Here is a 144,179-nt window from a genome sequence, read left to right as displayed (position 1 = left end):
ATACTTGAAAAGGCCACAGGGCATGATGATAGCAGTTTTATGTATGTCATCAGGGTGCATCAGGATTTGATATGCTTTCTTCAAATCTACCATGCTGAAGATCTTAGAACCACCCAGTTGGGTGTGCAAAGTCCTGTATTTGGGGAACTGGGTAATTGTCCAAAATGGTTCTATCGTTTAGTATACGGTAATCCCCACAGAGCCTAAATTGACCACTTTTTTTTGGAGCGAGTTGAATTGGTGACGACCAATCACTGGAGGAGAGACGAACAGTCCCTACAGTTAAAAGTTCCTGAATAATAGACTTAGCAATCTTGAGTTTATCAGGGTTCAGTCTCCGAGCTATATGTCTAACAGGGGGGCCTTGGGTAGTGTTCAATTTATGACACGCACCATTGGTGACAGCCAAAACACTTGGCGACTGGAGGTGGGGATCACACTGTTCCCTAGGTGAGACAGGAACATTGACCTTAATATCATCCGTCGCCAGTGGTCAGTGTTGGTGGCAGGTGGTGAGGCTGAACAGCTGGTGCTGCAAAGGCTGGAGATCTCACATCCGGTGAGGTCGACAGCATGAGTAGTATCCTCGATGAGTCACTGTAACGTGGCTCGATTAGTTCGGAGGTCGTTAATCTGTTGGAGTTGAACAACAATGTCACAAGTCGCACTTGCAAGTTTAGCTGTAAGCAGAACACACTCTACTGTCAAAGAGTTAAGAGAACTGCCACGAGGGGATGGGGGTTGCACTTGAGAGGTAGATATGAGAGGAATAGTCATATCAGTAGGTAGATGACGCAGGGTATTTTTTGACGTATTGATAGAAAACAAGTGGTGGCATAGGAAATCAATGCCTATCACTGTGTAACTGACTTCTGCTATGTTAAATGTCCACGGAAATTGCAGAGAGGCAGATAATTTCAATGTGAGTGGAGCTGTACCAAGCAAGTTGTTGTTTGAATCATTTGCGGCCCATGGTAGAGTAGGCGAGGATTGCAGATTCAGAGGTGCAAGTGATGGAGGAATGACACTTGTGTCAGCCCCACTGTCAATCAAGAACTTTTGGTTGGTGGCATCATTGTGCACATACAGGCATCCGCCGATGGGTGAAGCGATATGTGCTGACTGCTCATTACTGTGACGCTTTGTGCGAGATGAGATGCCTAGTGCATCTCGCGTTGCATGTTTTCACTGTGCATGGTGAGCGACAGTTGCGGGCGGTGTCACCGAACGTGGCATCAAATCAGTGTGGATGTGGTTGAGTGCCCCTAGTAGTATCAGAGGTTGCTGCTATGCTATGCCGCATGTCACTCAAGGCCATTGGTGGGGGGGAGGGGGGGCAGCAGGCTGCAGGTTCATGGTTTAGGCCACCAGACAGAAGCACTCATGGTGACTGCTGGCTGCACAGACGTGCATGTCCAATACAGGGTGGGGGAGATGGCGGTACTGTGCCTACATCATCCGGTATAGTGGGGGAAGCTGGAATAGGAAATGAAAGTTTGCACCGATGAATTATCTTGAAAGTGTGGTCTGCCACTAACAGTTTCTCATCGAGCGAGCCTGATGTGAGAGGCAGAAGTTGCAGTTGTAATGTTTCCGGGAGTATCATTAACAAGATCAACCACAGTGCTGCATCTGGCAGAAAGTCATGTGTTACAAGGGCATGTAGACGATGCCACAGTGCGGAGGGAATGAGGTCGCCTAAATCTCCTTTGTGAATAATGTGATGAATGATCTCATCAGAAGATAACAACAAGTGTTCACAGATAATTCATTTAGCATTTGTGTATTGCAGAGGGGGAGGTGGGCGCACCACAACCTCACCGAGTAAGTCCAAATAGTCATGAAAATGGCTGGTCCTTTGCAAATGTAGACAATTTTGGAAATTTGGCATGTGGGATGTCCGATAACACAGCGTTACTTAGGAGTTGATTGTGCGTAGCTGTTTGGTAGTGGTAACACTGGGGAGAGGGGGATGTGGGGTCCCAGATACTTGACTAGGCATGCTAGGTTCCTGTTGCAGCCAAGGCATTGGGAACTGTTGCGGCGAGGTAGTAGCATCTTCCATATCGGGAATGCACAACTCGGAATGCACAGTAGGTGTGGGAGAGAGTTGTAATTCAGTCGGAAACACAGTTGGCATGCACGGTGTGACAGACTCGACCTTGGCCGAGGCAAGACAGCACAGGTTGGCGAACCCATGTTGTACGAAATCAGATGCAGTATATATCGGAGCACGAGGCACAGATTGCGGTACATCACTCTTGTTCGAAATGTCTGTACATGTACAAAGGCAAATTCTGAGACAATATGGTAGCGGCCATGTGGGTCCTGTTAACCTGAGATGAGGCACTCACAGGCACAGCAGAAATATGATGAAAGTTCGTGTTCGAAAGTCCTAGTTGCATAGCTGGAAGCTGCGATGGCATCTGGTTCACTGATAAGTAAGGACCTTGAGTCACGGCCTGATCAACAGTAAAAGTCTCACTAGGGAAGTTAACAATAATATTATCTAAGCAGGCTTCTTTACGAGTAGCATTTTTACTTGTACAGAATAAATTTAATGACCCTAAGATATTGAAAAATGTTTATGATACTTGTTTGTCACAGTCTGACATTTCTATATTGGAGTCACTGCAGATAACAATATTTTCTTTTCTCCTTAATATTTTTTTCACAATGAATTCAAAAATTTTCATGAATATTTCTTCCACTCCATTTGGAGCTCTATAGAAACTTAGAATTATCGTATTGCCGTCTGTCAGCTTTATGCAGCTTAACTGTGAATGAAACAAACAGAAACCATAATACGTGGTGCAATGAGAATTATCTTCTGCCTTGCACTTTAGACTGTTTGGAGAGTACTGATGTAGACGGCTTTCAGTGAGGCTGAGATCAACAGCAAGGAAGCTGGCAGGGATGTTTGAGTTAGTCACTTGTTCCACTGGTCATTTGCATGATATATCATAAAGGAGGATATAAGATGAACATCAAAAAAAGCAAAAAGAGGATAATGGAATGTAGTCGAATTAAGTCGGGTGATGTTGAGGGAATCAGATTAGGAAATGAGACACTTAAAGTAGTAAAGGAGTTTTGCTATTTGGGGAGCAAAATAACTGATGATGGTCAAAGTAGAGAGGATATAAAATATAGAAATGGCAAGGAAAGCGTTTCTGAAGAAGAGAAATTTGTTAACATCGAGTATAGATTTAAGTGCCAGGAAGTCGTTTCTGAAAGTATTTGTATGGAGTGTAGCCATGTATGGAAGTGAAACATGGAAGATAAATAGTTTGGACAAGAAGATAATAGAAGCTTTCAAAATGTGGTGCTACAGAAGAATGCTGAATATTAGATGGGTAGATCACGTAACTATTGAGGAGGTATTGAATAGAATTGGGGAGAAGTTTGTGGCACAACTTGACTAGAAGAAGGGACCGGTTGGTAGGGCATGCTCTGAGGCATCAAGGGATCACAAATTTAGTATTGGAGGGCAGCATGGAGGGTAAAAATCATAGGAGGAGACCAAGAGATGAATACACTAAGCAGATTCAGAAGGATGTAGGTTGCAGTAAGTACTGGGAGATGAAGAAGCTTGCACAGGATAGAGTAGCACGGAGAGCTGCATCAAACCAGTCTCAGGACTGAAGACCACAACAACAACATCATACGACTGGAGGAATAGTCAATTTGATTGGCATTCAAATATTACTGCACACTGGCTATTTATAGATGTGCTCATACAGCAAAAAACAATATTTATTTTAACAACACAAATAAGCACATAAAACTTTTTCACTAACGTCTATAAACAGCACTTTGCACTGAAAGTCTATAAATAAAATTTCTTCTATGGACTACAGAACAGAAGTTGTCCAGAAGGAAATTTATCGCCCATCTTAATTTAGTATTGCTATCTGTCAGGTATTTCACGACGAATCCAAAATTTTTCAAGAATACTTCTACCACCAGCTAAGTCACCAAGGACTTTGGTAGCAGCATTATTAGTTTATTTTTGACTAAACTCAATTTTAATGAAAAATAATTAAGAACATTAGCTCTTTTAGTACTGCAAATATGGATATTATTGTTTCTTGCCATTTGCAGCAAATTCCATCAAATAAAGTATGTTTCGTTATGCTGTTGTTAAAACTGTGGCCAAGAGATGGCTGGATCATCTAGTTGCTGAGCATGATGTGCTTCACTTTAACAACTACTTTACAGCTTATGCCATCTGGTTTTGTTGTCCCCAACACCAGCTTTTCTGAACTGTACAGGTGGGAACTCACCTTCCAACATAAGTTTTGCTCCTGTACCCCCAAGTTTTGTCAATTCCTGTCCTCCGCCTATTTATCTCCTTTGCTGCTCCTCCTGCAGGACTACATATGCCTTGTAAGCCACCAACACACCTACATAGTCTTTTGCCCTTCTCCACATCTCTCCTCCTCCTTGTCCTTGTCGTACCCCCCCTCCCCCTCCAGCAGCGCAGCCTCCTCATGCTCCACCTGGTACCACTATCCTGTACCCATACATCCCTGCACACTCCCACAGGGTGCACTAGCTTCTTCTCTCACCCTACCCTTTTATCCCCCACTCACAATTCTTCTGTAACCCCAGTGGGGTATCCACCCCAGCAGATTGCTGTTTACCTAGCTCTTTCATGCTGCACCTAGCAGTCCTATCCTGAAATTATCCTGTCCCCACCATGTGGCATTCTTTTTCACTGTGCCTGTCTACAACTCAATGCCTCCTTTATGGTGGTAAACAACTCAATGCCTTGTTTATGGTGGTAAAAAGCAATTTATGCTTTCTGACTGTGGTAATTCCTTAAAAAGTAGTTTCAAGAAGCTGAAGGTCAAGCACCACATATCATTCTTATAGCATGTTTTTGAACAACAAAGACTTCCCTTCGTAAGTATGAAACAATGGAAAATCGCGAGTGTAATAATGACAATATTAATTGCTACAGACAATATAGTGGAATTGCAGACAGGCACAACAAAATGACTGCTAAACAACTAAGCTTCTGGCCAAAAGGCCTTATTCTGACAACACACACACACACACACACACACACACACACACACACACACACACACACAAATGCGCGCACTCGTGTGACCACTATCTCTGGCTACAGAGGCCAGACTACGAGAGCTAGGTGCTGTTGGAAAGTTAGATGGGGTGTGGAAAAAGAAAGAAGTAAAAATACGGTGTGTGTGTGTGTGTGTGTGTGTGTGTGTGTGTGTGTGTTGCAATAGAAGACTTGTAGAGCTAATGTGGGAACAAGGAAGGGGATAGGTCAGTGAAGGACAGTGACTAACAAAGGTTGAGGCCATGAGGATTATGAGGCCATGAGGATTATGAGAATGTAGGTTATATTGCAGAGAGAGTTCCCACCAGCACAATTCAGAAAAGCTGTTGTTGGTAAGAAGGATCCAGATGGCACAGGCTGTGAAGCAGTCATTGAAATAAAGAATGCTGTGTTGGACAGTGTAGTCAGCAACTGAGTGGTCCAGCTGTTTCTTAGCCACAGTTTGTCAGTGGCCATTCATGTGAACAGACAGCTTGTCAGTTGTCATGCCCACATAGAATGCAGTACATGGGTTGCACCTTAGCTTGTAGATCACATGACTGGCTTCACAGGTAGCTCTGCCTTTGAACAAGGGTGGGCAACAGAATACCACTGTGGGAGGGTTGGGAAGGTTTGTGGGTAGAACATACCCATTTTAGCGCATGACAAGAGATAGTTGAAACTCTGGAGGTGAACATGATTCAGTTGCTCCAGTCCTGGGTGGTATTAAGTCATGAGGGGAATTCTCCGCTGTGGCTTGAATTTTGGAGGTGGTGGGTGACTGGAGAGATAAGGCACTTTCTATACAAGGCTGGGTCTTTTTGTTGTGCCTGTTTGTGACTCAACATCTCCATTATATGGTGAGTACAAATATATTCTCTTTTAATACAGTCATTACTCCATATTGGATATTCCATTGTTTTATCTTGGTTAAAGGCTTTTCTTCCATCCCAACCCAGTGATGTTTTCCTTTTTTACTAATTTTCTCAGTGTCCATCCTATACTTTCTCTTCCTTCCTGCACTTTACATGTTGTCTTCCGAACCACACTGCACACTCTGACTTATGAACGACACTGTATAAACTGCCTCATCCGTGCACACCACACTGTTACATGACTACACTGATTGTTGTTGCTGCACCCCATGTCCCACATTACTCATGCTGATAGAGTTAATCCTAGACATTCAAATTAATCACACTTCCTGCATCACTCTCGTGTATTGTTGTGTGCTATTTTCTGTACCTTCCTGTGCCACATGAACTTGTACCTCATCCTGACCACGCCTCACCGTCACCCACTCTTTCACGTCTGTGATTCCAGTTCGCACGTACTAACCTCACTAATCTAGTCATTTCTGCTGTCCACCTTCTTCATACACATCCACCCACCAACCTGCAACCCTTTTTTCTTTTTTTTTCTTTGATCTAATTGTGTTTTCACATCAGTTTCAGTTCGTTTTTGCCTTTTGCTGTCGGCCTACTCCCTCAGGTTTCATCTTGTTTCCCCATACTTCTTCCATTCAGTCCCTTTTTTGATTTTTCCCACATATGTTGATGCACTTTTGTGAATTTTTTTGCACATATTTCTACATTATTTTCACAGTCTTGCCACTGCAGCCAAAGTCAGTGGTCATGTGTGTGAGTTACGTTGGCATAAATGTGTGTGTGTATGTTGTTTATTTCAGAAGAAGTTGTTTTGGCCAAAAGGTTACTTGTTTAGTAGTCATTTTGCTATCTAGGGAAATTTGAGAAAACCTAAATTAGGATGGTTGGACACTGATTTGAACCATCGTCCTCCTGAATGAAAGTTCAGTATTCTAACCCCTGTGCCACCTCACTTAGTAGGGTGTTCTTGTTCAGGATTTTCAAATGGAGGATAAAGGTGGGGATGTGCAAATTGGGTGGGCTTAATACTCTATGGAAACAGAAGGGCCAGAGTTTTTAAGGAAAGATTGCTTGTCAGTGTGAATCATGTGGAAAAAGGGAGGGGGGGTGACGATAATTGCAGACACTGTAACTACAAGTATCAGTCAAGAATCACAGTGGTGACCACTTGCTTCCTCGGAGGATAATAATAGAGTACAGGTATCAACAGTGATAAGTTTCGGGTCATGCTACAAAGTGAAATCTACCTTAACCAGGTATCTTAGGTGATTTTCCCATGACCTTAAGCATTATAAATTTCTTTTCCTCCAGTACTTTTCTGTCTGCCAGAAGAAGTGGTTCCAACTGCTGCTACTTGGTGAATGGACAACCTAGAGCATTATTAAATGGGGAATATCTAAAAAAGATTATCACAGATGATTCTATGTGGGCATGACAACCGACAAGCTGTCCACCCACATGAACAGCCATCGACAAACTGTGGCCAAGAAACAGCTGGACCACCCAGTTGCTGAACACACTGCCCAACACAACACCCTTTATTTCGATGACTGCTTCACAGCTTGTGCCATCTTGATCCTTCTTACCAACACCAGCCAAAACCCTTTGTTAGTCACTGCCTAGCACCCATCTGCCATCCCCTTCCTTGTTCCCATTCCAGCACTACACAGCCTTCTATTCTACTAATGGACTCACAGTCTTTTTGCTTCTCTCCTTTTCCACCCCCCCCCCCCCCCCTGCCCTTTGTCTAACCTCCTCACCAGACCTAGTTACCCTACCCTCTCCCCATCTTGTCCGTGTATGTTCCTACAAGCAGCACTTTACTGTCCCCCACCACTACCCTGCTATTCCTCCCCCTCCCCAGCCCAACCTCCTCCTCAACCCTACCACCCAGATTTCCCCATCATGCACTGTTGCTTGCAGTCTGGCCTTGGAAAGGAAAATATGTTAACTTATTAATGAGTTAAAAGATTCCAAGAGCTCTGTTTCACAATTGTTACATTTGGTGAAAATGGTCAATGAATTCAAATTAAAAAGAAGCTTTATGGTATATGAATTCCGGGAAGTAGCACATGCAAAGGCCGGCATTAGAAGAAGCCACCCTGGTTCTCATGGCTGTACCCTTCATCTGTTTATCCATCAGCCCTTCAAAGGTAAAGAATTATTGGTAAGTATGAAGGTGATTAGTGTGAGTTAACATCAAGCAGGTGGTGGTTGAGTTAGTGTTCACAGCACACAGATCACATACTTCGGACATGTTGATAGAGAGATAAAGAGAGAGAGAGAGAGAGAGAGAGAGAGAGAGAGAGAGAGAGAGAGAATTCTGGTGAAACAGAAAACTGTCAGGATGTACAATATAAAATGAAATTTTTTGTACAATAATTTGCAGACATTGGTAACTCTAAATCAGAATTGTGTTTAGTGGGTGATTTTGAGCCAATAGTTATGTAATGGACATGTTGGTATTAACACAGAAGGAAGGTTGGTTGGTTGCTTGGTTTGGAGTGAAAGGTAACTGCAAGGTCATCAGTCAGTTCATGAATTAAGTGGTGAACCAGGAAGATGTGAAAGGAAGGCAGTGAAAGGCAAATCCTGGAAAGCCCTAATGTAACTAACACAACAAAACATGAGATAAAAGCCCAGAAAAAAGACAGCGTAGACAAGTTGTTAAAAGATCGGTCAAGACAAGGCATTAAAACCAAGAAATGGAAAAGAATAAAGAGAATAAAAATGTAATGTGGAATGGGTAGAGGGGTAGAGGCCAGGCTGGGCCACCAAGCAAGACACGCCTGGGGGGGGGGGGGGAGGGGGAAAGAGGGGGGGGGGAGGGGTGCCCCACCAATCCCTCAGGCAATCAACGAGGCCAGAAAGCTACCTTAAAAGGATGAATAGAAACCACCTTCGACGGCAAAACATAACATCAGATCAGCCAAGTTGGTGTCATCTGCTAGCACAAGACGTAGCATGTCAGGAAGATAAAAATGCAATCTCAAGGCAGCCAAATTAAGATACTCTACGAATAAGTGAGCCACCATCAGGCAGCCTCCACATCGGCAGTAAGGTGGTCCTCATGTCTGAGTATTTGATCAAGTGTGCCCAATGCAGAGTCTACAGAGGACAGTGGATTCCCAGTGAGAAGCACGCAGGGAAGACTGCCACATGATCATGGTCTCCTTAATTATCCTCAGTTTGTTTGGGGAGATTAGGGCAGACCAATCTGAGTTCCAGACTTGCAGCAATCGATGGCATATAAATGACCGAAGCTCAAATTCTTTGACCCCCATTTCCAGAATCGACATCCTGGTGGCCAGTTTGGCCAACCAGTCAGCTCGTCCATTTCCTGAAATCCCAACATGACTAGGGATCCAAACAAAAATAACTGGCTGCCCAGCTTGATGGAAGTCAGAGACAAGATCCTGGATGGCTGTAACCAGTGGGTAAGGAGAGTAGCACTTGTCTATAGCCTAAAGGCTGCTAAGGGAGTCACTACAGATTAGGACACACTTGCCCATGCAAGAATTAACATGGCTAAGGGCTAATTCAATGGCCATGAATTCAGCAGTGAAGACACTGCAGACATTGGACCTATTTAGGGAAATCAGAGAAAGCCTAAATCAGGATGATTGGACATGGATTTGAATTATCATCCTCCTGAATGGAAGTCCAGTGTTATAACTACTGCATATTCTCTCTCAATAGGGTGGCAGTGTTCAGAATTTTCAAACAGAGGAAGAAGGTGGGGATGTGTGATCTGAGTGGACCTTTATCCTCTATGGGTTCAGGTATGAATCTTTGAGAAGGGCCAGGGCCAGATTTTTAATGAGAGACTGCTTGTCCATCTGAATCATGGGGGAGAGAGGGGGGGGGGAGTGATAATCACAGACACTGTAAGTACAGCACCAGTCAAGAATCACAGTGGTGACGTTTTGCTTCCTGGGAGGATACCGTATTTACTCGAATCTAAGCCACACTCGAATCTAAGCCGCACCTGAAAAATGAGACTCGAAATCAAGGAAAATAAATTTCCCGAATCTAAGCCGCACCTGAAATTTGAGACTCGAAATTCAAGGGGAGAGAAAAGTTTTAGGCCGCCCCTCCAAATCGAAACAAAGTTGGTCTACTGTAATATGAGACACAATTTAGGTAGAATAAATGACGATACAGCTACAGTAGTTTGGTTCGAGTCGTAAGCTTAGCAGTTAAGCTTTACCAGGTAGCCATTGCTATGCGTCAGGCGTGCTTCATCTGGTTTGAATGGGTTGCTTATTTTTCTTTGATCTGATAAGTGCCGTTCTCTTTGTTATAGGTGTTTACGTCACTCTAGGCTGAAAATGCATTATTGTACTGTGCCATGTGTTGTTTGTCGCATTCTGTTAGTAAGTGTTTACGACCTGTCGCCGCTCGCGGCATTGCTTGTTTAGGTGCACGCTACTGCCGCTTACAATAAAAAAAAGAAAGGAATTGTCTCATTAATGAAACAATGTCAAGAGACTGCTATTTGTTGTTAATTATACTGCTGTTTTCTTTGATAATGATCAACAAGAACCAAATAATAGACTGCGTATGATAGGTGTTCTGAACGACAGTTTAGCTAAAATTTTTCTCCGTCTGAAAATCTTTGCAGAAGCCTCTTTTGTACATTACATTCTGCACAGAAATTAGTCATCTTAGATTTAAAAATCTAGTCAATTGCCGTGCTTCATTTCTGATTGTATCACTATTAGGCATCAGAATAATACGAATATAAACATGACAAGATATGTATATTCTTCCGCATTTGCTGCTGTCTCACACTAGTTTCATAGGTTATTAGGTAGACAGGATTTAAATGAGATAGCAGCAAACACGAAAGAATACATGGCAAAATGTTTATATCCGTATTATTCTTATGTTGAAGAAAATACTGCATGTGATTCGCAATTCATAAAAGTTCCTATTAGCAACCATCTCTTCTCACAGGTAGGAAAAAATTCAGAACGTAGAGTTGGCCATATTGACAAACATCCCAAATAGTCTTGCCAGTCGGATTTTCGTAGTACATTGAAATGCTGCTACATTCGAAGATGAACAACACGGAATTTGTATTTACTTCGTTGGATAATGTATGAAAATGCAGTGGTCGAAACTCGGGGCGGAGAAAAAAGCTCGTCTTACACCTTTTTTTTAAAAAAATTTATTTACTGACGCAGGGGTTTTGGCGCCAGTATTTATCTTTGTGCCTGCAAAGCATGCCTGTGTAGCGCTACATATATTCGACGGCAGAATTTAGTTCTGGCGGCACCTACCAACATTTTTCAGAACTTCCACTTACTTTGTACTCGATTCTAAGCTGCGGGCGATTTTTTGGATTACAAAAACCGGAAAAAAAGTGCGGCTTAGATTCGAGTAAATTCGGTAATAACAGAGTCCAAGAATTAACAATGATATGTTGAGGATCACGCTACAAAGTGAGATCTCCCTTAACCATGGATCTCAGGTGATTTTCCCATGTCCTTAAGCCTTATCAATTTCTTTTCCTCCAACATTTTCCTGTCTGTCAGAAGAACTCTGTAAGTGGCTCCAACTACTGCCACTTGGTGACTGGGCAATATAGAGCATTATTAAATAGGTACTATTAAAAAAATACACAAGAACAAATCACTGGTCATTCAGTGACATTTACTGAAAATAAATAAAATGTCAGCATACAACAAATATGGATAATCAAATGCAAAAAAATGCAAGTAAATCATGTTGTTGTTGTCTTCAGTCCTGAGACTGGTTTGATGCAGCTCTCCATGCCACTCTATCCTGTGCAAGCTTCTTCATCTCCCGGTACCTACTGCAGCCTACATCCTCCTGAATCTGCTTTGTGTACTCATCTCTTGGTCTCCCTCTATGATTTTTACCCTCCACACTGCCCTCCAATACTAAACTGGTGATCACTTGATGCGTCAGAACATGTCCTACCAACCGATCCCTTTATCTGATCAAGTTATGCCACAAAATCCTCTTCTCCCCAATTCTGTTCAGTACCTCCTCATTGGTTATGTGATCTATCCATCTAATCTTCAGCATTCTTCTGTAGCACCACATTTCAAAAGCTTCTATTCTCTTCTTGTCTACACTATTTATCATCCATGTTTCGCTTCCATACATGGCTACACTCCATACAAATACTTTCAGAAACGACTTCCTGACATTTAAATCCATACTCAATGTTAACAAATTTCTCTTCTTCAGAAACGCTTTCCTTGCCATTGCCAGTCTACATTTTATATCCTCTCTACTTCGACCATCGTCAGTTATTTTGCTCCCTAAATAGCAAAACTCCTTTACTACTTTAAGTGTCTCATTTCCTAATCTAATTCCCTCAGCATCACCCGACTTAATTCGACTACATTCCGTTATCCTCATTTTGCTTTTGTTGATGTTCATCTTATACCCTCTTTTCAAGACACTGTCCATTCCGTTCAACTGCTCTTCCAAGTCCTTTGCTGTCTCTGACAGAATTACAATGTCATCGGCGAACCTTTAAGTTTTTATTTCTTCTCCATGGATTTTAATACCTACTCCGAACTTTTCTTTTGTTTCCCTCACTGCTTGCTCAATATACAGATTGAATAACATCGGGGAGAGGCTACAACCCTGTCTCACTCCCTTACCAACTACTGCTCCCCTTTCATTCCCCTCAACCCTTATAACTGCCATCTGGTTTCTGTACAAATTGTAAATAGCCTTTTGCTCCCTGTATTTTACCCCTGCCACCTTCAGAATTTGAAAGAGAGTATTCCAATCAACATTGTCAAAAGCTTTCTCTAAGTCTACAAATGCTAGAAACGTAGGTTTGTCTTTCCTTAATCTTTCTTCTAAGATAAGTCATAGCGTCAGTATTCCCTCACGTGTTCCAACATTTCTACGGAATCCAAATTGATCTTCCCTGAGGTTGGCTTCTATCAGTTTTTCCATTCGTCTGTAAAGAATTCGCGTTAGTATTTTGCAGCTGCGACTTGTTAAACTGATAGTTCGGTAATTTTCACATCTGTCAGCACATGCTTTCTTTGGGATTGGAATTATTACATTCTTCTTGAAGTCTGAGGGTATTTCGCCTGTCTCATACATCTTGCTCACCGGATGGTAGAGTTTTGTCAGGACTGGCTCTCCCAAGGCTGATAGTAGTTCTAATGGAATGTTGTCTACTCCGGGGGCCTTGTTTCGACTCAGGTCTTTCAGTGCTCTGTCAAACTCTTCACGCAGAATCATATCTCCCATTTCATCTTCATCTACATCCTCTTCCATTTCCATAATATTGTCCTCAAGTACATCGCCCTTGTATAGACCCCCTATACACTCCTTCCACCTTTCTGCTTTCCCTTCTTTGCTTAGAGCTGGGTTTCCATCAAAGCTCTTGATATTCATGCAAGTGGTTCTCCTTTCTGCAAAGGTCTCTTTAATTTTCCTGTAGGCAGTATCTATCTTACCCCTAGTGAGATAAGCCTCTACATCCTTACATTTGTCCTCTAGCCATGCCTGCTTAGCCATTTTGCACTTCCTGTCGATCTCATTTTTGAGACGTTTGTATTCCTTTTTGCCTGCTTCATTTACTGCATTTTTATATTTCCTCCTTTCATCAATTAAATTCAATATTTCTTCTGTTACCCAAGGGTTTCTACCAGCACTCGTCTTTTTATCTATTTGATCCTCCGCTGCCTTCACTATTTCATCCCTCAAAGCTACCCATTCCTCTTCTACTGTATTTTTCCCCCATTCTTGTCAATTGTTCCCTTATGCTCTCCCTGAAGCTCTGTACAACCTCTGGTTCTTTCAGTTTATCCAGGTCCCATCTTAAATTCCCACCTTTTTGTAGTTTCTTCAGTTTTAATCTACAGTTCATAACCAATAGATTGTGGTCAGAGTCCACATCTGCCCCTGGAAATGTCTTACAATTTAAAACCTGGTTCCTAAATCTCTGTCTTACTATTATATAATCCATCTGATACCTTTTAGTATCTCCAGGCTTCTTCCATGTATACAACCTTCTTTCATGATTCTTGAACCAAGTGTTAGCTACGATTAAGTTATGCTCTGCACAAAATTCTACCAGGCGGCTTCCTCTTTCATTTCTCTCCCCCGTCCATATTCACCTACTATGTTTCCTTCTCTCCCTTTTCCTACTCTCGAATTCCAGTCACCCATGACTATTAAATTTTCATCTCCCTTCACGACCTGAATAATTTCTTTTATCTCGTCATACATTTCATCAATTTCTTCATCATCTGCAGAGCTAGTTGGCATATAAACTCGTACTACTGCAGTAGGCGTGGGCTTCGTGTCTATCTTGGCCACAATAATGCGTTCACTATGCTGTTTGTGTTATAACCTTTAATCACTAATAAATTGCCTGGATACACAAACGTAGAAGCAATAGCTGGTTACATGCTTCCAATCCCGTATAGGTCATTCGACTGCCGTGCCGTGAGATGCGGCTGGCGCCGTTCGTATATAGGTGGCGCTCCCGCGCACAACCGAGTTGCGGAGCGCCCCTATCGCCGTTTGTGTGTACTGACGTGGCGGCACTGTTAAAATGTCGTGGCACTGTCACAACACTTTTCCCCCCTTGAAAAAAAAACACTCACTTCCTTGGAGACACGGACAGTGCGGAGACATCCATGGCCTCTTGGGAGGCCCCGAGAAGATCCCGCGGAGAAACACGAGAGTATGGTCGAAAATGTCCAGGACGGAAGCTCGTGCGTGGAACGTGCCTCCTGGATGAGATGATGGGTGAAAACTCCGGAGCAGCATCCATAGGTGTCGTGGACCTGGGGGTGGGCTCCAGCACGCACGGGAGATCGGCAGCAGCGACAGGACTGGCTTCTCGGGCTGGTGGAGGCGAAGGAAGGGGCGGTGGCACCGGCGTGGCCACCACTCGTGGGCGCATCTGGACGTAATGGCCAACAACCATGCCGTCGTCCATACGTATTTCATAAAGCCGGCGGCCGCGAAGAGCCTTGACCACCCCTGGAATCCATTTAGGGCGAGATCCATACCCTCGTGCCCACACGTCGGCACCCACAGAGTATTTTCCCGCACTAGGGGACACAGTACAAGGCCTGACAGGGTGAAGCAGGTAAAGTAGAGTGCGCGGATGGCGGCTATGCAAGAGTTCAGCAGGGTTGCGATCGCCCAGAGGCGTGAAGCGATCAGAACTCAGAAATTGCAACAGTGCGTCATCTGTGGAAAAATCACTAAGGAATTTTTTCATCTGGCTTTTGAAAGTGTGGACAAGGCGCTCGACCTCCACAATCGATTGTGGATGGAAGGGCGGTGCTGTAACATGATGAATCCCGTGTCCAGTACAAAAATCACGGAAGGCCTGCGAAGAGAACTGAGGGCCATTGTCCGTGATGATCATGGATGGAAGACCTTCTAGCGCAAAGATTTTGGACAAAGGCAGCGTCGTCGCCGCAGTGGTGGGTGACGGACATCGAACAACAAACGGAAACTTTGAGAAGGCGTCAATCGACAGCAGCCAATAAGTGCCGAGGAAGGGGCCGGCAAAGTCAGCGTGCGCCCGTTCCCATGGCTGCGCCGGATCAGGCCACGGAGAGGGCATTGTATGGGGTGCAGCCAGTTGTTGAGCACACTGACCACACGCAGTGACCATGTGGGCGATGTCCGAATCAATACCGAGCCAATAAACGTGCCTGCGGGCCAGGGACTTGGTCCGAGAAATCCCCCAATGGCCTTCATGCAACAGTTTGAGAACATCTTTGTAAAGATAGGCTGGCACCACGACCCGTGGAGATGCGCCATCCATGGCCAGAAGAACAACACCATCACGAACAGACAGACGAAGGCGCAAGGCATGGTAGTTGCGAAGGGGATCCGATGCCCGGCCCTTGGTCCTGTCCGGCCAACCCCGTTGAATAAAACCGATCACCTGACACAGGACCGGGTCCCGCGCAGTAGCCGACGCGACCTGCGAACCTGTAAGTGGAAAACCCTCGACCACACGACGTTCTTCCTCATCAATGTGGAAACAGAGTAGTTCATCTCGATCGAAAACCGGGGCGGGGCCCATTGGCAAACGCGACAACGCGTTGGCATGCTGGGCCGTGAGGCGACAGTGAATCTCATAGTGAAAACGAGACAAGTATAAGGCCCAACGTTGCAGGCGGTGAGCTGCCCTATCCGGAAAGCGGCGCCGATGGGTTGAACAGAGAGACCAGCGGCTTGTGGTCGGTGATGAGGTGAAACTTAGAACCATACAAAAAAACGCTGAACTTTTTTAGAGCATAAATGATAGCGAGTGCCTCCTTTTCGATTTGAGAATAACGTCGTTGCGCATCGTTGAGGGTCTTGGAAGCATAGGCGATGGGTTGTTCCAACCCATTCTCATACCGATGGGCGAGAACAGCCCCTAGGCCATACTGTGACGCGTCAGTCGCCAGAACCAAGTGCTGACCCGGACGGAATGTGGCAAGACAAGGCGCCGACTGCAAATGAGCCTTCAGGCGGACAAAAGCCTGCTCACACTCGTTGGACCAACAGAAAGGAACGTTTTTGCGTAACAGCTGATGCAGAGGATGAGCTATCGTCACCGCGGATGGAATGAATTTGTGATAATAAGCAATCTTGGCTAGAAACGCCTGAAGTTCTTTTACCGTAGACGGCCAGGGTAGAGCTGTAATGGCCACAACATGCTGACGTAGAGGACGTATACCCTCACGGGACAAGTGGAAACCAAGATACACAATGGAGGGTTGGAAGAACTGTGACTTGTCCAGATTGCACTTCAACCCAGCCGAATGCAGAACCCGAAACAGTGAACGCAAATTGCGAAGGTGCTCCTCAGTGGAGGCCCCCGTGATAACAATGTCATCCAGATAGTTTATGCAGCCAGGAACGGAAGCCGTGAGCTCTCCCAAAAACCGCTGAAAAATGGCCGGCGCGCTAGCGACGCCAAACGGTAACCGTTGGTACTGACACAACCCACAAGGAGTGTTGATGATGAGAAATTCCTTGGAAGACGCATCCAACGGCAACGCCTCCGATGAGTCAAGTTTGGAAAAGAACTGGCCCCCAGCGAGCTTGGTAAATAACTCCTCAGGACGGGGAAGAGGATAAGTGTCAATGAGGCTCTGAGCGTTGACAGTGGCTTTAAAATCACCACACAATCGCAGACTCCCGTTTGGTTTAGAAACCACCACGATTGGCGATGCCCATTCGCTGGAGGTAACAGGAAGGAGAATCCCTGAAGCTGTTAACCTGCCTATCTCAGCCTTGACAGGTGCACGCAACGCCACCGGAATAGGGCGTGCCCGGAAAAACTTAGGCCGAGCTGTAGGTTTAAGAGTAATGTGGGCTTCAAAATACTTGGCACGACCCAGACCAGCAGAGAACACGGACGAGAATTCAGAACACAATCCATCCAGCTGTTGATACGGAATACCCTCAGATATGAGGTGCACATCATCATCAATGGAGAACCCGAACAACTGGAAAGCATCATAACCGAACAGGTTTTCAGTGCCCGCATGATCGACCACATAAAACGTGAGGGGCCTAACAACAGACTTGTAGGCAGTGGAAGCATCAAACTGGCCAACAATAGGAATTTTCTGTTTATTATAAGTTCTCAGATTTCGCGTAACTGGAGACAAGGAAGGGGAGCCCAACTCCAAATACGTGCAAGAATTAATGAGAGTTACTGCAGAGCCAGTGTCCACTTGCATGCCAATGTCTTTATCCAGAACACGAACAGTAACAAACAACTTATTTGTTTGAGAAAGCACACAGTTAACATCCATGTCCGATGCCTCGTCCTCGTCGACAGGAACTTTAGGGGACTGACACACACAAGCAATGTGGCCTTTTTTCCTACATGAATTACACGTGGCCCAACGTTTTGGACACGCGGCCCTGTCATGCTGTACGAAACAACGTGGACAAGAAGGAAGTGCGGAACGAACCTGATTCTGTGGTTGCTGTTTTCGCTGCGAGCGTGGCAGCCCAACGCGACGTCGTTGATGCGAGTGAACCGCCTCCACATCGTCGGTCCCCTGGGAAACAGGCAAATTGTCCGTGTCGAAAGTGGTCTGTATAGTGCCTACATCACACCAAGAGTCTATTTGCGCACCAGCAGCATGAGACACTTCAAAAGATTGAGCGGTGCTTAGAAGTTCCGACGACGACGGGTTTGGCAGTTGTAAGGCATGTTGCCGAACTTCTTTATCTGGAGCGAGCTGTAGAATAGCATCCCTAACCATTGAATCAGCATAAGACTCATGATGAGTGTCCGTGACAAACTGACATTTCCTACTCAGACCGTGTAGTTCCGCTGCCGAAGCCCGGTAAGATTGATGGGGCTGTTTACGACACCGGTAGAACGCCACGCGGGCGGCAACGACGTGGGTGTTTTTTCGGTAATAGTTAGACAATAAGTGACACATTTCTTGGAAGGACAGAGAGGCAGGTTCCCGCAGCGGGGCTAACTGAGATAGCAGCTGATAGATCCGTGGGGAAATCCAAGATAGAAATAACGACTTTCACATAGGAGCGTCGACAACGCCGAAAGCCAAGAAGTGTTGCCGCAAACGCTTCTCATAATCCTCCAAGTCTTCAGCGGCCTCGCCATAAGGAGGGAACGGAGGCGGAGAAGAGGAAGACAGACGATGAGTAAGCGACATCGACAACGCCTGAATAGCAGCTGTCAGCTGTGTTTGCTGTTCAATGAGCGCTTGCTGTTCCATGTCTGCCCCGACACGAACACACAAATCCACAACGCAGGAACAAAAATATCTGACCTCGTCGCCAAAAAGTGTTATAACCTTTAATCACTAATAAATTGCGTGGATATACAAACGTAGAAACAATAGCTGGTTACATGCTACCAATTCCGTATCGGTCATTTGACTGCTGTGCCGTGACATGTGGCCGGCGCCGTTCGTATCTAGGTGGTGCTCCCGCGCACAGCCGAGTTGCGGAGCGCCTCTATCGCCGTTTGCGCGTACTGACGTGGCGCCACTGTTAAAATGTCGTGGCACTGTCACAACAGTTTGTAGTAGCTTACCCGTACTCCTATTTTTTTATTCATTATTAAACCTACTCCTGCATTACCCCTATTTGATTTTGTACTTATAACCCCGTATTCACCTGACCAAAAGTCTTGTTCCTCCTGCCACCGAACTTCACTATTTCCCACTATATCTAACTTTAACCTATCCATTTCCCTTTTTAAATTTTCTAACCTACCTGCCCGATTAAGGGATCTGGCATTCCACACTCCGATCCGTAGAACACCAGTTTTCTTTCTCCTGATAACGACGTCCTCTTGAGTAGTCCCCGCCCAGAGATCCGAATGGTGGACTATTTTACCTCCGGAATATTTTACCCAAGAGGATGCCATCATCATTTAATCATACAGTAAAGCTGCATGCCCTCGGGAAAAATTACGGCTGTAGTTTACCCTTGCTTTCAGCTGCTCGCAGTACCAGAACAGCAAGGCCATTTTGGTTAGTGTTACAAGACCAGGTCAGTCAATCATCCAGACTGTTGCCCCTGCAACTACTGAAAAGGCTGCTGCCCTTCTTCAGGAACCACACGTTTGTCTGGCCTCTCAACAGATACCCCTCTGCTGTGGTTGCACCTACGGTACGCCTATCTGTATCGTTGAGGCACGCAAGCCTCCCCACCAACAACAAGGTCCATGGTTCATGGGTTCATACTCATCATTAAGGGCGTTACATCCCAGGACACAACCAATAGTTTCAAAAAGCATTAAATCCTAGAGAGACAGTAATTGTTCTGATTGTGACTGAAATATTGAACCAATTGCACTATCTTTGCAGTTAGTTACACAAGATGTTAATGAAAGTTGCAGGAGTATTATTTATCTACAAAATCGAAAATAATTAAATGATCTATATCAAAGAGATAAGTTGGAATTCAAACGAAAAAAGGTCAGTAGAAAGTAGAACAACCAAACTGAAACAAGCGCAACTTGGCCAACATACAAGAAGAAATATCTCTCGATAAATGCAAAACTCAGACACTACCACTCTGCTATTAAACCTGAAGCAACCTATGCAAGTGAAACACTGTTCAAAATGAACACCAAATCAACCGCAGACAAACTACAGAAGGCAGACAGAAGAATCCTTAGAACAATTATAAAAAAAAAAGGTAGAGGGTCAGTGGCGACTATTACCTAATGAAGTTGTATACCAAGAAACTGAGTGAATAACTGACACAGCACAGAAAAGGAGGGTTGCTTTTTTCTGCCACATTTCCAGATTACCAGAAACCAGGCTACTGAAACAACTGTTCACCTACTTTTGGAAAAGTAAGACCAAGAGCAACTGGTTCAAAGAAGTTCAAGATGATTTAGACAAATTACGCGTGACAATGCAACAAATTGAAGGCAGAGAAGAGAAGAAGATTCTGAAACACAGTGACACGAGATTTAAACTAAAGACATTTACACAGAAAAAATACACCATATCTGATGAAGAAAGGGCAGCCAGGTCGGAAAGGATGAAGAAGTTTTGGGAGCAGAAGAGGAAAGCCAAATCTACAACTAGTATTAAGACTTAAATGTATTTGGACTGAATGAAGTGCTCCAATGTTGGTGTAAAATATATAAATAAATAAATAACCATGTTTCTCCAGTTGTCCCCATACTTCACTTGACCAAAAATCTGTTTCATAACAGCATTCTCAAATTTCAAGAGTTTTCTATCTGTATTTTGGATTAGAGCCCAGGTCTCTATTCTGTATAGGACCAGACAGTGGATTACAGTCTTTAGATCCTAATCCTCGTGGACCTCGACAGAGGCTGCGACTTGGGGACGTGTCCAAGTGTAAACCCTGCACAAATTCTTGTTATCATTTCCTAGTCTACTTCATTCCTTTTAGTAAATAATGCTCCAAAATATCCAAACTCTTTCACCCTTTCAAAGATTTTACCATCCATATCTAAAGGCCTTTCATCACTCTCTATGCTCACTATGAGGTATTTGGTCTCATCCATATTCATCTTAATTTTTGCTCTCATTGTCCCTTCCATTAGTGCTGTTACAATATAACCATATTTTTCTCATTCTGTGCTATTAAAACTCTGTCATACACATATGTCAGTGTGTTAATCCTTCTATCGAGCTGAATCCCTGTACACCGTGGCAGTGGTTAAAGAGAGGAGACTGAAGTGGTAGGGACATGTAATGTGTCAAGGTCAGATCTCCAGGTAGCTACTGGAAGAAGATTTCAGAGGTAGCAGATCAAGAAGAAGACCACGGCTATGATTGACTGGCAGGATAAGAGTACAATGGAACTAGCTGGTTGGGGGGAAAAAAATACATAGGTTGAAGATGGTGAAATGGTGAGCCCATAGACTGACTGCAGTTTGTGAGGCTAATACAGCAAGTAAGCACTCATTTACCAACCATATCTTTTCTTTCAGTCTTCTCAATTATTTTAAGAAAGTAGCATTGATAGGGGACAAAGCAATTTGAGACAATAAATTGATAATGCCCTCTTGGTTTTGTTTCATATCAACTTACTAGTCTTGGAAGACTAAAGCAGAAAACTATTTTGTTTAATTTTTTAAACAATATCACAATCACTTCTGACTGAAAATGTATTGATTGATAAAATTCACTACTGCAGTTTTAGTTGAGTGGCCATTATCACATAAAGTACTGAAAAGGTTGACCTGTTTTGCAGAACTCCACTTGATAATAGCCACACAACTGAAACTCCTATACTGGGTTTTATGAATAAACCATGCTATTCTTTAAAAAAAATTCCCATGGCTGCGAATCTCAAGCACATTTGTTTAACATTCTGTGATGTTGCAAATTGTATTGTGCTCACAATAAAAAAATTGAACCATTAACATAGGTCTACACCTATTGAATGCCTGGTACCTTACAACCGTAAGATAAAATGGAATACAACTTTAACAACTTCTGCCATTAGAATAGAATTAGACTTCAACGTTGTAATGAAGTAATGTTAAATATGGCATCCTGCACTGTTTGTTTTATGGTCCAGTTCTAATCTTGACATACAAAAACAATCTTTATACAATTGTAGTTCTTCCTTAGTTATAATGACAAGCTAATTGCACACTCTTGAATTAGGATCAGATCAAATCTCTTCATAACATCTGGTCCACTTCACTGTCTTCAATGCAATTCAGCTTTACTCATACTAGATCTGCAGTTTTCAATACTCATGCATTAGTCTCCATACCCACCCAAATAGTTGTACATGTTACCACACCACTTCCAGGATATAGGGAGAGACACTGGGCCCGGACTGAATCCGCCCGGTACATTAACGATGAGGGCTGGTGTGCCGGCCTGCCTGACTAGGCAAATACTGGGATGGTACCCACATCTCATCTCAGTTAAATGACTCACAAACATTTCAAGAATATTCTCACACTTTCATATGGGATCACACAAAATATAAAATATGGGGTACTCAAATTCCATCTTCGGAGAGAGTAGGTGGCAATAGGAAGGGCATCTGACCATTAACATTGCCAAATCCTGATTCACATGCAGACCCTGTGACGACACAGGATAAGGCCAGAAGACAAAGAACATTCATTGGTCTCTATCTCCAATGTACATCTTCCTCAGTAGGCTGAGGACTTTTCCCAGTTATGTGAAAACAACACACAGCATTTATTTCTACAACTCTTCTATCTCAGTGGTCATCAGACATATTTGCTCAAGAGCCAATAATGACATTGTGGGGTGGCAATCTCAGGCCACATAACTTTCAGTCCTGTTATTGATAACCTGCATAAATTTGTATGTTATGAGCCCCCAATACACTAGCTACAATGAAGGCATGATATGTTGGCCAACAGTCCCAAAATACTGATCACCACATTTCAGCACCATTTGGAACACTTTGTGTTGATTGGGGTCTGCTTCAGATTGATGCCAACCTCACTGTGCAAAAGACTTTGCTTAATAATAGTATTTGTACTTATATTTAAATTCACTACTGAATATTAGACATAGTCACAGAAATGTCATAAATGATTTAAATGCCGGTCCTCTGCCACTCTTAATTAATTTAATGTTCTGTGCTTCCAATACGAACCTCATTTGAAGATGCTCATTCACAAATCCGTATGAAAATATGTACCATAGCAGCTGATCAGTACGAGTCACCCACACTGATGAGTTGTAAGCACTGGAAGACAAAACATAAAACAGTTCTCTTCTCACATCCTCTAACCCCACAGTGGCTACCCTACTTAGCCCTCTGCTCCTGAGGTAAGTGGCCAACTTTACTTAGGTCATGGCTGAATTCGCCAATGTCAATTAGAATTTCGCACATCTTAAAATCTTACTGTCCTTGTAAGTATTTTTGTTTGTTACTGAGCAAGAGAAGGATACTCTTAAGAAGCTCTTAATGTTAGTTTACCTTTTCAGAGTTGGCTGTTACCTGTTAGATGCATATTATTATAAAATAAAGCTGAGAACTCCAGGCCACATGAATACTTGATTTAGGCAGTGGTTTGACAATCACTGTTTTAGCTAAAGCAACGGCCTTCTGGAGATGGTGAATATATCCCAAGATCGTAACATCCATACCCATTAAACTGCATATCCACCATCTCCATACAATCTCACGTTCTAACAAAAATTTACAATTTAAAGAACTGCATTTGAACCATTAGCTGTAACAAATAAACCTTTATTCTATACAGGTTTCAGTCACTCAGACCATGATCACTGGAAGAAAAGGCAAATACAAACGGAAAAGAAGTTCATCTTTCTCTTAGATGTTTCGAAAGTCCTCAACATCACAATGATCCTACTCAGTTGGGATCATTTTCCATGATAGTTCCTTTATATTTGGTCATGTGGTGTTGTAGGACCAATCTGTTCTTATTTAAGGTCATGGTACATAATAGCTGGTCCTGTACAATTATTGCAACATTGAGGTCTTTTGAATCTTCTAATAGAAAGATGAATTGCTATTCAGTACGATTTATTTGGCCTTTCTGTTAGTCATGGTAGTCTAAGAGGCCAAAACGGGTAGGGAATAAAGGTTTGTTTGCAGAGCTGATGTCAAAAATGCAGTTCCTTAGATATCTGATGGCTGTAAAAAGTCACCCCACTAAAATATTAAAGATTTACAAGACTGATCATCCTGACCATTTTATTGCTGTTTTCAACTCTCCTATTACTAGCTAATTCCAACACCCCAATATATACAAAACCCAGGCATTTTTCCAGAACAATAACCATTTGCTGATCTACCTCCTATTAACACTTATTCCACAACCAGCACGTGCCCTCCTGATCTTTACTGATGCCACAGTCCTCTAACGTGCTAGTCTTCAGCTGGAAATTGTCATTCACAGCAACCCTCTGAATGCAAGCATAAGCCATGTGATACCTCTCTAAATCGCAAATTATTTACTTACATGGCACTCTGACCCACACTTCTGTTCATATTAATCCCTCAGTGTCTTGAGACAGGAGATACTGAATTTAACCGAGGAAAGGAACAAAATGAAGAAGATGAAATGGAATGCAGATATCTACAAATGAGACCAAAAAATGCAAATGGGTAAGCAGGAATGGCTAAAGGACTAATAAAAAGACTCTAAAAGTGTGCCTGTATAGAGGAATGATACACAGTGTTTAGAAAAATTAAAGAAACATTTGAGTAAAAAGAATTGGCTGTACAAATATCAAAAGCTCAGATGGCAGGACAGTACTAAGTAAAGGAGAGAAAACTGAAAGGTGGGAGGAATATATAGAAGATCTATACAAGGGAAATTAACTTGAAGGCAATATTACACACAGGGAAGAGGAAGTAAAATGAGATGGGAATATATACTACAAGAAGAATATGATAGAGCACCAAAAAACTTAAGAGGAAACAAGACCCTCAGAGTAGATAAAATTCCCCTCAGTATTACTGAGATCCTAGGAAGAGCCATTCATGACAAAACTATTGGTGTGCAAAACTTATGAGACACATGTCATAACTTCAGGCTTCAAGGAGAACATGCCAGTTATTACAACTCCAGTGAAGGCAGGTGCTGACACTTTAATATGCCATGGTTGCAAACTACTGACATGAATTATTTAGAGAAGAATGGAAAAACTGGTGGAAGCTTACCTTATGAATCATCAGTTTGGACTCTGGAGAAAAGTAGGAAAATGTGAGGCAATACTGACAATCTTAGAAGACAGGGTGAAGAAAGGCAAACCTACATTTATAGCATTCATTCATAGATTTAGAGAAAGCCTTTGAAGATGTTGACTACAATACCCTACTTTGAAATTCTGAAGGTAGCAGGAATAAAAGACAGGGAGCAAAATGTAATTTTCAACTTGCATAGAAACCAAAATTTTGTTATAACAGTTAAAAGACATGAAAGAGAAGTGGTGGTTGAAAAGGGACTAGATAGGGTTGTACTTATCTACAATATTTTTCACCTCGTTCACTGAGCAAGTTGAAAAGGAAAACAAGGAGACATTTGGGAAGGGAATTAAAAGTCCTAGCAGAAGAAATAAACATTCTGAGGTTTGCCAATGACATTGTAATTGTCAGAGGGGGAAATAATTTGGAAGAACAGTTGAACAGAATGCATACTGTCTTGAAAAGAGATTATAAGATGAACGTCAGCCTACTTAAACCAAAGGTAATGGAATGTATTAAGAGTTAAATCAGGTGATGCTTAGGGAGTTAGCGCAGAAAATGACAGACAAAACTCATTAATGAGTTTTGTCATTTGGGCAGCAAAATAACTGACAATGGCAAAAATTGACAGACTTGAGGAGGAAGGTGGGGGAATCTGGAAAAGAATAATTTGTTAACACCTAAGTATTAGGAAGCCTTGTTCTGGAGCTATTTGTCTGGTGTGTAGCCTTTTAGTGACAATGGACAATAAAGAGTTGAGACAAGAAGAAAAGAGAAGCTTTGGAAATGCAATGGTTCAAATGGCTCTGAGCACTATGGGACTTAACATCTGAGGTCATCAGACCCTTAGGACTTAGAACTACTTAAATCTAACTAACCTAAGGACATCACACACATCCATGCCCGAGGCAGGATTCGAAACTGCGACCGTAGCGGTTGCGCGGTTCCAGACTGAAGCACCTAGAACCGCTCGGCCAGGAAATGCAATGCTACAGAATAATGCTGAAGATTAGCTTGTTAGATTGAATAAATGATGAAGAGTATGAATCAAATTTGGCGAAAAAGAATTTTATGGCACAACTTGAATAAAAGACACGATTGGTTGATAGGACACATCAAGGAGTAGTAAATTTGTTAATGGAAGGAAGCATTGTAGAGGGAAATCCAGGCATCAGCGCAGTAAGCAGGTTCAAGTGGATGTAGGATGCAACAGTTATTCAGAGATGAAGAAGCTCACAGAGGATACACTAGTATGGACAAAAAACTCCCACCAATAACCAAACCAGCAACTGCTAGAGTGCTTCTGCACCCTAAGAACAGTGTGGAAGCAATTCTCTGTAGGTACTGGCTTATCTCAAGGTGAATTATGCCCCAAGAAAATAAAAGTATCCCCCTGATCACACAGTACCACCATCAAGAAGGAGTATTTTAACTAGCTGCTCCACCAAGTGCATAATGTTCATAGGTAATGGGTGCTAATGCACCAACATGATGCACACAGATTGCATTTATCATCTTGTTATTTCCAATACTTCTTTCCACACAGTGCAGAATAACCACTCAACCTCGACTGCGAATGTACTTCTGCCACACATATAATGTTCAAAGATTAGCAGAAGATTATGTTTAAATCTGGGAAGTACCAGCGACTGTACTGGTGATACTAATTAATATGAAGTGCTAAATAAAATAAACTGTCCAGTCATATTAATGTGACCACTGTCAAAAGCATGAATAACAACTTTTGCTGCATGACTGCTGAGAGATGTGCATAAAGGGCTTCATTGAGGTTCTGGATGGTTCCAACAGCCTTGCCAACTCCTGTTGCATCTAGCTGTGCTAGGTTTCTTGGCTGAGGATCCACAGCATGAACAGCCCAATCAAGGTGGTCCTGCAGATTCTCAATTGAGTTTAAATCCAAGCAGTCTGGTGGCCTGTGGAGTTTGGTACACTTATCCTGGTGCTCATCAAATCATGCACATATACCACAAGCTGTGTGACATGTTGCACCATCTTGCTGATAAGTGCTAATTTGCACTCAGCCCTTGTGAGGCAAACTATGGAGCTACTTCATTGAGAAGCAGCGGCTCCAGTCTCAGAAACTGACATACGACCGGGAGAGCGTTGTGCTGACTACATGCCCCTCCACATACAGTGACGCTTGTGGACTGAGGATGACACGGCGGCTGGTCAGTAACGCTAGGCCAGCCAGGGCCTGTGGACGGAGTTTACATTTTACCCAGAGAACAACACAAAAACATTTCCCAAACATTCCCTCCTCTGGCCTGACCTCTTCCAGTGATTGTTGCTGGGTGTTTGCTTTCAGACATTTCATGTCAACTCTCGTGTGTCCTTGGAAGGAATAAAACAAAAAAAGTACGACCAATACTCTCTCTCCTTCCAAGTATACCCATTATCTGGTCGTGGTGCACAGGACACTCCATGGAGTCGTCAATCAGCTCATGTGTCCTAAGGAGCATAAAACATGATTCACCTGCAAAGCCCACCTGTTGCCACTCGGCATCCATTTGCTCTACTAGCAAACGAATTCCAGCCTTCATCACAGATGAACAGCAGTCAGTACGAACCAGGTGCCTCCTGTGGAAGCCTATGCGCAGCAATGTTCACTGAACGGTCACTGAAGACACCGTTGGTAGCCCCTTGGTTCATCTGGGCCCTCAGTTGCTCAATTGTTCCTCATCTGTTCACCCGCATGTCTCCAAAGAAGTCATTCACTCCTGTTGTCTGTGTCCTATGGTGCCTTGGCACCAATTTTTGATAGCACCATTTTGTCATGCACAGTATAGTTTAACAGCAATAGCATGCAAAATGTTTACAAACTTAGCTATTTTATAAATGCTTCCAACCTTGGCCTGAAAGCCAATGATAATGCCCTTTTTGACATCAGATAAGTCATCCCATTTCTGCCTTATGACTACAACTGCACTCTTTTTCCATGTCCGCCCACCACGCTTTATGGACCCTCCACTGCTATTGCTGCCACCTGCAGTCTGTGACAGGTTATTGCACGTTGACATCAAACATAGGCAGGGAGACAATGTTACTGGACAGTGTAGCACATCTGTAGTCTTTATCCATCATAGTATCAGGAGATTCCTAAACCCAAGGAGCTCGAATGCTAGTGTGTCAACATGATGCACACACATTACATTTATCATTTTGAGAGTGTGTTTAACGGAGCACGTTAATTACATTAATGTTCCATGTGCAGACATTTTGATCACGGAATGATATGTTAAATAGTCATGTGCTGAGGATCCCCATTTATCTGTCATTACTTTTGGAATGACTACAGTGAGACAGACCAGTCAGAAGGTAGCTGGAAAAGTTTGCCCTGCACATAATAGGTCCAGCTGAAGATTTACCTGCTATTTTTGCCCTTACCAGACTACTGCAATAGGATGCAGGAAGGGTCACTGGGACAAAAATTTCCAATTGGACAGTCAGAAGCTATTGCACAAAATAAAGTTATGATCCACATGTCATGTTCGAGTGCCAGTGTTGAGTAAGACGCCAGTATGTAGTTTGTGCCAGTGCACTACTGTGTGTTATCTTGAATAAGAGTCTCCTCAAAATGTGACCATGTAGTCTGGTTTTTATATAGACTAACATTTCACCATTATTGCAAGCTACCCTCATCAAAGTCGAATATTTACTGATGGACCAGTGCCACATTCAGATCTTACAGTGCCATTTCATTACGTTCCTAGCATCAGTTTACCAAGAATATCCTTAACCTGGTCTTTGGATGGCAGGACTAAGTGGAGACTGACGTCCTTTAGTGATAGTAGTTTTTATTTTCCTATCGGTTGAAAATGAACAGAGAACAAAGCAAAGTACATTACCAACGTGTTGTACCACAATGCAGCTAAGACAGCACAGTGTGTTCTGTGCCTTTGGCCATTGTGTTTACTCCTGTACCTCACTGGGCACACTTGCAAGTGCTGTTGGCCTGTAGATGTGCTATAGCTGCCAGCCAAAATGATAGGGACCAGTCTGCACTTTTGTTGCTCAATTTGCTTCACAATCTCTATCACCACTCTTCTTTCTCTAAAAAATAAAGACTGCCAAGCTAGTATATGAGATTCTTGTAATTGTAAAGTCATGCAGCACTCCTTGTGATGTCCTGCCACTACTAAATTTGCATGTTGTCTGAGCCATAGAGCCTCTTGTGTTCTATTGTGCTGGAGCTAAAACCTGACTCTGGGAATCCAGGTATATGCAGATTGTTGACAGCATTTATTGTGGAGCCCGGGGCATCTCTCATTTTGTTGTTGCTTTGATAAGTGAACTGTGACAATGGATGCACACTAATATCCACTTAGCTCCTAGTAGTTAGTAGCTGGCCAATAGGTTGACATACATGAGACAGCCCCATCAGGTGCAGAAGTGAATATGGTGACCAAAGGCACATAACACTGTCATCGTGCAGATTAATAGACTACATTACTGGCTTGCCATTCATTTGTCAATTCCAGACAACAGGATCTTAGGATCTGACAAAGGACATCAGTCATTGCATCCCCACTTCTGCCATACAATTAAAAATAATATTTAATGGTGTTCTTGACAGACACTAGGAGCGTGATGAAAAATGCTACAGTGTGCAGCTTGCAATGGTCCAGCATTAAATGTACAAGCTTTACACTAGCCAGTTGTTACCATCTTCACTGGAGAATTGTTAAATCACAGCTCTGTCAGTTCCCAAAATTACTGGGCTTGAATGGGTATGGAATCATGATAGATGCCAAAAGTTGTCCACTTAATTGTTTCAGGTGGTATATATGATGGTAGCTATACGGATAATACTGCTGCCGACAGTTACCTTACTTCCTGTGCCATAAATGTGCCTGGACTTGCAACACTATTTTCTATTGGTTTTCACATTTTGTTGCCGTATGAGGCCTTTGGGGAAAATGGAAGCAGCTGTATGAATATTGAAGAGCTCAGATGGTAAACGAATACTAAAACAGGAAGGGAAAGCTGAAAGGAGTATATAGAGGATCTATACAAGGGAGATGAACTTGAAAGCAATGTTACAGAAAGGGAAGTGGACATAAAGGAAGATGAGATGGGAGATACACCACTGCGAGAATAATTTATGGAAACAAGGTCTTGGGAGTAGACGATATACAATCAGAACTACTCATAGCCCTAGGAGAGCCAGCCATGACAAAGCTCTTCTGTCTGCTGCACAAGATGTATGAAACACCTTGAACTACAAAGAATATAGTAATTCCAGTTCCAAAGAAATCAGTTGCTGACAAATGCGAAAATTATTGAACAATCAAATTCATAAATCACAGTTGCAAAATACCTCATGAATCCTTTACAGAATAATGGAAAAACTGGTAGAAGCAGACCTCGGGGAAGGTCAGTTTGGATTCCGGATAAATGGAATACGCAAGACATTACTGATTACTTACCTTAGAAGATAAGTTACAGAAAGGCAAGCCTATATTTATAGCATTTATGGACTTACAGAAAGCTTTTGACAATATTGTCTGAGATACTCTCAAATTCTGACGGTAGCAGGGGTAATCACAGGGAGCAAAAAGGTATTTACAACTTGTACTGCAACCAGACGGCACTTATGGGAGTCAAGGGGCATGAATGTGAAACAGTGGTTGAGAAGGAAATGAGACATGGTTGTAGCCTATCTGTGATGTTATTCAGTATCTACATTGAACTAGCAGTAATGGAAAACAAAGAAATTAAAGTTCAGGAAGAATAAATAAAAACTGAGTTTTGCCAATGCTGCAGGGCAAATGCTCAAGCTGCTTCCACTCGAACTTCACCATTATCTAGATGTGATCTTGGAGACATGCATTTTTTGGAGCAGAATCACTCCCTCCATGAGCAGCCCAGGCCATTTGCTCTTGACGGACTTTTGTAGGGTATGATAAGTATTGGATGTCAAGAAAGGCGATCATCATATTGTCTGTTGACGGCACAGCTTTGAATTTTCTAGGGGCATGCCAGACGCTACATACACAACCCCTAGACGTCTCACGTCACATAAAGTGGCATATGAAAATTTCATCCTGTTTCTTATAATGTTTCATACCTTTTATTTGAACATTCCTTATACATTCCCATCCATGCACATTTGTTTAAAACTCACTTTTCTTTAATAGCTACCTCATTCAGTTAGATTACTTTTTATTCTTCGTGTCCAAACAGCTCTAATTGCATGTGTGTTTCTTTGTTAATAAGTGCCCTTTTTGTGTATGGAAAATTTTCATTTTCTACCATTAATGTTTTGGTTAATCTGCTTTTCTTTAACAAGTTCTCATTATCTACACTTCTGTTTTCTAGCTTTGTATTTTTTGAATCAGGATGTTACCACCTGAAATTTTTAAATGCTTTAGAATTATTTCCTGTAAATTTTCTTATTTGTTTGATAAACATATAAATTAGTAGTTCAATTTAGTTCTTGACATGCACATAGCTTTCTTCGTAAAGAAACTATAAAGCACAAAAATGTTACTTTTCGATACACATTTGCATAATTGTTAATGAAATCATGTAGGATGAATCAGTTCCATGATTCTGTTAATAATGCTACAGTAGTCTTTAATACAAGTGAAAACTTAAGGATTTCTTTAGGTACATACTACCAGTTCTTTTAAAAGTCTATGGAATAGTATTTGTCTAAAAGAAGTATTTTGTTATGTTTAAAATTTGGTTTCAGAAAGTATGCCTTTTGCTACACAAAGCTTTCTCTATGGTTACATATTTCCTTCCCATGTCAATAGCTGCAGCCAAATAACTCATTTTTGTTCTAGTGTTGTAGATACATCACTAACAGCGAATGCCAAATACACAGAATTATTCATTAAGTACCTCCAGTTTCCAAAGACTGCATGAAATTTATAAGCCATACACAAAGCAGACGTGTTAAGGATAGAGCATTCCTCCTAGTTTTTCTCCCACCTTAAAGAGAGTGCTATAAGGCACCATTTGTGACTCTGTGTGTGTGTGTGTGTGTGTGTGTGTGTGTGTGTGTGTGTGTGTGTGCGCGCGTGCGCTTCACATATTACACATATGAACTTGGAGATATACTCACTTCCTGTGTGTATAGTTGTTTCATTGCCATCATCCAAAGCCCCCACAGTTTCTTATAACCCAGTACATATTGTGAATGAACTGTTAAAATGCCCAATTCTGAAGAGACATGTACAAGATGTACATTTACCACCGTCTAATTGATGAGTAATCCCAGAATATGTCATAAGACTAGAAAGTTGCAAAACACAAAGGGCGTAAGTTGAACTCAATTGTTTGAGTAGCTCAATTATGTTTGCATCAACATGTACCCTAAAATTTGATAAGTACGATACGAACCAGCTGGCTGTAAAATCAAGAATTCCAGTGAACTTAAGTCTTTTTTAACAGGGAAACAATTCACAATCTTCAACAGATCACAAGAAATACCAACTTCAGATACTATTCCATTTGCAATATTTGGAAGTAAACGTATGAATCTTTCACAAACTGTAACAGACACAAATAAAACAAACATGTCTAGGACATGTACAATTTGTTTCTTTTATTCCTGTTTATGACCACAAAAATGTTTTGTCCTAGGACTAAATTTGGGTAGGCAGTTACCATTTTAACGTCTATTTACAACACAGACCAATAAGGACAGTGTAATGAAAAGGACATATTGCACCTCACTGTAAAGATGACATGTTGAGTTGCACACAGGCGCAACGAAAAGACTTACACAATTTTTGGCCAAAGCATACTTCAGAAAGGAAACAGTTCACACAAACAAGCACAGCTTGTGCAAATGACCACTATCTCCAAACAGAGATACAGGTCATGTGCACATGGGTTGTGCTTTCTTTCATTCGTTTGTGTATTTTTCCTTTCTGAAGAAGGCTTTGGCCGACAGCTCAGTGTGTAAGCCTTTTCATAGTGGCTGTTGGCAATTCAACATTTTCTCTTTACCGCGAGCAGCAATTTATCCTTTTCATAATATTGTTGATATCCTAATATGATGATTATATTAGAATATGTTTTAGATTAGATGGTTGACATTGCCCAAAATTAGATTTTTTTGGTCACACACTGGGATAAAGAAATATACCCATGGCAGTCTCGAATGAACAATCCTCTTCAAATCTAAACTTTTGACATGCTCAGGCAGATGTGTTCTCCTGGTGTCCACTATTCTGTTAATGTATGACTACCTGGTCATTGTGACATTTCTCACAGAACACTGAAATTTTTTTCATTTGAATATCAAAGTATATGAAACTATACAAACCTTGAACTGACCCATTCCTCCTGAAACATATCTTCATGACAGTGAACTCTTAACCCCTTATTTCCTACACAACACTACTCTCTTCAAATTTGGCCTTGCATTACACTAACAAATTGTTTTTGGAAACAACTGAACAATGATCCTGAAATTTTTCTGTGCATTGTGACTTCTCACGAATAAAGTGGACAAATTCGATCAAGAATCCATACATTCTGTAGAACTGGAACTTTTCTGATAGTACGCTCCAAAAAATACCAGTGGAATATCTATTTGAGAAAATACTGTGAATACTACTTATCACGGTATGTTGTTAAACATTTATGAGTTAATGCAAATAGTAAAATAAACACGAGACTTAATACAATACAGCATTTATTTTCTGTATGACAATTCCCAAGTACAAATCAGTTTATATTATTCCAATCTTGTTAGCAACATCTAATGCATCATAATCATGTGCTAACCTGACATAAGCCTTCTTCTTCCCGTCTGGCCTGAAACCAAAAACAGTCATGCTAGTCACAAATTATGCTTTCTCAACTTTGATAGAATTTATAAAACAAATTAGCCTCAGCAGACCCAAATTTGCATAAACTTGCTATCAAACAATGAACAGATTTAAAGTTACTCTTAATTAGAACAAAGATCCTTCTATTATATAATTCAAAACATTGTAAAGAATAGTTCCAGTAAATAAAAAACATCACTGGTAATTAGCCATTTACTGTGCTTTTACTTCCTGTTGAAAATTAAAAAATGGGAGCATCCCCAGACTTCAATAGTCTTTCTTTTGTGCATTTGAAGGTTTAAAAATTGAGATAAAAGTATGTACAAGTACTGAGTGGAACGTAAAATATTAGGGAAATACATACCTAATCAAAGTATTTACTTTTGCTACATCAATATCGTACAGCTTTTTCACAGCAGCACGAACATGGTGTTTGTTTGCACCTACATGGACTATGAAAACCAGTGTATTGTTGTCTTCAATCTTTTTCATTGCTGCTTCTGTTGTCAAAGGATACTTAATTATATTGTAAGCATCCATGCTGAAATAAATTCACAATGATTTACTATTTGTACCAAATTTGTACAATACATTTAAATTAGGGGAAGCAAGTCAATAAAACAACTGAGTATTTCGACAGCCAAAATAATAAAATCTAAGTGTCAACAAGTTACTGTTTTCAAATGCAGCTTTATTATTTAGTGAAGGCAGCACTTCATTCAATAACCATATCAGGTGTCTGTAAAAATAAGTCACTATAAGAAGACAAAAATCAAGAACACAGCAAAAAAGCCACAACATGTTAATTTAGACTGATATTGACCGCAACGATATGTACAACCAAACTTCTTACCGGTTCCTCCTTGGAACAGACTTCCTTGGGTATTTTGGATTTCTGGGTGGACAGAATGTCTTCGGTCTACGGAAGTGCACTGATGTTCTGACCTTTCTAAAACGAGATCCATGTTCACCCTTGAGAACCTGGTTTGTAAGAGAAAAAATTGCATTTCAATTCATGTTGAGATTAAGATGGAAAGGGAACAAAGAAAATTTACACTGAAATGTTATTTGTTTTCAAAATCGAAAATGTTGGGAGTCATGAGCAGCAGTCGAGTTTGGGCTCATTCTGCGCACCTGACATCACATTTTTATTTAACGTTCAATGCATTATTCAACAGAGTTTTGTGCACTCCACTGTGATAACCATAGGTAGTGCAAGATAAAGAAGAATATTTGATATGAGTCTTCAGGTTTGACCAGTACCATAGAAAACATGCAACAAACTAATGTGGTTTCAGGGGAGAGTTTTCAAGCAGGTTAAGCTAAAGATCAGTCACCACAACCAGGTTCTTTAACCAATACAAAACTGAACGTATGCACCAAAAGCTGATGTCACTGCAGCATTAAATCACTGATCAAAGCTGTGACTACCTCTTGATCCCCCAGTGTGTCAAATGTGACAGTGGAGAGTTGCTGAATTTTTACTCTATTTGTAGTGAATTGCCATGGCTGACGGCGGCAAGCAAAAATTCTATGTATGCTGAGAGGATTTGCAAGAATTAGCATTTTTAAAAAAATGACATACAAATCAAAAGTAAACGGGTTGCCCTAGTTTGTAGCGTACTATGCATCTTGTTGGCAACTGCTTCATTAATTCATATTTCAATAGTATCTTTTAAAAGCAACAAAACTCACTGACAAAATTTCCTGAAAACCAAACATGTGACAAATTCCTACACAAGTACACAAATCCAACCTACTTTGTTTTAGACTACTTGTCATGTGTATGCATACAACACATCCACTTTTCACTGTAAGAGTATTGCAATGCAATCTGGCAAGTGCTGTACAAACAAAATAGCAATGCTAATAAGAAACACTTTACTATTTACACAGTATGCAACAACTGTCCACTAACATCTGAATTCTGTACAAATGGATTATTATTAAAAAATCACCATAGGGCACTAAAACCATCACAACAATGTGTTTGTCCTAAAAGTAATGTAGTATCCCAAATGTGTTCTAGATCTGTATTAGCCACTCTGAAGCCTGCCTTCAAGGACAAGGATGTAAATCCAGACAAAATAGATATATCTGCAGTCAATAGTGACAACTTTTTGAATATTTTCACCCTTTTCATTCAGGGGTTTATATTTACAGATTTAGATTATAATCTTAAGGTAGTTTTACTAAGTGTCTTCTGTTAAACTCTGGAAATTGGACATATGCACTTCTGCCAAAGGAAGAGAATGTTACAGAATTCAATAATTACAACGTTGATCATAACTGACTCTGCAGCTCAATTTATTGAAGCTACAAATGTAATCAAAAGAGATAATTTTGTCACTTTTAATGCATGTACGCTCGTTTCCATTTTGGTAACTATTTCTGAGGCAGGATAAATCGGAAATACGGAAGCGTCCGATCCCACAAAAACAAACACACACACTTCCCACAAGAAGCCTAATGACACTAACGGGACAAGCGCGGGAAATGGGGTGTATTGGGTGGGGGGCAAACTAAATATAAACAAATTTAGACACCTTGCATAGCTACAACGTGTAAGTGAAGACAGCCATGCATGAATACCCACCCACCTCCCCCGGGGGTCGTAACCCCTGCAACCCATAGAAGATAAAGATGCTTCAGTAGCTGATTAGTGTCTTTTGTAAAAAAAAAAAAAAAAAAAAAAAAAAAAAAAAAAAAAAAAAAAAAAAAAACCCTCACGGGATAGAACGAACAGATCAGAAATATAAATATAATAAACTAAAACAGAAATTCGAGGAAACAGATAATTAAATTAAGTAATAAGTGTTTTTAAATTTAAAAAAAATCTCACGAGATAGAACGAACAGATCAGAAAAGTAAATAAAATAAGATAAAATAGAACTGGAGACAGCCACACTCAAACCAAACTCCGCACCGTCATGACGTCACACACGACAACACCCTTACGTCACGGGTCAAAGCCGCGAGTGGGATCGGACGCTTCTGTCAACCCGATAAATCTTCATTTAGGAGTTCAATAGTCCACCCCAATATCAGTATTTACCAGATTTTCAGGCAGAATGTGATTTTACTTGTCTTTAAACATGCAGCACAAGCACTGAGAAGCATATTTTTGAGTCTCTTCATGCACATTGATAGCTATCCGACATTGTCAACGCTATAGAAAAGGATTGATCCATGCACATTTAATCCTACATAGCCGTATGTGACACCAGAACATTACTAATGAGCATGCCCAGTACCAGTACATTGGTGCCATGAACCCTCTATTTCTTACACACATTTCCACACTGAGCTTCACCAAATACTGTGCAATATCAGTAGATATAGTTTACTTTGTCAATATTTACATGCACAAATTGATTTGCAACAATAACTGGTGAAATAGTTAATGTGGAATCAATTAGATTAATAATCACACTTATTAACTAATTTCACATTTTTAGCCAGGATTTGCATCTATATTTATATGTCAGTAAATGTGTGCTTTTGGAGTGCCTAGAAATTAATGTGGGTTATTTCACACAGTGCACGGAAAGAAACTGAATATAAAAGTGATCTTCAAATGAAATATCTTCACACATTACATTTGTTACAGAACTGCCACAGTTCAAAGCACTATAAGCATAAAATAACTTTGCCCTTGATTTGGAGGTAGTGATAGTATTAGAAACACATTTTAATTTTGTAACTTCCTTTTCTCACTTCAGGAGATAACCAAAAAATATTAGGAAAGAATTAACAGAAATTGTGTAGCAAACAAATACCCACAAAACTAAATGAAACCCACATCGACATGTCAACCACGCAGAAGGCATGCCTTGAACTTAACAATATGCAATAGGCCTACATCAAATATTTCAACAACATGTAAAATTACGTATAACTACTATTATAGGCCTAGCATTCAAACCTCCGATGGAAAAGCTTTGGATATATATTTGGTACTGGAGATAAGTTCTAAATTTGGAAACTTACAGCTACCACTTATAAAGATAGAAATTTCTTATCAATACATTTTACTTACCTTCCTCTGAATCCTGAGTGCCTTCTGCACTGGTCGTACTATCTTGCCTCCTTTCTGACTCTTTGGCGCAACATCTCTCTTGGGCTTTTCAACAACCTTCTTCACTGCTGGCTTGCCAGCTACAGCTTTGCCTGCTGCCTTACCAACAGCCTTTACTGCAGGCTTTGCTCCCGGCTTGGCGGCAGCCTTACCGGCAGCTGGCTTAGCTGCCGGTTTTGCACCAGGTTTGGCAGCAGCCTTCCCAGCTGCAGGCTTAGCGGCAGACTTGGCCTTGGCTGCTCCCTTGGCCTGTGCTGCACCCGCAGCTGGCTTCGCCTTGCCAGCAGCTCCCGCCGCTGGTGGAACGGGAGCCTTTGCTGGAGTCTTCCCAGATGCCTTTGCAGCACCTGCAGCAGGCTTGGCCGTAGCACCAGCTGGCTTTGCTGCAGATTTTGTGGCAGCTGCGGCAGCAGGCTTACTCGCAGCACCAGCTGCTGCTGGTTTGGCTGCAGCAGGCTTTGAACTAGATGCAGCAGGTGTCTGCTTGGGAGCTGGGGCAGCAGCCTTTGCAGCTGCGCCAGAGCTCCCTGGCTTTGAACTAGCCGACTGTTTTGCTGCCTTGGCTGGCGGTCCACCAGATGTTGATGCACCTGAGGCAGACGGAGCAGGCGTTTTCTCCGCCTTTTTGTCGGGTTTCCCTATGGACAAAACAATATATTCTTACTTCTATAGGTACTTCCTCTCATACCTACAGTAGGAAAACTGACACCTATGATTAATATGAAATATAATTCTGCTGTGCCCCCTTGTAAATTTGTTGTAGAAACCATTAATCCATTACACCACCACATTCACTATATATTGTATACTAAAATTCTCCTAACATCTTGTGGTGAAAGCACCCCTATGACAAGCGTAGGCCTAGTGGGAAGTGCGACTGGGGCAAGGAACAATCATTCATGCATAAACACATCACGAGAGTTTCTAGAATTCTAGACCTTCGACACAAAAATAGGAGATTTTTACATATAGCGATTTCTTCTAACACTCACCTTGTGTGAAATATTACGACATACCAAGAAGCCAAGCGCACACACATTTTTGATTTTTACATACAGACCAACAGCAAATTCACAGACCTACCCTCAAACCAGTAACACAAGGGTGACATTTTCAACTCATCACCTAAAAATATGGACAAATTGCAAGGCGACTTTAAAAAGAATCTTTCCTGAGGAAACGCGTACGGCACCTAGTCACATTAACAGTATATTTGTGACCAAAGTTTGGAATTAAAATATGCGACGAGTAAATGGCAACTGCAATTTGAAATCTATGTATGTTTCTCATAAATATAAAAAATACACTAATTTCAGCCGGAAAACAGTACGCGCTTAGGAAACAACTGCACAAATGAAAGCATGCAGCATAATAAACAACATTACTGCACTGGAGAACGAAATAATTTACATCTCCTAACGTTACTAGCTCGTAACTACATAGAAAACATTCCAGCAATACAAACCTGAAGATCAGAATAGAGCAACATCATCCCTATACATCACATGGTACAACATGTTACTTCTAACATACGAGAGAAAACCTACGCATTAGTTGCCTTAACGTGGCACGGGCAAAATTGACAATTAAAAATTCTGCTTACGTTTAACATCACGAAACTTTAATTACGAAAGTGCCCTGAAGCCTAGTAACACCGAAAGTGCACGTGTAGCTCTAACCAACCGCGTGGCTTGTTTAGAACACGTTGAAGGGGTACCATGAAAATAAATAAGACAATAGATCGACAGAGCCTGAAGAACAATATACTCCTACCGATTCTCTGACACAACATACATTAATTCATACGATACAAATAAATAAGATAGTATCTGCACTATAATTACCGGATTTTTCCGCAGGCTTCGGTTTAGGAGCCATCTTGATGAGTGATCGGCAAAGAAAGACATTTACGTTTGTGATAGTGGAAGTCGATACCGTATATACCTATCGATTTAAAAACAAACTATCGACTTTATAAAGCGAATGACTGCATACATCCTGTACGAAAATTGAAATTGAAACTGAAGAATGAAACCCCAGGTTGACTTATCAATAACATAAGGAAAAGATAGATTGCTACTCACCGTAAAGGTAACACGTTGAGTTGCAGACAAATGCAATGAAAAGACACTTACACGCAGCTTTTGGCCACATTATCCTGCGGAATAGTAAACACAAACACTTTCATTCGCGCAAGGAGGCAGTATTCACACACACATGACCGTGATCTCCGGCAACTACGAAAAAAATTGAGTATTTTCGTGTACTATTCCACCTGAGCAACAATAATATCCTCCGTAAAATACAGTTTGGGTATCAGAAGAGTTGCTTAATTGAGAATTCCACATATTATGTGGGCACATGTTCACTCAGTAAATTTTACAACCATTAAATAACAAAATAATACCGGTTGATATATCTACGACCTATCTAATGCATCAGAATATCCTCTTAGAGAAATTGGGGTTGTATACAACCAATGGATAATATAATATCTGACCAAAAGAATGTATAAAGTTGCACTTAGTAATTCAACCAATGTAATCAGAGGATATTATTCTGATTGGAAATAAATCACATGTTGGGATCACCAAGGCTCAATATTAGATTCAATATCACTTTGTTTCTCATAAAAGCAAACGTTCTTCTGTCTAATGTACAACAAACAGAATTAGTTCTTCTTATGGATGACACAGTAATCAATTCAAGTGAATATAGAGCAACAAAAGATATAGTAAATAATGTTCTTAACCCTCCATTGGTCACGCCTCTAGGAGGGACATTGGAGGTCGCGTTGTATCCGCGAGATACAGGACCAACGTTGCACCATTATCTTCAATTAACCCCAGATGATGGAGAGAATAGGTGAACAAAACACAGAACAAACCATATATGTATTAAAATTAGCAATAGAGCATTAATTTATGAAAATTAGGAATAGAACTTTTATATATTGACATTTAGTTACTTTCTCAGTATACAGCATTTGTATCTAGAATATAATAATGAAACAGGTAGGAAATTAATACAAAATAACATCCCCTTCAGAGAAAGTAAAATACAAATGGAAGATGTATCATCAGCCATCATTTACGATGTCTTCATCAATGTCACAGCCATCGGGACAAACCATTGCACAGTGTTGCAGGCATAAATATTCATCACACCCTTTGCACTTGTACTGATTGAGTCTTGTAGTCTTGCTCGCCCAACATATTTGGCATCACTTTCGCGTTTTGGTGCACTTGGCAGTTGTGCTGTTGAGTGTCACAGGCGTTTCATTTTGGTGAAGAAGTTCCAGAAGCCGGAATGAAATGGTCTGATGCAAATGGGGCAGCAGCAAACACATTAGCATCTGGCCTCCTATTGGTTCTTTTCCCAGATTAAAGGGGACTGATGACCTCAGATGTAAAGTCCCATAGTGCTCAGAGCCGTTTTTCCCAGATTAAAGAGGAGGATTCGGCGAGCCGGCACTTCGATTCCGTTTCCTAAACATATGATCTGGCTATTTATGCCAGCAACATTCAGCATCATGTAAGAAATAACCATTCGCAAAAGTCTTGTGCCTCTTTGAACATTGTACACAGAACACATTTTATCGGCCATGTCAACACCTATTTTATAGCTATTATAATAGGTAATCACTTCCGGTATCTTTTTGTCCTCAGTTTCATCGTCAGTCGCTCCATCCATGTTCACACTGGAAATCACAATGACGTTTTCTTGTTATTTTTATTTTGGGGCACATATGACACCATAGTGCCATCTTTGCGGAATGCAAACCTACAAGAAAACGTTTCTCTCCTTTTTATCTCTTTCAATTAATTGGGGATTTGCCATTTGTTCTTTTTGAGTGTTCCCACATAGGACAGGTTGTATTTCGTGACCAAGTCGTGAAGAAGAGTGGAGTCGCTAAACCAATTGTTAGCAGTGATACTTAGGTCAGAGTCAGCTAGAAGAGTAACCAGACGTTCAATCACGTCAATGGGTTCGTTGCTAACCAGGAAAGGACCGTCAGGGTTGCCTTCCTGCATAAATTTCCATGATCCATGTATAGTACACACCTGAGTCGACTGCAGCTAGTATCTTCAACCTATATTTTGCGGGCTTGGATGGTATATACTGGATGAAATTACACCTGCCTCTGAAGGCCTCTAACTTTTCATCTATTGTAACATCTTCTCCTACACAATAACGTTGTTGGCAGTTTAGTACAAACTTATGAAAAATGTCCCAAATAGGGGCAAGACATTCTAGAGCTTTTCTCTGTTCTCTTCTTTTTCTGTTGTCAAACCGCAGAGCCCAAAGTAAGAAACGGAACCGCACGAGAATCATGGTGAGTCAGAAAATCTCAATCCCGAATCTTTATTAGCACAGAAGTCTTCAAGGTATAGTTTCCCAGCTTTGTTGAGTCCAGAAATATTTAAAAGGACAATAAATACTTTAACTCTGTTTAATCAGTGGGTTTGACGTCCCTTTCCCGTGAATAATGATCTTTCACTGAATCGATATATTGGTCTGTGGAACGTAAAATGATGCACAACATTTGGCCACCAAATAAATATGCCAACGTGTCTTTTTGTGTGTATGTCACGAGCTCTACCGATCAGGCTCGGGATTTTCCTAAGTAGGTTATGTTTCCCCCTTTTTGACGAACGATAAGAAGTTTTTTGTCAGGAAATGGAGTCGACGACTTTCTTGCCCTTCTTTTTATGGCAAACATAGAATTCGTCGTTCTCTTAGCCCTCAGATAAAACATTCGTGTCGTTTTGCTCCGTTTAGAAACTGTCCTGACGTTCGTCGATTATTTCCTCTGCATCTGCGTCACAGTCTTCTTATGGTACATTGCACACTGTGTGCCGTAGGCTTGGTACCTGACCTGAAGGATATGGTGCGGAACCCGTGAAACTCGAAATGTCATTGGGACTCATGTCACAGCCGTCAGATAGGAGTTCGTGTAGGTTTTCGATGTCAGATAGATTATTGAGATCATATTTTGGTCCAGTGTCCATCGATAGTATATTATCATCCAGAAACGTTCATTGACAGCCGTAAAGACAGTACATATCATGTGTAACATATATAGTCTAGTTGTATCTGTGAGATATGTGCACTTATTTGGCTATGGTATTTTATAGGCTAGTAACTGACTACAAATGACAGACATCACTGTAAACTACTTACATCAAGCACCAAAATCGGAAAGCAGACACAATGCAATTATGTGATAATATAGTTGTGTGGTATCTCTGTTATACATAACAGCCACAAACCCATCAAACTGAAGTCAACAATGTCACCACACGACTGGCACTCCCCCCCCCCCCACAACTAAGTAGAGGAATAGGAGAGGGGGATCTTGGTCCGAATATGTGCGGGCCGCCTAGTACGAGAATATGTAGCTTTGTATCTGAGACATCAAATGTGACCGGTAGAGTGTTATAAGTCACATTGAGTGGTCTTCTGTGAATGCTCTCACTTTCAAATTTAAAGAAAAACAACATATTCAACTTTGTACAACTACAGGTATTACTCAATTGAGATGTAAAACACATGGTGAGTATGTAAAAACAGGGTGGAAACTTCAAAAATCTTTGGTGTCCCTGTTAATGAAAATTTAAACTGGAAAAATCACATTTTAGAACTTCTAAAACAACTTATTTCAGCCATATGTACACTCAAAATCAATGCAAATCTTGAGAGATGATGATGATGATGATGATGATGATGATGATGATGATGGTGATAATATGTGGTGCTCAACTGTGTACTTATCAGTGCCTGTACAAATTCCCAACCTTTCAGTCCAATCTCGATATTTCCATGAATGATGATGAAATGATCAGTACAAAACAAGCACCCTGTCATCTCGAGGCAGGAGAAAATCTGTGACCCCACTGGGAATTGAACCCAGGACCTCGTGCTCTGGAGGCGTGTACACAACCGCGAAACCACGAGCTGTGGACAAATCTTGAGAGAGACAAATATGTTTCATACTTTCATTCACTAATGTCCTGGGGTAAGAGGGCTTTGAGGAGGGAAATATTCATTGCTCAAAAACGTGCAATAAGGATAATATGTGGTGCTCACCTACAACCATCTTGTAGAAATCTATTTGATGACCAATTCACACTGTCTTGTCACAGCACTGTATGTCAGGATGTATTCACACTGTGTGCCTTATCATATGAACTCAATTCAAGTCATGTAATCTCAAATCACATGACTGTCCTCGACTGTCCTCTGAAATAAATAAGAAAGAACAATGAAACATATGTATAAAACAAACTGCTATCAACCACAAACACCAAGACCTAACACAAAGGAACATAATGTGGAGGATTAGAGCATGAGTGTTTACCAGAAAAAAATAGGCTTGGAAGTCTAATGATCAACAACAGACAATGATGTTAAACATCAAAACAATGTTCCTGATAACCATTGATGGTGCTGTGTTGTGACAAAATGGCCAGTCTGAACTAGTCTTAAGAAGTTTGGCGTTTTGACTAATGCTTCACAGTGCATATTCATATATACACATACATATCTATAAAGTTTGTCTAAATAAACCACCACTGTTCAAAAGGAAGAATGATGTATGTAATTTCAATGAAATTTCAATACAAAAAATGATATTCGTTGCCCAATGCTACAACGAAAATTTGTTATGACTGCACCAATGACATAAAATGTCTGACAGACAACAAAGTAAAATCTGAAAACAAATTGAAAAAGTTTATCCTTTTTCACAACTATTCTGCAGAATAATTTCTGCTATTGTCATGTATAAAAGGTTGTAGGTAACACTTACTAACCCACATCTGTATATTAAAATAAATTATGGTCAACATGTAGCTATATTTACAAATTAATTTGTTATTTGAATGCAAGTTAACTTCTTCCACATCATTTGTAAGGAGGTTGTTTAGGTTTTTATGTTGGTAACGCCACATAGCGCTCTGAATGAAAATCACTGGCTGTACTGTGTGCAGTCTGTGGCTGGTTGGCACTGTTGGAATGTTCGCTATTGTAGTGTTGGGCAGCTGGATGTGAACAGCGTGTAATGTTGCGCAGTATGAGGTGAGCCGCCAGCAGTGATGGATGTGGGGAGAGAGATGGCAGAGTTTTGAGAGCAGACGATCTGGATGTGTGTCCATCAGAAAGAGTAAATTTGTAATACTGGATTTCATGAACGGATATACTTATGATGACTTTTGAACATTATGAAGGTAAATACATTGTTTGTTCTCTACCAAAATCTTTCATTTGCTAACTATGCCTATCAGTAGTTAGTGCCTTCAGTAGTTAGAATCTTTTATTTAGCTGGCACTATTGGCACTCGCTGTATTGCAGTAGTTCGAGTAACGAAAAATTTTGTGAGGTAAGTGATTCATGAAAGGTATAGGTTATTGTTAGTCAGGGCCATACTTTTGCAGGGATTATTGAAAATCAGATTGCGTTGCGCTAAAAAAATTGTGTGTCAGTTTAGTGTTGATCAGAATAAGTGAGGAGCGAAATGTCTGAGTACGTTCAGTTCTGCTCAGCTGTTTGAAAATCAAATAACGTAAGGGGTTTACCAGCACTGTCATTCATAAATTTTTCTAAGGGGAGGTTTCACATTATGTTTTATCATGCAAATGATATGTGGCATCTCCCTGAATCCTAAAATTTTGCGAATCCCACAATCTGTCCTAGTAGGCGACTACACCTTTGTGATCACAGCTACATGCTCTCCAAAGCACCTGCTCCAAAGTGGACACCTATGGACAGGAGTGCCTTTCCAACCTACTACTGCAGCTTGTCTACCAGGTTTCTAACTGGAATTCCCATCAGCGGCAAGCCTTCTTCGGTGTGTGCTAGTGGTGCATGGTTGATGCAGCTTCTACTCCTCCTTTCGTTTTTGAACCAGTGCTCCCACCAGTGAACCAGTGCTTTCGTTTTGGGACCACTGGGGAACGTTTCTTCTAGCTTGTCTTTCCAAAAGGACTGTTGCACTTGGGTCCACACCTGCGACCTATGCCAAAACACTAAAGTGGACCATCATATTCGCATACGCATTTCCTCATCTCTCCCCCCCCCCTCCCTTGAGCACTGGTTCTTTCACGTTCACATCAAGATGTATCTATGTTCTCATGATGACAGACTGATTTACACACTACACTATGCATTGATGCCTACCAGCCCCCGCTCCATCCACAATACTTAGATCCTCACCTCATTTTATAACGAAATGACAAAGCATATACCTATGTGTCCAAGGTGCCTCTTTCGCTGTGTCTGCGACAGGTTAAAGCCAACTTATGTACTCAATGACGCCCATACACCATCGACAGCTGAAGTCTCCCTGCCCACCAACAATGCCACGGATCCCACCGCTGCGCCATTGCCGACGCCACCCCTGACACTGCCAGTGCCATGCATGATGCTGCTCTGCCAGCACCATTGAACCACTGATCAGCGCCTTGGGCCCAGAGGCAGCAACGTCACTTCCCTTCACTTTCCTTCCTGTCCCCTCTTCTCAGCTTGTGGAACCCGACACCCAGCAACCAGCACCCAAATCTGAGTCTGATGCCTCGCCTCCGCCACCCAATGGAGTCATGGGCGATACTCCTCCAGCGGCCCCACCGATCCCGCCTCATCTGCTGAAGCAGCCTCCAGCACCATGAAGTTGATGCCATATCCTACTGCTGTGCCATCATCTCACTAGGGCATTTGCGAGATGGCAGCAACTGCAGCAGCAGCACTTGACAGCCCCAGAGAATACCAGTGTGTGATGGACTCTACATCCCAGCTGCACGGTATATAGCCATACATGCTTCACCTGTCCAAGTGTCCATCCTGACCCAGAACTCAGTGCAGCTGTGTCATGTTGCTGCTCCTCATACTGCCCGACACAATCTCTATTCTCATCACTGTGCCATGCAGCTCTTCTTTCCAGAGTTGTAGTCCCAGCCACATCGCACCTCACTTTGTGCCCTTTAATTTCCCTCGCTGAATATCTGGGTTGTACACTGTGCAGTGAAACACCCATGGCGCTGGCAGCATTACCAGACATTTGACTCAGACTTCAGGCACTCCCCCTTCTGCTGCTCCCACTCCTCATTGTTCCACACGGGTGTGCCTTCCCCGTTTGGCTGCCCTTTGCGTGCCTCTTTGTTGCTCCACAAGCTCCATGCTGTGTTTTGTCACTGTTTCCACCCCATCCCTCTTGCGAGCAACAAGCATACATTTATTTGCAGATTCATGCCTGAGATGCAGCCTTTGTCAGGAAGTAGTCCCATCAAGCAGACACCTGAAATGTTGTCTGTGGCAGAGAATGTTTCACCTCATTAGAACACTGCACCTAGGTTGTCCAAAATGCTAAAGTAATTTAGGTATTCCTTAGGAACTATGAAGTTTTTTTCATTTAATACAGCTAATATTTACATGAGGCACTATAATTATTAGCAGAGACAGCAAATGCTTACAAAGACACACTTTTATTGAATTTCGTTCATTAAATGTTTTGAGTGACTTCCATTTTTCTTCTTGTCCCTCTAGATTTCTTCTCTCGTCAGCCAGTGAGTAAACTGGATACAATTAGACACCACTGCTTGACTAACACACTTAGTAGCACTACTATACAGAATATGCAAACATATTATCAAGGAAGGCAAAATAGGCTGACGTATCTTGTTATTTTGGAAAAGAAATAATAATGCTAAGCGAAATAAATTATTTTTGTCTCAGTGTATATCTTGAAACTTCCTGGCAGATTAAAAATGTGTGCGAGACTGAGACTTGAACTCAGGACCTTTGCCTTTTGGGGAGCAAGTGGTCTATCGTGCGAGCTACCAAAGCACGACTCAGGATCTGTACCTCACAGCTTTAATTCCGCCAGTACCTCGTCTCCTACCTTCCAAACTTCTCAGAAGCTCTCCTGCAGACCTTGCAGAACTAGCACTCCTGGAAGAAAGGATATTGCGGAGATGTGGCCTAGCCACAGCTGGGAGGGGGGGGGGGGATGTTTCCAGAGTGAAATTTTCACTCAGCAGCAGAGTGTGTGCTGATATGAAACTTCCCACCAGATTGAAACTCTGTGCCTTACCAAGACTTGAACTCTGGGCTTTTGCCTTTCACGGGAAAGTGCTCTTCCAGCTGAGCTACCCCCAGCACAACTTAATCGTAGTAGCCTTAATCATATTTAAGCACTCACTCATGTTTCATTCTTGTGTAATGTTCTTTAAAGTATGTCAAGTAGCACCGTACATTCACAGTCAGGCAGAATAGAACATATGTTAAGGGAGCACCCCTCACACTAAAGTTATTGCTGTTTAGATATTGTTCAAAAGGACCTGCAGTAAGTTTGTACATAAAGTCCTCTAAACGGATCACAAACTGAAGAGTGTTGGAACTCTTGCAGGCTCTGCAGCGTGATTAGATCGAGGAATGGAATTCCATGCCTATTTAACTCAGGAGTTCGCCTACTTAGCTGAGTGGAAATGTGCTTACCTCCTATGCAATGAACCGAGGTTCGATTCCCGACTGCGTTGGAGATTTTCTCCGCTTGTGGGTTGGGTGTTGTGTTGTTCTCATTTTTCATTCTCATCATCGTCACGCGAGTCGCCCAATGTGGGGTCGACTGAAGTAAGAATTGCACTCGGCAGCCGAAGTTCCCAAGATGGGACCTCCTTGCCAACAATGCCATACGATCATTTCACTTCATTTAACTCAGGAGCAGGATGGTTACTGTCATTACGTCATGGAGTTTCAAGTATACATAGAGTGCTCAAAATAGTCTGAAAAGGTTATAAGGGTGGTGCAGGATAAGTTGTGCTGAGAAGAAACAGGTAAGAAAAAAATTCGATACATTGCGCCATGTCCAAGTTAATTAGTATTGAAGTTAGCCAATCATGCTACTGTGCATGCAGATTCAGGCATCCTGTGAGATAAATTAGTGTCAGTTGTTGTTACAGCATAGATGATAGCGCACAAGACTACTCATCCCTTGGCTTCGGTTCGATCCTTACTACACTCTCACGTCCAATTTCTGTATTGCTCTCTTGTTTGGTTTTAGGAAAAACATTTGGTGACTCCATAAAAAGGTCAGTTAAATTTGCGCACACAACGGCCTGATTGGTTAACTTCAGTGCTAATTAACTTGGAAACGGCACAATGTATGAGTTTTCCTCAACAGGGTTTTCTCAGGACGACCTACCCTGTAACACCATGTACCAGGTGTCTGCCCCACAGGTCGTCAGACGACTTTCCTCTATTGTTTTCGTAGATATTTGCAATTTCATTTTTCCAACATGTAGCTACAGTCATCCTAAAAAAGTCCTGTTCATCCCATCTTTCATGCGGCGCCCAGCATCGATAGAAAGCGTCGGTTTGTTTCCCATTACAAACAAAATTATTTTTTAATCGTGATTTTATTCTCCATTCGATGGAGGGGTTCCGAATTAGTTTAGGGCGTTATCGTTTTATCGAGACATATTAACAGGAACAGTAAAACAAAAACAATGATGTCACTTCCCTGGCCCACACTGACTGCTACCGCCAAGCATATAGACCTGCTGATTTGGTGCTGGATTACTGCTTATCCTTCGTGTTTTACTGCCCCTGGTAATACACATCGATTAAATATATATCATGCTAGACTAATCTGGGACTGATCTATTGAATGGGCACGTGAAATTCTGCTTTAACACTTCTAGAACCACTGGCTCCAGTTGTGTACATTAAATTTTACTGTCTCTTCGTTGCAACAGAAATATTTTTCCACAGTGGAAAAGTCATGTACACATTTGTGAATGTTCAATCTTTTTAGCACGTACAATTGTTGCCAACTGTTGGGCTTCACTATAAAAATATCAACAAGCCGATGTAGCAATGTGCAGCAGCTTTTGACCACCAGAATATATGGAAGTGTTTGGTTAGTTAATACAGCTGTATAAATGAATATTACTATTGTTATTTTGCATAGTAATTATTGAATGATCAGTTTATTTATTACAATAGTAAATATTTAAAAATTAATTATTTTAGTCCATAAAAAGAAGCAAAATGTACTAAGTAAATTTTGAAAATGGATACATACATTTTTATACATCTTGGATCGAAAATCATTAAAAATCACCTATGAGATTCACAGTACAAAGAAAAATTTTCCTTCCTCGAGAAAATTTCAGGTCTGAAAAAAACCAACCATTCCCATCAACACAGGAAATCGCATTGAAGCTGTAATGAGCACTATTTGTTTGGGCTGACTCCAGCTGCACAATGCAAAAACAAAATTATAAATATATGCTGAAACACCAAAAAAATGTGCTTGATGACTCTTGGGAGAGACAACCTGCAAAAAAATTAGTATACCAGGAAAGAGAACGTCAATTTTGATACGATTATGGCATATGCCCCTTGGGGGATAGTAAATGTACTGATAATGGTTTCAACGTCATCTTCCAACAGACAGAGTAATGGCACAGCTTCCAGAGCTCCATCCATGTCTACCATTTAATAGGTATGTTCATGGCCAGATGGCTCAGTATGGTACATACATGTGAAGCAAGCAGGCATCCATGCCATGCAGACACACTTGTGCTTCCTACAGCGTGAGTTGTGAAGGGGCCAAATTGTGGCCTTCCGAGTGACGGGATAGTCCTTTCAGAGAACTGCCACACAAGTTGGATGTGCTGCGTCAGTTGTGCAATAATGCTGGTATCAATAGTCACGTGATCATTCTCACACTCATAGACACTGTTTTGGATGTCCATGCACCACAGATGTCTGCCGGTATTTTCATACTGTAAGGGCAGCAGTGGCAGATTGTACAGCTTCCACAGCACAAACAAGAGGGCTTGTGAGAGTAGACAAGTCAGTATGAACTGTTGTGAAATGGCTATTAGTATTGGGACTAAGGGCAAGCACACCTCTAGCCTGTCTTCCACTCATGCCACAGTGCCGCGTGCATGGCTCGACTGGTGCCATCAGAGGGTCACTTGGAAGGAGAAATTTCAAGCTGTGGTCTCCAGTGATGAAGGCATAGTCTAGAATGAGATTTTCACTCTCCAGCAGAGTGTGCGCTGATATGAAACTTACTGGCAGATTAAAACTGTGTGCCAGATCGAGAGTTGAATTGAAGCTGTGAGGACAGTTTGTGAGTCGTGCTTACGTATCTCAGATGGTAGAGCACTGGCCCTTGAAAGGAAAAGGTTCCGAGTTCGAGTCTCGGTCCGGCACACAGATTTTATCTGCCAGGAAATTTCAAGACAGATTTTGTCTGCATCCAAGAGTTTTTTATTTGCACATAAGATGTTAACCTGGTGAGTGCTGTCTCATAGAGAGCATTTGTCCAAGACACACTAAGCCCACACAAGGCCTCGTGCTCTGGAGTGCAATAAACTACAACTCTTGTTGGCCTTGGATATTTCTAGAGCGGAGGCTTACCAGTACTCATTATGTGCAGAATGTTGTTACACACATTCCTTTGCTGTCCTCACAACAGGTAGGTGGTAAGTTGTTCCAGCAAGATAATGTCCACCCACACACTGCACGTGAAATTCAATGTGCTGTGCAAGATGTGCAGCAACTTCCCTGGCCAGCACTATCTCTGGACCTGTCTCCAATCGATAACATGTGGGGTATAACGGGATGAGAAGTGACTCGTAGAACTCTTCAACCAACTGCTCTTACAGAACTGCATGAACGGGTCGAGTGGGCATGGCATAACGTATCCTTAACGTATCCTATGGGTGATTCACATTGGATCAATTTCAGGTACCTCAGAACTGGTTGTACTATTGACCTGTAAGCAGAATCGTTTCATATACTCCACACATACTGTTGCAGTTACGAAAAGGTACGGCCAAACTTCCAGGAAACATTCCTCACACACAAATAAAGAAAAGATGTTAAGTGGACATGTGTCCGGAAACGCTTGATTTCCATGTTAGAGCTCATTTTAGTTTCGTCAGTATCTACTGTACTTCCTCAATTCACCGCCATGATTTCATACGGGATACTCTACCTGTGCTGCTAGAACATGTGCCTTTACAAGTACGACACAACATGTGGTTCATGCACGATGGAGCCCCTGCACATTTCAGTCGAAGTGTTTGTACACTTCTCAACAACAGATTCGGTGACCGATGGATTGGTAGAGGCGCACCAATTCCATGGCCTCCACACTCTCCTGACCACAACCCTCTTGACTTTCATTTATGGGGGTATTTGAAAGCTCTTGTCTATGCAACCCCGGTACCAAATGTAGAGACTCTTCGTGCTCGTATTGTGGACAGCTGTGATACAATACACCATTCTCCAGGGCTGCATCAGCGCATCAGGGATTCCATGTGACGGAGGGTGGATGCATGTATCCTTGCTAACGGAGGACATTTTGAACATTTCCTGTAACAAAGGGTTTGAAGTCACGCTGGTACATTCTGTTGCTGTGTGTCTCCATTCCATGATTAATGAGATTTGAAGAGAAGTAATAAAATGAGCTCTAACATGGAAAGTAAGCGTTTTCAGACACATGTCCACATAACATATTTTCTTTCTTCGTGTGTGAGGAATGTTTCCTGAAAGTTTAGCTGTACCTTTTTGTAACACCCTGTATATATATATATATATATATATATATATATATATATATATATATATATATATATATATATATATATATAGACGAGTTTCATTCTTTGTAGTTTTATATATATATATATATATATATAGACGAGTTTCATTCTTTGTAGTTTTTTAGTTTGATGCTTAGCTCACGAAATAAGCATCAAACGAAAAAACTACAAAGAACGAAACTCATCTATCTTGAAGGTGGTAATCAGATGGCGCTATGGTTGGCCTGCTAGATGGCGCTGCCATAGGTCAAACAGATATCACTGCTTTTTTTAAAAATAGGTACCCCCGTTTTTATTACATATTCATGTAGTATGTAAGGAAATATGAATGTTTTAGTTGGATCACTTTTTTTTCTTTGTGATAGATGGCGCTGTAATAGTCACAAACGTATAAGTACGTGGTATCACGTAACATTCCGCCAGCGCGGGCGTTATTTGCTTCGTGATACATTACCCGTGTTAAAATGGACCGTTTACCAATTGCTGGAAAGGTCGATATCGTGTTGATGTATGGTTATTGTGATCAAAATACCCAACGGGCGTGTGCTATGTATGCTGCTCAGTACCCTGGAAGAGATCATACAAGTGTCCGGACCGTTCCCCGGATAGTTGCGTTATTTAAAGAAACAAGAAGTGTTCAACCACATATGAGACGTCAACCACAACCTGCAACAATTGATGATGGCCACGTAGGTGTTTTAGCTGCTGTCGCGGCTAATCCGCACATCAGTAGCAGACAAATTGGCCGTCAATCGGGAATCTCAAAAACGTAGGTGTTGAGAATGCTACGTCAACATCGATTGCACCTGTACCATATTTCTATGCACCAGGAATTGCATGGCGACGACTTTGAACGTCGTGTACAGTTCTGCCACTGGGCACAAGAGAAATTACAGGACGATGACAAATTTTTTGCATGCGTTCTATTAAGCGACGAAGCGTTGTTCACCAACAGCGGGCGACCATGGTGGGTTAATGTATGGTGCGGCATTATGGGAGGAAGGATAATTGGACCCCATCTTATCGATTGCAATCGAAATGGTGCAATGTATGCTGATTTCCTACGTAATGTTCTGCCGATGTTACTACAAGATGTTTCACTGCATGACAGAATGGCGATGTACTTCCAACATGCTGGATGTCTGGAACATAGCTCGCGTGCGGTTGAAGCGGTTGTGAATAGCATATTTCATGACAGGTGGATTGGTCGTTGAAGCACCATACCATGGCCCACACATTCACAGGATCTGTCGTCCCCGGATTTCTTTCTGTGGGGAAAGTTGAAGGATATTTGCTATCATGATCCACCGAGAACACCTGACAACATGCGTCAGCGCATTGTCAATGCATGTGCAAACATTACGGAAGACGAACTACTCGCTGTTGAGAGGAGTGTCGTTACACGTATTGCCAAATGCATTGAGGTTGATGGACATCATTTTGAGCATTTATTGCATTAATGTGGTATTTACAGGTAATCACGCTGTAACAGCATGCATTCTCAGAAATGATAAGTTCACAAAGATGCATGTATCACAATGGAAAAACCGAAATAAAATGTTTAAACGTACCTACGTTCTGTATTTTAATTTACAAAACCTACCTATTACCAACTTTATGTCTAAAATTAAGAGCCATATGTTTGTGACTATTACAGCGCCTCCTATCACAAAGTGGAAAAAGTGGTCCAACTAAAACATTCATATTTCTTTATGTACTACACGAAAATGTAATAAAAAGTGGGGATTCCTATTTAAAAAAATGCAGTTGATATCCGTTTGACCTATGGCAGCGCCATCGCGTGGGCCAACCATATCGCCATATGGTTTCCCCCTTCAAGCTAGACAAGATTCGTTCTGTGTCGTTTTTTCGTTTGACGCTTATTTCGTGAGATATTTGGCTCAGTCACGATCAATGGACCACCCTGTATATATAGACAGAAGTATATCATTTTCAATTCTCATTTAGGGTAATCTCTTTTATTTCTTGACTTCCTGGTTTGTTAATCAATTAAGCTTGCTTAGCAAACACTTTCCTTCAGATATTCGACTAGTGCGCCTTTTATTTTTTTGAATACGGTAATATTTTAGTGAATAATGAACCAAGCGCTGTGTTACACAGTGATACTTTGTGTGAACATGAGTGTATTGGAACTGTCATCAGCATCAGCACTTCAGATACATTTATGTATAGTAAGTTATGAAACGTAAACTATTTTGCCCATAAACATTGGTTCAGATGATAATATTGCTGCATGAAGAAACCGATTGTAATAAAAGAACAAAATGTGGACACATTTCCCATCGATCATATGGAATTCTTTTATTTAAGTCCAAACAAAAATTGCTAATTGCAAACCAAATCCAGTGAGCACCTTGTCAACTGTGAGATGTACATCAAACAAACCGCCAGACATGTGACACTGTTGGTTTCAGGGTACCATCCTATGTGAAATCTGTTGACATACATATACAAACATTAAGCCTTGTTCCATTGATCATGAATACGACATTTCGTAATGATGTGGAGTGTGTCACTTTAACATAAGTTTTCTTTACACAAATTAATTAATTAATTGATTAATTTTTACAGTTAACTGCTTCATATTTAAGAATTCATCTATTCAGTAGAAGGAGTTGTCATTCAGAAATTCTTTTAATTTGCTTTTAAATGTTGGTTGGCTATCTGTCAGACTTTTAATACTATTTGCCGAATGAACAAAGATTTTTGTGGCAGCATAATTCACCCCTCTCTGTGCCAAAGTGGGATTTAATCCAGGATAGTGAATATCATCCTTTCTTCTTGTGTTGTAGCTATGCACTTTGCTGTTATTTTTGAATTGGGATGGGTTATTAATAACAAATTTCATAACTTAATATATGTATTGAGAAGGTACTGTGAATATCCTGAGTTCCTTAAATAAACGTCTGCAAGGTGATCTTAGGTGGGCTCCAGCTATTATTCTGATTACATGCTTTTGTGCAAAGAATACTTTCTCTCTTAATGATGAATTGCCCGAAAATATGATGCCATATGAAAGCAGTGAATGAAAATAGGCGTAGTAGGCTAATTTACTGATACGTTTAGCAACAAAATTTGCAATAACCCTAATAGCATAAGTAACTGAACCTAACCGTTTCAGCAGATCATCAATGTTTTTCTTCCAGTTCAATGCACACACCCAGAATGTTTGAGTATTCTACCACAGCAACAGTCTTCCGTTCATAGTCTATATTTATCAATGGTGTTATGCCATTTACTCTACATAATTGTATAAACTGTGTTTTCTCAAAATTTAGTGAGAGTCTATTTGCAGAGAACCACTTAATAATTTTCTGAAAGACATTATTTGCAATTTCCTCAGTTGATTCTTGCTTCTTGGGTGTAATTACTATACTTGTATCATCAGCAAAAAGAACTAACTTTGCATCTTCATAAATATAGAGTGGCAAGTCATTAATATATATTAGGAACAATAAGGGACCCAAGCCAGAACCCTGTGGGACACCATTCTTGATACCTCCCCAGTTAGAGGACTCTGTTGGTTTTTGTAGGCTATCTGTACTGTTAATTTCAACCTTGTGCATTCTTCCAGGTAAGTATGAATTAAACCATTTTTGCACTGTCCCATCCATACCACAATACGTAAGCGTATCTAGAAGAATTTCATGATTAACAAAATCAAAAGCCTTTGAGAGATCACAAAATATCCCAATGGGTGATGTTCGGTTATTCATTGCATTTAATATTCGATCAGTGAAAGCATATCTAACATTTTCGGTTGAAAAGCCTTCCTGAAAACCAAATTGACATTTTGTTAGTACTTCATTTTACAAATATATGATGCTACTCTGGAATACATTACTTTTTCAAGAATTTGGACAAAGCTATGAGAAGTGAGATTGTGCAGCATTTGTTAGCATCAGATCTATTCCCTTCTTTACGCAATGGTTTAACAATAGCATATTTCAGTCTATCTGGAAAAATTCCCTGTTTCAGTGAGCTACTACATATGTGGCTGAGAATCATACTTATTTGTTGGGAACAAGCTTTTAGTACTCTGTTGGAAATGCCATCAATTCCATGTGAGCTTTTACTTTTGAGTGGATTTATTTATTTTCCTAATTTCAATAGGAGAGGAGGGTTGAATTTCAGTTTTATCAAATTGCATAGGTACTACCTCTTCGATATACTGCCTTCATTTTCTAATGAAAAGTTGGAACCTATTTTCTCTACAACACTTAAAAAAGGATTATTAAAAATGTTTTCTACTTCTGACTTCTTGTTAACAAACTTTTCATTGTCTTTGAAAGAAATAGAGTCTTTCTGTGCTCTCAGTTGCCCTATTTCCCTTTTAACAATATTCCAAATTGTTTTAATTTTATTATCAGATGTGTTAATCTCAGACATAATGCACATACTTCTGGACTTTCCAATAACTTTTCTTAATACAGTGCAGAAGTTTTTATAATGTTTCATTGTTTCGGGATCATTACTCCTCCTAGCTATAAGATACATTCCCTTGTCTCTTTACGAGATATTTTTATCTCTTTAGTAAGCCTTGGCTTTTTACAACGTTTCTTACAATTATATTTCACTGTTTTCTTAGGGAAAGTGTTTTCAAATATACTTACAAAGGTATCATGAAATAGGTTAACTTTTAAATTAGCATCATGTTCTTTGTACACCTCATCGCAGTCTAACTGTTGCAAGCTTTCCCTAAAATTTTGAGGTGTTAAATCGTTAAAGGAACACACTATTTTGTAGAACTGTTTTGCGTTACTGTATGGAGCTATATCATATACTGTAACTAGCTGTGCATCGTGATCAGACACACCATTCTTAACGTGAAAAGTTTTTATTTGATTGAACTTATCTTGGTCTACGAAAACGTTCTCTATCAGTGTGCTGCTTTCCTGTACCACCCAAGAAGGGACAACAATAACTTGTGTCAAATTGAAAGAACCAAGTAATACTTCAAAGTCAAGCTTTCTATCTGACTCTTTCAGAAAATCTATGTCGAAATCCCCACAAACAATAATTTGCTTTCCTTTGTCCAACCGGTAGCACAACAAAGAATATAAGTTTTTCAAAAATAACTGAAAATTTCCCAATGGGGCCTATACATGGCTACAATTATAAAAATGCCTTTATTTAGTTTAAGCTCACATGGACATGCTTCTATGTGTTGCTGTATGCACATTTTTTTAGTTTCAAAGTTTTTCACACTATGACTGATTTTAACATATATGGCAACTCCTCCTCTCTCCATAGTGTCTCTACTTACATGTGGTGAAAGCTTATATCCACCTACATTTACCATTTCCGTACCTGTGACTATAAGATGTTCAGACAGGCATAGTACATCTATTCCACCCTCAGTTTCTAAATCTTCTCTACAAACAAGAAGCTTATCTACTTTGTTCTTTAATCCCCTGATATTCTGAGGCAATATGTTAACATTATTTTTTACCGTGCCTTTATATGAATCTTGTAACATACTAACATTATTTTTCACTGTACTGTTATGAGAATCTCATGATATTTTCACATCACTAGTACCTGCCTGTCTGGACTTTTCATTAAGCTTAATTTCAATCAATGTAGGATGATTGGATATTGATCTTAGCCTAAAAAAGTACTCCCATCAGTTTCAGTGCCCCCCCCCCCGCCCCCTTAAAGATTTTGCTGTCATCTCAGCCAGTTTACCCTTCCCTTTGCTACCGAGGTGCAGGACATTTCTTGTGATGTCCCACCTACCAATACCATCAACAGGAACCAAACCTATGCTTGACAAAGTAGATGCCCGAAGCAGCTGGTCTAGCTCCATATTGACCCTTCTGACAGTGTTGTTCAACTGGGGCTAGTCATACCACATGAAAGCAGGAACCAAGCCAACAATTGTATGGTTCGTTGCAGATGCTATTTTACCAGGTCACACTCAATATTGTAGCCCTGATCCCTATCAATACTGTTTCCCACTCCACCCACTACCACAACATGATCCTACTTTGAAAAACCTTTGCACAATGATCCTACATCCTCTATCACTTGGCTAAGACATGCACTGGGCTTGAAAATACTTGTGACCTGGTACCTATCACCTAATTTTCCTGCAGAATCTGGCCCACACCTCATCCATTACTACTACCTAACAACAGAACTTTCCTCATACTTTCTACTTTTTTTGCAACAGTTGGTTTCCTAGTGAAAGTCTGTCGAGTGCTGACTACACTTACATCACTTGAGCCTATTTCTTAGCTGACTGAGGTAGCAAGGCAAATTTATTGTTTGGGCCAATGATGAAACAGTCTGATACTGTTCTCTTTCTGTGGCCCCTGTTCCTTGCTACCACTTCCCACCTGTATTCACACTCCTCCCCCCTTAACTTCATCATTTCCAACCTAGCACTATCCAGTTCAACCTGAAGGGCTCTAATCTTCCCTTCCTCTTTCGCTATTTTCCTATCCCTTGAACATAATCTGCAAGAGCATGGAAAGACCCATTTATGTCCCCAGTTTCCATGCCACTACACTCACCCCAATGTAACCATCTGCCACAACAGCTGCACCGAACCCCAAAACTGACTTTCCTACGGCAGCTCAAACACATATCGCTCATGGTTATTTAAAATATTTTTTTCAAAATTTATCTAGGCAATAACAATAATATTTTATAACTAGAGATCACACAAGCCACTGAAGTTATGTGGAACACTAATATATGTGTATACTATTAACATAGTAACGTAATCCAGTTAAATTAACGTTAAAAATCAAAACTTGCATACCCGAAAAATTAGGCCTAGGATAGTGTATGCGCGATACGTACATTACACGTTATGAAAGGAAATAAAAGATAGAACATAAAACCTTTAATTCCCCCAAGTAGATACGGTAGTACTAAATATATGTGTAATGAAAACAACCAAAATTTTTCACTTAATACTGAAAGAAATGTCTTAATTTTGTATGTAAACCTACATCTAAAGTACGCGAAGATGTACTTTTAAACGAGTGAAACCTTTCCTAGATAATATAAAACAGACTCTAATTAACTTCGTTACGGTGTAATATTAACTAAATTGACAGTTATTATAGAATTAATTACTTATCTTGGCGAGCTTAATATTCAAGCGCGTGCGATCTGCGCCAGTGCTGCTAATTGATGTCTGGAGAAGGCACTGCAATATGTAAACATTACAAAGTGAGTGCCAGGGTGTACTATCTGAACTATTTGGTGGACTCATTATTCTGTCACTGTCACGTAGCTGTGAGATGGCAACAGCAGCAGTCATAGGACCTGCCACATGAGCCACATTTGATTTCATGCTGCTCCCACTGGGTGTCTCCACTGCTTCCACGCTCTCTTCAGTCTTATACTGATGACAGATAAAAGTTTCTATCGTCGCAGGAGGCCACTGCTCACACCTGCAAAATCGATGCCTGTGCACTGTGGAGGAAATTGGAATGATGTGAACTGGTAGCTGCTTGAACTGCATAATGATACCATTTCAAAGCAGCGTGCATGTAACATTTGAAAGATATTGCATTCATGTTCCAACAATTGAATTCTAGTGATTCAATTACAAACATGAATTAACGAACTTTAACAAGATTCTTACAATTGAATATCGCTATAATGTGATTGTTTTGGCTTGAGTTTTGTTAACTCTTCTCATAAATTTTGTTTCTCTCGATACTTCTGTCCACACAAAGGCCTCAGTTATAAATGTCTGCTGATTACACTCTCATCTAGGAAGAGCAGTATATTTTCTTTACTAATGCCTGTCCTACAATATGTTTTTGAACACTTTTATGTTCGCCTTCCCAAGTCCACCTGGTTTTGAAGTCTTCACTCGCACTGTACCTGTTACTTGTCGACTATGTCCCTGAAACCAAATATTTGAATGGCTTCCTGATCCATCCTTTCGTCTACCATATCGCCCTATGTAATGCTGAGATGTGCCGATCCTGCTCCTAATCTGAAAGGCAATCAATTCCAGAGAGCATATGCTGGAAGAAAATGGAAACACATCAACTCTAATGAGCATGATTGCTGGCTGATCAAACTGTCGCCAACAAATGTGTAAAACTAGAAGCATCTCACAGCCAATAATTATTCTAACATAGTACACAAATCTTGAAACACTTCTGTAATGAACATTGTTCTAGATACTGGCGGCTCAGCATATCACAAAAAGCGATGGTTGGATACACGTTTTACTGTACAATAACTACTATACTGAATATTACTTCACACGACGTAAGACATGTACAAACACATTGCATTACCAGAGCACAGTGACTCTCTTTTGTCCCGCGAACCCACACCACACAGTCTTTTGCATGGGAAAGTTTGTTTCTTCACTCTATCGATCTTGATTGGCTTTCGATTATCTTTAACTTCCAATGTTATTGTTCTTGTCACTGCTACATACTACCCCCCTCCCCCCCAAAAAACCCTTGCAGTGTGGAGCACTAGGGGAATGACATAAGCAATATGTAGATGTAGTGTTTCCATCAGATGGTGTAATACCCATTAGCAGCACAACAAACATGAAAGTACAAAGAGACACAATAAAACATACTACTTAGAAGAGCGACATTGTTTCAGTCCACTTAATGTGTCAAGAGAGAGAGAGAAATAAACACTGTATAATATATAATTAAAATACATGTAAGAACCTCCTTGACAATAGAAATTTAGGACAGTACTGACAACAGAATAATCACATATTCTATAGCAAGCAGAATGGATGTACCTGTGAGACAAGTAATGGTGCAATAAAGACGTGTGAAAAAACCATGAAACAGTTGTCTTTTAGCAGGAAGAGGAAAAAGAGATCAGATTCTCCACAGGTACCTATTACTGTACAGTATCTGCACTGTGAGTGATACTTCGTCTTTCATCTGTTTGACATAATAGTCCTCCAAGTGCTTTGGTGGGCTGCACCAGTGCCAATAGCGTGATTGTGTCGCATCAGCTGCTGTGGCAGTAGGGGTATGATCTAGAGCAGTCAACTGTCTCTGTACATGATGTGAATCCTCTAACTTTTCAAATAAGGTAGGCATAGATGGTGAATCTTGTGACTCGGATGTTGTGTCTTCATGTTACAAAATTCACGCCGGTTTCAGCTAATGTGTTGAAACTGTTGATGATGTTCCACGTACTCTGACGTCGAAAATGTTGTCGCCTCGGCATAACACTCTGTGTGAACCTGAATACAGTTGTTGGAGCAATGGCCTACTATATCATCATACAAAATTACAAAATCAATGTGTTACAGTTCTCTGTGTACAAACACTTGTTGAGAACTGTGAGATTGTCGGGAGAAGTATGACTCCTGGCAATATGCATTTTCACTCATTGAAATAATTCAGGAAAATCTTTGAAGTCCGATAAGTCTTTAGGTTCAATGAGTTCTACTGGTAGGTTTAGTGCTTGTCCGTACAGAACTTCATCAGGGAGGACAGTACGTCCTCTCTGAAAGCTGATCTCACGCCTAATGACACCCAAGGAAACTCTTATGTCATTCATCCCCATGACACATTACTGACACATTGAAAGAGTGATGCCACACTCTAGTGACTCGTTGGTTTGCGGTAGCAGGCTGTGGTTCAAAACCGTTTCATTCCACAGATATGACAACGATTGGACAATAGGGCTGACTCAAACTAACGACCATGCTCCACTGTGGTTGCCACAGGCATCCAAAGCATGCAATCCATATTTCTATAAATCCATTTTCTCTTGATTCCACCGAAATGCCTGTCAGTGCAGTAGCCTCAACCCACCTCGATACTCTGCCTGTAACTTATAAGGTATATTTAAATCCTCTGGGTACTGGAATGGGGCTAGCCATTTCTGAGTGTACATGTTGTAATTGTCCAGCAGGAATTTTGAACTTGCCTAAAGCTGGAGATTAGTGCCATCCAGTTTTAGTCCATTGAAACTCCACATCTGCCATTTCATATCTGGCTGTACAAAAAGCTCCATCACAAGCTAACTGTTGGGCATATTCCTGGATGAGCCAGTACATGGAAGTTGCTAAAGATGGTTGTTTTATAATTCTTGCGAATGGACTGATGCATCCTTGCGGTGTCACAGCGTAATATGGTTACTGTTCTGATAATTTGTTGACATTATAATTTTAGACTTTTTGTATTGTTTTTTGATAACTGTTTGGAGTTCCTCACTGGTATCTTTTTCTGCCACAAGGTAGTCAAAGTGAGAGCAAACTGACAGAACTGATTCTGGACAGATAGTTGCGACCATATTATTTACGCCCTTTATGTGTACAGAATCCATAGAGAATCGACTGACGAAAACCAGGTGTCTATAGCGTCATGGTGAACAGTCCTTACTGGGGTTTCTGATCTCCCCCCCCCCCCCCCAGTGGGCAGTGGGCAGTAAATATTTTAAATTTTCTTCCTTTACTATCTGCCTCATAAAACACTAACAACTTTCGATCAAACAAGTACCATTTACACCGAGCAGTAGTCAACTATTTTTTTTTAAAAAGAATGACGGTGGTTAGTGTTTTCCATCAAAAATACGATGCAAATACAGTGCAACCGCCACATAAGCTTTTAGGGTTAATGAGGCTCCCTCTACGAAGTGTGCTAATGTAACTGCCTGTTCTAAGCTGAGTTTGAGCTTTCCAAATGCTTGTTTCATGTTGTCTGCCCATTTAAGCACTCTTGATTATCCTTTCCCACCAGAGCATCCATCATAGGAACCTGTAATTGTGATGCTATTGATAATGTCACGTACAAAAACTGATAGTCCCTAAGAACTGGCGCAACTCCTGAAAGGTTGTAGGTATAGGCATATAACGGATTGTTTCAACTTGTTCATTTGTGGGTTTAATCCAGGTGCTGCTTACAGAATGACCCAGAAAAGTTACTTCATTTTTTTCTGATTTGGCAATTCTCCTAATTGTTTATGAAGCTACGTTTCTGAAGAATGTTAGATGTTGATGATAGGTGTCTTTCATACACTTCAGCAGTTTTTGAAAAAAAAACAGGATGTCATACAGATAGCAAAAACAGATTGAAAATCCTGTTAATCATGAGTCAATGAAATATTGCCAAGTCTGGGTAGCATTTTTAAACCCAAAAGGCTGCGTATAAATTCAAACAGCCAAAGTTAGCGATGACCACTGCTTTGCGTACGTCTTTAGAAGCCATTGGTATTTGGTGATGGGCCTTCTTACATTCTATCACATTGAACAAGTTTGCCGTTGCCAGAGCATGTAAAAAATCTTGCAGGTTGAGAACAGGAGATCTATCCACGACTGTAAGAGAGTTAAGTGCTTGGTACACTCAACATGGTCTAAAAGAAATACTGAGTGGGTCAGTGACTCTCTTTGGCTTGGTAAAGGCTGTAGCACACCTATGTGCAACAGTTCCTCTACGATTTGCTTAGCTGCTCTACATCTATCCAGTGCCAGTCTCTGTTTTTAATTTGGGTTGGGGGGGGGGGGGGGGTGGGATGGCTTGTGACATATCAACATATGGCCTTGTCCCATGTCTAACTCCCCTAAATGCATTGAAACCACAACATTTCTCGACTGTATGTCGCCTCCTGTCACTCTGGCTGAGTGAATCACTTTAAACTTTCACTGCACTAACATGACTTGTGTGTTCCACAACAGTTGACATTGTGCATCGCTACTCAGTGTCACTGTTGGCTGTGCTGCTGTTCCTCCTACAGCAAATTTTATTGGACTAATGTTTCTACTGCAGTAAGTTTGCTATCCTTTTATGTATAATATCGAACTGCTCTTGACGACACTTTAACTGTACTTCTTGTTCTGTATTCTCTTGAACTAATAATACTTCATGTTGTAGCACTTCCTTCATTTTGTTGTTAGCACATGTTATTTCCTGTTTCACCATATGTGTGAAGTTCGAAATTTTGCCTTTACTCTCTTCTTGTGCTGGAGTACCTAAAGTGCCCATGTCCTTGAATGTCTGCACTCACTGTCCTGTCATAAAACAAGTTCTTACTCTCCCAGCTATGCCGAGTGACAGTCTGTGATAGCGGAGAAAATACGTCCCTATAATTGGCCGTGATACATATGCTATCACAAAGATTCAGTTGTATTTGCACTGGAGTGGCCATCAAGTGTCATTTCGCACAATGATGAACAGGTGTCATTAATAACACGTAAAGATGTCTCCTTTGAATTGCAATCTAAACAAGCTTGCTCCCATGGCATTTTATTAACTGCTGAACCAGAGCCAACCAACGGCGTGACAATTCTAAATGGAAATTCTGGGGTCTATAAGCCTATGGAGCATAAGGCTATTTTGGTCAACTGATTTTGCAACCTGCTGACATCATACCTTACATGTACATCTACACAGATTCTCAGCAATCCACCACACGGCGCGTGGCGGAGGCTACCCTGTACCAATACTAGTCGTTTCATTTCCTCTTCCACTCCAGAGCGAGGTGAAAACGACTATCTATATGCATCCACATGAGCCCTAATTTATCGTATCTTATCTTTGTGGTCCTTATGCACAGTGTATGTTGGAGGCAGTAGAATCATTCTGCACTCAGCTTCAATTGCCAGTTCTCTAAATGTTCTCTATGGTGTTACTGAAAAAGAATGTCGCCTCCACTCCAGGGATTCCCATTTGACTTCGTTAATAATGACTGTAGGCCGTTGGGTGTTGTTTGAACCTACTCGTAACAAATCTATCAGCCTGTCTCTAAATTGCTCTGATGTCTTCCCTTAATATAACGTAGAACGGATCCCAAACACTCGAGCAGTACTTAAGAATAGGTCGCACAAGTGTCTTATACTGTTTCCTTTACAGATGAACTACTCTTTCCTAGCATTCTCCCAAGGAACCAAAGTTGACCATTCACCTTCCATGCCACAGTCCTCACATGCTCTTTAGATTTCATATCGTTTTGTAACGTTACGTCCAGATATTTACATAATGTGACTGTGTCAAGCAGGACACTGCTAATGCTGTATCTGAACATTATTGGTTTGTCTTTCCTACTCATCCGCATTAACTTACATTTTACTACATTAAAGCTAGCTTCCATTCATCACAAAAATTATAAATTTTGTCTAAGTCATCTTGTATCCTCGAACAATCACTCAATTTTGACACTGTACTGTGTAACACGGCATCATCAGCCAACAACTGCAGATTGCTGCCCACCCTGTCTGGCAAATCATTTATGTATATAGAGAATAATAGCGGTCCTATCACACTTGCCTGCAGCCCTCGTGACGATAACCTTGCCTCTGATTAACACGCGCCGTCGAGGCATACATACTGGGTTCTATTACTTTAAAAATCTTCCAGCTACTCACATATCCGTGAACCTATTCCACATGCTCGTACCTTAGTTAACAACCTACTATCGGACACCATGACAAACGCTTTCTGGAAATCTAGAAATATGAAATTTAGCTGTTGCCCTTCATCCATAGTTCACAGTATATCATGTGAGAAAAGAGCAGGCTGAATTTCGCATGACTGGTGCTTTCTAAAACCTTGCTGATTCGTCAATATAAGTTTCTAGGTCTCAAGAAAATTTATTGTATTTGAACTGAGAATGTGTTCAAGGACACTGCAGCAAACTGATGTTAGGGATATTGGTCTGTAACTCTGAGGGCCCGTTCCTCTGCCATTCTTATATGCAGGAGTCACCTACGCTTTTTTCCAGTCGCTTGGGACTTTGCGCTGGGCGAGAGAATCGCGACAAATGCAAGCTGGGTAGGGAGGCAATACTAAGGAGCACTGTTTGAAAATCCGAACTGGGATTCCATCAGGAACTGGTGACTTATTTGTTTTCGTCTCCTTCAGTTGTTTCTCTAGGCAGAGATAATTATTACTATGTCACCCATAAGGGAGTCAGTTCGATGGTCAAACGACGGTATGTTTGTACGATTCTCCTGCTTAAACGGTTTATTAAACATGGAATTGGTCAACAAGTCACTGGATGGAAGCCTCAGACTGACTTAGCGATTTTACATAGCACGAGAATTTTCTCTGGTCCTCTCCAAGATCTTTTGCTAAGGTATGACACTGGTAGTTGTGGTATGCTGCATGTGTAGAGCACTGAACGTGGTGGGGCTATGGTTATCACAGTAGACTCACATTCAAGAGGATGACGGTTCGGATCCCAATCCAGTCATCGAGATACGATTTTTCCAGGATTTTCCTAAATCGCTCCATGCAAATGCCTCTACGGTTCCTTTAAAAGGGCACGGCCGATATCCCACATCCTTCCTTAATCCGAGCTTGAGCTCCGCCTCTAAAGACCTCCTTGTCGACGTGACTTTAAGTACTGATCTGCACCACCTGCTCCCTCCACGCATAGATCTTTTGACAGATGTACAAATCTCTAGTATCCACTGCTTGTCATCATTTGTGCATTCTCTTTTGAACCAAGGGTGCAACAACCCTATTTCTCATCATTTATCCAAATCTTGGTGAGTCTTTTGCGTCCTTAATCAACTTACTTGGCATATGATTCTCCAGATCACAATTTACAGTGTGCTTAAACTTTGTCCATAATTCCTCTACACCCATCATCCTGGAACTAAGTGATGCCAGTTCATCACCTAAGTGAACTGCTAACAACTGTTTTTCTGCTCTATCTAGCAGAAACCCTCTTCTAGTCTTCTTGACTGATTGTAGATGGAGCGAGGTCGTGCAATGGCTAGCACAATGGACTCACATTCGGGAGGACGATGGTTCAAACCTGCGTCAGGCCACCCTGATTTACGGTTTCTGTGCCTCCTTCAAATCAGCCAACTAACCAACCAACCTCTTTGTCGCTACAAGGTAGAAGATATTTCTATTATGTGTGGATTGCCAAACTAGTTGATCACGAGAGGTTTCAGAAAATGTGTTCAAAGGTATTTCACACTACCATTGTCTGTACCCCCTGCAATGAATCCATAGACATCCAACTCTATACTCAGTAGGATAAAGTCGCCTGCAACTAGTATTGCAAGATCTGGGTATTTATGTGCTACTTACTGTACACTTTCTTTGAATAACTCTAGATCTGTCACAGCAGATTCAGGTGGTCGATAACATCCAACTTTTAACTAGGTTTCACCTCACGCTCAACTTCGACCTCAACAGAGACAATATTTTTGTCAACTGCAATGGATACTCCTCCACCTGGCCTCTAATCTGTCTTTCCGATATACATTCCATGACTCTTTAAATATCTCAGAACTTTCCACTTCATGTTTCACCCAGTTCTCGGTCCCGAGAATAGTCTGAGCGTGAGAACTTTCCTGGAGGGCAGTAAATTCAGAACTTTATTATGAATACTTCGACAATTTACTGATAAAATTTCGTCAGTCTAAGCACTTTATACTCAACGTGGTCTGACTTCCCTAGTTACATATCGACTGGCGAGCCTACCCTTATGTGCACTCCACAAGTACTCTTTTTGTAGTGCATCCCTAATATATCAAAGAGAGTCCTATAAATCCCAAACCGATAACGCAGGTCTAGAAATCTGCAGCCAAGACCATCGAAGAGTCGACGATTCCTTTGCCTGAGTCTCTCCACTCGGCTGCAAACTGGAGGTGCCCAATCGTCTATAGTCATAATGCTGCAAATTGCTAGCTTTGCTTGAAGCCTACGCTTGAGGCCAGCAGCCTTCACCATTTCCGTCAGTCGCCTGTATGAACTAAGGATGGCCTCAGATCCCATGTGGCTGGCGTTGTTGGTGCTGATGTGAGCCACAACTTGCAGACGACTGCACGCTGCATGCTTGATATCTGTAAGCAAGGCAGCCTCCACATCTTAGACGCGGTTCCTACATACCGAGTTCACTTTGGCTTTCTTGTCAGCCCTGAACTCTACCTGCCTAAGGTGCCAATAACGAGTAAACCTCTACCCCTGTGTGCCCATTCAGACCCTGCTGAAGGAGCCATCCAATGCTCCTGTAGTAGACTATTCTTGTTGGTATTTGAAATAACAAAGTGAAATAAATTTGTGAACTGTTGCACCAAACTTCTCGTGATACCAACATATTCGTCACAGAGTAAGTCGCTGTGTTGTTCTGATAGCACTGCAAGGCGAACGTCCTCAGGGCGACATCCTGTGTTCATGAGAGGTTGACTGCTTCACAAAAGTCTGGTTGACTGCCGTTACGCTTCGTCGCTGTGGGTCCCATGATACCTCACACTCGCCTTGCCAGACTTGAGCGACCTTGTAAGTGCTCGTGTTTCACCAGGAGAATACCCTTCTTGTTGTACAAATTTGGGTGACTGCATAACATGGAAAAAATATGTAATGCACGAATGAATAGCTTTCATTATATAGCTGAGATAATGTTTGGATTCTCTCTACTAAGTTCAGTTTGGCTTCTGTAGGTTCTATCTCCCTTGACATAAGTGTGGCTTCTATTGGAGGCAGAAATTGTATTAATAATGCTCTGTATAAGGTGTTATTGGGTAAGATATTGGTTGATGTAGCTTACCAAGGGTGCTGCCATAAAAGAGAAGGCGTTCTATTTCTGATTTCTTCTTCGTGCACGATCTTTTGTTGGTTGGTTGGTTGATTCAATTGAGGGGACCAAACAACAAGGTCGTCGGTCCCATCAGATTAGGGAAAGATGGGGAAGGAAGTCAGCTGTGCCCTTTCACAGGAACCATCCTGGCATTTACCTGAAGCAATATTGTAAAATAATGGAAACCTAAATCAGGATGGCCAGATGCGGGTTTGAACCATTACCCTCCTGAATGTGAGTCCAGTGTGCTAACCACAGCAGCACCTTGCTCGGTAAGGCCTTTTGTATTTGATGTTATGGTGTCTCTGAAAAACGTAACAGTGAAGCTATTTTGTCGTAAAGCTTATTTGATGTAGGTGGAGAGGCTAATGAGATTAGAATGTTCTGTCAGATCCTTCAGCAGTACCATAAACCTTCGAGTATCGTCTGTTATTTAGTAACTTTGTAGAATTAATTCGACAATTTGAAACTAATCTAAGGTTGGTTGGGCCCTAACGCTGTTAATGTAGGAATGTTTCCTGATCTCAGTGGCTTGTCGTCAAAAACTTGTTGAAAGGATATCGTTTTGCCAGGTTTGGACGGCAAAATTGCTCGGCACACTTGCAGATCGGTAGTAGGTACACCTACTGCACACCTCACTCAGCTGTGCGGTTAGAATAGGCGTAGAAGTAAAATCAGATCTCAAATGATAGAGTGGTATGTCGTAAAGTGGGTGGAAACATTAGGTTATATTCTGGAGCGGTTAAGTCTTGTGGTGAAACAATCTGATGTTGAAAATATTCCACATGTGGTATCTTGTAAAATGTTTGATGGTTTGTGGCAGAATTTCGACATTTTGGCTCCCATACTGCACGAAGGTCTGGTAAAACTTACATAGTCTGTGCAGTTTGTAGGTTCATAATCCTGTCTCATCCAATTTTCTTCATCCTGCACTGATAGAATGAGAATGGTGTGCAATTCGCGAATTGAGTCTGCATCCTGAGTGACAACTTTCTGGTATTGTAAGTTATCCATTTTAGTTGTTCTGCATTCGTTGTTGTGAAGTATCTCAGTGTCACTAGTCTAAGTGGATTGGAACTAATGATGGTCACACACTGTTTAATGAACAATAAATACTTTACTGAAAATTGTTTCAGATAGGGCACATATAAACACATTGTATTACTAGAGCACACTGACTTTCTCCTGAAGAACCCACAGTTATCGAGCTATCTTATGGAAAACTCTGTTTCTTCACTCTATCAATCCTGATTTGTTCATTATCTTTAACTTTTGATGTTATTGATCTTGTTACCGACAGTAGTGGGATCAACCAGCAACACACTGATCCTGGTCAGAAACAAAGCCAAAGCTGCCTCTGTTCCAGGACGCAGCAGAGGTTAGCATGAGTGGACCAGCAAGTGTGCTAGCGACAGCACACCAGGGGAGGAACGAGATGATCACCCTAGGTCATCAGACAATATATCGACACCAGGGCAGGCAGCTCCCTGCCACGCGACAGCCGCCACTGTGACAGGCGTTGACCAGTCTTCGTTAGTTGCCCCGCTAACTGTATTACTCAACCTTGCGGAGATAATGAGGCCGGTCTCCGAAACTGGGACATACTTCCGATGTGGGCGATGCCCAGAGCAGCGATAACATGCCATGTCCTGCTGCCAACAATAGAAGAAAAAGTCTGAAAGGAGGCGACATCGCTAAAAGAGAAAAAGAAAATATCTACATTTCACAGATCTAGGAGGTCTAGTAAAAATTGCTATAAGTGCATCTACAAGTGGGAGAGAATCATCCCCTGAAGAATAATTCTCTCTCGTAACCTATGCCACACAGTTCACAGTGATTGACAGAATATAAATGTAGAAGGAGCTAGACCTACGCGTACTTTTTAGGAATTCGCGCTACTCAAGTGCTACTGCATTGAGCGCGTAAACTCTTTGTAGTACTTACTGATCGATTGGAACATCGATAACGGTTCGTATCAATTGGTGCCTGAAGTTCATAGATGTAATTGTACAGTGTGTGATTGTCTGTGACTGTGTGAAACATAAACAAACTAGTATTGGTGTCTGTTGTCGCGTTTGTGTTTTAAAGTTTCCTTTCCTCATGCCTGTGGAAACGGCAACGAAGAAGAAAATGTGGGTTGCGGTTGTGCATTCCCCCCTCTCCTTGCTTAATGAATGATTTCGATATTAAACGGCTACTTAAATTTTCATTTTTTTCATCAGGGCCAGAAACCGACGCGCAAGTAATAACGCGAAGAGTGATTCAGACTCCGGGGCATCAGACAAAGAAAACAAGAAAGAAAGAGGCCGTGATAAAAAGAAGAAAGCTCCATCTTCGTCCAGTGGAAGTGGCAGTAGTAGCCGCAGGTACATGAAAACGGGTCACAGCTTTGTAATAAATAATTTTTTTATTGTGGTACTGCGCCGTATTATTGTTTATATTCTGTTTGTTTTACTTAGATATCCCAGTCGCGTCACGTAATAATGTCAGACTCACAGTGTTGGAGTATCTCATTTATAGGATTATTCACCTAAAGTCATAACGCGGCTGTTGTGGCCTAGAAATTTCGAGTATAATTTCGTTTCCAGTGGGATATTTAATGATGTAATACAGTCAAGTTAATTAATCATACTCTTTTTGCATGATAAATATATATCTTTGTCAATATTTCTCATTGTAGGATGTAAGTTTTCCTACATAGATCTAGTGAATTGTGTTTTATTCATCTCATGACATACATTTGCAGTCCATTTGGTTTCCGTACAGGAGACATCTCAAAAATTTATAAAACAATTACAGTGATTTTTACATTAATAAACAATAGCACTATAATAAATAACGACACTATAAGGTTAACACATTGTACCCAGCTCAAATTTCCAGTTTGTCCCGCATGAATTCATCCACTGAGTAATAACACTTAAGTGTCAGTACCTCATATAGCATTCTTTTAAGTGAACCGAAATCCATCAGCATCAGCTTGTTCCCTTTTAATTTATTACAAATTTTCATTCCCTTGTATTGAGGTACCTGGGCATACAGTCTGAGGGGGTGGGTGGGGAGCATAAAATTTTCTTTGTTTCTGGTTTCATGTGAATGGACAAAATGGTTTCCCTCAAATAATTCATGTCTGGTGTACAAATATATAATAAACTCATATATGTATAAGGATGGCAGGGTTAATATTTTAAGTTTTCTAAATAATGGTTGACATGGTTCTTTGTGATTTGCAGTGCACATATTTCCTATTATATGCTACTTTGCTGTAATGTATGCATTAACAGTTTTAGGATTTTGCACACAAGGCAAAAACATTACATTTTAGCTATTTTCAGCAATATGTAAAGCAGTGATGAAAACTGACTGGGGAAAACTTTAACAGTTTATCTTTGCCATCATTAAAGCTGTTTTCGAGAGGAGAACAGTTTGATTAAAACCTATTTTGATGTTACAGTAGTCATACTATAAACTTCTCCAACATTACTGACTGCTATTATTGGCACTTTGCCAAAGTCCATATGAGAAAATGCACTTGCTTTGCTGTTTCTTTGAAATATATATTGAAATGCCTACAGTAAGGCGTGTAGCAAATTCAGCACATACCAAATAAGTATTTTAATAACTGTTACTGTGTCCAGTTACAATAATAATATCTTTTATCATTTGCTCATTACACTAATAAATATCAAACAGACAACAATTTAGTTAAATTAGTACATACTAAAAGCCAATAGCCTTGCTGCAGTGGTCACACCATTTCCTATCAGATCACCAAAGTTAGGTGCTGTCGAACTGGGACACTAGGATTTGTGACCATCCAGCCTGCAGAGCACTGTTGGCAAGCGGAGTGCACTCAGTCCTTGTGAGGAAAACTGACGAGCTACGTGATTGAGAAGCAGCGGCTCCAATATTGTAAACTGATGTATGGCTGGGAGAGCTGTGTGCTGATCAAATGCCCCTCCATATCCGCATCCAGTGACACCTATGGGTGAAGAATGACACGGCAGCCAGTCAGTAGCATTGAGCCTTCATGGCCTGTTTGGGCGGAGTTTAATTTAGTTTTTTTAATATATACGAAAAACAATGGGTTAACTACTGAAGTTACAGTGTTATGTTAAAGTAATGTATTTTTTCATCTTATACAATGTGTTGACAACTGATCTGGCATATAGTGTTTGTTTAAATTGAAGTTCTGGAAGATCTTGTGCAACTACTGGGAGCTTATTATACATACATTTATGCTCAAGGTGTTCATAGGTCTTTGTAGTCTATGGCATTGAGTGTAAATATGTCTATTGTTTATCATAGTCGTGGAAATTTTTTCAGGATTTTGATTCTCACTCTCTTTATACGTGTCCCAGAAGGAACATTCAATATTTAGAGATATGTCAGAATGATCATTCAGAGCCAGAAAGCATTGAAGATGTGGGCTGTAAAATGCGTACCTTGGGAGCTATGAGCACTTCTTCATCTTTGTTTTTGTGAAACAAATCTTCTCTACAACCAGCTCTTTTGTTTTCCATATCTTTTTCTTCTTCTTTTCCATATTGTCTCCTCCCAGAATATGAAGAACAAAGAGCCTGCAGTAGAAGAGATTTGTTTCACAGTGTCAAAGATGGAGATGTGCTCATAGATCACAAGGAATACATTTAAGAGCTTATTTTTGCAAGCTTTTTTTGCGTTTTTAGAGCCTATGTTTGCTAGTTTTTTTGCCTCAAATTATTGGTCCTGTCCTAGCTATGAATATTGACCATTCCTCCTCAGGCACACTGTATAAATCAAAATGTAGTAGTATTTGTTCAAAGAACTGAGTGCCATACTTTGGAAAGATCCGGTTAGCATAAACAGGGAATCAGTGATCTTAAGGCCATTACAGCATCACTGAATATGGCTGTAAACAGGAATACAAAGAAAGGCAGGAAGATCTTTCTGCTTAGCAACAGGAAATAGATTTCAGATCAACTGACTGGTAAAAAAGAAAGCTTCATCTCGAGCACTAACAATGTTGAGGATCAGTTAACAAAGTTCAGTAGCATTGTACAATACTGTTTGGACAGGTATGTGCAGAGCAAAGTTGTGAGGGATGGAAAAGGTCTGCCATGGTTCGACGGCCTGTTGGGAAGCAGCCATGAAAGTATAGAGAGAATCCCTGGAAATTTAAACGTAGCCAAAGCCTCACAGACAAGCAAAAATTTCAAAAAGCCAAAATTAGTGTAAGGAGAATCATGCATTAAGTGTTCAACCTATTTAAAAGTAAAATTTTGTCTACTTACTTGAAAGAATATGCTAAGAAGTTTAGGGCTTGTGTCAAATCAGTCAACATTGAAACCACCTGCCTAGACTCTCTGTAGCCATAATGGCACTGAAGCGGAGGACAGCGTAGAAAAGGTTATGATAATAAACGCCTGTTTCACAGAGGAAGATCACACTGTAGTGCTGCCTCTCACACGAATGACAAAATGGCTGATATAGAAAAAAGTGATGTGAGAAAGAAGATAAACTGAAATTGTTCAACACAGGGAAGACTACTGGACCTAATGGGGTACCAGTATATTTTTTTACATAGAGAATGCGAAAGAACTTGCTCTTCTTCTAGCAGCAGTGTACTGTACATCTTTGGTGGAGCAAGTTTTCCTGATGACTGGGAAAAAAGCACAGGTCATTCCTGTTTTCAAAAAGGGTTGTTGAAAAGACACACATGACTATAGACCTGTATCTCTGATGTTGCTCAGTTACTTAATTTCGGAACATATTTTATGCTTGCATGTTGTGACATTTTGACATTTCTGGAGACTCAGAATCTCCTCAGTAGGAATCAACGTGGTTTCAAAAAATGATGATTATGTGACTCAGCTTGCTTTGTTCATCCACATGACCCAGAAGGTGGCAGATATTAGCACCCATATAGATGCCATGTTCCTTGACTTGCTTAAGACATTCAGTACAGTTCCGCACTGCTGCTTACTGAACAAAATATGAGCTTACGAAATATCAGGCCAACTGTGTGACTGGTTTGAAAAATTTCTGACGAACAGAACACAGCATATCATTCTCAGTGTAGAGAAGTCTTCTGACGTAAAGTGACTTGGAGCGTAAGACAGGGGAGTGTTGTAGGTCCATTACATTTCACAATATTTATAAATAATATAGTAGACAGCATCAGAAGGTCCATGAGGCTTTTTGCAGATGGTGGTGTTGTATACAGAGAAATCATGTTGTTAGAAAATTGTAGGTAAATGCATGAAGACCTGCAGAGGATTGGTGCTTGATGCAGGAGTGACAATTGACCCTCAGCAGGAACAAATGGAATGTATTGCACATAAATAGGCAGCAAGATGCATTATTGTATGATTAGACTAATGCAGAGCAATCACTGGAAGCAGTTTTATAAAATATCTAGGACTGTAAGTACAGAGTGATTTAAATTGAAATGACCTCATAAAACACGAAAGGCAGATGCCAGGCTGAGATTCATTGGCAGAATCTTCAGCAGATTTAGTTCGTCAGCAAAGGAGATAGCTTACAAAACCCTCGTTTCACCAATACTTGAAAACTGCTCATCAATGTGGAAACCTGATCAGATAGGATTGATAGTTGAAATAGAGAAGATCCAAAGAAGAGCAGCACGTTTCATTATAGATTTATTTAGTAAGCATGAAAGTATCACTGAAATGGTTAACCAACTCCAGTGGCAGACACTGCAAGAGAGGCATTCTGTGTCTGGTGTGGTTTACTTTTAACATTCCAAGAGCATACATTCCTTGAAGAGATAACAAATATAATCTTTCCTCTACATAAATCTAATGAAAAGACTATGAAGATAAAATTGGAGAGATTCGAGTCCACATAGAGGCTTACTCGCAATCATTCTTTCCGTGATATATTCTCGGCTGGGTGGGAAAGTGGGGAGGTAACAGTGATACACAAAGTACCTCTGCCACAGACTGCAAGGTTGGTTGCGGAATATAAATGTAGATGTCCTCCTCCTACAATAGAAAGATGCTGTAAACATCATTAGAGTTTCCCTACAAGATAATACCATATGATGTAACACCTATACAAAAACATGTAAAATAAGGTATTGTAACATAGACTCCATTTACACAATTCATTAGAGACCATAACAAATAAATTACTGTAGACAAGTTACCGCTAATGTATTTTGTATCCACAATAACTTGTCATTTAAGTATACACTTCAGTAACTCGAAAGAACTAAGGTCATTGGAGGGAAAGTTGGGTTACCAAACTAAAAACGACGAGTTACGTGCTGAATTTTACTTTTATTAAGCAAAAATGCATTTTTAGATTATTGAGATCATTACTACTGTGGAGGCAGACAAAAGAAGGCCTCAGCACAAATCTTTGCAGAACATCTACACTGATTTCGTCTTCTTCCTTTTCATCTTCCTTGCTCTACAGCCCTTGATGAGCCTTGGTCTGTTCTCGGACATCATCCCATTTGCCCCTGTTTACTGTCTCCATCTCTGACATCAATAATTTTTGGATCTTGTATGTCATCCAAGTATTGAAGTTTTGGTCTTCCCCTGCTTCATCATCCCACTGGGTTTTTTAACAGTGCTGTTTTTCTTGCGTCTTCATGTTCCATATGACAGAAATGGCTGGTCCATTTTGGGCGGTTTATTTTGATAACTTTGATAGATTTTGTGAAACACTTTCTCTTCAGAACATCCCATTAACTCCTTACACTTTTGTGTCAATGTCCAGGTTTCTGAGCTATATTTAATATTGAACTTATTAAAGTTTTATACATTTGACACCTTGATCTTCTGAACAGATTTCTGGCCGTAAGTCATGTGGACAGCCCATAGTAGCATTTATTAGCTAGCTGGGGGCATTTTTTAATATCCAAACTGATATTACCAGTGCTCCCAGGTAGGAAAAATGTCTAGTGGATTCTGTATCCAAGGTTCTCAGGTGTCCATCCAGATCCGATCGTCGAAGTTCCACGATATTTCGACGAATAACTGCTCCGCCATCATCAGGTGGTGCTCTAGTAGATTCTGTTTGTACATGGTCAATTTCTGGCATCATATTTAGTTCTGGTCTATTATTTGAATATATTTGGTTTTTTTTTAATGTTCACTTCCAGTCACATTTCTATTACTGCTGCCACAAGTGCGAAAGTGTTTGGCAACTAGTTCTATTCTTAAAGTAATATCCACTTCATCTGCATAAACTAGATCTTGCACCATGCTGTTGTATATTGTGCCTGTTGTATTGATTTGGGCAGACCGTGATACTTTCTCTAGTGCTGTATCAAAAACCATTCTGAGGTATTATAGTTATGTTGTCTTTCTCCTTTAACTTTATGTACATTAGAAATTCTCCATTTTATTTTCGCCATGACTAGGTAATGATCGGAGTCCCTGTTAGCACCTCTGAAATCATGGCAGTCTAATACATTAGAGTCGCACCTGGTATCTATTAATGTCTGATCAGTTTGGCTCCTCATATTGTCTGGCAATACCCATGTCCCTTTATGTATATTTTTATGCTGAAACTAAGTGCTGAAGATTGCCATATTAAGTGATGTAAAATTTGTCAAGTGGAGTGCTTTATTATTACTCTGTTCGTGGAGGCTGTATTTACCATTGGTAGGGGATAAGGCATGCTCCTGTCCTACCTTAGCATCATCAGTATCTCCTATCACCATCTTTGTATCGTATGTTGGATACTGTGAATAAGCTTGAACCAATTTCTCATAGAAAGTATCCTTCTCTTCTGCTGTCTTCTCCTCAATAGTGATGTGCATTTAAGAGACTGTATTTACAGAATTTCCCCTATATTTGTATATTACATATCTTTGGACTTGTTCCTTTAAATCCTATCACTAGTTGTCCAGTATTTTTATTGTCTATAGATCCCACACCATAAATGTATTCACTATTGTGGCCACTATAGTACCTATTACCCTGTTGTTTGTGGAAGGTACACCGTCCAGCCAATTATATCTCTTGCAAGGCATGATATCCACCTTGCAGGTTTTTGCTATTCCAATCAGATTTTCAAGGACTCCAATCCTATGTGATGTCTGTACATTTTATGATCAAATTCTCATAATCATTGTTGCTTTGCTGTAGGATCCATCCACCTATGTTTCCTGGAGCTTTCAAATAAGGCATATTTTTGGGCACGGGTTATCAACCCTTAGTCCAACCTGCTGTTCTACGGAGAACCTTTTCTTGCATTCTCATCTTCCCTGATCCTGTTTCCGTACTAGGATTGCATACCCTATCTTCCAAGTACTTCCTCAGGTTCCCAGGGTTCACCAACTCGAAATGACAGACAGAACTGAGTAGGACAGTCTAAGTTACTTTGACTTGATTAAAGTCATATTTTACAGATCACTACCCTGTGTCTAATACAATGATTTGCTTTCTGTTTGATAATTTGGTATTCAGGATGAAACTAAGTGCAACCTCTGAGTAAGTAAACATAATTATGTTTGTTGATGGCCTAAAATGATTTTGTGAAGCCTGACATTGTCAGGAACAGAGACAACAGTCTTAACGTAATTTATTAAAATTTTATAAAGAAATTATACATAATACTTTTAATGCCTAGATCGCACTTTACATAAGACAGATAAAACATGATGATTATTTTTGGTTGTGTACAACAATTGCTGGTGAATATGCACTGAACAGTATTAATAGCAACAAAAAGAGAGGGGGGGGACTGAGACAATATTGATGTTAAAAGCGTCACAATATGCGAACTAGGCATAACCCATAATCTTGTGACTCAGGTATTAAGTGGGTTGGGGCAGTTGCAAAAGTAAAATTGCATCACTCTTCCATTATATGCATTGTAACATTTTGTGCAGTGAAAATAATCAATTATTAATTATATAATGCAAATGGACAGATTAAAAAATATACTAACCAAGTGGTGGCAGGGGAATGCATACACTAAAGGATTTAACTTTTACAAGTTTTCAGATCCAATGGCCCCTTCTTTTGGTGGAAGATTTGAAGGGGATTGAAGAGGGATGAAGGAAAAGTACTGGAGAGGTTTAGGGAAAGGGGTACAGTTTAGAAAAGTCACACAGAACCCCTGATCAGGGGAGATTTACCGGATGGGATGAGAAGGAAAGGCTGATTGTAGGGGACTGCTCTGGACAAGATTTGAAAACCTGAAGTGGAAGACAGGTTAATATGCAGAACAGAGATTATGACTAAAACATCGTGTTCAAGAGTGAAAAGCTAAGTGCATTGTATGTAACAGGGGTGGGAGGGGGGATGGCAAAAAATAAGCAAGTCAGAAAATGAAAGATGTTGAAAACTAAAATGGAGTGAAGAAAGGAGTAGTTACTGTGAATAAATGCTGAAACAGAAGGAATTAACACAAATTAAGACCAGGTGGGTGGCAAGAACCAAGGACATTTGTAGTGCTAGTTTCCACCTGTGGGTGACTTTTCTAAGCTTTACCCCTTTTCCTAAACCTCTCCAGTCCTGTTCCTTCACTCCTCTTCCTTCCCCTTCAACTCCAGAAGAAGGAGCCACTGGCTCTGAAAGCTTGTAAAAGTTAAATCCTTTTGTGTGTGTTTGTTCCCCTGCCACCGCTTGGTCAGTAGATTTTTTTAATCTGTCCATTGACATTATGTTATACAGTGAGTAAGCTATATGCTTATGCAGTGGCAACCTAAATTAAAAAATGTTCCACACCTTATTGATGAGAGAGCATTTCAATGTAACATAAACATAGCCACTGTTACATTATACTGTATATATTTGTTATTGTCAGAAATAAAATGAACTTGGCCCAGCGAGACTAGGAAGATGTACCTGTTCTCTCTTACTCAGCCTCTTACACACTCAAATCAGGCTGAGGATCAGCTTTTAATTCTTGTTGCCTTGTAGATCCATATAATAGGTGACTGATGCAATTTTACTTGTCCAACTATCCCCCCCTCCTTATTATGCAAAATATCTTGCTTTTTTTACCTGCACATTGCAAGATTCTGGGTTATGACCTGGTTGAGCCTTGACGATGTTTTTTTTTAACATCAGTGTTGGCTTAGTCTGCTTTGTTGCATGATGATGACTATTGATACTGTTAAAGGCATATTCATGTGCATTTATGATTTGAACTGTCTGAAGATAGTTATTGTACACAACCGAAACTAGTCATCATGTTTTAATTATGTAATGTAAATTGTAGTCTGTGTGTGTGTGTAATGGTTTTAATACCATTTGTTAGCTTGAGTACAGCTTCATGTTTGTTGTTGGATTTCTTAATATTCCCTAAACTGTGTCCTTTTCTTCCTGGGTCTATTTTTTTTAAATATATAAGCACTCCTGCATGAAACATAAGTTACTTTGGCAGGAACTGTCATGAATATATAGTCTTTATTATGCAAAGTATCTTGCTTTTTCACATTATTCAGATGTGTAGAATACCAAATGTTAACACCTTCTGACATCTTATTTTTGAAACTGTTACACTCATTGCATATATAGGCCTACTCTGCAAACCAATGTAAAATGTATGGCAGAGTGTACCTAACATTGTATGGCTTGTTAGGGTCTGCCTCAGTGCACTCTGTAACTAATGTTACCTTACTTTACATTTCTTTATTGGAATACTTTCATTAAATACTGTCAGACATCTTTTTTAAAAAGAGCATTTCGAATATTACTGTCGCTGACAATTTGTCAGTTGAAATACAACGTGTACCAATATTACATAGTCTCTATCACCAAAGGAACTATAGATTTTGCCAATTTCATTATAACCAACAGTCCTAGTGATCATAATATTTGGGTCCTACAACTATGCATGTATTTGTTACATTGTAATATACGTATAGTCAAATGTGACATTTTGGCTCAGTGGTTAATTATTGGATTAATAATAGAAAGATATGTGGCTCAATCCCGCATCAGTCTTAGAATTTTTACCACACTTATCATCATCATTGGGAATGCTTTCTGTACACGTAAAATGCCAAACTGCACTGCATGTGGATTCCTAGTGAGACTATGGGCTTCCTACAACTAGCTGGGTTGGGCACAGCACATATTGAAGAAGGCAGTAGCACCCACCTCCAACAAGATCATTCACAGTAAAGCATAGCAGTATTCAAACCAACCTCCAGTCAAATGACAGGCGTGATTTTTGTGTGTCTGTGTAAAACAGTGATGCAGTGTGACGATAAATTTGTCTTACTATGAACAGTCTTCCTCACAGTAGTAGCAGTTATATGGAACTCCATGTATTTCGCGAATTTTTGGGAGGCAATTCCTATATGAAAATAAACAACTTCTTTAATTTTATTTGATTTCCTATATCGAGAAAAATTTACTGTCTTGAGAAATTACAATGTAAGGCCCTTGAAATGGTTTTGGCATTATGTTGACTCGTTGACTTTTGAGAATAATCATTGGCTTACCTGTGCATAATAAATATCTTAGGGTTTTGAGTGGTATAATTTTAGAGATAGACTCTACTCGACAGTATCAGATTTTGCTAAATTAGCTGTGGACGTTTGATAAAGTACCAAGGGAAGAGTTACAAATTTCTAGCTCGCAAATTTTAATTCTTTGTGAGCAAAGAGTGTGCAAATATCAGAGTGACACGTTGGAAGTGTTAGCCATCTTCACAGTGCTGTAATTCTGTGGATAATTGTGGTAAAGCTGCAAAACTTGACAAGATAATTGATGTCATTTGGCTATCTATTTTTGCTCAAAATTGTCAGTAAATTTTATCATGATAAAATTTCTCTGAAGTTGAGGTAGGTTGATATCTTTATGTAGTTGATGTACAAACTACTTCCTTTGTAATCTTATTGCATAGTAGCACAAGCTACTAAAACCTGTAAATTAACAAAATATTAAGTTTTCACAAATGTAATTTTCCGTGAAGGTCTACAATTATCCAGTCAAGTATTTGTAGTAGATCAGTAGTTTGGAGGGTAAAGGTTACACATCTCCTTGCATTTTTCATAGTTTATGTAAAACTGGCATCCTCATCACTAAGGGGCCACATCCAGTAGCAATGCAAGTCCCACCATGGTTGTGGGACTTTCTCATGCTTCCCAAGCCCGCAGTTGCTAGTGGGTTGCTTGATAAAGGTTCCCAAGGCTTGTGTGGGTGTCTTAAACTGATTCCAAAACCTTCGTGGAGTTTCATGTAGTTTCACAAACTGCATGTTTGTATATATTTATGATCCCCAAACTGAGATACTTTCGTTCATGACAAAAAGAGCATTAGTGTTTCACTGATTTAAACTTTTCATCAACATTATGAACAAAAGGTTCAGAAAGAGTCTATTATTCACCCACTGATGTTGTAGATAGCACTGATTGATTTGTGATAATAACCAGGGATGCAGCATGTATCTTTTTGAACTGGGCAGTGAAACAATCTTGAAGGACTACAGGCATCTATGAAATTTATTGCTCCATCAGTCTTCTCAAATGAAATTTCCCTAATATTGACAACCCATCAGCTGTTGTCATAGATGCATTCAACAAGGTGCTCTGGTTAGACTGATGAAGCCATAGATTCTGACCCATCATCAGTTCTCGTATTTTGGCAACAAATGACTAGGCGTCCCCTGAAAGTCTTTTCACTTGAGTTGTTTTAAAATTAACTAGTGATTTTTTTCTTGTTCCAGCAACTCTAGAAGTCACAGAAAACCTTTCTTCCCAAGAAGCTATACTTGATTAAATTTGGGCCATCTAAACAAAATTTAATTCAGTTTGATTCAAGCTTCACTCACAGAATTTGTCTGAATCAAAAGTTTTCCTTTGAGCACTGCAGGTTACCTCGTACAGTCAAATGTTTCACAGTTTCTCCAATTTCAGCATATTCTGATTTTCCATGACTTGTTCCAAAGCAACTTCCACGCAACATTTGTACCAAAGTCTTTCTGGTGGTAGCACAGATTGGTGGAAATTTTGTTCTGGCCAGCAGACCCATAGTGGAAGTTTATGATTTTTCTTCAGATTTGTCATTCTTTAGTTCAGTAAATTTATGGGGCTTTATCAAAAAGTTATGAACTTGTGTACTAGAATAACTTTTGGGATTTATTTGCTCATTTTTGATGAAATAGACAACAGTGAGAGTCCCAGTAGCTTGACTGCTTTTGCAATGAACACTGTGGACAGCATAGGAGTAATTCTCTTCAAAATGAAGGAGTGCAATTCGGTTGACACACTAAGGTTTTGCATCATAGTGTTGAGACATTTAGTTTGACATTCTGAACTCAGAATGGTGAGGTCAGATTTTTGAGGCCATCTCTGTGACAAAATCATCTACCGGCACTTGCTTAGTTCCAAGTGATCCACAATCTGTTTGAATCCACTATTTGTACTCTGTAGCTTTTTGAGGCACAATGTCCTAGTATACATCAGTCGTGTGAATCAAGTTCGTTTCTTTCAGAGTTATTCTCATGATAATGCAGCATCCAAGCTTTGATTCAGTACTGCAAACTGTTGAAACCAGCAAAAAAAAAAAAAAAAAAAAAAAAAAAGGGTCAAACATTCAAGTCTCTAGACCATAAGAAGGAACTTTACCTCCTCTTTCCCTTGTGCACATTTCACTTTTTGACTTTCTGGTTGTTTTAACCATTCTCTCACAAACACAATTGTGCCGCGATCTCTTTTAATGGACCAACTCAGTGGTTCGAGTGTGAGAATCTGAATTTTCTCATTCTCAAAATTTTAAAAGAGGAACCACAAGGAGAACTCAAATTGCTATTAATCTTATCTCATGCCTCCATCTGGAAATCAGTTGAAGCCTAAGCTATAACAGCAGCCAAATTGTTAAGGAGTTCCATATGACAGTTTAGACACAGCTTTTTGTCAATTGAATCATTCCACTGAATTTTTTCAGCTGATTTGACAGTTTCATTAACCCATTACGTATATTTTTCCCCAGGAAAAGAATTGCAACATGATAATTGCAGAGATTCAGATGTTATCAGCCAGATGGCTTTATCATGAAGACAAATTTTACATTCATCTCTGAGCCTCCAGTCAAAACTTCTCAAAAACAGTTCCTTTTGTTCAAGAGAAAAATCTCCCAGCACTGGCAGCATATTCTGGAATTACACAGCAGTAGATGAGAACTTGAATTATCCAAATTACCTAAAGAACACTTTGGCAGATTTTCTTCACTTGCTGAATCCATCTGGTATTCAAATCAACAGTATTTTGTTACCTCAAACGTAAAATTTGATTAGATTTTTAAAGTTAATTACTTCTCATGTGTGTAATATCTTTCTAAAAAAGTTCAGAACTTACAGAATAAGCCTAATGTTTCATATTCAGTTAGTATTTATGTGTGTGGCATCACACACTAACCAAAAATAGATGTAATTATGTACCTGAGGAAAAAATGAATGCTTCATATATTATTGCACTAGCTTGTAGTTTGTGATTGTTGCATCACCTTCCTCCTCAAAAACAAAGGAAGCCAGAAAAAATGGCTACAGACATACAAACATTTCTGTTACTTTCTTTGGTGAACTCTGCAGTTCATGTTCACCAACCTAAATTTACAAAACTTCTTATTTATGGAGAAATTGATAGCAAAACAATAAAATTTATAATTTCAGTCTCAGATAGGGGAGGCGACTAAGTTTGGCAAAAAGTTAATTTTTCATCTTATGTCAATATTTCTCTGGACTGAGCCAATAGTTGTTCGCATGAGAAAGGTTACTGGGTAATTGTAAACCACAAAAGAAAAAAGCATTCTTGACAATTTGAAATTTTTAGAGAAAAAGATACTCTTTTCAGGTAGCTGTTGAAGCTGGTATGTATCATATGTCCCTAATGAGATACATGGGTTCAAAAGTCACTTACTTTGGTAGCAAATTTATTTCGGACAAATTCGCCCCTGTTAATGTTAAGAAGCTATGGATCCAAAAGTGCTAAAACTTACATGTCTTACATCAACACTGAGCAGAAAGACAGAGGAAAAACTAAAGTACTCTGGCCTCTCTGACGAACTTGTGAAGAACTTGAGGCCAAGACCACCTAGGTCACTCAGGTTGTATGGTTTGCCCAAGATATCGAAAGATTGTGAGTGCAGTTGACTCCCCTAATGCAGAGTGGCAAAGTATTTACCTATATTATTGGCACCTATGATCAGTCACTGAAGAATTCGTACTAAATATTCTCAAGTGATTGTGGATGTCATCAAGCAGATGAGGATAGACCCAGTGGAAGGCCACATAGCGGTGAGGCGCTGCAGCAGTTCATTGACTGTGTGAACAGTATGCACTCGAACATAAAATTTTATCACAGATATGGAAGAGAACAGAAAGTTGCCTTTCTTAGATATGTTGGTGAAACTGAAAATGTAGGGACAACTCTACCATTCTGTGTATAAATGATGAATACATACAGTCGTGTATCTCAACTGATGCAACATTCACCATCCAGCTCAGAAGAGAGCTATGTAGAGCACCCTACTTCACAGAGCCAAACCTGTTGTGGACAAGGAGTGCCTCTTCTCTGAGATGAATCATCTGATGATGGTGTTCCGATGTAAAGGACATTCAGTTTGTGATATTAGGTCAAGGTTGTCAAGAAAACCAAGGTGCAGTTCCGTTTACCAAAGTTGGGAAGACCAAGACAATAGTGAAGCTTACATTCTGTGGCACAACAACTAGTAAGATAGGTAGGATCCTAAACAGAGGAGATATCAGTCTATTGTTTCACCCACACAGGAAAGTTAAGGAAATATTGTGACCAGTTAAAGATAATCTGTGCCTGAGAGTGCCAGGGACTTGAAATATTCCTTGCAAGTATGGCAGTAATTATGTTGGTCAGTCTATATATGGGCTGCTGCTGATTGCTGTGCGGGATATTTTTACCAAGCGAGGTGGCGCAGTGGTTATTACACTGGACTTGCATTCGAGAGGACAATGGTTCAAATCCACTTCCTTTAAAAATGCACAGCTGATTGCCTTCTGCTTGAATGATTCTTAGCTCGTACTTCATCTCTGATGACTTTGATGTCAACGGGACACTAAGTTTAGTCTTCCTTTTTCCTGTCTTCAACTTTTTGTGTCCTTAAGTGTTGATCTTTGATGTATGTGTCTGTTTTGTTGGAGAACGTCTTCCACATTATCTGGTACCTGGCCCCACCCATTAATCAACTGGGAGAGAGGATATTTTCAGTTAGGTGACATCAACTATAAACAGGGCAGCTATTAATGTAATTCAGAATTAGCTTCCATTACTATTATGGTATTTATGGCATTATTTACACATGACACAGTAATTTGACAGAGCACTGAAAGACCTAAGTCGAAACAACGCCCCGGGAGTAGACAACATTCCATTAGAACTACTGACAGCCTTGGGAGAGCCAGGCCTAACAAAACTCTACCATCTAGTGAGCAAGATGTATGAGATAGGCAAAATACCCTCAGACTTCAAGAAGAATATAATAATTCCAATGCCAGAGAAAGTAGGTGTTGACAGATGTGAAAATTACCGAACTATCAGTTTAATAATCCACAGCTGCAAAATACTAACAAGAATTCTTTACCGACAAATGGGAAAACTGGTAGAAACTGACCTCGGAGAAGATCAGTTTGGATTCCGTAGAAATGTTGGAACACGTGAGGCAATATTGACCCTACGACTTATCTTAGAAAACATATTAAGGAAAGGCAAACCTACGTTTCTAGCATTTGTAGACTTAGAGAACGCTTTTGACAATGTTGACTGGAATACTCTCTTTCAAATTCTGAAGGTGGCAGGGGTAAAATACAGGGAGCGAAAGGCTATTTACAATTTGTGCAGAAACCAGATGGCAGTTATAAGGGTCGAGGGGAATGAAAGGGGAGCAGTGGTTGGGAAGGGAGTGAGACAGGATTGTAGCCTCTCCCCTATGCTATTCAGTCTGTATATTGAGCAAGCAGTAAAGGAAACAAAAGAAAAATTCGTAGTAGGTAGTAAAATCCATGGAGAAGAAATAAAAACTTTGAGGTTCGCCGATGACATTGTAATTCTGTCAGAGACAGCAAAGGACCTAGAAGAGCAGCTGAATGGAATGGACAGTGTCTTGAAAGGAGGATATAAGATGAACATCAACAAAAGCAAAATGAGGATAATGGAATGTATTCGAATTAAATTGGCCAATGCTGCGGGAATTAGATTAGGAAATGAGACACTTAAAGTAGTAAAGGAGTTTTGCTATTTGGAGAGCAAAATAACTGATGATGGTCGAAGTAGAGAGGATATAAAATGTAGACTGGCAATGGCAAAGAAAGCGTTTCTGAAGAAGAGAAATTTGTTAACATCGAGTATAGATTTAAGTGTCAGGAAATCGTTTCTGAAAGTATTTGTATGGAGTGTAGCCATGTAGGGAAGTGAAACATGGACGATAAATAGTTTAGACAAGAAGAGAATAGAAGCTTTCGAAATGTGGTGCTACAGAAGAATGCTGAAGATTAGATGGGTAGATTACATAACGAATGAGGAGGTATTGAATAGAACTGGAGAGAAGAGAAATTTGTGGCACAACTTGACTAGAAGAAGGGATCGGTTGGTAGGGCATATTCTGAGGCATCAAGGAATAACAAATTTAGTATTGGAGGGCAGCGTAGAGAGTAAAAATCGTAGAGGGAGACCAAGAGATGAATACACTAAGCAGATTCAGAAGGATGTAGGTTGCAGAAGGTACTGGGAGATGAAGCAGCTTGCACAGGATAGAGTAGAATGGAGAGCTGCATCAAACCAGTCTCTGGACTGAAGACCACAACAACAACAACAACATTAATTATTGTAGTACCTCATTATAAATAAAAGGACCGATGACCATCAATAAATCTTTTTATTCATTTTATTTGTTTATTCATTCATCCTTGGACACAATTAGTACAAAAGTATCGGACTAGTCAGATACATTACAGAAAAATATATACATTTATAAAACATTAACAATGTAGGAGGTGATTGGGCAATGATAGGGCAGGAAGTCAGCCATTGCCTAATCAAAGGAACAAACCCAGCGTTCTCATTAGCAACTTGGGGAAACCATGGAAAACCCAGGTCAGGATGACTGGACAGGAAATAAACTCCTTTCCTCTAGAATGTTAGTCCAGTGCAATAAGACTGGCATAGCCATTGAGCGAATCACAAATATATAGTCTACATTGCAATTGCAACAAGCACAAGGACAGGGTGGCAATTCTTTTGGAATACTTGGAATTCTCAGGGAACTATATTTTACCTGGAAAAATAAGGGACTGTCAGGAATTTCACAAGATCTCAGAGAATTCTGTGTTTTTTTAAACATAGCATTGGAATTTAATTTTATTGAGTTATATAAATCATAAATTTTAAAATACTTATTATCTAAGTATTATTCCATATAAATTATTGGTGTTTAGAAACAGTGGCCAAACTTCTCGTATGGCCAGTATATCTCAGCTGAGAGGAAACAAAAGTCATTATTATGAGATGTTCACAACAGCACCCCCCCCCCCCCCCCTTCCTTGTTCCACTCAATATTAATTTATCAGGACTTCTTGTGACACCACCTTGATACCCACACCTGGAATTCTCAGAGGTTGTCTCCCCCCTCCCCCTTTCCCTGAATAGCCACCCTGAAAAAGTAAATTGATAATATAATAAGAACAAGAAATTTTGATGGTAAAAACACTACTGAAAAAATGAAAACACATGACAGATTACATAACACTGCTGATAAGCACAGTGTGCACAAGAAGAAAAGCACTAAAACATGAAACTTTGATGTGAAATACCTTTGAAAAATTAAAAACACATTCTACAACTCTTCTGAAAAATATAACACACAAACACCTGGAAACCAGCTGACTCTATAGCCATCACAGCTAAACTAGCATCAGATCCTTTCTCAGAGATAGTGTGTTGCACAGCATCTGAATCAAGGAAACAGAAAACCAACAGCAGAAACATTCTTTTGCAAACAAAACCACATCACAGTATTTCAGATAATAGAATCAAAAGAACTGAACAATAAAGCTAACTTTTCACTCACATTGTAGAAACACTTCTCTACAAGAAACGGTTGTAGCTCTGCTCTAAAAGACACTTACTTCTCCAGCTTTTTTCTATGTAAGTTGGCATTGCATTATAAAGAATGAACCAAAGTGGCTCACCTGTCTTTGAGTGTGAGTTGTTCTAACTTTTTGTACTCATGTCCATAAATTTGTGCAGGAAATTAGTTGGGATTATGAGTCAGCTTAGATTTAAAATTAAGAAGTGTATGATGGCTTAGCGTCCATTATCAACACAGTACTAAAATGTGTTCATTTTTCCCCAGTTCCTCAGAAAGCAGTTCAAGATCATCAAGCGCATCAAGTTCATCTCGCAGTTCTAGCTCAGCATCCAGCTCACGTTCTAGTACATCTTCCAGCAGCAGTGGAAGTTCCAGCTCAAGCTCAGAAGCTCGTCCTAAAGTGAAAGCCAGGTTTGTTATTATGCAGTGTATCACATAGAGTTTGAGGTATGCCATCCAAAGTGCCAGTTGTTTTGCTTCCTAATGGTGATCTGAGGCACATTGAGTGGTTGTTAGAAAGGCCTTCTGAGTTCTCTCATGGCAACTGCCAATGCATTCGGAAGTAGAGTTTAATGTGAATATTATAGTTTTAAACACTTATGTTGGTTTGTGTGAAATTAGTTATTACTTCCATGGTAACTTTAATAACTGTAGGTGTTAATTTTTTTTTAATTTTTATTTTTTTAAGTGAGGTGTCCACTTTGCAGCGTGCTTGATAACAGGCATAAAGTGATGGACTATAGTTAAGTTTGAGGCCAGTGAAGGGCACAATACTACTCATAACTTGGAAACATCAGTTTTGTGTAGCCCATCAGAGTTCTGTTTTAGGAAACCAATAAAAACAGAGAATGTTTTACATGTGGAATTGTTAGTTTATAAATGTCAGGTATTTCGTGTCGCGTGAAATTCATTCAGGTTAGGTTAATTTAACTACTGAGAACGAAGCAGGTGATAACAACAACTATTCTGTATGAGCTGCCATAGCTTGCTGATAACTGTGTGGTTGGTACATAAGAGGTTGCTATTAATAAAGTAGAGTACAATAACAACTTCAGTTCTATAGTAGGTGTCTCACATTGCAGATGGTCATTTTTTTCGAATGCACTGCACAGCTTGAGACAGTGACTATGTTGGGACACGTCAGCTAACTTACTGTTCATCACTGCAAAACTCATTTGACTTAATTTAGTCATTCATCCAAGGATCATCTCACAATGATACAAAATTTGTTATTGTAATACTATGAAAATAAATAGCTTAACATGTACATACTCACAGAATATGTAAGTATGCTTTTATGAGGATGGGATGGGGTTTAGCCATGGCCACAATCAGGGAACTGAAATTACTTAGGAAAACTTAAATCAGCTTGACAACTGCATTCATGGTGGGTTCCTATTGTAGGCTAAAGTGCATGGCTCTTGTGTTGCATGCTGAAGTTGACAACTTGTTGACTTGGTTGTACCAGTTGGGCGATAGTATAAAGTAGCCAATGTGACTAGCTTTAGTATAAGGTAGCCAGTGAGACTAGCTTAATCTAATGATTTCTTCAGCAGAAGATACAATATTATTACATTTGTTTTTGATATTGTGGGCAGCAGAATAACTTCACCACTCTTGGTAGCATGAATTTTAAGATTGACTACTGATTTTCATATTTGTTTGATAATGGAAAAAACTAGATGTGCTGACAGACTGATCTGTAGCAAAGCCTGAGACTTAGATTAGGTTGGAATGTTATGGTTTGATTGTGATTTGGTGAAGCCAATGAACTTGAATGGAAGAAAACAAGATATACTGGCAGACTGACCTGTAGCATACCCTGGGTTAGGTTGGATGTGGTAGTTTGCTTTGGAGTTGGCAGAGCCAACAAATATCAATGTAAAAATGCAACTACCGTAATAGATTGATGTGTGTTGTAGCCAAAGATATACAAGGTGTACATAAAGTCTGGGAACACTTTTAATTATTTATTGCACAAAAACTAAACATTGTACAGATGTCATACATATTGTGTTTTGAAGAAAAACTCTGAAAGTTTCTTTTTTACAAACATTCAATATGCAAACCATGAATGACCCAGGAGACATCAAAATGGTAATCGAATTCTTGCCATACCCGTCCCAGCGTGGCATTGTCGACTGTGGCAGTCGCTTCCATATTCTCTCCCAGAGCTGTGCTACATCACATGGTAGAGGCGGTAATACACCAGATCATTAATGGGTCCCTGTAGAAAAAAGTCACACGGAGTGAGGTCTGGTGTTCGGGGAAGCCATTTCATGAACCATCTGTCCCCTTCTGTAGCATGGCTGATTCATTGATGCGGCAACTCCATTTTCAGGTACCCATGAACTTCACGATGAAAATGGGGTGGAGCCCCATTGTTCTGAAAGATGAACGGAGAGTCCCATTGAGTTTGAGGCTTCAGCCATTGCTGCAACATGTCCAACTAGAAATATCCAGTGACAGTGCTCTCGGCGAAGAAGAGTGGCCCATACAGTTTTCGACGTGATGAGGCACAAAAAACATTTACCATTGGGGAATCACACTCTAATTCAGTGCATTCGTGTGGATGCTTTGTAACCCAGATTCAACAATTATGCCTGTTCTCTTTCCTGTTAGTGTGAAAAGTGCCTTTCGTGCTAAAAATTAAGCGATCAACAATGCCATCCCCATCCTTATTCAATTGTTGCAACTGCGAACAAAACTCAAAATGCCTGTCTTTGTTGTCGTCATTGAACTTCTGCACTAGCTTCAATTTGAATGGTTTCATAGACGGCTTCTGTCACAGGACTTTCCACACTGTCATTGGAGCCAGTTCGAGTTAAAGGGATGCATGATGCACTGATTTCTTTGGACTCCTTATGAATGTGTCTTGTACGCACTCCATATTCACTTCACTCTCACTGGGACGTCCGCTTCTCTTTGCCAGGCACAAACAACCCAACGTAACAAATTTGTTGTACCAGTGGTAAATTGCCTTCCTTGTTAGTGGCTTCTTACAGTACTTGGTTCTAAGCATCTCTTAATCGCACTGTCACAATTTTTGACAAGGTCTGAAATAAAGACATACTAGAAGATACTGCAATGACGCATGTACATGGTGTACATAAAGTCCGGGAACACTTTCAGTTATTTATTGCACAAGAACTAAACATTGTACAGATATCAAACATATGTCATTTTTAAGAGTTTGGTAATTTGCTGATAGTCAGCGCTAGTTGCAAACATGGTGAGTTCAAGTGCGGAGCGAGCTTTCTGTGTGTTGGAGTTCGACAAAAACAAGTATACTACAGCTAATTGAAAGTGTTCCCGGACTTTATGTACACCATGTATATGTATCATTGCAGTATCTTCTTGTATGTCTTTATTTCTGACTTTGTCAAAAATTGTGACAGTGTGATTAAATTTTAACCTAATCGAACAAAATGTTGGCTAACTTTGTCTGCAAATCATAGAAAATTTTGAAAGAGCATTCTAATTCAGTACCAACAAACAACTCAGTTTGACGTATTTAATTTCCATCTTTCATCACATTAGTTTTTACCAACTTCAGCATGCAATACAGTAGCTGCTGATACTGTAAGTGCACTTTTATTTTACTGTACAATTTGATTTAGACACCAAATTGACCGATTGAAATCAGATTCAGCACATTACCTTGCATTTTCTTTACATCATGTTGTGAGAACTTCCAATTTTTTCCCCCAAAAACATGTATGTAACAGCACTGGTATTATACATTTTAGTAAACTGCTGTTTTCTTGTAACCATCATGATGTGACTTGTGTAGTTCCATGTCAGTAGGTTGTAAATTATAGTGTGTGAAGGCTTGACAAATATTTTGGTGATTTATTCATGGTTTGCAGGCACTAAAGTTAAGATACATTGTAAATTGCCGGCACTGCAGGCTCTATATTTATGATATCTTGTTAAGATGAGGAACTTATAAACGAGATCATGAAATAATACGGTCTGTCACATTTAACTTTAATCTTGTGCATGTTTTACAAGAAATGTACTTCTAGGTATACATAACTGCTGTGAGATACATTACAAAAGATTTTGTACTTAGTATTAACACTGTGTGATTACAATATGTTTCTGAAATTATATCTGTTTCCTGCCAGCATCAGTAGTTCACTTGGGAAGCGGTGAAAGATTTCTTTGTTTCTGTGACAGTGGGATAAAGTTGTGATTAGGAAAACCGTTGTCAATTATTACAAAAATGGATGGTATTGTTTTGCAGCTATTGTTATTGTTGGACTAAATCACCTCTGATTAATCACTGGTATCAGTCACAACCATAAAATGTATATGAATTTGTTTCCAAATGGCGTTGTGTAACTGAAAATGTCATGTATATATAGGAATGCTGTTCAACTGAACATTTTCATTTTAAAGACATTGCAACAAAAAGGTGTTTCCTTGTAATACAGAAGGCCAGTGAAAAAGTGCAAATACTATAAAATAAGTCTAGCTGTGCAAATCATTTCCATTCACTTTTGAATATACAATGATGGGCCGTAAATTTTCATACACGCATTGGAGAAGACTTTTTACTTGGCATAATTAGTTTCAGGCTGGTTGAAACTTCACTTTGAAATACAAGTCACTATTTTTGCCACTGTCTCTATCATCCAGAAAGAATCGAATGATCATAGACATTGTTGGTGTTGATGTGCAACCTATTTCACTTCTGGGTTTCATTTCTTTCCATGGTGGTGTCTTCCTCGTGGAAAATAACTCGATTCATTGTATTTGCTGGGTATACCGGAGGGGAGGGGGGTATTAGAGTAAGTGACAGGACTTAAAATCCTTATCTTTCTATAATGTATTTCTTCCTTATGATACTGTTTACCCAGATTTATTACTGGACACCTGTAATTGGGATTGCTTGTAGTGAGTAACCACCTACGCTTTTTTTGTCACTGCCCATATGTTGACAGGGGAGACCCTGTTGTTGAAATAGAAGCACTTTCCCACAAATTGCTACTTTTTATACAGTAGAGCGAGCCTGCATAGTAGATGGGGCCTTGAACTTATTTGACAAACATTCAGGAAGAGCCTCTTTGCTAGTTTACATACACGCTGTGAAAGTCCTTAAGACATCACTGAAATTCAGTGGATAGTTGGGTCTGTTCTTGAAATTTTCTGTGCACCGTACTGACTGGGGCAGGGTAAACATTATTTCTGCTTAACCTTTCAGTAGTTTGTGGGCAGGAAACAGTTCTGTTTCAGCCTTCCAAAATAAGACACTCTACCCATTCTTGACCAACAGCCTACATAGTTATATATAAAAACAAAGATGAGGTGACTTACCGAACAAAAGCGCTGGCGGGTCGATAGACACACAAACAAACACAAACATACACACAAAATTCAAGCTTTCGCAACAAACTTTTGCCTCATCAGGAAAGAGGGAAGGAGAGGGAAAGACGAAAGGAAGTGGGTTTTAAGGGTGAGGGTAAGGAGTCATTCCAATCCCGGGAGTGGAAAGACTTACCTTAGGGGGAAAAAAGGACAGGTATACACTCGCACACACACACATATCCATCCACACATACAGACACAAGCAGACATATTTAAAGACAAAGAGTTTGGGCAGAGATGTCAGTCGAGGCAGAAGTGTAGAGGCAAAGAAGTTGTTGAAAGACAGGTGAGGTATGAGTGGCGGCAACTTGAAATTAGCGGAGATTGAAGCCTGGCGGATAACGAGAAGAGAGGATATACTGAAGGGCAAGGTCCCATCTCCGGAGTTCGGATAGGTTGGTGTTGGTGGGAAGTATCCAGATAACCCGGACGGTGTAACACTGTGCCAAGATGTGCTGGCTGTGCACCAAGGCATGTTTAGCCACAGGGTGATCCTCATTACCAACAAACACTGTCTGCCTGTGTCCATTCATGCGAATGGACAGTTTGTTGCTGGTCATTCCCACATAGAATGCATCACAGTGTAGGCAGGTCAGTTGGTAAATCACGTGGGTGCTTTCACACGTGGCTCTGCCTTTGATCGTGTACACCTTCCGGGTTACCGGACTGGAGTAGGTGGTGGTGGGAGGGTGCATGGGACAGGTTTTGCATCGGGGGCGGTTACAAGGATAGGAGCCAGAGGGTAGGGAAGGTGGTTTGGGGATTTCATAGGGATGAACTAACAGGTTACGAAGGTTAGGTGGACGGCGGAAAGACACTCTTGGCGGAGTGGGGAGGATTTCATGAAGGATGGATCTCATTTCAGGGCAGGATTTGAGGAAGTCGTATCCCTGCTGGAGAGCCACATTCAGAGTCTGGTCCAGTCCCGGAAAGTATCCTGTCACAAGTGGGGCACTTTTGTGGTTCTTCTGTGGGGGATTCTGGGTTTGAGGGGATGAGGAAGTGGCTCTGGTTATTTGCTTCTGTACCAGGTCGGGAGGGTAGTTGCGGGATGCGAAAGCTGTTGTCAGGTTGTTGGTGTAATGATTCAGGGATTCCGGACTGGAGCAGATCCGTTTGCCACGAAGACCTAGGCTGTAGGGAAGGGACCGTTTGATGTGGAATGGGTGGCAGCTGTCATAATGGAGGTACTGTTGCTTGTTGGTGGGTTTGATGTGGACGGACGTGTGAAGTTGGCCACTGGACAGGTGGAGGTCAACGTCAAGGAAAGTGGCATGGGATTTGGAGTAGGACCAGGTGAATCTGATGGAACCAAAGGAGTTGAGGTTGGAGAGGAAATTCTGGAGTTCTTCTTCACTGTGAGTCCAAATCATGAAGATGTCATCAATAAATCTGTACCACACTTTGGGTTGGCAGACTTGGGTAACCAAGAAGGCTTCCTCTAAGCGACCCATGAATAGGTTGGCGTACGAGGGGGCCATCCTGGTACCCATGGCTGTTCCCTTTAATTGTTGGTATGTCTGGCCTTCAAAAGTGAAGAAGTTGTGGGTCAGGATGAAGCTGGCTAAGGTAATGAGGAAAGAGGTTTTAGGTAGGGTGGCAGGTGATCGGCGTAAAAGGAAATGCTCCACCGCAGCGAGGCCCTGGACGTGCGGAATATTTGTGTATAAGGACGTGGCATCAATGGTTACAAGGATGGTTTCCGGGGGTAACAGATTGGGTAAGGATTCCAGGCGTTCAAGGAAGTGGTTGGTGTCTTTGATGAAGGATGGGAGACTGCATGTAATGGGTTGATCAACACCTTCAACCCATTACATGCAGTCTCCCATCCTTCATCAAAGACACCAACCACTTCCTTGAACGCCTGGAATCCTTACCCAATCTGTTACCCCCGGAAACCATCCTTGTAACCATTGATGCCACGTCCTTATACACAAATATTCCGCACGTCCAGGGCCTCGCTGCGATGGAGCATTTCCTTTTACGCCGATCACCTGCCACCCTACCTAAAACCTCTTTCCTCATTACCTTAGCCAGCTTCATCCTGACCCACAACTTCTTCACTTTTGAAGGCCAGACATACCAACAATTAAAGGGAACAGCCATGGGTACCAGGATGGCCCCCTCGTACGCCAACCTATTCATGGGTCACTTAGAGGAAGCCTTCTTGGTTACCCAAGTCTGCCAACCCAAAGTTTGGTACAGATTTATTGATGACATCTTCATGATTTGGACTCACAGTGAAGAAGAACTCCAGAATTTCCTCTCCAACCTCAACTCCTTTGGTTCCATCAGATTCACCTGGTCCTACTCCAAATCCCATGCCACTTTCCTTGACGTTGACCTCCACCTGTCCAATGGCCAACTTCACATGTCCGTCCACATCAAACCCACCAACAAGCAACAGTACCTCCATTATGACAGCTGCCACCCATTCCACATCAAACGGTCCCTTCCCTACAGCCTAGGTCTTCGTGGCAAACGGATCTGCTCCAGTCCGGAATCCCTGAATCATTACACCAACAACCTGACAACAGCTTTCGCATCCCGCAACTACCCTCCCGACCTGGTACAGAAGCAAATAACCAGAGCCACTTCCTCATCCCCTCAAACCCAGAATCCCCCACAGAAGAACCACAAAAGTGCCCCACTTGTGACAGGATACTTTCCGGGACTGGACCAGACTCTGAATGTGGCTCTCCAGCAGGGATACGACTTCCTCAAATCCTGCCCTGAAATGAGATCCATCCTTCATGAAATCCTCCCCACTCCGCCAAGAGTGTCTTTCCGCCGTCCACCTAACCTTCGTAACCTGTTAGTTCATCCCTATGAAATCCCCAAACCACCTTCCCTACCCTCTGGCTCCTATCCTTGTAACCGCCCCCGATGCAAAACCTGTCCCATGCACCTTCCCACCACCACCTACTCCAGTCCGGTAACCCGGAAGGTGTACACGATCAAAGGCAGAGCCACGTGTGAAAGCACCCACGTGATTTACCAACTGACCTGCCTACACTGTGATGCATTCTATGTGGGAATGACCAGCAACAAACTGTCCATTCGCATGAATGGACACAGGCAGACAGTGTTTGTTGGTAATGAGGATCACCCTGTGGCTAAACATGCCTTGGTGCACAGCCAGCACATCTTGGCACAGTGTTACACCGTCCGGGTTATCTGGATACTTCCCACCAACACCAACCTATCCGAACTCCGGAGATGGGACCTTGCCCTTCAGTATATCCTCTCTTCTCGTTATCTGCCAGGCCTCAATCTCCGCTAATTTCAAGTTGCCGCCACTCATACCTCACCTGTCTTTCAACAACTTCTTTGCCTCTACACTTCTGCCTCGACTGACATCTCTGCCCAAACTCTTTGTCTTTAAATATGTCTGCTTGTGTCTGTATGTGTGGATGGATATGTGTGTGTGTGCGAGTGTATACCTGTCCTTTTTTCCCCCTAAGGTAAGTCTTTCCACTCCCGGGATTGGAATGACTCCTTACCCTCACCCTTAAAACCCACTTCCTTTCGTCTTTCCCTCTCCTTCCCTCTTTCCTGATGAGGCAACAGTTTGTTGTGAAAGCTTGAATTTTGTGTGTATGTTTGTGTTTGTTTGTGTGTCTATCGACCCGCCAGCGCTTTCGTTCGGTAAGTCACCTCATCTTTGTTTTTATATATAATTTTTCCCACGTGGAATGTTTCCCTCTATTATATTGATAGCCTACATAGTTAAATATTTTAATTTAGTCTCACACATTGGTAAGGAAAATTATTGATCAAACATTTATCGCTGTTGGCTACTTCTTACCCTTGTCAGTCGTGGACACTGAAATATGAATGATTATATGCTCCAGTGAGTTTGTACTACCATTACTGGCTGCAGTTTGTAATCAATAACCCCATAAAACAACCGCCACACCCATTGCTGAAAATCAGTGCGAGAAGTTATTACTATCACAGTAAATCAATCCTTTCCATGTCAGTATTTATGTATCTACAACATTAACCTTAATGTAATTGGGTAGATAAAACATCTCCTTGCTAAGCGGCACCAGAGAACACACATATAAATGGTATTATAATTTAGCTTATGGAGCCAGTGGCTACTCCTGGCAGAACGGTTCAAGGGGGAGGAAGAGGGGTGAAGGGAAAGGACTGTTGAGGTTTAGGAAAAGAGTTAGACTTTGGTAAGTCTTCCCCGACCTGGGGACTTACCATCCAGTAAGCCTCCCATGGCGTGGGGTTCTGTGCGCCTTTTCTGAACTCTATCCCTTTTCCTAAACCTCATCAGTCCTTCCCCTTCACCCCTCTTCTTTCCCCTTCAGACCTTCTGCCAGAAAGAGCCACTGGCTCTATAAGTTAGCAAATTGTAATACCTTTTATATATGTGTGGTCTCCTGCTGTCACTTGGTCAGAAGTTTTTTTTATCCGTCAAATTACATTATATTTTCAAAAATTGTATATTTTCATTAAAACATTAGGTAGGTAGTTTTGAGTTATTTGATGCTTGAGGAAGGGAATCTACTTTCAGGCCACAGCCAGAGAGACGCACTCGCAGCCATAGTGCAGAACAAAAGAAAGTGAAAGAGAAAGAAAAAGAGAAAGAGAAAAAAGAAGAAGAAAGGAAAAAGAAGCCAGAGAAACCTCGACCCAAAGCTCGATCAAGGTAATTGATGAATTGTTACTGGTCATTGCGAAGTTGTTCAAGGTGTGTACAGTAGGGGCCATTCTGTAAGATCTTGTCCCTCTTTGGGTTCATACCCGGTTTGCCTTCTAGATTTAGCTGCACTGTGCTTTCCTTAAATGTGAATGCTGAGAGGGTGCCACATTCAGTTTCCTAATCCATCCACTTCCAATTCAGGTGTATACCCTGTCTGTTGACCAAATCAGTGATCATATGTTAAACTCTAGATATCCTTCCTTCTTTCCTTCTGTGCTTTAGTTCTAACTCATTTCTAGAGTCTGGCCATAAAATTTGGAACAGAAATCTTTCAGGCAGACAGTAGCATCATATAGTAAGAGAACGTCGTATTTTTAGACACTTTTTAAGAACGTCCTAGCCACATGTTAACATTGGACCTAATTTTACACCATTACTTGCTCACATAAAGTGAACCCAGACACAAATACCTGTACTTTTCCATGTACCCATATCTAAGATGTCTCTTTTGTACCTATCACTTTTCAGTCGATTGTACTAACATAATTATGAGAAAATAAATTTTCTTTGTGTTACGTGTATCAAGAAGTATTCATTTACATGCTTAACAACTTTTGTCAGCCAGAATATATATACTATTTATTTCAAAGCTGTATTTAATGTAAAAGCATTTCGGACGTTAATATTGCTGCCAAAAAACTGGGCTTAATTTCCATTACATCTAAGCTGCGCAAACATGAAGAAATGGAAATCACAACCGGAACTTCTTGTGTTTTCATTACTTAGAATAGCAATGATAATTCCATGTTGCATTTCCTTGTTAATGTAATTTTACATTCAGTGGACAGAATATGAACAAAACCCTGATATTAGGAGCTTTACCTTTGATATCTAGAACAACCTGATTGATGCATCTGGATTATGAATGGTGGTCAGTGATGTCTAACACCATTCCTTACAAATAAACTCGTTTAATTCAGTGGGAAGTACTGGAGAAGACTAATGGATAATTAACTTTTTCTCCCCCCTCCCCTCAATACAAGCCACTTAGGCTTCAGTCATAGTGCCACTGACATCGAGGAATTCCACAGACTACTGACATCAGATATATCAGTAGGCCAGTCCAGTGCAGACTCAGTGCAGCCGCTCTCATCATTCAAAAGTACAGACTTTGAATGACAGTCACTGAAATTCAAATCAGTTTACTTTCTTTGGTCAAAGTGGCTGACATTCCCACATGCAAAACATATATTATGAGAAGTTTTTAAGTTCAGTAGAAAGGAAGAGTAAGTGGCACCTTAAGGATGAGAGAGATAACAGCATGGATATGTCTCGGAATCTCTGGTCCAAAATTACTATTTTACTGCAACAACCTACAAATTTAATAACAATTAATTGAACATTATGGCACTTTAAATTACATTATGTATGTTCTGTGGATGTCTAGCCATTTCAGCCTCTGGTATATGTTTCATTTGCAGCATATCATCCTGTGGGGTTTCAAATACAAAAATGTGGTCCCCAGCTACGTACCCTCAGACTCAGAGTTGAAATATTAAAAGATTTGACTGGTTTCATTTTCTAGGGGCTGGGATACATGCCAAATACTGCTGAGTCTACAGTATACTTTATGAATACACACATGAATTGAATGGTTGAAGGTTCCTATCACTCGGCAATTGCAAATTTTGAATGTAACATAGAAATTTATAAATGAAAGATTGCAATTAAATAAAATCTGCAGGTACTATTTTAATAACTTTAAATGATGAGTACGATAGCAGAAATACCTTTAAGAATGCCATTTATTACTGCAAAACACTTATTGGTGTCGGTGGTCCAGCAATTAGATAAAATATAAGTTTAATAACAGGGAAACAATAGATTCCTACTTCACATAATTAGTTATGAGCAACAACATAGCTCATGAGATATTCACTTCTAAATGCATACTACGTCTTCACTGCAGAATCCACAGAAAGCTCACAAGTCATCACTACAGAATAATTCTATCTCCCATGACCACGCGCAAACTGCTCAACACTCTCCAGGTATTTCCCGTGACCGTCCGTCGCGCCTTCCCGTCCAGCACTTCTGCGTGTCCTGTGTGACCCGATGCTCCTCTCCCACTTCCATACAGTCTCTGCAGTCTCTCCATTGACTTTGGTAGTCGCCTACTGTAGTAATGAGTGCTGTGATTGGCCAGAGTGCTCCTGCCATGTCTCCAAGCCAACACACACACTCAAACATATTGAAACACATACAAAATACTGGATTTACATTTAAATAACTTGAGATTAAATAAATATTCCTATGGCTGGACCATAAACACACTCTTAACACACATTATTGAATACATAAACAGATTAAATAAACATATATCAAAGGAATAGAAGCAAACGTAGGCTGGTTGCCTAATGCCCCTGTGCTTTCTAAAACACAGTAAATATTTGACCAATTTCTTCATGAATAGTATGTATCAAATATAAACAAAGACATAGATGAATAAATATATTTATAAGCCTGGTGCTACCATTTTTTTGTGTAACTGTGGAGTACTTATGGCTTGACTTGATCAATAGTAATCGATCACTTTGACCTCCAATAACTCATGTACTATTCAAGTCACATGCCTGTAATTTGTACTATTTTAGATTTACACTAATAGCTTTCTAAAGGCACATCGATCGACAAAATTAGATGAACCGTTTAGATTTTGGAAATTCATTGCTGGGTGTTACTTGTATAATTTACAGTCAGATACTAAACTTTAAACTAATAAAAATATTGAAAATCTGATTACACCATCAGAATCAACGTGCAAATAAAGGTAATGTACATGTTTATTTTTAACACTCTCTGTACCAGGCCTATTTTATGCACCCGTCCCTAGAAACCGGGCAATTTTACCAATATTAAAAAAATTACTGCATCAAATCTACTGTTTGGATTGTGGCAAATTTGGTACCATCTTGAAGCTGCACATTTCTACTTTAATTCTGAGTGAAAGAAACTACTTTACAATGCACAGCTTTAAGGTACAGTTATAGAAATCACTTAGATGTTTTAAGAATTTAGAAAAAGTCATACGAATAAGGGAATACAATTGTGATTTATTTTTAACCAAAATTGTGGCACTACATTACATGTTTCTGATAGTATACAGTATTACATATAAATTTCACACAGAATCATATTGTTTTTTAGTGTGGAAAATTTTAAAGCAAGGTTCCAGGCAGAGTGCAACGCCACACTGTTCACATTCGTATCGTGTCTCTTTGCGAGAAGCCTTGCCACTCTGTTTCTTGCTCCTGGAACTGCACACGTGACACACACGAGCAGCATACTTCTTAGTAGTTGCAGGTATGTGCTGCAAAAAATGTCTCTTTGTTAGCCGACCTACAGTTCCTTCATTTCTTGGAATGAATTCAAGTGTGTCGTCTTCAACAAGCTGAACTGCAAGCACTGTTATAAAGTCTGTTATTGTAATTTTCTTCCTGTGCACTGCATTGTACAGCCAAAATGCATTTGATACTCCCATAAGCAGCAAATGGAAATATAATTTTCGCCACCATTTCACAGTTCTGTGCTGGAACGGATTGTACTGCAGGCGTTGGTCTCCAATATCCACTCCAATTTTATTGAGGTTGTAATCAAGTACCTGAAGTGGTTTCAATACTACAGACCCATTTCTCTTAGTATGCGTACCAAATGTTGCTTGATGCCTTGTAGACAATGTATACACATCTCTCTTATCTTTCCACTTCATTGCCAATACATTATCTTTACGCCGAAAAGACATTTCGCCCTTTTTCAGCTTAGCAGATACTAAATCTTTAGGCAATCCTTTCCTGGATTTGTTCACAGTACCAACAGCTCCAGTGCCTTTCTCTGCCAGTTGCTGAAATAGCTCTGGACTGGAATAAAATCGATCTAAATACACAGTGTGGCCTTTGTTCAGCAAGCTGCTGTCAGACAACAATCGCAAAATAACCGCAGACGAAGAATTGTCAACAATATGCTTACCAGCATAAACTTCAAAATTTACAACATAGCCACTACTGGCTTCAGCAACAGCATATACTTTCAGTCCATACTTATGAGGCTTATTTTGCATGTAAACACGGAAACTCACACGACCTCGAAATGGGCAAATTCCTTCATCAATTGTCACTTTTTCTGAGGGACGATATGCCTGGATACATCGCTCCTTCAAATTATTATAATATGGCAAAACTTTGTAAAGTGGATGAAATCCATCTTCGCCTGGTTTTTTCTGATTTGAATTGTCAACAAGATGCAAGCATGACAGTATCTGAGTGAAACGCAAACGGCTCATGACATGGGGACAAAAGTTACAACTAAGAACAGGATTAGTGCTCCAATGGTCCGCAATTTTGGGCTTTTTCGAAACACACATGTGGAAAATAATACCCAAGAAACGCCTCATCTCACTTATAGTCACTGGCTTCCACGAACTCAAAACTGAATGGGGCTTCAGATTATTTCCTCTTCTTTTCTTCTGTATTGTCTGTGATGCATACAAATTTGTCTGTCTCTTGAGTTCATTTACGTCACTGTCAGTAAGGAACACTTTACTGCAATCCAGTACAGAACTCGACTCATCAATATCCACTAGTATCTGCCTGGGTGTCGTGTTGACAGGCAGAGGTCGGTAGGTGTCAACTGCAGTCCACTCACTGTCTTTCGGATACGGCACAGCTGCTGGATTTGAAGCAACACCTTCAACATCATTCTCGTCTTCATCTGAAGACAAACTGTCATCAATCTCGTCTTCTAAAAAGAATATCACATTATGTGTAACTACATACATCGTTTACACATGTTCAACAGATATGTGCGTACTGCACAATTACGTGGAAAATTCGGAAATACGTACCTTCAAACACACCATTGCATTCAGAATCGTCTGAATCACTCTCTACATTATCCAGAGTGTCGCTATGATTGATCAAATCCGCAATTTCTGCGTCTGATAAACCGCGCCGAAACATGATGACAAACAACTGAATGATATACAGACTGAGAACGCAAAGATAAGTTTTAACATGAATTACAGCGCTGCCGTGACATCTATGGACGCATTTTGTTAATAAACATCTGAAAAACGTATAGCGCTGGCCAAACCCGTAGAAATAACGTTGCAGTGTTTTGAATGAAATTAAATGTAGCGGCCCGTAAATTTTACGGGCTTGGTGATTTTCGCGCGATCCCAGGCCCGTAAATTTTACGGGCTTGGCGCTTAGAGTGTTAAGGTATCATGATTCCTCTGACTATTATTAATTTCTATGTGAACTGCGAAATGTCTGCCATTATGTTTTCACAAAGTTCGCCATCTTTGGCACTCCCGGCATACAAATCTCCTTCATCGACACAAAGCACAGTCCTCGACACAGTTTCAACATGGAATTCCCAGCCATGTGGTCTGGCTGGACCATGTACTGGGGCTACCCCTCTTGCTCCGGCTAATGCTCGACACCACGCGGTTGCTGATGAGCCCTGGCTTGCCGAGCGACCTGTGTGGCCACACGAACTCCAAACTTAGAATATTTTCAGGGTGCCACAACTCGCCTGTTATCTCACAATCTGCGACATAGGCAAAATCAGTATCTGTAATTTTGGGTCTAGATTATAATCTCAAAAGTGAAAAAAGTTGTGCATGTTAGTTTTTCTGCTTTAAGTTACTGTAGTGAATCTTTTTTGAGTTGTGGGAGGTAGGCGTTAGCTTTCTGCAAATCGTTATTACTGCTTACTGGCATTTTTATGCCGGTTGGGTGGTGATTCTGTTTTATGAGGTTGTATGCAGATGTGCTGTATTTGCTTCTACTTTTCACTGCTTTAGGTGTTTGGAGAATATAATACTAAAATTTATATTTATCTTTCGCATACATGCTTGATGGCAGTCATAGAAGGTTAATTGAGATATTTCTGTTTTGCTGAATTTATTCAAAATTGTACAGTGTTTGTAATATTTCCAGTGTGACCACGAATCATCTCAAGTGATAGACTGTTTCTCTCTTCATCTCGTATATTCATAAAGCTCATCTGGTTATCCCCATAACTGAGGAAAGAGTGAACAGTACTTGCCATGTCAGAACACATTCTAATCTGAAACTTCCTGGCAGATTAAAACTGTGTGCCAGACCGAGAGTCGAACTCTGGACCTTTGCCTTTTGCAGGCAAGTGCTCTACCATCTGAACTACCCAAGCACGACTCACGCCCCGTCCTCACAGCTTTACTGCTGCCAGTACCTCGTCTCCTACTTTCCGAACTTTGCAGCTCTCCTGCGAACCTTGCAGAACTATCACTCCTGAAAGAAAGGATATTGCAAAGAATGGCTTAGCCACAGCCTGGGGGGTGTTTGCAGAATGGAAACATTCTAATCTATTTGTTAAAATAGATTATAATCTACTTGATCGTGCCAAAAATTGACCAAGGAGATCAGTGGCTCTGTGAGTAAGCTGTCAGCCAATGTTATTGAGTGTCTGGCGACCATTACTGGAGCCATTGTGAATGCAACCTAATGGTCAGTAATCTTCCAATTTGGTGACTTTGCAAGTCAGAAAAATTATAGTATTTCATTCTAATGACCAACAAACTGATTTTAGGTAATTTCAGTCGTGTGAATTTAGGGAACTATTATATAGTGAAATACATGTGCCATGTAATGAATGTAGTATCCTTAAATGGTTTCATTGTCTACCAGTTGCCCATCCTGTTAGTATGATCGCAGGGGCCATGACTATTCTTCACTCTCAGAAAAATGCCGTCTGGATTTCATACTTCCCAAAGTGTTCTCCATATGTGCTATCTGCACAACTGAAGTCTTTTGTTTCCATTTGCACTGGCGCTAGCAGTTCTAACATTAATTTTGTATTTATACAGCTCAGATGTTTCATAGGCATTGTGTCCCCCAGGTGTCTGTTTAGATCAACATCACTTTCATCCCAGCAAGCTTCTATTCACAAGGAAAGTTCACCAGCTGAAAGGGTAAAACCCAGATAGCAGTAATTTTAAAATATGTTAATGTGTTTGTTTCTGCCCATCGGGGCAAAGTATGTGTAAAAATCTGCATTTTCATGCAGTCTGTTTTTGAGGCTAATGAATCTGCAGAGTCCAGAAGGACAAGTTTCTTTAGAAACAATGCTGTGTAACATATGGCTATGACCAGCAGATCCAAAACATATGGTTGAAACCATATATGCTAACACATGCGCTACTTACAGAATCAGATTTACCAAATTAGGAATTCCTGTGTTGCAATATGTTCTTCCCTTATTCATCATTGAAGTACAAATGTGAACACACTGGAATGGAACAGTGTGCACACTTGGCAAGGGCAACATAAGGATGTGCTACATCATTTTTTGATGTGTCCTGACTGCAGTGGTCCAGTATGAAAACTGCAGTGATCATATTATTTCATGCCATTTCCATAGTAGGCTGCACTGTTCTTTTGTGTTTTATCATATAACTGATACGTCACATTTGCACTTTGATGGCAGGTAAGGGAAGAACCGGTAACACATAGCAACTACTACTTTGGGAAATATGCTCCTGTAAGTACTGCAGGCGTACAAGTGTGTTGATTCAAGCAAGCGTTAAGCCTGTTCCCTAAAAAAAAAACTTCATTTAGAAATCTTGTGAATCTGCTGATCATAACTGTCTGTTACACCGTATTGTTTCTCCAGTGACTGGCACTTCTGTGGCTTTATAGCTTCATTAACATGCAAACACCAGCTGTACACAGGTGCTGAATTTTACAGGTAAATGACCTTGATGGATCAAACAGTGGAAACTCCAGGTTGGAACAATCTACTCAGCTTAAAGCCGACATGTTGAGGTGCATACAGACACTAAAAGGACTGTTATGCATTTAGCTTTTGGCCAAAGCCTTCATCAGAAAAGGAAACATCCCCATCCACACAAGTAAGCACTGGTCCAACCTACCAGAGATGGCAGTTATGTGTGCGTGAGGTGTGCTTGCTTGTGTGCGCACGCGTGGTTTTTTTTAAGAAGGCTTTGCCCAGAAGTTAAATGTGTTCATCTCCATATTTTAAGTCATTTTTTTTCTTTCCTGTTTTAATTGATAGGATAGGGGTACTTCCCTTGTCAGGAATAACAGTCTGCTTTATTAGCAGCTTGTGTCTAAAAGTTCAGTTGTTCTCCGGGATAATGATTTATGGCCTCTGTTTGATGCCATCACTAGCACCTCTAGATATCCCTGGTAAATTTGTGATTATAAGTTTCCACTGATTCACAAAGTAGTTATTTACATTGAAAGTCTGCTGGGTCTGATGTGAGGACGACTCACCAGAACACAATAATAATTACAGAATACTGGCAGCTAAGAACAATCCCAAGCATGTCACAGCAGGAGAAGAAGGTGAAAGATCCTGTCTATGTATTACAGAGAAACCCAAAAACCAGCACCAGAATAGGAGTATTAAGTTTTACACAAGTCAGTGCTATTGTATTTGTTGAGTTTAAAACCGCAAACAATAATTACTTTCAGCCAGATCTTGACATTGCCTCTTTTTTGGAGAAGTTACGTCTCATGTTACATACTGTACAGTCTACTTTCATGCATCATAATTATCCGAAGTGATTGGTACACTGTCATGCTCTCCTTATTCATTTACGTCTTGGCAGTCACTGCCAGTTACCAAAATCTTATTGATCAAAGCTGAGTGTTAAGCTTGAATGATTACTCACTAGAAAATAATGATCATGATATTGGTGTTGGATGTGATTATGCATTGAGTTATATTTCAGATAACTGGAAGGAAAGTAGCATCCAAGCCACTGAATTTAGCTGTTAAAAATAAAAGGTAATAATATGAGTGAAGTTGCAAGACACTTAGGTAAAAAGTTATTTCTTTCTCGGTGCTTAGAGAGAGATCTTGTGGCTGTTTCCCTTTGGTGGAAAAACAATATTTTTGAGAAATAATGAACTAATAGTTGGTAAACAACATGGACCAAGAGTTTTCAGAAAAGAGTAAGTAATCAGGGAAGAAATAGTTTACAGGTTTCTTATTATGTCACCCACAGCTTGCCAGATCTTTCTCATTTATGGGAAATACATTTCATGGTTGAGGCGGTCATGCAGTTGTTCGATCTTTATGAGCCTAATTTAGAGAAAAGAAAACACTTGCTACCCAAATGACCCAACTATAACAAGTCTACTGTAAAAGTAATTTAAAGAAACACACTGATGGAAAATGTAAAACTTCTGGCCTCGTCTTTGCATAATATGTTGAAAGCATACTTCTTACGTGACTCATTGCATTTGGAAGTTTTATAATATTTGACTCAGCAATGTATGGTTTTAATATGTCACTTTGTGTTTATTAGTGTCTGTGTCAATAAAAATTCAGACGTGTTTCATTAAAATTTATTGTTAGAAACATAATAAAAAAGAAGACCATCTTCACTCCGTGTTAAGCACCTTTCTTTGCCTCTTACATTCTGGAGATATTTTCCTAAAAAGGGTGGAAAACATTTGCTTATTTTATGCAATAGACGTCCTTGTTAGCATGAAAACATTTTAACATAATTCCTGTTATCTAGGAAGCCCATTTCATGTTTATTTTAATTGATTGATTTGGTGAAAAAGAGTCAATATTGTAAACACAAGATTGTATAAATTTTTAAAGGCTTGTTATATTGATAAATATAATAGTCGTCCTCTGTGTTGTCTGACTGTAATTGTTGTGGATCTGACATACCTCCCTTCGTATTTGCTAATTTTTTGTAACAGAAGTATGTATGTATTACTTTGTTTAGCATAACCAACATGTGGACTCTCTTTGTTTTTTAAGGTATTAATTTTATTCAACTAGAACACGTGTCAAGTTCATCTTAAGTGGCATCATTCATTATCCTAAAGAATCATGGCGTAACATACTGAATATTTGTGTAGTAACAATGAACAGTGGCAAAGGAGTTATTAATATAATTTTAAACCATTCTGTGAAAAAACGAAGTATACTAAATAAAGAACGCAAGCTGGGCGTATTACTGCAGTTATATTATATTACATTTTTGCAGATGCTAATAAACAGTAAAACAAACAATATTAGTTTAGAGTGTACTGTAAGTTGTATAAGAAGACAGCATTTTTTCCCTTTTTTTTCAGGACTCCTACTCCAAGACGGAAGCGCAAGGAACATTCGCCTACACCACGTCCCACAAAAATTCACATTGGTCGTTTGACTCGTAATGTGACTCGTGACCACATAGTAGAAATTTTCTCGACATATGGAAATGTAAAAAGTGTTGAATTTCCTGTAGACAGGCTGCACCCAAATACAGGGAGAGGCTTTGCATACATTGAGTTTGAAACTCCAAATGAAGCTGAAAATGCAATGAAACATATGGATGGAGGTAATAATCTAATTTAGTTTCAGAAATTGTTTTACATTAATAGCCATACTCGTGAGGAGCTGAAAGATGATCATGCGTAGTTCCTGTGATGCCATAGGTCGAATTCCCGTACACAAATTTTCTCTTTAGTTTTCCATGTAAAATAATCATACTTGTGATCCTAAAACTGATCCATAGGAGAATACTGCAATACAGTATGAGAGGCAAATCAGCAGGGAATTGCTAACAACAGACAACATGTGAATAAAATTTGTAGGTAGTTTACAGTTTGTAATGGATTGTTGAGAAATAAATGCAACACTGTCAAAAGTGCTAAATTTTTTAAGTTAGTGTGGGTAAATGTGAAGTACAGTACTTCACTATAAATAAAAGTTAATGCTTGTGGTTACAGTAATAAGATGTAACTGAAGCTATAGTTTTAGAAGACTCTACCCTGTTGTTTTTTAAGCTGAAGTTAGGTGAACACATGTCTGTTTAAGCTTATAGTAATCAGTAGATTCATTAATATTCTTTTTCCCTAGAAAATCAGTCAAAAAGATGATAATGTTAGATCTCCACACAAAATTGACTTGATGTTCATTTATAAATTACACACCTTTTATGTGAAAGAAATTATCAGTGGATTTTTCTGTGTAATATTCCATGTTTTGATGTATGACAGTTGTAGATTTGAAACAGTTCATGCCCTTATTTTTACATAAATAAAATGTTACTTAGTTATTTTTCCCTGTAATAACAACTTCTATGTTCTCTTTTGTGTTGCCATAGGTTAAGATTTGCACTTCCAATTTACATAAAAAAATTTGTTACATAGTTGTGTCAAAATTTTTGTTTTTCTTGATTTTCCACACTTTTTTCCGTGTACTGTATGACACTCCATCAGTGATTCAGCGTATACAATATAACAGGATGCATAAGACCTGGGGAGATCCGGAAAAAATCTGGGAATTTTTTCATCAGGGAGAAAACCTGGAAAACCCCGGAATTTTTTTAGAATTCCAGTAAATTTTCATTGTTTATTTTTCAGTTAAATTTTTGTAATTTTGACTGGCAAGAACCGATACTCTAACAAAGGATGTTACTGTATCACACTGCTGCAGAATAATACTGCAGCAATAAAATGTGAACAACAGAAAAAAACGAAAATAAAACTTAAATTACAGAGAAAATGTGCCATATAAAACAACAAAACATAGTGCTCATACAAGTGTCTGCCAACAGCAAAATGTGTCAAAGGCTTTAGCAGGGCTATGCAATGTTTAATAACAACAAATTGTCTGCGATGAGCGTGACGTCACAACTTTTTACATTTGCTTCTTTTGAGCAGTTAGGAGCGGGCTCATGAGCAGTTGAGACGCATATTAGTAGTATGTTCTCCCACTTCTGGCTACGGAAATGTGGCTATTGGCTGTGTAAGCAGCAGCAGCAAGCAGCCAGATGCTACCCAGAAAAATTTTACTAGCACCCCCAAGCTGCCAGATTCACACATGCGCAGCAGGCCCAGATCGGGGAGGGGGAATCAGGGTAACTGAAGTGGGTGGCAATTCCATTGGGAGGGGGGGGGGGCACCAAATTCATATTCTTGAGGGGGAAAAAAAAATTACCTCGTTTCACAAAGCACCTAGCATTTAGTGTGTGTTGGTCTATCGATTTTTCATAGATTTTGAAACTCATCCCTGTTGATTTCTGGATGAACCATAAGTTGATTTTTCAATGCGTGCATTAGTGTACATGATGTCTCTGCCAGGGGAGTCCTCGTCACATCTAGAAATAAACTTTCCTGCAGACAAAAGGGGACGGGGCTGTATATGCTGAGCCGAATAAAGCCAAAGGCATGAATGACAATTACTGTTTGTTTATGTGGCTGACTGGGTTTGCAAATGATCAGCATTGTTATAATTACTAGCGAAATCCATAGATTGAGTCTACCAGAGTGGAAATAAATGACTAACACGAATAACAGATAAGAAAATGAAACTTTTACAGAAATTTTTTGGCCAGATCAGTACACTAATAATGACCAGTTGTACAGACCCCAGCTAGCAGCCGCTTAAGTTCTATTCTGGGAGTAGCGCAGAAAACGCGTTGCACGAACATGTAATAACGCCTAACTGGAGAATAATCACAGGATAACTAAACAGGTGATTCCGGCAAAAAAAAAAAAAAAAATTTGCCGGGTTAGTGAAGTTAACTTAAGAATGAGTTTTGACAGTGGCAGGAATAGTTACAGAATTAGTGATGACAAGATTGTTTGTTAGAACGAGGAAGGAGAAGAAATGGGGACATCACACAAATTATGGAAGAATATGACGATTCCAAATTTATGCAAAAATTTCGTACTATGACTTTTTAATCTCATGCTTGAGAAACTGGAGCATATGAATGAAATTTGAAACTATTTTGTAACATCATAGCTTTTTGCATGTAGTATGCCAAATAGGCATTTGATTTTGGTACTTCGTGAATTTATTCTGTCATGTTATAAAAATGACAATTATTGCCAAAATAGTCTCACTTATTAGGTATGTGTTACAATTGCTATAATATTTGAAAGCCCTATTTCGTTTTATGTAGCAGACAGTGACAAAATAGACGTAATCAGATCGAGAAACCACACCAGTCTTGGGTACTATTTATATTAACTGCTTTTTCAGTATTAGACGACGACATTTCGATTTTTCATGTAACAAAGTTGAAGAGTCAGCTCTTTCGCTTGAGACCCGCATTGACGGCATTATTCATGAACACTGACATGATGCAGTTGAATTTATAGCAAAAACAGTTGACACAGTTTCTAAAATTATCAGTAAAGAGCTCAAGGACAGCAAAATGAATGCAATGTGGGCCCCAGAAGAGTTAACACAACAACACAAGGGAACTAGACTCAAAGTGCGTACAGATTCAAAAGAGAAGGTGACCCTTTTCTAAACAAGATTTTAAAACATGTTTTGAATCTTTGATTCATCGTTTTGAGAGGCGAAAAGATAAAGTGTGGAATGGAAGCACACCGGCTCACGTATCTGAAAGAAATTCAGGATACAAATATCTGTGGGAAAAGTCATGTTGACCATCTTTTGGAATGCCTGAGGTGTGATCTTTTATGATTATTTGGAAGATCAGCTTATAATAAACAATGCTAATGTTAATACAAATGAACAAAGCAAAAGTAGCAGTGAGGAAAAAATGTCACAGATTTCAAAGAAAAGACATAATGTTGCTACACTTCACTGTTCACTTTCGCACCGCCCGACTGACCCAATAAACCATTGAAGAAATGGGGAGATACTACCTCATCCTGTCTGCAGTCCATATTTATCTCCCTTGAATTTTCATTTGTTTGGTCCACCCAGAGAACATGGAAAAAGTTCAGTAACAATGGTGAGGTCAAAGAATAAAAAGCTCGTTACTCACTGGACAGGTTTACTTTGGTGGGGATTATGTTGAGAAGTAGTAAAAGTCTCATTTTGTAAAAATAAAGGGTTTTTTTCTAGATCAGTTTGTCTCTTTAATTATTGATGTCCCTTGTACTTTGTGTCGTGACATATTCTACTATTGTGTAGTAGTATTACTCTGATTCTCTGGGATTCTTTCCTCTTGTTCTTCTCCTCTCTCTGTTTTAAAAATGCCAAGGACCTACTGGGACCCTGTTTTCTTGCAGGCCAAATCGACGGACAGGAAATCACTGCTGCCCCTGTGCTTCAGCCGAAGCCCAGGCCTCCACCACCAAGACGTAGCCCACCTCCTCCCATCAGGAGACCTGTACCGCGCTGGAGATCACCTCCAAGGTATTGGACAGATGCAAAAATTACATCTTTCAAAGAAAATTTCCACTAGAAAATAGAACTTTTATTTCAAGGACACAAAACAGAAATTGTAAGGTAAAGGTAGTATCATTTCGCTTGACTATATATAACTTGTTGCTGGCTATGACTGGGGTGAAAGCTGTTTCTAAAACTTTTTGTGCAGAAAACCTTTTATTATTTTAGTTTTTTAAGGCAGATTTGTTTTACAATGTTCTTTCATCATTGAATTGAATATTTGTAATGTGTAACAAGGAGATTTACCTTCCAGCGGCAATGCCTTTGGTGTTGCGCCAACTATTTATGAAACTTGATAACAGTTGTTCTTCTTGATCCAAGACTTAACTCACACCTTCTTGCTGTCCTCTGAGTGCTAATTCTGAGTACAGTCATGCCACCACTCAGGTATTTGTGTGGTTTGCTTTTGAAGAGTTCAAGTAAGTGTACATTGGTTTTTCTGCCTCGTATCTCGGTAGCTTTTCACAGTTCTGGTTGTTTATGGTAGTGATCTCATTTTACAGCATTTTACTTTTCTTTTCTTCTTGATTGGCATCAAACTATTTGTTCCATCATCTTGTCTACTGAATAAGAGAGTGTAGAGATAATCACCAAGAGTGACAGTAATGATGTATTGTTTGATGTCAGCTTAATAGATGGCTCCTCCACAGATTCTGAAAGAAACAGTTTTAAGTTGTCTGTGTCAGCAGATGTAACACTACAGTCTTGTTTCAACAAGAGATGTAGTTGGCAATTCATGTGTACCCAAAGAACAGGAAGTGATTGTGAAAAGCAAATTTGATTAGAAAGAAAATGATTTTCATGCCCTTAATCATGCATTTGTTGATTCCTTTTAGGGACGCAACTGTCAGCTATGGAGTCATACAGGCATGTTATTTTTGACGTAAGGTACTGTGGTGCCAAATACGCAGACTCAAGGTTTGAAGCCCTGTGATGTCTTATTTCATTTGTGTAGTACACAAAAGTTAAAATACAGCATACATTGCATCAGATAGACAGAAATATTGTAATAAATTATCATATATTTATAGTATTGAACTATTCATAGATTAATACATAATATTTGTACTCCTTTATTTTCATTGACTAGAAGATTTTAATGTTCAGCTACAAACAAAATATACAGTTTTCGTACAGTTTCATAAATGGTTTAGGCCCTTACACATATTGCCCGTTGTGACTGTTTTTGGGTGAATTACTGTGGTAGAAAACACCCAGGTAAGGATGAACTTTTCAGATTACCCAGTTACTTTAAAATTACTAGCTGACTGGCAGAGAACTGTCCTCATTTGTGATGAACAAGAAGTAATTGGAAATATAAGAAATGTGTTGCCAAAATTCCAAATAAGACATGAACTTTTTCATAAATGTATTGTTTACAAAGTATATTTATTATAGACAGGCAGTCTACCTTCCTCCAGTGCTTGAACATTCCGTTAATCTGGAGAAAATATCGCTCACAAAGCTACGAAATAAGTCTCGGGACACAGTATAAATGAAGTTAAAAAGTAACAATATTATGAAAAGAAAAGTTGCTACTCACCATATAGTGCAAATGCTGAGTTGCAGATAGACACAACAAAAAGACAAAAGACAGTACTGTTACAAATAAAGCTTTTGGCCCGTAAGGCCTTAGTCAAAAATAGACAAAACACACACACACACACACACACACACACACACACACACACACACACGCACGCTCGTGCGCGCCCGCCAAATACTCTATCCTCATTCCTTAACAAGTCAACACCATCTGTTGCAAATGCTTCACTGGGTTCTATTCAATCCAGCATGCCATGTTTCTGGACATTTATCAACTACTCTTTGAAGACTGCATCCACACCTCTGTCCACATTAAACCCACCAACCACCCCTCCCATACAGTTTGGCCAACCAGATAAATTGTATTTGCAGTGGCAAGAACTCCATTGTCCAGTATACTGAAGGTCTCACGAAGAGCTTCACAGACAGGCACTATCCCCCGGACTTCATCTGCAAACAGATTTCCTCTGCGATATCCCCACACATACCCAATTCTCCCACCACCACCAAGAGCCAACTACAAAGGAGTGCCTTCTTCGTGACCCAATACCATTCTGGACGGGAACAACTGAAACTCATCCTTCATCAGAGCTTCGATTGTCATGGAACAACAGACATTCTAGCCAAGATCCTTCCAACTCCTCCTAAAGTTATGGTCTGTCGCCCATATAACCTCCAGAATATCCTAGTCCATCCCTATACCATTCGCAATCCCAGCCGCTTGCCACAGGGATCTTATCCCTGTGGAAAACCCAGCTGCAAGCGCTGTCTAGTCCACTCGCCCAGCACTTCATATTCCAGTCATGTCACTGGCTTATCCTACCCCATCAGAGTCCGGGCCACCTGTGGAAGCACCCATGTCTTATACCAGCTCTGCTGCAATCATTATCTAGCTTTTTATGTAGATATGACTACCAGCTAACTGTCCACCAGAATGAATGGCCACCACCATCATGCAGCTGAACACAATGTACTTTCTGATTCCAATGGCTGCTTCACAACCTGGGCCATCTGGATCCTCTTATCCACCACCATCTTTTCTGATCTGCACAGATGGGAACTGTCCTTACAATGCATTCTCCATTCCCAAAATCACATGGCCTCAACCTGCGACAATCTGTTGTCCCCACACTCTCCATCCAACAGTATCTGCCGCCGTCTGCCTTATCACCTCCACACAGTTCACATCCCCTCACTATCAATTGTGCTATGCTCTATGCCTGCACACTCATCTGACAGCCTTGTCCAGTTACCATCTAATTCCTGCATGCTCCCCCACCCATATGATGCTGTCCCTCCCCTTTCCCAGCCCTCTCCAGATTGCTGCTTGCGATCTATGTGACACCATTGCATTCTGGCCAGAGCAGCCGGCGATAGTGGTCATGTGTGCATTTCTTTTCTTCTCTTTTCTGAAGAAGGCTTTGGCCAAAAGCTCAATGTGAAACAGTCTTATCATTATGCCTGTCTGCAGATCAGCATGTCAATTTTATGGTCAGTAACAATCTATTGTTTTCATAATATTGGTGATATTCCAGTTAGGACTTCCCATGTTTCATTAACCCTTTAACTGCTCTGGACCTGTTAACGTGCACGCCTTTGTACCTGTCCCTGTATGCTCTGAACGTATTTACACACGTTCAGAGTTCAGAGTACCAGGTAGGAGGAGGACTGGTGGCGCGCGTAAACACGGTCAGAGCACACAGGGACAGGTACAAAGGCACACACGTTAATATGTCCAGAGCAGTTAAAGGGTTACAGTACTAATGTATATTGAAAGTGACACGTAACTTTCAGATTTGGTTACCAAAATTACTTCAGACAGTAATGAAGGAAAAACCGTCTTTAAACAAACACTGTGGATTTGTAACAACAGTCAACTTGCATGGAAGCCAGAGAGTCAGAAACTAATTTTTAAACGTACAATAATGTTCATATCGGAGGTGAGAAACCGTAGAACAGTGGTTCTCAAACTTTTTGAGCTTCGGACGCATTTAAAAGGCCGCAAATGATCGTAGGCGCACTGTATACACATTTCTAAGAAATATTTTACAGCAGTCCATATAGGAAATAAATACTGTGATAAAATAACAATTAAGTCATTTTATTTTGAATTTTGCATCCAGACTACAGAAGATGCAACTTATATTAATAAAAAACATACATTATCACAATATGAACAAATAATTTTTGTATAAGAAATGTGAGAGATTCATCAAGCATGATAGTCACCCAAATGCAACAGCCGAGCACTGTTTTGCCTCCTATCCTGCCAAGACAAAAGGCAAGAGAGACTATTAAGTGAAACGTATTGAAATGAAATAATGCAGTAAAACGAATGATTAATTCAAATTATAGAGAAAAGTAATAATGCAATACAAATGAAACATACCTTATGTCTAGTCTTTCTAGTGTTTATGGGAAACATGAGCCTGATGTGCCCTTGCAATTTCTTCAATGTTTGGAGATTTATTTGAAAGACAAACTTTCGTTTCCTCATCATTACATTGAAAAGTTCCTCTCTTTTTACATTTAATTGTGGTGAGGGCAGAAAATCCTAATTCACATAAATATGATGTCGAAAATTGAAGTAAAATGTTCAGAGCCTTTTTAGATATATACACACATTCTTCTTTTATAGAAACCCAAAAGGCTTCAAGAGACAATTACTTATGCTAAAGCATTAGTCCACGATCAGTTCTTCTTCTTCTTCTGTTAATATTAAGCCGAAATCACCTGAAGTTTCAATGAATGGGTTTCGAATCCAGTCGTACTATTCTGTGTTGAGGGATGGAAAATATGAACTCAGTTTTTCTAGTAAACATATAAAATGATCTACTACTATTGGAAGTATTTCCTTTATCCATGTGCTGCTTACCTGTGGGAACATTTCCAATTTACCTTGCACACCTTTTCTTTTCCATATTTGCAGTTTTCTGCGAAATGCTTTAATTTTGTTGGTGGTTGTGAGGATATTTTCTTCTTTCCCTTGCATGCTAGTGTTCAAAGTATTGAACTGCTGAAATATATCGGCCAAATACTGCAATCAAGCAATCTAAAATTCACTCAGAAGGAAGTTGCAAAAATGTAAATATTTCATTTCTTCAAAAAACACAAGAAGTTCTTGTTAGCTCATGCAAACGGGTAAGTACTTTCCACCTTGACAACCACCTGACTTCTGTGTGTAAAAGCAACGGTCTGTGTTCTGAGTCCATATCGATACAAAGTTTCTCGAATAAACGGATTTTGACAGGTCTTGTTTTAATGAAACTTACCATCCGAACAACTTACTCTAAGACTTCTCTCAATTTTTCTCCCATTGATTTTGCTGTAAGGCCTCCCTGTGAAGAAAGCAGTGAGTTACAATAACATATTCATTTTGTTTTTTCTACAATAACACAACCTACCATTGAAGGGGTACCATCTGTATAAGTGCCTACACATGATTTCCATGTTAACTGCCTCTTGTTAAGATAATCATTTAAAATGTTGAAAACATCCTCACCTTTAGTAGACACACTTAATTCTTTGCAAAAAAGACGCTGATTTACTATTTGATCTTGAATAATGAAACAGACAAATGCTAAGAGTTGCAATTTGTTGGTAATGTCTGTTAATTCGTCAAGTTGCAATGCAAAGTTTGAGTGGTTGAGTTTATTACTGAATACATTTTTCTAAATATCAGTAGACATTTCTATAATAAGCCTGTGAAGTGTATCATTTGACAAAGGAATCTTGCCTATTTTCATAGCTGATTCATTTCCTAGTATTGTCATGACATTTTTGCAAGCAGGCAAAATAAAGGACTCACCTATAGTACGAGCTTTCATACTCTTTGCTATTAGCTCAGATACTTGGTAGGAAGTGATCAGAGCTGTATCAGAAACAGACATTACACTTTTTAAAAGAATTTGCTGCCCTTGTTTGATGTTCAGACAATCTCTTGAAATAGCTTACAGATTTATCTTGAATGCATTGTTTTAAAATGTTTGCTCAGTTTACTAGGAAGCAGGGATTCAGTTGCCGTTTTATACCCACATACTAAGCATAGTGGGAAAGGATAAACTTCACTCTCAGTCCAAGTGAAACCATAGCTTAAGTACTTTTCATTGTACTTACGAGTAGGCCACCGTTTTGCTTTTTTACTTGCACTTAGTGTTTGTTCACTTCCAGAATTGGATTCTTCAACACCATGCTTGTTTATCAGAAATCTGTCCATTTTATTCAATTGTATTTTGCATATAAGATTCACTTTAGCACTTTCAAGATAAACAGTACGTTGTACACAAAACACGAGCCCAACTAATGCTAACAACACCTCATTGACAAATCACCTGACAGCTCAGCAATAACGCAAAGTGCACAACAATGAAAACGTGTTTTCCTTCTGGGCTTGGATTCTTGTACCTCCAAGAGGTAACAGTGCTGCCAACGATAATTTTCAAGTTCCGTTAACCTTGCTGGAAGCTTCTGTCATGAATCCACTGATCTCTAAAGTGCAGTGGAAATGATGTTTCAGAAGTAGCAAGGCGTCATGAACAACAGTGATCATGTTCACATGTGGTACTCATCTGTAGCAAAGAACATGAAATGAAATTCGTTTAATCACGGACAGCTCAAGACCAAACAATAACCAGCTCTCATAGATAATTTTCTCTCCCAGTTTCTCTTTTCAATAATATTTTGTTGACAACAGAAAGCTACGCACTTTCAATAAAATTTTATTAAAAAGTGACTGGTTGTCGATGTTATTTGTAGTTTTTGGTACACTGTCGTGGTACCTAAATAGGTCATAATGGCCAATAATAATAATAATAATAATAATAATAATAATAAGCAATTCATTTCCTATGTCCTGTTGCAGTGCTACTTGGAGTTAGGTGGAATAGGTTCGCATTCATTGGGAATAGCATGGAACCTTCAGAATTCTATGGACAAGTCATGATCATATGCATAGCGCACAAGTCTCAATTTCAGCATGGCTACCATCATAAAAGAAAAATGTCCATAGGCAAATCAACTGTGAAACAAAAGCACAACACGATGATAAAATCTTCTCGGGTTGACAGCCGAGTCACATTGACTCGTCTGTCAACCCGAGAAGATTTTATCATCGAGATTCGCCGTTAAAGCCTGCATTCTCATAAAAGAAGCACTACACGATCATATAATATCTGTAAGAGTTTCTGCCAGAAAAATCCATCAGTTGTCAAATATTTTTCACAGTTTTCTTCTGATTGAACATTTGGATCTGACCTGAAATCCATTAACACTTGACAACACAGTGGATAAACTCAATTTTTATTTTCAAACTTTAAGAGCACCACAGGTGTCGTACCATTTGGTTACGGAAAGGAGGTAGGGAACAAGGCGTGCGAAAATAGTTTGCATGGCCCTTACAGGGCGAAGGGTGGTGAGAGAGGGATGGTTAGGAATATTTCACGACCAGTGCTAGTTATATACGGATGCTTGTGTGCCCAGTACTGACCAGTGACTGAGATAGTTATATTTTACACACAAAAGTAAAAAGGGTTCGCTAAAAGCAGAAAATGGCATTTGAGACATTTATTAATTATGAATGATCATGAAGAATTATGTTGTAAGAAACTTGCAGTCCATGGTTGTAGTCTTGGACTGCAAGTTTTTTTACAACATATCAAATAAGTTACTGTGTTGGCCACACCAAACTTTACCATGGATAAGTGTTACATTCATAAATACAGTTACATTCATTATTAAATAAATTAATCACAACCACCACTGCATATTGTTATGACTTCTCGGTAGTGTAAGAGATGACCTCAGTGGGCCAGCAGTGGCTTTATCATCACTCATTATTTTGAAAGACCTGTGGCCAGTTCCCAAACAGCCACTATTGTTAGATAGCTAGTATTAGCAGCAATGGAAGAGAGAAGACAGTTGGCATGAAACGTTCCGAATACTGTCAACACTACAAGGAGAATAAGCCACCTTATTTCCTTAATAAAACTGAACTATTCGACAAAACTTAAGGACTAATTCGTCATTATACCTGTCATGAAATGGATAAAATTGAGTAGCTATGTGCTCTTTTTTATTTGGCCATATGTTTTCCTAAAATATTATAGGGCACACCCGTAAATGATCTAGAGTGCACCAGTGCACCCTGGTGCACACTTTTGAGAACTCCTGCCATAGAGAAACAGGAGGAGACATCGAAGAAAGCACTTCAGAAATATTCGGCAAGAGATGAGGCAAACCGCTCGGGTAGTCCCAGCCCAGACACATGCTACTTAGCACCGGTAGATGCATTAGGGGATTATAATGTAGCATTCAACACTGCTTGTAGCAAGCACATCAGCAGCCAAGGGTTAATGAGAGACTAACCAGGGACAACACACATCCTTACTCAAAACTTCAGTCTGGGAATACCTCCCCATACTTGCCAAATACTGCACAAACTCTCTTCTATGGCAAGCATTCCTGTGTGTAGTGCTGGGGGTAGTTTTACTGTGCAGTACTAAAACAGTCACTATGATATGTGTTCTATGATATGTGTTAATGAAGTTGCAACTGAAGTGCTCACTGTTTAAAATTAAATAAATTATTAAGTCTTCTCCAAAGTGAAGAGAGAATTCACAAAAAACAACACAAATGAAACCTTTTAAAATAGGAAATGTTATTGATGTTAATGCATTCTAAATCCCTCTTTATGGCACCTGAGTTTATACTCTCTTGTCAGATTTAGGCTTTGGAAGGTTTACCTGGTTGCCTCATTGTTGTTAAAAAAATCAAAAACAGTTTGTGTTTCAGAATGATTTCATTTTTGTGTGTCTTCTATCATAGATAAGATCCTTTGGACATGCTATATCTATTTTCTTAAAAAAATAAAGCGGCCAAATATGAAGGTTCATTCTGGTAGGAATCAATGTAGTACTGAGAATGACATGTAGTACCGGGAACGACGGGGATAGAAGGAAAGATATGACAAAAAGGCTAGAGACACAGTTCAGCGTTAAGAGGCACTGGGTAGTTAGGAAACTGCAGTTGCTTTTGCTAGCAACATTTGAGATTTGAAGTACTGAGAAGTCAGTAAAAATGTTGAATAATGGGCTGTGAGAAATGAGAAAGCTGACATAATTGAAACAGTGAAAAGAAAAAGAGAACACAGAGAGGAGGATTTACAGTAAAAGAGAGATAAATAGAGAGATAAAGTAAAGGAGACAGATTTGGCAGAACAACAAAAAGAGAAAAGAAGAGGAAGGAAAAAGAGAGATTCAAGGAACAGAAAGAAGTAAATCCAGTTCAAGGCTTCTGGTGCTTCACTGTACATGCAGTAGAGATGCTTCCAGTATGTGTGATTTGATATTGGCTTTCAAGATACCTTTGATAATGAAGTGAGGGTCTTTATTCAACTGCATCTTAAGGTGGTTATGCACAAATTCTGTGAATCTGATAAAAATAGTGAGGTGAATTCCTTGAATGAATGGAAGAAATAAATATTTGCTGTATGCAACAGTATAGGCCCTCATAAAAATTTCCACTAAGTGTATCATGTGGAAATAATTTACAATAATTAGTAAGGCATTCTTTTTATGATGGCTGCATTTTAGATGTTCCGTGATCATACTGTCATAATTGAAACAACCATTGCTTGGGATGATTGCAGTTGTAAATGGCAGCCGTGACAAGACTTAATGTTTTCTCTGGGAACTACATAGAACAGACAGTTTGAAAGCCTACCCTTGATGGAAATATGTCAGATATAATAGCAACAGATATCCCAGACCTCTTTGAGGATGTCCACATTGAAACTAATAACATTGAGCTTGAGGCAGTTGTTGCATCAATTATTATGAAAGTACAGAGATCAACTAATACAAGTAGTAAACTTCGTGCCTAGTAGAACAGTTCTTGATGGGAGGGATTCAGTATTTCATGCAGGGTGTATACGACCCGGGACAACCTGGAGATCCGGGAAAAACCCGGGAATTGTTTGGATTTCCGGGAATTTTTCATTGTTTTAGTTTTCAGTTAAATTTTTGTGATTTTTGACTGGTAAGAACCATTCTGATATTTCTGTATCCCGCTACTGCAGAATAATACTGCAGCAACAAAAGATAAACGAGAGAAAAAAAGAAAAAAAAAAAAAAAGAAAATAAAACTGGAAAGGAAATGCGCCATATACAACAACAAAACAGTGCTCATACAAGTGTCTGCCAACAGCAAAGTGTGTCAGAGGCTTTAGGAAGGCTATGCAATGCTTTATAACAACAAATTGCCTCCGATGAGCGTGACGTGACAACTGTTTGAATTAGATTCATTTGAGCAGTTGCTGGCGAGCTCTTGCGCATGCGCAGTTGAGTCGCGTGTTAGTAGTACCTTCTCCTGCTTCTGGTTACAGAAGTGTGGCTGGGCGCCACTAGTTGATATTGTTCCAGTTCGGAAATATAGTAAATCTGGGGCTGATGCACAGAGCAATCGGAGTTATGGTGGGGAGGTGGGTCGTCTCCAGGTGACCTGTGTTTATGTTCAGTGATTTTGCTGTTTCCTCTTCGTTTATTGCTATCACGTTAAATGATAACAAAATGGATTATTGTGGCCGGGAGCTATCAAATGAATTAAAATACGTTCGCATAGTTATGGAATACTAAAATATGTTATTATTTTCAGATTTTATTTCCACCTTTCTGACAATCAAGCATTAATCGCCTTACAGAACAGTGAAGTTATTTTTGCAGGTTTGCTAAAGAGATTTGGCTTTTATTAATCTTTTCTGCTGAGGCACTCAATTTATTTGAAACGAAGTGTTTAATTTCACACTATTGGCTAGTTTCAACTGTTCGCTGCATTTCAAGTGCACGTATGGCATTATGCCATAATAAAGAACCAAACATGAGATAATACAGTATGGTTCGCGAAATTCCGACGCTCTTGAAGTATCCTCTGATTTCTTGTTTCTTTTTATGACATAATGTAAGATCTTTTCATGTTTTACACGTACGAACATATGGGCTTCCCATGTCGTCATAGTTGCGCAAGCGTGGTGACGCTTTTTATCTGGTGCCTTCTTGCAACTGCTGAAACGAACCTATTTCTAACAGGTCACGGGAAAATATTGCGAATGGTGGTTTGAAAAGTGTTACATTCAAAGCAGATTTCCTTTTACGCAGGATGAACAATGTGTGAGAATGTACGGTGAATTTCTTAAATCACAAAGCGTTTGACTCTCATTTAAAAATCAACTCTTTGAGGATGACCGTTTAGAAGAATTTCGAGCCCAGGATATCAGACACTTGCGTCGTTACTAAAAATTTTACTGGCATATTTGTGTGATGTATCTTAAAGTGTAACACGCACAAAAAAGATCAACATTATATGTGGAAGCTTAGCTTCTCTTCCAACTTATTAATCTTCAAGACCAATATTTTATGTGAATACTATGTATATTAATTTAAACTATTAACATTTCTTATTTGTGTGTTCACACTACTTAAGAGTGATCTTGCTATTGGCTGACTACATCACGTGGCCTATGCTGTCATCAGCTGGCGAGATCACGTGACATGAGCTATGACTGGCTTGCTAAAGCACATTGCGATCTCGATTTCAATGCTTCGGAAAGTGACATGCGGTGTTTGGAGGAATTCAAATTTATACCTTTGTTATACGAAAATATGCAGCATACATGTTGCTGCATGTCAAAGGTCTTTCAAAACGTGTTTTTCCCCCTGAGTTTTGTTTTCTAAAGTGCCGGGAAATTCTACGTCGGTATATAAAACCATAAACATTCAAAGGGTTGATGAGTTTTACAGTGCCGAGGAAGAGTATACTGTCACTTAACATAGAAAAAGTGTATTTTCACCCGGGAGAAAGTGTATTTTTTAATCGGGAAATCCGGGAAAAATCCGGGATTTTTTTTTTCCCCTTGTCTCCGCGTATACACCCTGTCATGTATACTATCTCAGTAAAGTAACTTCTAAAGAAATAGTGACTAATGCACAGTATGTGCAAAACAAGGTGTAGGGGTGTAGATAGAAAAATGCTGATGAAACACATTTGGCTGTCAAGAGAGCAATGCATGAAACTTTCAGTGACTATCCTAACAGAATATTATTCAGAGGTATCTCATAAGACCCACAGAAATTCTAACCAAATGTAAAGGCTGGCAGGTCCATTCACAAAGCAGTCAAGCAATCGTGTGCATGAGGTGTGCTTGCTTGCGTGAATGACTGTGTGTATGTGTGTGTTTCCTCTTCTGAAGACTGCTTTGGCCAAAAGCTAAAGGTGTAACAGTGCCTGTCTGCAGCTCAACTTATCATCTTTACAGTGAGTAGTAATCTGTCTTTCCTTATATTGTTGACTCATTGATAGAAGTAGAAATAACTTTAGGTGTGCTTCAGAGAAGTGTGTTGGGATCCTTGTTGCGCATGTTCTGTATTAATGATGTGGTAGACAATATTAATTGTAATCTCAGACTTTTTGCTGGTGATGCAGTTATGTATGTTGAAGTACTTTCTGAAAAAGTTGCACAAATATCCAGTCAGATTTGGAAAAGATTGGCAACTTGCCTTAAAAATACACAATGTAAAATTACACACTTCACAAAAATGCAGAAAATTTGTATCCTAAGGCTACAACACCCCCCCCCCCCCCCCCCCCCCCCATGAACCATGGACCTTGCCATTGGTGGGGAGGCTTGCGTGCCTCAGCGATACAATAGCCATACCATAGGTAAAATCACGATGGAGGGATATCTGTTGAGAGGCCAGACAAACGTGTGGTTCCTGAAGAGGGGCAGCAGCCGTTTTGGATGATGGACTCAGTTGGCCTTGTAACATTAACCAAGAGGTACTGCGAATGGCTGAAAGTAAGGGGAAACTACAGCCGTAATTTTTCCCGAGGGCATGCAGCTTTACAATATGCTTAAATGATGATGGTGTCTTCTTGGGTAAAATATTCTGGAGATAAAATACTCCCCCAATCGGATCTCTGGGCAGGGACTACTCAGGAGAACGTCGTTATAAGGAGAAACAAAACTGGCGTTCTGTAGATCGAAGTGTGGAATGTCAGATCCCTTAATTGAGCAAGTAGGTTAGAAAATTTAAGAAGGGAAATGGATAGGTTAAAGTTACATATAGTGGAAATTGGTGAAGTTCAGTGGCAGGAGAAACAAGACTTCTGGTCAGGCGAATACAGGGTTACAAATACAAAATCAAATAGGGGTAATGCAGGAGTAGGTTTAATAATGAATAAAAAAATAGGAGCACGGGTAAGCTACTACAAACAGCATAGTGAACGCATATAATAGCCAAGATAGACGCGAAGCCCACGCCTACCACAGTAGTACAAGTGTATATGCCAACTAGCTCTGCAGATGACGAAGAGGTTGAAGAAATGTACAATGAGATAAAAGAAATTATTCAGATAGTGAAGAGAGACGAAAACTTAATAGTCATTGGGGACTGGAATTCGATAGTAGGAAAAGGAAGAGAAGGAAAAGTAGTAGGTGAATATGGAATTGGGGTAAGGATTGAAAGAGGAAGCCACCTGGTAGAATTTTGAACAAAGAATCATGAAAGAAGGTTGTATACGTGGAAGAGTGCTGGGTGCCTAGTCCGTATCTTTGCGCCATTGTGCTGATCGTTTTGGTACTCAAGAGCACCGAATGGTCTAGTACTCGAATTAGAGCCCCTGCACTATTCAGTATGCATTTTGGAAGCAATACCGTTCAGGTCTAGAGAACCGAAGCGCTGTCGTCAGTTCGCGTCGTGCAAGCCAATCAATAGCAAGCGACCACAGATCCGCGCATTCACAATGCAGTAACAGTATCAGGCGCAGTATATCCATTTCCATGATTCTCAGCTGAAATGCTTAGAAATTTTTACAGTTTCCCTGATTGCATGTTTCCATGCATGCATAATAATGACAGTGTATTTGACTGTATTCTGCAAATTGCCGTAAATGCCACATTATGTCTTCTTATTCACATTCACACTGACATCGTGTTTTGGATTTTACATTTTGGAAAATGAGTTAGGAATTGTGTGTAGTACCACATTGTACTAATACATCTGTAAAAACAGACGAAAAATTGATTCTGAGAGTTTTAAAGAATAAGAAAATAAACAGAATGTGGTTATAACTTGCTGCTAGAGATCCAAATGATTAAGTAGCCCACTTCCCTATATGATATGTCAACGATTTGGGTCTTAAAAACAAAATTTAAAAAACACATTTTTGAGAGCTCCTGCAGTTCGTCGAGATTTATAACATGCATCTCATGAATGAAAATGTTTCGTATATGGTGTTACAGTGTAAAAATATTACGACAGAGACCTTTCATCTCGGTCTACTGTTGTTGAGGATTCGATCGCAGATAAATACTTGTGACAAGCAAGATTATGAAGATGACTACTGCTAGTTACATTCCCAGTAATTTAAATTATGCTCTTAGATTCCTGTCTACCCGCATACTCGGAAATCACTACATATTCAGAAAAAATGGTGATTATTTCTGACAAGAAAAAATATAAACGTCATTGTCGGTTGTTTCGCTCACAGCATGTTCATCTCCAGCAATTTCATATTTCGTTTTGTAAACACACAGAAATCATGAAATCATTAGTGAGGAAGTGTGCTCTTACATGTAAGTAATAACGAATATTGAAGAAAAATCTTAACTTAACACGAATAACAATGTCTCAGAATGTGTTGCATATATGACGAAGAAAAACAAGTTTTTTGGGCCCATCCGTGCGTGAACCCGTGTCCTTTCATATCACTTCCCCGCACACAAACAACTGAAACGGAACGCTCAATTCTCGTACTATTACGTAGAGAAATGTAGGTTGACTTCATTGTCAAACGGTGCTGTGTAAGTCATAAATGCATGATAGTTTGGAAGGGTTCCAATATCAGGCTTCACATAATTGCTTTCCATTGTTACTTGAAAGTTGTAAACACGTTTCAATAATTACTAACTAAACCATTTGTGGGAAAAAGTACACAAAGTCACTAGTAATGTCAGTTCACACTCATGTAATATACGTAAGCAAAGCCGATGTCTTGACATTTAATGATCTTTAAACTCTTATTTGCATAAAAATAAGAGAGAATATTGAATGAAAACTTTTTTTTTTATGTAATCATTTACAGTAACAACCTGACCTAATCATATTTCTAACAAAGGAAAATAGACTATTATGAACTCACTTTCCAACTGGATGCATCCTCTGGTGATTCTTTAGTAACACAATCACTAAATCCAAAGCTAAAACTGCTAAATATGTTTAAAATAACAAATTATAGGTGTACATAAACCACAGCTCACCGATCGACAGGGGGGTAACAGGTCTCAGAAGGTTACTGAATAGGATATTTCGATAAAGAACTGAAGATAATGTCACTACCAAGACAAACCTACTACACCGATCGGTATGAACGATACAGAATAGGTCCCCTGGAGACACCGGAAGGTTTCAGATAGGTTATATAATGGTAAGGCAGAGATTTGAGAACCAGGTTTTAAATTGTGAGACATTTCCAGGGGCAGATGTGTCTCTGACCACAAGCTATTGGTTATAAACTGTAGATTAAAACTGAAGAAAGGCGGGAATTCAAAGAGATGGGACCTGAATAAACTGAACCAGAGGTTGTAGAGGGTTTCAGAAACAGCATTAGGGGACGATTGACAAGAACGGGGGAAAAACATACAGTAGAAGAAGAATGAGTAGCTTTGAGAGATGAAATAGTGAAGGCAGCAGAGGGTCAAGTAGGTAAAAAGACGAGGGCTTGTAGAAAATCTTGGGTAACAGAAGAGATATTGAATTTAATTAATCAAAAGAGAAAATATAAAATTACAGTAAATGAAGCAGGCAAAAAGGAATACAAACGTCTCAAAACTGAGATCGACAGGAAGTGCAAAATATTTAAGCAGGTGCTAGAGGATAAATGTAAGGATGTAGAGGCATATATCACTAGGGGTAAGATAGATATTGACTACAGGAAAATTAAAGAAACCTTTGGAGAAAAGAAAACCACTTGTATGAATATCAAGGGCTCAGATGGAAAACCAGTACTGTGCAAGAAAGGGATAGCAAAAAGGTGGAAGGAGTGTATAGTGGGTCTATACAAGGGCGATGTTCTTGAGGACAATATTGTGGAGATGGAAGAGGACATAGATGAAGATGAAATGGGAGATACGATGCTGCATGAACAGTTTGACAGAGCACTGAAATACCTAAGTCGAAACAAGGCCCTGGGAGTAGACAACATTCCATTAGAACTACTGATAGCCTTGGGGGAGCCAGCCATGTCAAAACCCAACCATCTGATGAGCAAGATGAATGAGACAGGCGAAATACCCTCAGACTTCAAGAAGAATATAATAATTTCAATCCCAAAGGAAGGGACAGGTGTGAAAATTACCAAACCATCAGTTTAATAAGTCACGGCTGTAAAATACTAACATGAATTCTTTACAGACGAATAGAAAAACTGGTAGAAGCCAACCTCGGGGAAGATTGGTTTGGATTCCGTAGAAATGTTGGAACACGTGAGGCAATACTGACCCTATGACTTATCTTAGAAGATATATTAAGGAAAGGCAAACCTACGCTTCCACCATTTGCAGACTTAGAGAAAGCTTTTGACAGTGTTGACTGGAATACTCTCTTTCAAATTCTGAAGGTGGAAGGGGAGAAATACAGGGAGCAAAAGGCTATTTACAGTTTGTTCAGAAAACAGATGGCAGTTATAATAGTCGAGAGGCATGAAACGGTAGCAGTGGTTGGGAAGGGAGTGAGACAGGGTTGTAGCGTATCCCCAATGTTACTCAATCTATGTATTGAGAGAGGAAAAAAAAAAGAAAGAAACGGAATGGACAGTGTCTTGAAAGGAGGATATAAGATGAACATCAACAAAAGCAAAATGAAGATAATGGAATGTAGTCGAATTAAATCAGGTGATGCTGAGGGAATTAGGTTAGGAAATGAGACACTTAAAGTAGTTAATGAGTTTTGCTATATGGGGAGCAAAATAACTGATGGTGGTCAAAATAGAGAGGATCTAAAACGTAGACTGGCAATGGCAAGGAAAGTGTTTTTGAAGACGAGAAGTTTGTTAACATTGAGTATAGATTTAAGTGTCAGGAAGTCTTTTCTGAAAGTATTTGTATGGAAGTGAAACATGGACAGTAAATAGTTTAGACAAGAAGAGAATAGAAGCTTTCGAAATGTGGTGCTACAGAAGAGCAGGGAGAGCTGCATCAAACCAGCCTGTGGACTGAAGACCTCAACAACAGCAACATAGCTACAATGTAATTGAGTCACACTTGGAAGCAGTCAATTCATAAAAATACCTGGCTGTAGCAGTTTGTCGAAATATGGAATGGAAGGATTACATATTCTCAGTCCGTGATAAAGCAGGTGACAAAGGTTAGTTCATTAATAGGATACTGGGAAAATGCAGTCAGCAAACAAAGGAGACTGCTTACTTGTGCCTCGTCTAAGAATATTGCTTAAGTGTGTGGGACCCATATTAAACAGAACTAATGAACTTTAGTGTATACAAATGGCAGCATGAATGGTTACAGGTTTGTCATGGAAGTGCCAAAATATCTGAACACTTGAAGAAGCATGTCAGGTATCCTGTGAAAGCCTAGTGCCAGAGTTGCAAGAACCAGTATTAAAATGAAGAATCTAGGAATGAACTACAGCTGCCTTCGTCTGACGCCTTTAGGGACAAGACAGACAAGATAAGATTAATTACAGTAAGCACAGTGGCCTTTAACTGTCATTCTTCCCACACTCCATATGCAAATGCGGCAGTGTGAAACACTAATAAGTGGTACAATGGCAAGTACTCACAGCTATTCTCTTTGCATGGGGTGTATTAGGTATGATCAACTGTTGCAGCATGGACAGTAGACTGTAAAGTAGCTGTGTCAGTAAATAAACCATTAACCATGTCTGCTTTGAGTTTTATGATACGAATCAAATTTATTTACCTCCCACTCTGAGATCCACAATCTGAACACCATTCCCCTATTCATGAGAGTGTCCTGTTAGGTCAAGTGCATGGGATGGAGTAGAAATGTCAGAGCCTGTAAATGACAGTCATGCCACCTGATGAGTCACAACCATCATTATGGTTGCTCCAACACTTTTGCAGCCTAGAAAATCAACCTAAAACCATAGTTCAACCTCTAGATGTTTGTAACAGTGATATAAACTGCCTACAAAACTTGGTTTCATATTTTATATTCATTTATAAGAACGTTTAATTCTTTGATGGATAAAATTAGTCAGAATTATCTGTCTTGCCTCAGTTTCATAACAAGAAATGTCATATTAAAACTTCTGTGGATGATTTGTAGTCTAAATATAAATACACTCCTGGAAATTGAAATAAGAACACCGTGAATTCATTGTCCCAGGAAGGGGAAACTTTATTGACACATTCCTGGGGTCAGATACATCACATGATCACACTGACAGAACCACAGGCACATAGACACAGGCAACAGAGCATGCACAATGTCGGCACTAGTACAGTGTATATCCACCTATCACAGCAATGCAGGCTGCTATTCTCCCATGGAGACGATCGTAGAGATGCTGGATGTAGTCCTGTGGAACGGCTTGCCATGCCATTTCCACCTGGCGCCTCAGTTGGACCAGCGTTCGTGCTGGACGTGCAGACCGCGTGAGACGACGCTTCATCCAGTCCCAAACATGCTCAATGGGGGACAGATCCGGAGATCTTGCTGGCCAGGGTAGTTGACTTACACCTTCTGGAGCACGTTGGGTGGCACGGGATACATGCGGACGTGCATTGTCCTGTTGGAACAGCAAGTTCCCTTGCCGGTCTAGGAATGGTAGAACGATGGGTTCGATGACGGTTTGGATGTACCGTGCACTATTCAGTGTCCCCTCGACGATCACCAGTGGTGTACGGCCAGTGTAGGAGATCGCTCCCCACACCATGATGCCGGGTGTTGGCCCTGTGTGCCTCGGTCGTATGCAGTCCTGATTGTGGCGCTCACCTGCACGGCGCCAAACACGCATACGACCATCATTGGCACCAAGGCAGAAGCGACTCTCATCGCTGAAGACGACACGTCTCCATTCGTCCCTCCATTCACGCCTGTCGCGACACCACTGGAGGCGGGCTGCACGATGTTGGGGCGTGAGCGGAAGACGGCCTAACGGTGTGCGGAACCGTAGCCCAGGTTCATGGAGACGGTTGCGAATGGTCCTCGCCGATACCCCAGGAGCAACAGTGTCCCTAATTTGCTGGGAAGTGGCGGTGCGGTCCCCTACGGCACTGCGTAGGATCCTACGGTCTTGGCGTGCATCCGTGCGTCGCTGCGGTCCGGTCCCAGGTCGACGGGCACGTGCACCTTCCGCCGACCACTGGCGACAACATCGATGTACTGTGGAGACCTCACGCCCCACGTGTTGAGCAATTCGGCGGTACGTCCACCCGGCCTCCCGCATGCCCACTATACGCCCTCGCTCAAAGTCCGTCAACTGCACATACGGTTCACGTCCACGCTGTCGCGGCATGCTACCAGTGTTAAAGACTGCGATGGAGCTCCGTATGCCACGGCAAACTGGCTGACACTGACGGCGGCGGTGCACAAATGCTGCGCAGCTAGCGCCATTCGACGGCCAACACCGCGGTTCCTGGTGTGTCCGCTGTGCCGTGCGTGTGATCATTGCTTGTACAGCCCTCTCGCAGTGTCCGGAGCAAGTATGGTGGGTCTGACACACCGGTGTCAATGTGTTCTTTTTTCCATTTCCAGGAGTGTAGATTCCACTTTTACCATAGTGTGATTCTCGAAGGTCCAATAGTAAAAGTGCTTGTGATGCCATATGCCATAGCAATGCTCTTTGCTGAAACCCCAGTGGTTCTTCTGCCTTCCTTATTTTTGTGGGCAAAAGCATTTACACATTGGCCTTCTGCCATGATTTCTTTCCCCAAAGTGCATGAACCAACTAAACCTGTGTAACTTACAAAAAAAATGGTTCAAATGGCTCTGAGCACTATGGGACTCAACTGCTGAGGTCATTAGTCCCCTAGAACTTAGAACTAGTTAAACCTAGCTAACCTAAGGACATCACAAACATCCATGCCCGAGGCAGGATTCGAACCTGCGACCGTAGCGGTCTTGCGGTTCCAGACTGCAGCGCCTTTAACCGCACGGCTGTGTAACTTACACTGTGAGGTAAATTGGGAAAGGTAATAAATTTATTTGATAGAATATGAAGTTTTGCTTTGCCAGTGCTGCTGATTATTGCCTGCATAGGTTGCGCTGGAAATTTCAAATAAATACAATATGTAGCTATGAATTAATTAATGTGATATGTGGCCAAGATAATTGAAAGAAACAAGTTTCATGCTGTACAGACAAAAACTTGCTGAATTAAGTTCATACACACACTGCATTTGTATTTAAGATTATGTTTTGTTTCATCATTAATGCATTTAAATGTAGTTTCACAAGTACAGAAAATGAAGTACATTATTGCCAGGCAGTTAAGGTCATCACATAGGAAAGAATTGGAAAAGTCCCTAAGCAAAATGAATGTATGCAAGACAGCTGATATTATTCAGATTCTTTTTTTTTTCCCCTCCATGAATATTATCTGCGCATGTGGAATGACATACGTGCTGACTTTTTTGACCAAAAAGAAATGCGTAGAACATTTCATCACCACAGATAATCTAGACATATTTAGTTACAACTTGTAGGATTTTTTGCATAGGTTTATGCCTGTAGACAATTTCTATCTACACTACCAAGAGTCAAGGATGCTCATACCATAGTTTGTGGGGTGGTTTGGGGTGTGTGGAGCATTTTAAATATTTTTGGAAGACAATTGATGACTTACAAGTAGCCATAAAAAGTTCCTGTTCAGACCTTGTTAAGAACTTGGGTAATACTGCTTTTTAAATCATTTTCTTGAAAGAAAAATATCTTACTATACTATTTTTTTCCCCTTTCTCTGAAAGCTGTGGCAGGGGGAGAGGGGAGGGTGCCCTTGCCCCCGGGTATGGGTGACCTTGCCAGGCATACTTGATTTAGTGGAATAAATTTAAATTGATTGAGGAAATGATAATGGAATTTTCCTGGAACATTTGTACAATCAAAAAGTAGTTCATTGCTTTTGTACCAGACGTATCCACCTACCTTTTTACGTTTTCAATGTAATTATTGATTGCCAAAGTATGTTTTACAGCTTTCAAAGGTGTTGTACTCCAGTTTTATCCCAGAATTATTTCTGCTTTTGACTTCTTCACTTGCAGTTACTGTTTTACTTAAAAATGTAAAACATCTTATTATGAAGCATCAAAAGTGTAGATCATCAGAGTAACAGATGGATGAAAGATTACCAGTATATCTCAAAACCAGTGCTTCCATTACTGGGTCACTATTAAGAACATTGTAAAATTTAACAAATGCACCAGTCTTCTGTTCAAACCTCTGCTGCGAGCAAACATTTTGTCTGATTTAAACTGTACAGCGCACACTATATATGATGAAACTTACCAAACAAAAGCGCTGGCAGGTCGATAGACACACAAACAAACACAAACATACACACAAAATTCTAGCTTTCGCAACCAATGGTTGCCTCGTCAGGAAAGAGGGAAGGAGAAGGAAAGGCAAAAGGATATGGGTTTTAAGGGAGAGGGTAAGGGGTCATTCCAATCCCGGGAGCGGAAAGACTTACCTTAGGGGGAAAAAAGGACAGGTATACACTCGCACACACACACATATCCATCCACACATACACAGACACAAGCAGACATTTGTAAAGGCAAAGAGTTTGGGCAGAGATGTCAGTCGGGGCGGATGTACAGAGGCAAAGATGAAGTTGAAAGACAGGTGGGGTATGAGCGGCGGCAAATTGAAATTAGAAATTAGCGGAGATTGAGGCCTGGCGGATAGCGAGAAGAAAGGATATGCTGAAGGGCAAGTTCCCATCTCCTGAGTTCTGACAGGTTGGTGTTAGTGGGAAGTATCCAGATAACCCGGACGGTGTAACACTGTGCCAAGATGTGCTGACCGTGCACCAAGGCATGTTTAGCCACAGGGTGATCCTCATTACCAACAAACACTGTCTGCCTGTGTCCATTCATGCGAATGGACAGTTTGTTGCTGGTCATCCCCACATAGAACGCTTCACAGTGTAGGCAGGTCAGTTGGTAAATCACGTGGGTGCTTTCACACGTGGCTCTGCCTTTGATCGTGTACACCTTCCGGGTTACAGGACTGGAATAGGTGGTGGTGGGAGGGTGCATGGGACAGGTTTTACACCGGGGGCGGTTACAGGGGTAGGAGCCAGAGGGTAGGGAAGGTGGTTTGGGGATTTCATAGGGATGAACTAAGAGGTTGCGAAGGTTAGGTGGACGGCGGAAAGACACTCTTGGTGGAGTGGGGAGGATTTCATGAAGGATGGATCTCATTTCAGGGCAGGATTTGAGGAAGTCGTATCCCTGCTGGAGAGCCACATTCAGAATCTGATCCAGTCCCGGAAAGTATCCTGTCACAAGTGGGGCACTTTTGGGGTTCTTCTGTGGAAGGTTCCGGGTTTGAGGAGATGAGGATGTGGCTCTGGTTATTTGCTTCTATACCAGGTCGGGAGGGTAGTTACGGGATGCAAAAGCTGTTTTTAGGTTGTTGGTGTAATGGTTCAAGGATTCCGGACTGGAGCAGATTCGTTTGCCACGAAGACCTAGGCTGTAGGGAAGGGACCGTTTGATGTGGAATGGGTGGCAGCTGTCATAATGGAGGTACTGTTGCTTGTTGGTGGGTTTAATGTGGACGGACGTGTGAAGCTGGCCATTGGACAGGTGGAGGTCAACGTCAAGGAAAGTGGCATGGGATTTGGAGTAGGACCAGGTGAATCTGATGGAACCAAAGGAGTTGAGGTTGGAGAGGAAATTCTGGAGTTCTTCTTCACTGTGAGTCCAGATCACGAAAATGTCATCAATAAATCTGTACCAAACTTCGGGTTGGCAGGCCTGGGTAACCAGGAAGGCTTCCTCTAAGCGACCCATGAATAGGTTGGCATACGAGGGGGCCATCCTGGTACCCATGGCTGTTCCCTTTAATTGTTGGTATGTCTGGCCTTCAAAAGTGAAGAAGTTGTGGGTCAGGATGAAGCTGGCTAAGGTAATGAGGAAAGAGGTTTAAGGTAGGGCGGCAGGTGATCGGCGTGAAAGGAAGTGCTCCATCGCAGCGAGGCCCTGGACATGCGGAATATTTGTGTATAAGGAAGTGGCATCAATGGTTACAAGGATGGTTTCCGGGGGTAACAGACTGGGTAGGGATTCCAGGCGTTTGAGAAAGTGGTTGGTGTCTTTGATGAAGGATGGGAGACTGCATGTAATGGGTTGAAGGTGTTGATCTACGTAGGCAGAGATGCGTTCGGTGGGGGCTTGGTAACCAGCTACAATGGGACGGCCGGGATGATTGGGTTTGTGAATTTTGGGAAGAAGGTAGAAGGTAGGGGTGCGGGGTGTTGGTGGGGTCAGGAGGTTGATGGAGTCGGGTGAAAGGTTTTGTAGGGGGCCTAAGGTTCTGAGGATTCCTTGAAGCTCCGCCTGGACATCAGGAATGGGATTGCCTTGGCAAACTTTGTAAGTAGTGTTGTCTGAAAGCTGACGCAGTCCCTCAGCCACATACTCCCGACGATCAAGTACCACAGTTGTGGAACCCTTGTCCGCCGGAAGAATGACGATGGATCGGTCAGCCTTCAGATCACGGATAGCCTGGGCTTCAGCAGTGGTGATGTTGGGAGTAGGATTAAGGTTTTTTAAGAAGGATTGAGAGGCAAGGCTGGAAGTCAGAAATTCCTGGAAGGTTAGGAGAGGGTGATTTTGAGGAAGAGGAGGTGGGTCCCGCTGTGACGGAGGACGGAACTGTTCCAGGCATGGTTCAATTTGGATAGTGTCTTGGGGAGTTGGATCATTAGGAGTAGGATTAGGATCATTTTTCTTCGTGGCAAAGTGATATTTCCAGCAGAGAGTACGGGTGTAGGACAGTAAATCTTTGACGAGGGCTGTTTGGTTAAATCTGGGAGTGGGGCTGAAGGTGAGGCCTTTGGATAGGACAGAGGTTTCAGATTGGGAGAGAGGTTTGGAGGAAAGGTTAACTACTGAATTGGGGTGTTGTGGTTCCAGATTGCGTTGATTGGAATTTTGAGGTTTTGGAGGGAGTGGAGCTGGAAGTGGGAGATTGAGTAGATGGGAGAGACTGGGTTTGTGTGCAATGAGAGGAGGTTGAGGTTTGCTGGAAAGGTTGTGAAGGGTGAGTGAGTTGCCTTTCCGGAGGTGGGAAACCAGGAGATTGGATAGTTTTTTAAGGTGGAGGGTGGCATGCTGCTCTAATTTGCGGTTGGCCTGTAGGAGGATGCTCTGAACAACAGGTGTGGATGTGGGAGAGGAAATATTGAGGATTTTTATAAAGGATAGGAGTTGATGGGCGTGTTGATTGGCTGAGTGGATGTGTAGGTGAAGGATTAGGTGGGTGAGGGCAATGGATTGTTTGGTTTGGAACTGGTATAGGGACTGATGGAAAGAAGGGTTGCAGCCAGAGATGGGAACTTTAAGTGTGAGGCCTTTGGGGGTGATGCCAAATGTCAGACAAGCCTGAGAAAATAAAATATGGGAGTGTAATCTGGCTAGGGCGAAGGCATGTTTGCGGAGGGAATGTAAATAAAACTTAATGGGGTCGTTGTGAAGGTGTTGTGAGGGTGACATGGTACTAGAAGGTGGAAAGTGGAACACGAGGCTGAAATGAAAATGAAAATAAATATGAAAAAATATATGGGGAGAGATAAAGGTAAAATTAGAAAGCAAATGGAGATCTGGTGTGAAAAAAGGCGAAAAAGGGTTGGTTAGGGCTGGGCTATGTTGATCCTGTGGTGAACTTGTGTAGGTAGATAATGATGTGCATAAAGGTTAGGTGGTTGTGTTGCCGCCAAAACACGTTAAAGGGTGGAGAAATTCGGGAAAATTTCGAAAAAACTACGTGAGGATGTATTAAAAGGAGTGGTTTGGTGGTGGCAGATTATGGAAATGAAGCTAACAATTGTTTGATGAAGAAATAATGACGTTAAAACCTGTGGGAAGCGGCTACAAATGATCGGTGATGTGAGAAAAACGGAAATGGAAATAAAGCAAAAGTTATTAAAACTGCCGAAAGGGTTGTTTAATAGCTAAAAGGAACTGTTTGTGGACTGGAAACGGTGGATTTTATAGCAGCAAAGCGGAAAAAAAAAAAATTTTTTTGGTTATGGTTTCGAAGTGATTTACGTATTATTACGTATTATTGAGTGTATATCGACGGGATAAAATTGTATACTGGATTACGGTAAAAAAGGAGAAGGTGAATAGAAAGTGAAACTGCTGGCAAAAACAGAAGGAGGAAATAAGACGACAGAAAAGACTTCGAAATGTAACAGTGACAATAACAATAACGATAACAATAACAAACGTGATTGTTGGCTTCAAATTAATGATATGAATATAATAGAGGGAAACATTCCACGTGGGAAAAATATATCTAAAAAGAAAGATGATGAAACTTACCAAACAAAAGCGCTGGCAGGTCGATAGACACACAAACAAACACAAACATACACACAAAATTCTAGCTTTCGCAACCAATGGTTGCCTCGCCAGGAAAGAGGGAAGGAGAAGGAAAGACAAAAGGATATGGGTTTTAAGGGAGAGGGTAAGGGGTCATTCCAATCCCGGGAGCGGAAAGACTTACCTTAGGGGGAAAAAAGGACAGGTATACACTCGCACACACACACATATCCATCCACACATACACAGACACAAGCAGACATTTGTAAAGGCAAAGAGTTTGGGCAGAGATGTCAGTCGGGGCGGATGTACAGAGGCAAAGATGAAGTTGAAAGACAGGTGGGGTATGAGCGGCGGCAAATTGAAATTAGAAATTAGCGGAGATTGAGGCCTGGCGGATAGCGAGAAGAAAGGATATGCTGAAGGGCAAGTTTCCATCTCCTGAGTTCTGACAGGTTGGTGTTAGTGGGAAGTATCCAGATAACCCGGACGGTGTAACACTGTGCCAAGATGTGCTGGCCGTGCACCAAGGCATGTTTAGCCACAGGGTGATCCTCATTACCAACAAACACTGTCTGCCTGTGTCCATTCATGCGAATGGACAGTTTGTTGCTGGTCATTCCCACATAGAACGCTTCACAGTGTAGGCAGGTCAGTTGGTAAATCACGTGGGTGCTTTCACACGTGGCTCTGCCGCTTTGCTGCTATAAAATCCACCGTTTCCAGTCCACAAACAGTTCCTTTTAGCTATTAAACAACCCTTTCGGCAGTTTTAATAACTTTTGCTTTATTTCCATTTCCGTTTTTCTCACATCACCGATCATTTTTAGCCGCTTCCCACAGGTTTTAACGTCATTATTTCTTCATCAAACAATTGTTAGCTTCATTTCCATAATCTGCCACCACCAAACCACTCCTTTTAATACATCCTCACGTAGTTTTTTCGAAATTTTCCCGAATTTCTCCACCCTTTAACGTGTTTTGGCGGCAACACAACCACCTAACCTTCATGCACATCATTATCTACCTACACAAGTTCACCACAGGATCAACATAGCCCAGCCCTAACCAACCCTTTTTCGCCTTTTTTCACACCAGATCTCCATTTGCTTTCTAATTTTACCTTTATCTCTCCCCATATATTTTTTCATATTTATTTTCATTTTCATTTCAGCCTCGTGTTCCACTTTCCACCTTCTAGTACCATGTCACCCTCACAACACCTTCACAACGACCCCATTAAGTTTTATTTACATTCCCTCCGCAAACATGCCTTCGCCCTAGCCAGATTACACTCCCATATTTTATTTTCTCAGGCTTGTCTGACATTTGGCATCACCCCCAAAGGCCTCACACTTAAAGTTCCCATCTCTGGCTGCAACCCTTCTTTCCATCAGTCCCTATACCAGTTCCAAACCAAACAATCCATTGCCCTCACCCACCTAATCCTTCACCTACACATCCACTCAGCCAATCAACACGCCCATCAACTCCTATCCTTTATAAAAATCCTCAATCTTTCCTCTCCCACATTCACACCTGTTGTTCAGAGCATCCTCCTACAGGCCAACCGCAAATTAGAGCAGCATGCCACCCTCCACCTTAAAAAACTATCCAATCTCCTGGTTTCCCACCTCCGGAAAGGCAACTCACTCACCCTTCACAACCTTTCCAGCAAACCTCAACCTCCTCTCATTGCACACAAACCCAGTCTCTCCCATCTACTCAATCTCCCACTTCCAGCTCCACTCCCTCCAAAACCTCAAAATTCCAATCAACGCAATCTGGAACCACAACACCCCAATTCAGTAGTTAACCTTTCCTCCAAACCTCTCTCCCAATCTGAAACCTCTGTCCTATCCAAAGGCCTCACCTTCAGCCCCACTCCCAGATTTAACCAAACAGCCCTCGTCAAAGATTTACTGTCCTACACCCGTACTCTCTGCTGGAAATATCACTTTGCCACGAAGAAAAATGATCCTAATCCTACTCCTAATGATCCAACTCCCCAAGACACTATCCAAATTGAACCATGCCTGGAACAGTTCCATCCTCCGTCACAGCGGGACCCACCTCCTCTTCCTCAAAATCACCCTCTCCTAACCTTCCAGGAATTTCTGACTTCCAGCCTTGCCTCTCAATCCTTCTTAAAAAACCTTAATCCTACTCCCAACATCACCACTGCTGAAGCCCAGGCTATCCGTGATCTGAAGGCTGACCGATCCATCGTCATTCTTCCGGCGGACAAGGGTTCCACAACTGTGGTACTTGATCGTCGGGAGTATGTGGCTGAGGGACTGCGTCAGCTTTCAGACAACACTACTTACAAAGTTTGCCAAGGCAATCCCATTCCTGATGTCCAGGCGGAGCTTCAAGGAATCCTCAGAACCTTAGGCCCCCTACAAAACCTTTCACCCGACTCCATCAACCTCCTGACCCCACCAACACCCCGCACCCCTACCTTCAACCTTCTTCCCAAAATTCACAAACCCAATCATCCCGGCCGTCCCATTGTAGCTGGTTACCAAGCCCCCACCGAACGCATCTCTGCCTACGTAGATCAACACCTTCAACCCATTACATGCAGTCTCCCATCCTTCATCAAAGACACCAACCACTTTCTCAAACGCCTGGAATCCCTACCCAGTCTGTTACCCCCGGAAACCATCCTTGTAACCATTGATGCCACTTCCTTATACACAAATATTCCGCATGTCCAGGGCCTCGCTGCGATGGAGCACTTCCTTTCACGCCGATCACCTGCCGCCCTACCTAAAACCTCTTTCCTCATTACCTTAGCCAGCTTCATCCTGACCCACAACTTCTTCACTTTTGAAGGCCAGACATACCAACAATTAAAGGGAACAGCCATGGGTACCAGGATGGCCCCCTCGTATGCCAACCTATTCATGGGTCGCTTAGAGGAAGCCTTCCTGGTTACCCAGGCCTGCCAACCCGAAGTTTGGTACAGATTTATTGATGACATTTTCGTGATCTGGACTCACAGTGAAGAAGAACTCCAGAATTTCCTCTCCAACCTCAACTCCTTTGGTTCCATCAGATTCACCTGGTCCTACTCCAAATCCCATGCCACTTTCCTTGACGTTGACCTCCACCTGTCCAATGGCCAGCTTCACACGTCCGTCCACATTAAACCCACCAACAAGCAACAGTACCTCCATTATGACAGCTGCCACCCATTCCACATCAAACGGTCCCTTCCCTACAGCCTAGGTCTTCGTGGCAAACGAATCTGCTCCAGTCCGGAATCTTTGAACCATTACACCAACAACCTAAAAACAGCTTTTGCATCCCGTAACTACCCTCCCGACCTGGTACAGAAGCAAATAACCAGAGCCACATCCTCATCTCCTCAAACCCGGAACCTTCCACAGAAGAACCCCAAAAGTGCCCCACTTGTGACAGGATACTTTCCGGGACTGGATCAGATTCTGAATGTGGCTCTCCAGCAGGGATACGACTTCCTCAAATCCTGCCCTGAAATGAGATCCATCCTTCATGAAATCCTCCCCACTCCACCAAGAGTGTCTTTCCGCCGTCCACCTAACCTTCGCAACCTCTTAGTTCATCCCTATGAAATCCCCAAACCACCTTCCCTACCCTCTGGCTCCTACCCCTGTAACCGCCCCCGGTGTAAAACCTGTCCCATGCACCCTCCCACCACCACCTATTCCAGTCCTGTAACCCGGAAGGTGTACACGATCAAAGGCAGAGCCACGTGTGAAAGCACCCACGTGATTTACCAACTGACCTGCCTACACTGTGAAGCGTTCTATGTGGGGATGACCAGCAACAAACTGTCCATTCGCATGAATGGACACAGGCAGACAGTGTTTGTTGGTAATGAGGATCACCCTGTGGCTAAACATGCCTTGGTGCACGGTCAGCACATCTTGGCACAGTGTTACACCGTCCGGGTTATCTGGATACTTCCCACTAACACCAACCTGTCAGAACTCAGGAGATGGGAACTTGCCCTTCAGCATATCCTTTCTTCTCGCTATCCGCCAGGCCTCAATCTCCGCTAATTTCTAATTTCAATTTGCCGCCGCTCATACCCCACCTGTCTTTCAACTTCATCTTTGCCTCTGTACATCCGCCCCGACTGACATCTCTGCCCAAACTCTTTGCCTTTACAAATGTCTGCTTGTGTCTGTGTATGTGTGGATGGATATGTGTGTGTGTGCGAGTGTATACCTGTCCTTTTTTCCCCCTAAGGTAAGTCTTTCCGCTCCCGGGATTGGAATGACCCCTTACCCTCTCCCTTAAAACCCATATCCTTTTGTCTTTCCTTCTCCTTCCCTCTTTCCTGGCGAGGCAACCATTGGTTGCGAAAGCTAGAATTTTGTGTGTATGTTTGTGTTTGTTTGTGTGTCTATCGACCTGCCAGCGCTTTTGTTTGGTAAGTTTCATCATCTTTCTTTTTAGATATATTTTTCCCACGTGGAATGTTTCCCTCTATTATATTCATATATATATATATATATATATATATATATATATATATATATACACACACACACACACACACACGGTAAGTGATACTTATATCATATTTTTCTCCAAACAGGTATCGACGACATACACCACCTCCTCCGCGACGGCGAACACCTCCGCCCCGCAGACGTCCGAGATCACGCTCACGTAGCCCAGCACGTCGTCGCAGATACAGCCGCTCCAGTTCAAGCAGCTCACGTTAAGATACTTCTTTAACTAAAGTTCTCTCTTATAACTGTTTCAGATATTTGACTTTCAGTGATGTACAAACTGCACATTTGCAGTTGCAAGAATAAAAATGAATTGTTTTGTTAAATAAAACAATCCAAAATCAAGAATTATTGTGATCAGTCTAATACTCTATCAGTGTTGCTTTGTTCCAGCAATATTTTTATCATTTATTTTGTATTCCAGATTACATGATGCTCATTCAGTGTTTGGCAGCATTAACGGCTTCAGAGCTCCCTCTGTGTATCATTCTAAATTCACCCTGAATTTCTACATCCTAATTAAAAGTAACTCTGTGTATTTCCAGGGTTGCCACAAGTTTCCCTGACAATTCATTGATTTCCAGACAGCATTTTTCCCAGAAAAATTTTGAGATCTGAAGGATAAGTAAACAGGTAAGAAATAAAAGCCATTTTAGTTGAAGGATGTCTGTGTTTATTAAAGAGTTAATTCAAACTTTGAATTAACAGCAAGTTTTTGCTCCATTTCCTATACAGGATTTACGATCTTTCCATGCAAAATAACACATCAGATAGGACAAAAAATAAAAGGAATGTTTAGTGGGGTTACATTGTGCAAATACCACATTGTTTTGCCAAAAGAAACAAATTGTAACATGGCCACAAGAGAAATGTAGCTTGTTACTCGAAATTCTGATGACTGAATGGTTTTCACGTGACAGTAAGCTTTAGTTGCTACAAGTATAATGAAGGGGCTGGACCAATGACCACATCAAAAAACTTACAGAACTGAACTGTGAATTACCTTGTGTGTGAAAACTGACACGTGAACAGTACACAGGCAAGAATTTATAATATAAAAAAGTAGAGCATACAAAGAGATGGTTGAAACATTTCTTGACAGTATTCCAACTGT

The 144,179-nt window shown here is 40.5% G+C and overlaps 2 protein-coding genes across 2 annotated transcripts; one reads left to right on the top strand and one right to left on the bottom strand.

Moving 5' to 3' along the window:
* Window positions 1–33,773: 33,773 nt before the first annotated feature.
* Window positions 33,774–39,926, bottom strand: LOC124788217 (transcriptional regulatory protein AlgP). The gene is made up of 5 exons (XM_047255397.1): window positions 39,849–39,926; window positions 37,966–38,642; window positions 34,780–34,907; window positions 34,291–34,467; window positions 33,774–33,912 (listed from the first exon to the last, which is right to left on the bottom strand). The coding sequence occupies exons 1-5, from the start codon at window positions 39,880–39,882 to the stop codon at window positions 33,828–33,830; spliced, it is 1,101 nt and encodes a 366-aa protein (XP_047111353.1). The 5' UTR covers window positions 39,883–39,926; the 3' UTR covers window positions 33,774–33,827.
* Window positions 39,927–71,109: 31,183 nt separating this feature from the next.
* On the top strand, window positions 71,110–143,413 carry LOC124789563 (RNA-binding protein with serine-rich domain 1-A-like). Its single transcript, XM_047256967.1, has 7 exons — window positions 71,110–71,269; window positions 71,360–71,503; window positions 89,435–89,581; window positions 99,075–99,209; window positions 109,364–109,611; window positions 113,270–113,396; window positions 143,149–143,413. The coding sequence occupies exons 1-7, from the start codon at window positions 71,238–71,240 to the stop codon at window positions 143,276–143,278; spliced, it is 963 nt and encodes a 320-aa protein (XP_047112923.1). The 5' UTR covers window positions 71,110–71,237; the 3' UTR covers window positions 143,279–143,413.
* Window positions 143,414–144,179: the final 766 nt, after the last annotated feature.

This window comes from Schistocerca piceifrons, chromosome 3 (genome assembly GCF_021461385.2).
Source record: "Schistocerca piceifrons isolate TAMUIC-IGC-003096 chromosome 3, iqSchPice1.1, whole genome shotgun sequence".
Taxonomy (NCBI): Eukaryota; Metazoa; Arthropoda; class Insecta; order Orthoptera; family Acrididae; genus Schistocerca; species Schistocerca piceifrons.
Note: the sequence above shows the minus strand (reverse complement) of the source record. Positions and strands in the feature narration are given on the sequence as shown.

What these genes read in the sequence shown, in the direction of transcription:
- LOC124788217 (XM_047255397.1), bottom strand. Translation starts at nt 39,882, where the DNA reads ATGGCTCCTAAACCGAAGCCTGCGGAAAAATCCG. An exon ending in GAAGCCTGCGGAAAAATCCG is followed by an intron (nt 38,643 to 39,848) that starts GTAATTATAGTG and finishes TTTTGTCCATAG; the next exon opens with GGAAACCCGACAAAAAGGCG. An exon ending in TCTGTTCCAAGGAGGAACCG is followed by an intron (nt 34,468 to 34,779) that starts GTAAGAAGTTTG and finishes AATTTATTTCAG; the next exon opens with CATGGATGCTTACAATATAA.
- LOC124789563 (XM_047256967.1), top strand. Translation starts at nt 71,238, where the DNA reads ATGCCTGTGGAAACGGCAACGAAGAAGAAAAT. An exon ending in ACGGCAACGAAGAAGAAAAT is followed by an intron (nt 71,270 to 71,359) that starts GTGGGTTGCGGT and finishes TTTTTTCATCAG; the next exon opens with GGCCAGAAACCGACGCGCAA. An exon ending in CGACCCAAAGCTCGATCAAG is followed by an intron (nt 99,210 to 109,363) that starts GTAATTGATGAA and finishes CTTTTTTTTCAG; the next exon opens with GACTCCTACTCCAAGACGGA.